The sequence below is a fragment of the Myotis daubentonii genome, chromosome 11 (assembly GCF_963259705.1).
Source record: "Myotis daubentonii chromosome 11, mMyoDau2.1, whole genome shotgun sequence".
Taxonomy (NCBI): domain Eukaryota; kingdom Metazoa; phylum Chordata; class Mammalia; order Chiroptera; family Vespertilionidae; genus Myotis; species Myotis daubentonii.
Window position 1 is genome coordinate 71,618,107 of NC_081850.1, and position 142,697 is coordinate 71,760,803.

General features: G+C 45.7%; 1 protein-coding gene across 13 annotated transcripts; it reads left to right on the plus strand.

The window, feature by feature from the left end:
* Positions 1-5,483: 5,483 nt before the first annotated feature.
* On the plus strand, positions 5,484-94,365 carry TNC (tenascin C). 13 transcript variants are annotated; one of them, XM_059657844.1, is made up of 29 exons: positions 5,484-5,759; positions 30,291-30,881; positions 33,579-34,988; positions 36,199-36,462; positions 37,661-37,776; positions 38,415-38,571; positions 42,141-42,410; positions 43,398-43,583; positions 43,824-43,913; positions 46,308-46,571; positions 53,852-54,124; positions 54,660-54,932; positions 55,516-55,788; positions 59,030-59,302; positions 61,518-61,790; positions 65,629-65,904; positions 69,021-69,293; positions 70,814-71,086; positions 74,952-75,074; positions 76,146-76,289; positions 78,336-78,455; positions 80,652-80,795; positions 81,528-81,658; positions 85,772-85,904; positions 87,496-87,647; positions 88,672-88,768; positions 89,618-89,779; positions 92,112-92,275; positions 93,644-94,365. In XM_059657844.1, the coding sequence occupies exons 2-29, from the start codon at positions 30,425-30,427 to the stop codon at positions 93,752-93,754; spliced, it is 6,882 nt and encodes a 2,293-aa protein (XP_059513827.1). In that variant the 5' UTR covers positions 5,484-5,759; positions 30,291-30,424; the 3' UTR covers positions 93,755-94,365. The 13 variants fall into 13 exon arrangements, with proteins under 13 accessions (XP_059513827.1, XP_059513828.1, XP_059513831.1 ...); XM_059657845.1 differs by lacking the exon at positions 69,021-69,293 and having other exon boundaries at positions 5,485-5,759; XM_059657848.1 differs by lacking the exon at positions 65,629-65,904 and having other exon boundaries at positions 5,485-5,759.
* The last annotated feature ends 48,332 nt before the right edge of the window (positions 94,366-142,697 follow it).

The following is a 142,697-nucleotide window of genomic DNA, read 5'->3' on the forward strand; positions in this document are numbered from 1 at the left end:
ACAAAACTAAACCAATGCCTTTCTTGCCTCATTAGATATTTATGCACAAATTCCAAAATCACTCAGAGCGGTCTGAGTCCAAGAATGCCATCTTTGCCTTCAGGAAATTGTTAAAATAAACACATAAGGAAGCACCCCCACATACACACATAAATAGGACATAGGGTCTGAAGTCCACAACCTGGGTTTGGATCCTCTTGCTGCTGTTTATTATTCCTGTGTCTTGGACAATTTCCTTAGCATCTCTATAGCTCACAACCCGCTGTCTGAAAATGGGAATAATATATAGTATAATAGGGTCTACCCAAGGGGCTCATTATAAAGATCACAGAACTTAATACATGCAAACTACTTCATGTGAGCCGTTGCTCACACAAAAAAATCTAAGGAAAACCAAGGAAGGAAATCAGGAAAAGGACAAATTATACTTCCTCATGAGTATCTAGCTCAGCTGTGGCAAGTCAGTCAAAGAAATTCAATCTTCATTGGCTTCAAAGCTGTGTGTTCCCTCTCTGACCCACATTGGGCCCAAGGGGGGTTGACTCATTGTAGTCATCACTGCAGACCAGTAAACATGACCAAAACTACTTCCTTAGCCCTCTGGGGGAATGCACAACCCCAGACCTTCTCACTTAGCATTGGTCAATGCTGGTCTTTTGAAATCTCCTTCTTCCCCTTGGCCTTCAGGTAAAAAGCAGTCTTCAGAACGTGTTAACAGACAGGACAGCACCCGGTGGCTTCAAATTCCTTCTCTCCAGCTATCCCTGCAGAGCCCAGAAATACTCCAGGTAGAAGCCTAGAAGCAGGAGCCTTGCCGTGTGAGCTTTCAACTGAGATTGGTGTGAGGAGGGATCATTATTCATTATTTTAAAAACCTGCATAGGGCATCAGGTTTACTGATCGCGTTCTTTTCCACTCTCTTGACCTTCACCCCAGCTCTGAGTGGTCCTGGAGGTAGGGATTTTTATCTGTCTCACTCTTGAGAAATCTGAGTTTCAGAGAAGGGACATGATTTTCTCAAGGGAATTCACTTTGTACATGGTCAAGCTGGTTAAACCCAAACCACTTGTGCCTATCTTATGCCTTTTCCACTTTCTCCATCATTCAGCCAGTCAGTCGTTTCATGGAAACATTAGTTGATTTCCCAGTGCTTTCGCATGGAAAGCACAGTTCTTCTCAAGGAGCTCTCACAGTCCCATTGAGAAAATGGATGAATAAATCACTGATAACAAAAAATACTCTAATCATCTAATAAATAATTTCAAGTTTTTTGAAATTTCAAAGAACTATTTTCAGGTTTTATTGTTGACCTCTACCATAGATCTATGCCATTCTAAATATCATGATAACAGAGAAATAATATTCAAAATAACAAGTGGCATGGAATAGACACCAATCATAAACAGATGCTGACTATAAACAGATTTGTGAATAAACAGATGAAAACTGTCCATCTTATAATCAGAGAGAAGGTACCCTTCTCTCTGAATATAAAATAAGGTTGTGGAAACTCTCTTAGAACTACTCTGAAGTAAATCTTGAAAAATAATATAGGAATTTGCCATGTGGATAAAGTGGGAGAAGGGTTATTTTAGGGACAGGGTAATGTGCAAAGGCCCAGAGGCTTCTGAGTTATTTCTTTGACTTTTTTACTTAAAATGTTTAAGTTGCTCATTAGTTACAGATTGCTCATTAGTTACTAGGACACTGAAAACCAGGGAAGGGAGGGATTGGGTCAAAGTCACACAGTACATTGACCCTACACAAAACCAAAGCTCTTTCCACTCCGCCATGCTGACCAGAAAATCTAATTATGGGTTGATTACACAGCTGATTTGCTCTATTCCAATAGACAGGGAATCTCTCCTTATCTTGCCACTCATTCAATGACAACTGTCCTCTTTGAGATTTTTTTTACCGAGGAAAAGTGCAAAAAGATGGATAAAAAGAGCACTGAACAAAGACTGGGGAACCGTGACTCTGAAAAAGGCATCTGATTGAATGACTGGCCTATTGTGCGGGACTAGAGCTCCTTCGTTGCTTTGGAAGAGATTTCTGGCCAATTTAAAGTCACATGGGACCTCTGGATGGGAGTTAGCACTAGATGAATTCCAAGAAGAACAGGAGGAAGTTGAGAACAGTGAGAGAGTGGATAAGCAGAGGTGGGAAGCAAGGGGTCCCTTGGGAAGTGGATGACAGACTTCTTTTCTTTTTTAATATATTTTATTGGTTTTTTACAGAGTGGAAGGGAGAGGGATAGAGAGTTAGAAACATTGATGAGAGAGCAACATCAATCAGCTGCCTCCTGCACACCCCCTGCTGGGGATATGCCCGCAACCAAGGTACATGCCCTTGTCCGGAATCAAACTTGGGACCCTTCAGTCCGCAGGCCGACCCTCTATCCACTGAGCCAAACTGGTTAGGGCGGATGACAGACTTCTCCAAGAAACGGACACTCGGCTTCCTCAGATAGTGCCAGGCCTGGCCAATACTCCACTCATTGGCTGATCTCTCGGTGGAATGTATGACCTTAACAGACCTTGAAGGAAATGAGAATGATCTCACCTGAGGCAAACCCCCACGTTCCTTCTGGCCTCCAATCCACAGCCTACACCAACAACCTGTGAATGAGCAACAACAAAATCCGTCTCTGGCTGAGAACTCCGTGCAGAGGTGGTGTTACAAGCAGTGCACTGTACTAAGAAGGATGCAATGGTAAGAGAGCGGAAGCCAAGGCGTGTGGCCTCTGGCAAACTGGAGGATGAGTGGTTATTAATCTCATAAATATCCTTTGCTGTAATGTCTCGCATGGCTTGATTGCTCAGTTCTGACTGTGGTGACCATCTGCATGGAAAACAGCCATGCAGGCCTTGGCTAAGCCACCTCTCTGGGCTCCCCTTTTCTCATCTGTGCAATGGCTGTGTTGGCTACAATAATCTAATTTCCTTCTTGCAGTCTATGGGTAAAAAAGAAAGGATTTCATTATAAAGCACAGCATGTCAAATATTCACATGTTCCTCCCTTCCTTCCTTCATTCAGTGAACACTTACTGAGCTTCTGTTATACCCAAGGCTCTGTGCTAGGCACAGAAAATGCAGGCATGGTCACTGTACTCTAGAAGCCTAGAGTGGAGGAGGAAAAACTAGACATACATGGGCATAATTACACCATGGAGAGGCAATGAATGCTTCCTTATCTGTTAAAAGCACACATAGTTGTTAATATATATTGATTCTATATTATGTGTAAATGCAGCCTATATGCCATATGCCATGGCTTATGTGCTATTCTAGTGGTTTATTCCTTAACCCAGGAGGTCCACTTGGTAGACGTTAGAAAGCCAAGAGGCATGGAAGCATTCACTACCAGTTGGAAGACACAGCCTTGTGCTACTACAATGTGCTTGGCTAAAACACAGAATTAAAAACTTCCAAAACAACTAACATTTGAATTAGCCAAAATGGTTCAAAAGTTCAAATGAACTGTTGTATGACATGACTATTTATGGGCTTTCTTGCCATCTGGGACGGTCAGTTAAGCAGAGAATCCTAGGATACCAGAGCCAGAGCGGCCATAGGGATAATCTTGTCCCACTTTTTTTAGATGGGGAAACTAAGGCCACAACATTAAAAATCACAAGCGTAGAGGTGCTATCATTCAGTATTGAAAATAGGTGGCTAATTGAAATTTGTTACTGGTGGTTAGTAAAAACCAAGCAACTCTGAATTGGCTCTCCAGAGCAGAGGAACATATCTTCCATACTCAGATGTGGCAGTGACGTCTATACAAGCAGCGTTATAGCCTCCTACGGCATTAAACATCACTTAAACATCAGCCTGCAGTGCTCCTGGGCCTGGGAGTGTAACAGGAAGAATGACGGAGCCCAGTGTTAGAACCTGAATGCTTCCCAGGTGTATTCCCTTAGTGGAGTTACATTACTTCTCAGAACCTCAGTCTCTTGTCTGTGACAAGGGTCAGACAGCACTTGGTGCCTATCACAGGGTAATTGCCAGGATGTTACAAAATAACGTCCATGAAGCACTTTGCATGGTACTTAATATAGACCTAACGGAGGAGGTTCCACGATGCCTCATGTCCCTGACCCTCCACTGTCACAAAACGACCATGCGCTGTGACAAGCTCAAGCATGGGTGTGTGCCCTGGCTTCTTCCCATCCCTTCAAATGCCTGTGTGAGCCCCGAGGGTACTGGGTGCATCCTAACCACCAAACCTATGATGACTCAGAGCTTGGAAGCCACCCACAGCAGGCTGGAGGGCAGAGGCACAGCTTATGTGTCAAAGATTCAGTTTTTACTGGAGGGAGCAGGATGTTGCCACCCCAAAATGTGTTTCTGTGGCATGGGGAATATTTTAGGCTGATTGTTTTCAAGAAACAAAAGACTCAGGCAGGGCTTTTCGAACTTGCCCCCTTAACTGCCACAAGGAATTTAAAGGGTTGTCCAGGGTGGCCACTATCAGCAGAGAGATCTGCAGAGAATAGGGGGCAGGGCCTGAAGACCAAAGTCCCCTGTGTGTCCCATTGTCTTGGCAGTATTTGTTTTGTCATCTTCATGTGATCTGCTTTCCTCCCCTTTGCAGCCCCACTTCTGCCCCTTCTCCCTTCAGAATGGCACGGAAGCCCCACTGCCTGGCCATCTAGGGACTCTTCATATTCTTATGGAGCCCCCATACATACAAAATTCAATTTCATTTCCTCCTGTTAATCCATCTCACACCAATTTAATTCTTAAACAGGGCAGAAAACCTAGAAGGGTATAGAGACATTTTTTCCTCCCCAGACATTTTTTTCTTCTTTTTGTTTGTGGCCAACACCTTTCAGCATTGAGAATAAGCCTCAGAGAACTTTCTCCGGGAGATGCAGCTTAGAAGACAGGACCAGGCGCAGGGCATGCACAGGGTCAGAAAGCTGCTCCCTGTGGGGCACTGGGGCTGGGACAATGCCGCCTCCAGGCAGCTGGCATGGCTGCCTCCCAGAGGAGATGGGCTGATCTGGGCTGTGGCCCTGTCTCCACCTGCTGAGAACTAATCCTGGGCTATCTTTCTGCTGGCCCAGAGAAACCCAAACCTCCCCAGCTTCTGAAGGGCTTTATCTCCTCTTTCCAGGAACACATTTGCTTTCTCAGAGGTGCCACTGAGCAGCTGCTGCCCAGAGCTCAGGGAGCCCCGTCACAGTCACGTTTCCAGCCCGCGGAGGTGCAGAGCCAGACCCCCTGCTCCTGCTCCCTCTCCCTCCCCGGGCTTCTGTCTCACAATCAGAAAATCCGTTTGGGGAGCAAAGCAAAACTCACACATCACTCCCAGCTGCTCTGAGTCAGGGGCAGGAGGGAGGGGAGCAGGAATTCCTACTTTCGCCATAAATTGTATGCAAATGAGCTCTTTTCCTGGCAGAGAGCAGGCAGAGAGCTCTTTCGTGAGCTAACCCCGCTCCTCCGCTGGGAGGGCTGTTCCTTTAATTCGCCAACTGAAAAAGTGGGAAAGGATGTCTGGAGGCGAGGCGTCCCATTACAGAGGAGGGAGCTCGCTATATAAGCCAGCCAAAGCTGGCTGCACTGGCCACAGCCGCCTACTGTCCCACGCTCTCCCGCGCGCACACGCCAGCCCCTCCTCGGAACAAAGGCAGCGCGAGGTGGGGGGACTTTGGGGGCAGCCACCTGGGAGCCTGCTGCTGCTCACCTCCAGGCATTCATTCCATGGAGCTGGTTCATTCAAGAATCTAGGTCGTTTCCAGCGCCGGAAAGGTAAGTCTGTTTCGCCCCATCACCAAAGATCATTATGACACACTGTTTGCCTTCCTGGTACCAAGTGGGTTGCATTTTTCATAATTACAAAACTTTTGTTTTCTCTGCGCCGCTAGCAACGTGGGGTATTTATTCTGATCTGGGCGCACCTGGGCTGTTTTCTGTAAACTTTCGTCTGTTTGGTCTAGTTCTACGAATAGTCACACATGGAAGGAACTTTCGGTAAAAAAGTTTTTATCTGTGCATTCTTCAGAGGGAAACTAAGAACTTTCGCTTCACTCCCTGCCTGGCTGATTCACCTGCGCAGGTTTCTGGGAAGGTTAGGGAAGTTGGTTTGCAAATTGAAGTTTGTCCATAGCGTTACACTGGGATGGGATAGGGGGGATTGATAGAAGATTGTGGAGAGAACAATACACATTTCCATCTAAACAGCCCTTACCTTACAGCTTTCCCTTTTGTATCACCCCCTCATTCCACAACATCCACCCTGTGGTCAGATAGGGGAAGGGGTGAGGGCTGGGGACAGGAGCCACAAGGTGACTCCTAGGGCCAGGTGACCAGACAGCTACGGGCTCTGAGACCAGAGAGCTGGACACCCCTGTTGTGAAGGGTGGGGACTCCCTGCGGATGCCTCCTGATCCACTGGTCCTTGGGCTGGGCACATGGGCATGTTCGGGGTGCTTAGAGCCAGCAGTACGCCATATCTTTCTAGAATCACCTCTCCCTCCTGATTTCTCTTTCGAGAAAGCCCTAAGAGACACATTCTCCCCCAGGATCAGGGGAGCTCTACTTCCCCTGGCTGACTGGAAAGAACACAGGGGTTCCTCTCTCCCATTGGTGCTGTAGGGGATTAAGAGCTCAGGTTTTGACACTGGGGATCCCTTTCGTATCCCCACCACCGCCACCCCATGTGTGACCTTGTTGAAAGTACATAACCTCTTTGAGCCTCAGTTTCTACTTCTCTAAAATGGGCAGGATAACTTCTGTTGTCATTATGAAGAGAAAAGGAGTGATTGCTCCGTAACTGGAAGTTTGGCTAATCATTGGCATTTCCCATAACTGCCCTCCCCTTGGAGGTTAAAAGGGGCACTTGGCCAACGCTGGATTGCTTCTCGTGCGTCCCTCACGGCCTGTCCCACTCCCTGGCATTTTATCTTGCCAGGTCTGAGATGTCTCACTAGGCTGGCAGGTCGGAGTCTTGCTGTATTTTACAAGCAGGAGGCTGGCTGTGTTGGCACAGGCTGGGAGAAAAGGGAGCCGCCTGGGGCTGATAGAAATGTCGGGTTCTGACTCCAGAATGCGCCGGGTTTTGAGTTCGGGCCTTTGCAGATTCTAAAGCTGTCAGCCATAAAGCACGATGCTGCCGGGGGACGCTTTGGAAATGCTTTCTGTCCAGAGGGAGAGCAGGCGAGAGCCCCGCTTGAAGAATGAGTACTTCTTTCTCAGGTTTTGTGGACTTCCCCCCACTCTCACCCTTTTTATGGAGCTTTCCCATATGTGCTTTAGAAATAAGACCTACTGCCCACCCCAGCCTGCTTTCCGCCTTGTCCTGCCATATGACAAGCCCAGCTCAGGGCTGGGGAAGGCTTGCCCCGTGCTAAGGAACCTGTGGAAAGTTTGCTGGCATAGGGTGTATCGGAGCCCTTTGCAATAGATGTGAGTGCACTTCGACCCTGTGAGGTGTGATGAGGTGACGTGACATGTTTGGGGGAAGAAAAGGGTGCACAAGATGAATATTCTCTGATTTGCTAAACAGAATGTAGATAAAGATTGAGAGGGGTGCTGCTAAACTTAGTTGTTAGTGTGTGTGTTTTAATGCTTTGTTTGAAATACCTAGTTTCCCTATCTCATCTCCCACTATCTCCGCAGCCCCCAAGACGTCACTGACCTTTCAGCCCTCAGCTTTGTCATCCGTATAAAGAGGATGCTGATCTTAACCTCACAGAGCTCAGATGAGATCATATGTGGCAAATTCTTGGCACCGTACCTCGCACATAGTAAGAGCTCAATAAACGGAGGCTTTTCTTGGTTTAATTGTTTACAGGGACTTATCCAAGACTAATTGTTCTCAGACAATGGTTTTCATATTCATTAAATGAAATTGAGGGCAAAACCTCAATATCTGGCAGGGAAATGTGGGGCTGATGGGGTTGAAATGGGGGTGAAGGGTCCAATACTCACCTTGTTGCTCTCAGCCTCTGGGACATTTCCATAGAACCTTGAACACAGAACACACAGGTAAACGCAATGAAGCCAGGTGATGTGCATCTAGGCTGCAATTTTTCACTTTGGCAAGGATCTGTGCCTCTCCGAGTTCCACCTCTAATGGAAGTCGGAGCAATTTCCTAAGTAGTACAGTAGACAAGAATATGTGTGGGAAGTACAAAATGCTAAAGGAAGGATGATTTTCTTACTTTTATTGTGAAACTATTACAGATGTTCCCATCCCCCCTTTGCCCACCTCTGCCAACGCCCCGACCCCTTCCCTTGGGCATCACCGCACTGTTGTCTGTGCCTATGGGTTATGTGTGTATGTTCTTTGACTAATCCCTTCTTCTTTCACCCAGTTCTTCGCTCCCCTCTCCTCTCCGACAGCTGTCAGTGTGTTGTATGCATCCATGCCTCTGTTTCTATTTTCTTCTCAGCTTAATAAAGGCCATATATGACAGACACACAGCCAACATCATACTCAATGGGCAAAAACTAAAAGCATTTCCCTTAAGATCAGAAACAAGACAGGGATGTCTGCTTTCACCACTCTTAGCAACACAGTGCGGAAGTCCTAGCCACAGCTATCAGACCAGAAGGATGATTGCTTTAATTAACGTAATGATAATCTATAGGCCCTTTGCATATATCATCTCACTAAGTAGCCACATGTCCCTGAGAAATGGACCATACCTATTAGACAGAGACATGGCTTGAAAAGCAAAGAGAATGAGACCATTTTCCTGAGTTCTAGGACTCCGAGGGATGGAGCCAGACCCATGTCCCCATAACCCCCAAATCAGAAGCACATTCCACTGTGTGCATGCCAAATGCTGCTGCTTCTTGAGCTACCTTTAGAAGGAATAAACTTTCTTTCTGACTAAATCTGCCCCTCCAGCCAGACTGTGGCAACCCATAAATTCAGTGGTAGCCTGATCATATAACCAGAATGGAATTTGGAAAGGGAATTCAAGCTGACAGAATGAAAAACACGTCCCTCTTAATCCTACCCTTTCTAATGCTCACAGAGAACTCAGAACGCCCATTCTCTCCTGCCCCTTGATTTCTGTAGACACACACCCATGCTTCCTTTTTTTTTTTTTTTAATTCTCACCCTAGGATATGTTTTTAGAGAGAGAGAAGGGGAGAGAGAAAGAGGGGAAACATTGATGAGAGAGAGAAACATCAGTTGGTTGCTGCCCATATACCCCCACCCGAGGATGGAATCCTAAACCTAGATAGGTGCCCCAACATGGAATCCAACCCAAAAACTTCTGTTGTGTGGACGACACTCCAACCAACCGAGCCGTCCGGCGTAGCACACCCATGCTTCCTTATAGGGAAAACATATCCATCTGGCTTCAAGCACAAGTCCCTCCACTAAATCGTGTCCGTTTGAAAAGCAGAAAGCAGGTACCATTTAGTTGACTCTTAATGCACAATCTCTTTGTGATGTTTAAGTACACACACACTCAAAATGGTTAATGTTGAAGGTTATACTATATCGCATGTGTGATAGAAGGGTTTGACTGTGGTTTCTCATAATTCCCACTCTAACACTGAAAGTTATGAATGACTAGCTCCATTTTATGGCCAAAAAAAAGTCAAGGCTCAAGGAAGTTAAGTGACTCATCCGAGGGTTTTCCATAAGTGAGGAGCGGAGTTGGCTTTGAACCCAAGCCTTCTGGCTAAAGCCCTCCCATTCTTTCCACTATGCTGCCTTTCCCATGAAGGCAGGCCGGGCTTACCTCTTACAGAACCTTAAGCAATGTCTCCCAGTGATTGACCGAGTGGTAGAGAAGCCCCCAATCCATTGCTGTCTATTGATTTTATGGAATGGCCCGGCATATATCATTTTTCATGGCCCTCAGAAAAGGTCAACCTTAGTGGGGCCCTTCTCTGCCTGGAAACAGAAAAGTTCAAATTTCAGCCCCGGGAGAGAGAAGAATGATTCTAGAGGTAGCAACGAGGTCATTACCACTGATTTTTTATTGCAGAAAGATGCTCACACATTTCCATGCAGGACAGGTGGGAGCTCTGCCTGGGAAATCAGGGCTGTACCTGTACCTGCACCCTCTCGACAGCCAGGTGAACTGAGCACCTGGTTTTAAAAGGGCTAACAGGGAGAGAGTCAAATTGGTGTGCAGCCTTGGGGCAGTGAACTCCGGGAGGATCAGGAAATGGCCGTAGGTTCTGAGCCACAAACTCCCTTGTAGCCTCAGAGAGGAGGGTAAGAACTCAATCACTTCTCACTTTGAGGACATGACAGGGAACCCCCTTGAATCTAATCCCAGGCTAGAATGAACACCTTCAACATGTGGGAAACATTAGATGAAGTCTCCTTTCCAAGGGGGAAATCCCCCTCAAACTCCAGGCAATATTGTCACCCAAGACAAAAACAGCAGTGGCCTCGCTTAAGAGAAAAGTCTGTGTCCTACCTGATTGTAACCTGGGACCAGACCTCCTCCTCCTCCTCCTCCTCCTACTCCTCCTCCTCCTCCTCCTACTCCTCCTCCTCCTCCTCCTCCCTCCCTCTCCCTCTCCCTCTCCCTCTCCCTCTCCCTCTCCCTCTCCCTCTCCCTCTCCCTCTCCCTCTCCCTCTCCCTCTCCCTCTCCCTCTCCCTCTCCCTCTCCCTCTCCCTCTCCCTCTCCCTCTCCCTCCCTCCTCTCCCAGTTATGCCCTTAATTAAGCCCAGAAATCTTACTCTGTTTCCTTCTCCTTTGTCTCATGCTTCCAGTCTCTCCTGAACTTAAGCAACCACCTAGTTCAGTGCTTAAGTAATCCCTCTGATCCTCCACCATTGGATAAAACGGAAATGCTCTTGTTGAAATAAGACCATGAATGGAAAATCCCTTCCATGTCTATTTTACTGTATTTGTTAATGGAAATGATAAAAATTATTTCATGCCAACTTAGCTCAGATTTTTTAAATTTCCTGCAATTCACAGATCCTTCATGATGCAGCTGTAGTAACCCAGATAGGTTTAGTTGGCCCTTGGACCCTCTCCAAACACCCTATGTCAAGAGCCAGAGGTATTTCCTAAGCTCTGAGTAGACAGTTTGCTTTAGAATTAACTGCTGATCAACTCTGACCCTGGAGGAGGTGAACTGGCTGCTACTAACTTCTGCATGCACGTGTCCAAAAAGTTCTCCTAGGAGGGGCCTTGGGAATGATCGTAATAGCCAATATTTACTGAGTACTCTACAGGCATTATGCCACTGAATCATGCACTGTCGTTTCCAGCAATTCAGACACGGGAACCTGAGGCTGTAAGTTTAAGTAGCTTCCTTCCCCAACATCACACAGATAGTCATTGCTGGAGCCAGAACTCAGAGCCAGTTTCAAATCCCAAGCAAGTGTGTATAATCCGCCTGGTAAGCAAGTCATGCTCATCCCATAATTCATCTTCTGACACCAGAGAGGGCAGACACAGCAAAGCTGAGGAAGAGTCCAACTCTTGTCTTCCCAGCCCTCGTGTTCTCTTCCGCAGGGTTGCCACTGTTGGGACCTCTAACTTGCTCCTTCAGGTTTCACTTCCTGTAGACACTCAGTACAGTGCATTGTTTCTGATGTAATATGCTTCCTCTCCTGAGCTCTGAGCTGTAGGAGAATGAAGCCTGATGCACTCCTCATCCCTCCCACTTCCTGAGACCTGGAGCATGGACGCACATAGTCAAGTACAGCCTGAGTGAGATGAGTGTGCCTGGCAGGCTGGTGTACACACCCACTTCCTGGTTCCTGCAGAGTTCTCTGCTTCCCCCAGTGACCCCCATGTATCACAACTGATGAAGGACTCCCCCTCCACCCGACTGCATGCCATTGAGGTCAAGTACATCCATGAGACAGGTCTTTATCCCCTGAGTTCTAGGACTCAGAGGGATGGAGCCAGACCCATGTCCCCATCACCCCCAAATCAGAAGCACATTCATTGCTCTTCTCCCCAACCTATTCCTCTATTAGCAAATGTAATGAAGCTAAAATCTAGGATTAATTCTGTCACCCTTTCCACATTTTTTTACTACCCTTCCATACACCAAATCTTGTGGACTCTTCCGCCTTGACAAGTAAATCACTGCCTACTCATCAGAAATCTACCATTTACATTTTTAAAGGGTAGATCTGTACCGAGGGCAAATACTTAGCACAACTAAGAGAGTTGCTGGTGGTGGACTTTAGGTGGACAAGGGATCTTTGGAGCAAGTGGGGGGGGGGCGGTCAACACTCAGCCCCCAGATGGGTTCAGAGAGAAAACCACCTTAAGCAGGTACACCTTGAGTTCTTCTGAAGTGGCCTGCCCCCTGAGTACTTATGCCCTGGGCCCTGGGATGGTCACAGAGATGGCTTTGGCATATATGGAACCAAGGAGTCCTCTGTATTCGTTATCTATTGCTGTCTAACAAACAATATCTATTGCTGTCACAGAACAGTGATCCAACCTCTAAGTGTAAGTTGTTAGAAAATAAACAAAACAAAAAAGTCTCCCTAAAATGCATAGAATATTGAAACCAAAAGGGCTCAGCAATCTCCAAGCCAGGGGCTTGGTCACTGGTTGTAAAGGCTGAGGCTAGGCCGGCCAGACTTGCTTAGTGGTTGAGCATCAACCCATGAACCAGGAGGTTACGGTTTGATTCCCAGCCAGGGCCTGGATTGTGGGCTCGATCCCCACCCAGTAGGGGGCGTGTAGGAGGCGGCTGATCAATGATTCTCTCTCTTCACTGATATTTCTCTCTCTCCCTCTCTGAAATAATTAAAAACTTACTTTTTTTCAAAAGGCCGGGGCTACTCTCAACCTTCTTTCAACTAAAACACCGCTACTTTTATCTGCTTTGCACACTGAGCTTCCTTGTGACATGTCATTTAATGAAAGAGTTCTGTGACCAAAAAAAAATAAGAGGTTTTGTGAATTGGTGGCCTAGTTTATTCCCTTCACTTTAAAGATAGTGAAACTGAGACCCACAGAGGGGAAAAATCTAAGATTTCATGCCAGTTGGCAACAGGGTCAGGACTGAATTGTAGTTCCTTTGACTCTTGCTCTTGGAAGCCAGAGACAATATAAAAAGTGTCAGAGTTAATACATTGTTTAAAAGGGAAAAATTAACAGTTTTACGCTTCGGCATACATGGAACAAGGAGTCCTCTGTATTCGTTATCTATTGCGAACAAACAACACACATTTCTTGTGATATGGTCTCTATAGGTCAGGATTCCATGCTCAGCTTAGATGGGTCTTCTATCTCAGGGTCTCTCACAAGGCTACCATCACAGGGTTGGCCAGGATTGAGGTCATGTCTGAAGGCTCGCTTCTAAGCTCACTCAGGTGGCTGTTGGCTGGACTCAGTTCCTCTAGGGCTGTTGGATTGAGGGCTTCAGTTCCTTACTGGCTGTTGGCCCAAGGCCACTCTCACGTCCTTCCACCTGGGTGTCTCCAATATTGACATTTGCTTCATCAAAGCCAGAGAGCCTGTCAGCAAAACAGACATCACAATCTTGTGTAGCCTAATAGTGCAAGTGACATCCCATCACCTTAGCCATATTATATTGGTCACAAGCAAGCCACTAGACCAGTGATGGCGAACCTTTTGATCTCGGTGTGTCAGCATTTTGAAAAACCCTAACTTAACTCTGGTGCCGTGTCACATATAGAAATTTTTTGATATTTGCAACCATAGTAAAACAAAGACTTATATTTTTGATATTTATTTTATGTATTTAAATGCCATTTAACAAAGAAAAATCAACCAAAAAAATGAGTTTGCGTGTCACCTCTGACAGGCGTGTCATAGGTTCGCCATCACTGGCCTAGACCATCCCACACTCAAGGAGAGAGAATGACACAAGATGTGATGAGCAGGAGGAAGTATCATTGGGAACCATCTTAGAGTGCCTTCCCAATTCACCAATTTCCGACAACTTCTCATCAATGACAAATTTATCCAACCCTCCTGTACTTCTGTTGATGATGAGTAATCAATAATATCTAGTTTAAGCTTCTCTTCCAGTTATAAGGTGAAGTCAGGTGTTTTGCATTAAATGTTATAGTTCATGGGGGAACCATGCTTCCTCTTAAACATCACCCCAGGGCACAGTCTTCCAAGGCAAGGACTTCACATGTATTTTATTCAAAGGCACGACATTCAAAGTGACCCAAACTGAAACTGATTCATTGCCCTTCTCCCCAACCTATTCCTCTGTTAGCAGATGTAATGAAGCTAAAATCTAGGATTAATTCTGTCGCCCTTTCTACCTTTTTTACTAGCCTTCCATACACCAAATCTTGTGGACTCTTCCGCCTTGACAAGTAAATCACTGCCTACTCATCACCCCCATCACCCTGGTTCAGGCTGTGGCACCTCACAGATGGAGCACTGCAACAGCTTCCCATTGGCCCCCATCCACCAGTCTTACTTCGGTTGTAGCAGTCACATTCCTCCTAAGCCTAAAGATTTTCAAATGGTTCTCTTCTGACTATAGGAAAAATTCAAATTCCTAGACTGGTGTTCAGTGTTTTTCATGATCTGGCTCCTGGTCTCCAAATGCCCTCCCTACCAGCCAACAATTCCATGCCTTACATGCCCTCCCAAATGCTATTCTCTTTCCTACTCGCAATCTCCTTTCAAAATTCAGCTTAGAAACTACCTTCTCCAGGGAAATGAGATGACCCTTTCCCCCTTGTTTTTCTCTATCATTACCATGTCATTCTGGAATTGCCTGTCTGCTCACAGGTCGACTCCTGCTAATGAAGTTCTTGAAATGAGAATCTGTACCCATTTTATCTGTAACTGAGCTCAACTAGAATAAAATTAATCCTCAATAGCAGACAGCAGTCCTTGTTGTTTCCCAGGTTTGGACTTCCCCTTCCTCAGCAGACTTTCATACTTTGCCCTCCAGTTTCTCAACCCTGCAGAGTGATGTCATAGCATATGACAGGAGGAAGCCAGTACAGTCTGGGGACACAGACTTCAAGGAATGTCCTTGCTTTCAGAGGTGGCTCTCAGAATCACAGCATGCACTGCCTGGGGTTTTGTAAAACCAGTACCAAGGACAGAGAAGGCCCGTCTGGGGATTTGAGGCTGAGTCACAGGAGATAGGAAAATCTGGAGGTTATAACAAGGGTCAGCCTACAACTAGTGGAAGGCAGGAAAGGGCTCAAGGAAGGAATGGAGACAAACAGTTCTCTGTCTTAGGATATGGAGAAATTCACAGCCCAGGGGAAGGATTGGATAATAACTAAGAGCATGACTTTAGCATCAGAAAGTTCTGGGTTCAAGAGCTTGCTATCTGCTTGTTACGTGATCTTGGCCAAGTTACTTCCCTAAGTCTCATATTTCTCATCTGTATTAAATGAAAAATAGCAGCACCTACTTCATAAGGTTATTGTGATGAGTAAGTGACGCAGTGCCAGTGCATTACTTAGCACAGAAACTGGTACTTTTTTTTGTCTTTCTTTTTGAATTTTCTTTGTCTTTGTTTTTGTAATGGTTCTTAGTAATAAAGTATTTCCCAATAATGTATTCTGTAGGGTGCACCTTAAAAAGTATTCTATGACCAGAAGAGTTTGAGGAATACTTGAGACTGGGTCCTGTTCTTGGAAATTCATAGTTCATACGTCCACTAATACATAGTTCTAAGGGTTGGAGAAAACAGGATCCTCTTATTCATGGAGTTTACATTATGGTGGAAGAAGGTAGACAATGAAAATTAATCAAATAAATTCATAGTACAATTTCAGGTAGATATTTTCTAAGAAGGAATATAAAATACAATAAGGGAACAGGCAATGACTGGTGGTGTGAGGTTGATCTCTTAGACAGGGTGGGACATGGAGGTGATGTTGGAGCAGAGATCTGAATGAAATGAGGAAATGAGCTCTGTGGGAAGTGGCTAGGAGTTAGGATTTTCTTGTGTGTGATTAGAAGCCAAAGGGAGATTTTGGGTAGAAGGATGCACGACCTAAGAAATCCTGTAGCAGCTAATCTATTCAGCTTTGTTTCAGCCAGTATCCCTAAATTTTTTTCACCTTTTCCTACAGGCATCTACCTAAAAACATCTTGGAGTATAGTCCAGTCCATTCTAAACTGGAGCACAAAGCTTTGTAGAATTTAAAAGGACTATGAATTTGCTCCCCTCACCTAAACCTACAGTAATCAGCCAAACAAACCACTTGAGCCAAAACAGGCAGGCCCAGAACAAGAAAACTAGCTCTAGGGGTATAGACAAGCAGGATGTCACCCTAATTAACAACTCTTTTTGGCTAAGATGATCAATGAGCACAGCCAGGCTTCAGCAGACCCTGGAACACCATCTCAGGCCAAAAGAAACTTGCCAACATCTTCCTCGAAGCTAATAAGCGTTTGCAAACAGTACACCTTGGCTTAAGCACCCTCCAAAGGGGAAGTGTATAAAACTTAACTCCCGCCAGAGGCTCTGGAAGGAAGACAGAGGTCAAATATTTCAATGCCTACGTGTGAACAGCCACCAGATTGCTGCTGAAGGTCTAGGAAATAGAAGATGAGGGGGTCTGCTGGGGCTCTGAGCTCTTATTTTATGAAACAGTGCTGATTTTCCCCCTTATACAAACTGCAGAGAGTTGCCTGATGAGTCAACCTGGTAGTAGTTCAAAGTCCAAAAACTGGCTGTCTCTTAGGCCAGTTGCTGACCTTCCCAGAGTATCAGTTTGGCTTTTCAATAGTCGTAATACTTACCTCACCAGGTTGCAGCGATAAGTGATAATTGATGGCATCTATAACAAAAACATCTAGCATAAGGCTTGGCACAAAACGGGTGTATAGTAGCCTGGCAACAAACGGTTAGTTTCCTTCCTGTCTAGTTCAATCTAAATTTGGTTTTTATAATACTAGTTGCCATTTATTAACTAACTACTATATTCCAGCACGGGTCACCATATATTGAGTAATGGCCTACTTTTGTAAATAAAGTTTAATTGGAACAGCCGTGCTCATTTATTTATGCCATGTCTATGGCTACTCTCTCTACAATGGGAAAATTGAATTTGTGGCAGAGACCATCTGTCTGAAAGCCTAACATTACTATCCAGTCACTTGAAAAAAGTTTACTGATACCTGCCAGTCAGTGTGCTAAATTTATATGCATAATTTTCAATCAGCAGAACTAGCAAGGTGGGTATATATATATATATATATAGAAATAGAAATACTCATCTAGTCAGTCCCTCTCCAAAAATATATGCCAAACTCTATACCTGAAGGTAGCGTAGAAAAATCTTAGAAGAGTTATTCATTTGTATGTTTCATGCCATTTTGTCCCTCATTATCTCTCTCAGGCCAAATTTCTTGACTTTTCTGTCATATGCTAAATTAAATGATCCTGTCTAGAAGGGGATTTCCCCCTTTTCTTAGTTATTTGCTTGTTTACTTGTTCATCTAAGTTCCTTCTTTAAAAAATAGAAGTTGTAATGTCTAGAGTCTCTAGACCTTCTAAATCCTCAAACTAATTTCTTGGAACCCATGCTTTTTTTTTTTTTTTTTTTCAGATAGTACATAGCGTGAGGTCCAATTTTCCAGAAAGTAGAGATGTTTAAGCTCCCCTGTCTGCTACTTCTCACTTTATCTTTCTCTCACTTACTCTCTCTCCAGGCCATTCTCAAGCAGAGTAAGCTGTTTTCCCAGGGCTTTGAGGATTTGCCCAAGACACAGATATTATAGTACATTTGGCTTTGTGCCCCCCTCAAGTTAAAAATGTAAAAAAATACCCATGCACACCCCAAATCCCCAACATCATTCTCCTAAGAGGTCCCATTTGAGGAATCTAACAACTCTACTTTCATCAATGATGTTGCATTTCCCTCTGATACTTATCGCATAAATATTACTTCTTCAACCTGAACAATGAATCTTGCTTTATATGATGTCCCAACTCAATGGCATTTGGTAAGTGTCAGGCGCAGGATAAATGTTAAACTGTTTGCCTCAATCTTAGTTTAACTTGCTAGAAAGCCTCAGTCCTTACCATTCATAGGTATATCGTTACTCCTGCACAGGGTGGGACAAAAGTAGTCTTACCGTTGTATGTGAAATGGGGTCTATTCTTGTATTATTTATTAATTATTGTACTACTTTCCATAAAACTGAAAACACACTTTGCCCTATCCTTTATAAGGAAATGAAAAGATAAAGAGTCTAAGAGTGATGTTCTTCAAACACTAAACAACCGAGTTTGGGAAACACTCTATAAATGCTCCCCTTCTTGGAGATTTCCAGGGAACACAAACACTTTAAAACCCTGGGAAACCTCCAAAGCTGTGTAATTTGCTTGGTTTCAAAGAACATTTGGTTCAAAATAGCAGTTGCCAAAAATTTTTAATTAGAAAAAATTTCCCCTTGCATTAATACCTGTCAGCATGTTAATGTGGCTTGAACAGCTAAATTCAATCAAAGTCGAGGGTTAGAAATATCTCTATATTTCAGGCTCATGGGCAGCTCCTCCTGCTCTCTCTGTACATCATAAACGTTTTTCATGGCTAATATTTATTCTGGACCCTGACCACTGGGTCCTTTTGAAGTTAGTCCTAATTTAGTCACAGAAAAACCACCCTTTGACATCATTAAAGGACTACAGCAAAGCTGATGGGCAGGAATGGGGTCTCTACTCATGAGTCAGTCCACCAGAATTAAATCCCTACTGCCCTTTCCAGATGCATGACCATGAGCTGGGTGAGCCTCAGTTTCCTCATCTGTAAACTGAGAAATCTGGTCGACTCTTTCACAGTATTGGAAAGTGGTTTTGAGCTCTTCAACCATGGTTAAAATTAAAGAGATTTATCTAGGTAGGACAGGTTCTAGGTGGACACGTAACTCTAAACTCAAGACTTTCTGAAAATGGCTCTGACACAATGGCCTATGTCAGCTATAACCAGCCACCTCAGAGATCTGGGGGAGGATTCCATGAGATAACACCCTTAAGACAGGTAAAGCAGTTCCTGACATAGGGGTTTTCTATCAATGTTAGTTATTACGGTAACATTCAAATGACCCCATTTTGAGAAATAAAGTAGGTGATGAAAGTGTGTCTGGAGTAGTCTTAGTTGTCCATGGAAGTCCAGTCTCAGAGGCACATTTCCATTTCGGGAGTCAACGTTTATCAAAATGCATCAAACTTTATTGAACGTGATTCAGACAGGCTTTTATAATTGTCAGTGACTGCCCCTGGCTCCCTCCGACACGGGGACACAGGCCTCACTCAAGCAGCATTCCATTCATTTGAATATCAGCACGTTGAGCTGGAAAAGACTGCCGAAGCTATCTAGTTTCGTTATGCCAAATATTTGGCATACATATCAACACTCCCCCCATTCCATACCCATGGCAGACAGTGCTAATCCATCACAGTATTTTTCCTCTTGAGTCCAAACATGGCCACAGAATCCTTCTCAAGGCAGTTCTGGGAACCACATCAGCTAACTGAGGTGGATATATGAACGAAAACTGAATTGTCATCCCAAACCAATTCAACCTCTTCACCAATTCATGAACTTCTACAATATCATGGTCTATTTTTAAAGATATATTCCATGTTATGGAGCTTCCTCATAGGGAGGACACAAAAGAAAGGAGAGAAAGGAGACTAGGTGTTAACACTTAGTTAGCAGTTAGTATTAATACTCAGGCTTTCATTCTATTCACTGTCCCCAACAACCCTGCAAAGAGCTCTATTTTACATGTGAAGAAGCCACAGTTTAGAAAAATTATAGGACTTTGTCTCAGGTTCCCAAGCAGGTAAACAGAATTTGAACTCGGGTCCTCCTGACTGAGAAAACTACGTTCTCTCTCCCATCACAGTGCCTCCTTCAGGCTTTTCAAGGCTTTTCGAGGCTGTATCTTTGGCGTTGGGTGGCTGGTTATAGCTGACATAGGCCATTGTGTCAGAGCCATTTTCAGAAAATCTCTAGTTTAGAGTTACGTTTCCACCTGCAACCTGTCCTACCTAGATAAATCTCTTTAATTTTAACCATGGTTGAAGAGCTCAAAACCACTTTCCAATACTGTGAAAGAGTCGACCAGATTTCTTAAAATTCTGGATGAAGGCCGAAACAGAGGAGCCATTTTTCCACTGGGAAATGAATGCAAATGTATTTTTGAAGCTTTTTTGGGGGGAATTTTTTAAGAATCTATGTTGCTGCCACTTGGTCAGACCATTTTTTATTTTCTTTTCTGTCTAGGCAAGAAATAGAAGAGGAAAAGCAAGCACTCTGCAGAATTTTTATTTCAAAAATTAAAACCAGACCATACCAGGGCAGTTTGTGGTCTGAATGTATCAATGGACCTAGTCATATTTCATCTGAGCTTTTCTTAGGTATACTAAGCCACAAATAGGAACCTCAGTATTGTGTCTGGGTGGAAATATTTTATGGATTAAGATTTGGGCTTAATTTGGTTGGTAATGAAACTTCTGTTAGGAGGATGGGAGAGAGGAAGCCACGAAGCACCACCTATGCTTACGTCAAATAACTAAAGAAAGAACACAGTATTTGGGAGGTGTTGTACTAAGTATTGTCCATTTGACTTGGGTCTAAAATAAAAACCAAGCCCTGGCCGGTGTTGCTCAGTGGTTGGAGCGTCATCCTGTACACCCAAAAGGTCACAGGTTCAATTCCAGATTAGGACACATACCCAAGTTGTGGGTTGGGTTGGATCCCTTAAAAATCAATGAAAACATGTCCTCATGGAAGGATTAAAAAAGAATAAAATAACCAAAATTAAGTTGGGCAGAAATACTGCTGAATTAGCAATGGACCATAGGTAATTAGAACCAAAGGGATGCTAGAATTGGAGCCACACACCTTTGCTTATTTTACAAGAGAGTGGCTGTGACTTGCCCAAGATCACCCGAGCGATTTTCAGAACGGTGGCTCAGAGCTCAGGAACTCTTGGGATGCTGACTAGAATCCCATGGGAAGGAGCCTTGTCTGTCTTGGCTACTTGCATAACCCCTGTGTTCAGAGGGGTGTCTGGCACATAGCACGTAGTTACCGAATAGCTGAAGGAATAAAAATGAACTAATTCCAGGAGTGCGGCTATGATGAATTCCTTGATGTATCTTGCCTTAGAAGAGATCACAGGAGAATTATTATACGAGGCCTTCAGGAAAATAAGAGGATGTGTTCATTATGAGTACCTGCTGTATATGAAATCAAGAAATATATTCAGCTTTATTTTATTCTATATCAATATGTTGTGCATTTACTATGTTCTAGACACCATGCTTGGTGTTGGGTATTTAGAGATAAATGATTCAGATACAGTTCGTATATTTGTGGAATTTACAGTCTACAAATAGTCTGTGTGCATTCTAACTGTAGAAGGGCTAACCGCACACACACTAACTGCTTACAGTCAACATAGATACAAGATACAATTTGCTTCCTCCTCTAAAAGAGGAAGATATACATCCATAATAAAGCTACCCCAAATCATTTTCAGAATGGCATATGATAGAAATACCACATCAAGTATCCTGAAAAATTCAGAAGAGGGAAATGTTACCTGTAAAAACTTCTAATAATAATATTTTTAGCTTTATCTTGAAGGACAGATTTGTCCATTCAGAGATGTCAAAAGAGCTTTCTAACAGCCTTCAGGGCATCTGGAATCTTCTCCCAGTGATAACTGAAATGTAACAGTATCTCCAGGTGTCCCTCGGCATGCCTTCTCTCTTCAGCACCCACAGGCTACAGACACCATACGTCCCTCATTCCAGGGAATTCATAGTATTCTCCTTTTGAGCCAGGTGTTTGGAAGTCCTATGGATAGAGCTTGCCTCTGGCCTCAGACCATAGCTCCTTTCCTTGGCCCTCCAGCACTGACGGCCATTAACATGGTGATTCAGTGCATTTATTTTGGACTCAGATGGACCTGCATTCAAATCCCAACTCTGAACGTGCACAAGCCACTTAATTATTCCACACCTGTTTTCTCATCTGCAGAATGAGAAGCTACCGCTTCCTGTCATTGTGTGAGAATCTGAAATTGGAGATTTAAAATGCTCAGCACAGACTCTGGTCATTCCGACCAGCACTGCTGAAACTTGCTTGTGTATGTTCTAGTTTCTGAGATTTCTGGAGTCAGAGAACCGGTCCTTACTGGCCCAGTCTCCCCAGCACCCAGCACATTGTGCAGCACATAGTAAGTAAACAGCAAGCAGTTCTTAAAGGAAACTTAACATTTTTACTCTTGCTGGTGGCTTGGAAGCATGCACCGTGTTCTCAATCTACAGTGACCCTTAAGAATATCACAAATATTAAATCCACAATACATCCATTTAAAATCTACCAGTATTTCATTTTTAGGAGGAAACTGTAAGCTTTATGATCATAGGGAACATGCATATCTTCTTCATTTTTGTATCCCTCATACTTAACACAGGGCTTGGCACCTGGTAGGTTATTTGATAAATATGTACTGAAAAGATGGGTAGTTATATAGATGAATGGATGGAGATATAGATGGAGGGATGGATGATGATTGGAAAATTGAAGAAATATTACAGGAGCGAGAAATCTGGAAATCTCTTAACACAGATGTTCTCCAAAATCCCATTGCTCATATTTCTCTCTGGAGACCATTAAATTGATCACAGACTAAGAATTACTAGAAACCTTTCATATGCAGTTAATTTTGAAGTCCTCCCAGTAATCTGGGGAAAGAGAGAAACCTCAGTCAAATTTCTAAATCAAGAGGCAGTATCTGTGGGTTCAGTATCAGCTTTACTACTAATGAGCTGGTGGCCCTTTCTGGGCATTTCAGTTCCGTTTTCCTCCTTCATGTCGCGTACTCTGCCTACCGAGTTGGACACGGCTGCCTGAAGTGACGCACTCAGCGATTCTGCAGTGGGCTCCACAGAAGTACGTGGTAATGATTAGAAAGAAACTGCCTCCTATCATTCTGCCATGCACACTAGAGGCATATGGGGGGGGGGGGGGGGCATAGATGGGCCACTCCTGGAGCCGGTGAACTTACAGTTGCGCCTAAGCCCTGCTCAAGTCTCATTTTAATTCTTTAATCTGATGTTTGTCCATGTCTGTGGAAAGTGTTGAAAATCTGAGCCAAATGTTTCCCGTCAGGAGCAATGTCTTGGAAGATTAAAAATCACAACAGCCTGTTTTGGAGAAAGCCTGGCTGAGCAGCGTGGACAGCCAGCCCAGGAGCAGCACGGCCTCTTGGTCGGTACTAACCTCCCTGAAAAGGGCTCCACCCAGGCTCATGGGTGTGCCTGTCTTGCTACTGAAGTAGAATAGATAGGCTGGGAGGAGGCCAGACTATGGCCATAGCTTGCTTTCTCTCCCAAGGCTTTTAGAGTATCCCTGGCCTTTAGGGTCTCCCCAAATTCCCTTAGTAATTCCTAGGACATCTGATCTCTATAGTTGACTGAGTCCAGCACAACCTTGAGTCACTGCCTTCTCCAAACAAAAGACACCACCCTTCACACAAAGCAACATATACCAGTTAGGCACTGTCCTACGCATTTCCATGTATGATCTAATTTTTCTCACTTTCAATTGATAGAACTCTTTTGTGGGGTGGATATTAGTGTTATCACTTTACAAATAAGAAAACTGAGGTTCAGAGAGGCAGTGCTACGTAGCCTCTGGATTGAGCCATATGAAGTTACTCCTATTCAACCATTTTTTACCTACAAAAATGGCAATTCTGTATGATTCAAACTCACAGCATATGGCAGAACCAGGACCTGATAGTATTTGACGGACTCTAGAGCAGATGTTCTCAAACATTGCGCAGAAGTCCTAGGATACTTGTCCATGGTAGCATTTATCATTCTTCCCTATAAATGTTTGTTCGCGTACCTGTTTCCTTTCTGGACTCACTGAGAGCACATACACCTCACAGCCTGGTCTTAGCACTTACTCAACTCATCTCTGTTGAATGCAAGAATGAATGATTTTTTAAAATAAACTCATCCTCAGCTTTCTGGGAAGATTGTTGGCTCCACTCGCATCCTAACTGGGCATCAGTTAAGCCACCGTGTTACGTAAATGGATGCATGCTTTTGACTCGAACACCTAGGGCTTGGAAGCATTTGGGTTTGGCAGTCAGAGTTTTCTCAATTCTTTTAAGATGAAGGTTGTGCTGGACTCAGTCAACTATAAAGATCAGATGTCCTTAGGGAAAAAAATCCACACTGAAGGCTCTTTTCCTGGCTCCTCTCTCTTCCTGACACATGCCAATAGGAATTTATGAATGTTGGGAAGAACGGAGGGTGAGGAATTTCTAGAACCTTTAAGAATGCCGAGTAAGCCACTCCGTGCTTAACTGGCTGTGCACACACACAAAATTCTCTTGGTGTGAGCCGTCTCATGCGTTGCCAAAATGATGTGGAAAGAGATTCATCTGAATTGCTAAACTGAGAATCCTCCTTGTTCCCCCAAACGTAGGATATTTCACATTCGTGCCTAAATCAACAAGATAAATATTCTTTGAGCTACTAAAAATGAAGTGACCAGTTACTAATTCTGAAATATGATGCTAGCTTGTTGGAACTTTTATCTTTATCTAAAAATGAAATTGTTTATTCTCCAGCTGTGACTAAGGAAAAATCCAAAGGTGGTTGATTCCTTAAACTAGCAATGGTCTTTGTCCTGTGGTGAGGTGCCTAAAAATAACCCTTATTTTATTCCATGCTGCTTCTAAAGATTAGCTACCAAAACAGCTCTACTGGGGGAGAAGGGGATTTGATAACAAGCCAAGAGGCATCTTAAAGTATAAAATTATTAATCCACAAGCCCCTGGAACATGGTTGCCATGATATTGACTGTGGTTTCCCGGTTAAATGAAGGAACTTAAGAGTAATGTTCTGAATAAAAATTTATAATGCCAAAATCTGGAGAATCATCCTACACTGGCAGCATCTAATACCAAAAAAATGAAGCAAGAACTAATTTTTATCCTCAGTAATGAAGTCCTAATACTTTAGCACCATTTACCCACCCTCTAAAACCTTTAACTACAACATTGTTTTTATATAGTTTTTATTATTTTTTGCAGGGACTAAGCACCATAAATGTGACAGGTCTTTGGAGACCAAGGAAGTAAATACAGAAGCTTATGTTTTTTTTCAACAGATAACACTATGAGCAATTAGGCACGTGGCCTTAGAGAGACCCCGTGTCCTCCTCGCTATGGCTCTCCTGACTCGTGTGCTCTCTCCTTTCCACTCCCCAGGTGTATTTTACACCCCAGTGGCATCCCATAATGTTATCTGAGCTTTGCCTTGTCGGGCATCCACAAAGAGGAACTGTTATTACTGTCATCTTCTTCCAACTCCATTGCCTTTTCTCATGCAGTTCCCTCTTTCTAGACTTCTGCAGGCTTCACAGTACACCCCCTACTGCAGTGTTATCCATCTGTGTTTTAGAATCTCACCCATCCTTCAGGTCCATCTCTTTTGAGGTGACTTGCTTGAGTACCTCAAAAGGATGTAGCCTCCCTCCACTCTGAACTTTAATAGGCTTAGGTTGTCAATCCCTTTAGTTACCTATTAAATTATTATTGTAGTCGTGATTTATCTCCCTGATTCTTCCATCCATCTATAGGCACAGTTTCCTCTCTGTTCTATTCTCTATTAAGTGTTATTTATTGCTTCTATTATCATTAGCTACCATATATTGAGCACCTACTGTTTGTCAGACACTGTGTTAGTAGCTTAATATACATCTTCTCATTTTATCCCATCCTCCACAAAACTATGAACTAGGCATATGTATAACTATGTATGAGATGAGGCAAGTGAGACTCAGGTAGCAGCTACTAAGTGGAAGAGCTGGATTCTAACACAGGTCTAGTTCTCCCAGAGACCAGGCTGTTTCTTCCACATCCAGCTGCTCATCAACAAATTTTCTAGACTTCTAAAGGAAATGGACTCAGTTCCTTTAAAAACTCTGGAACAAAGTAGTTCAGGGTCAACAGAAGAAGGAGAATCCTGAGTTTATCTTTTACAAGCTCTATCAGCTCCCAAGAAAAGGGTGAGGCAGGGCAGGACCAGATGATGTGTGTGGCCAAAATGGTATAAAGAGCAACTTATTTTGAGTTTGATTTGAGGAGAAGACTCTCCTGTAGGACTTGGAGCTTTAAGGTATACAGAGAGAAAGAGAAGAAAATGTCCTATTCCAAGGATAGGAAGTGGGAGGAGGATGCTGACCTGGGGCACGGTGGATGTTCCTTCAGATTTGAGGACAATAGCCATAAAGACCATTCCTCACCTGTACCTGGATATGTTTGAACATGTAACATATGGAAATCACAGTGCATATACATATTTGCTTGTGTTTAGGTGAGTTACTCAAAGGAACTCCCTAGTCTCCTGGCACCTCTATCTGAGGTATCCCCCCCCCCATTTTCTTTAGACTGGAGACTTAATAACAGCATAACTTTCTTAAAGACTCTCTGACCTCTCTGAGCCTCAGTTGTACCAAGGGCTTAATATCACCAAGCAGCCCTCTAAACCGGTACCGCTCAGTGGAACCTGCTGCAATGGTGGAAATGCTCTTTATCTGAAGTGTCTGATATTGTAGACACGAGCCATGCCACTATTAAGCATTTGAAATCTGGGGGGGGGGGGGGGGGTACAACTGAGGATGGAATTTTTCATTGTATTTAATTTTAATTCATTATGATTTTAATAACCACTTGTGGCTAGTGGCTGCCATATTGAACAGTACAGTTCTCGATCAGTTTTCTACCTCTTCTTAAGTCTTCTCTCTCATGGGGAAATTTTTATGGTAGATTTTTTTCCCTCCAGATTAATTATGTTTTGAGTAGTTAATGTGAAAGGAGACACCTAAAGAGTTTCACAGAAACAATTAACAGCAGTTCATTTGGCTCTAAAAATTTCTTTAAAGATAGAAAGCAAGTCTGGTGCACACGTGTATTTTCCTGCATTCGGCATATATGCTGAGATGGTGTACAAAGCAAGGCAGCTTGCGTGGCTCAGACACAGCCCCGCTGTCCTGGGTATGTGACCTCAACAATCTATGTATTGAGCCCGTCCAAAGGCTGCGTCTCTTCCTGCTGCCTTCCTTTGTAAACATTGACTCACGGAATCTTTTAATCTCGCCGTTAAAGATAGGTGTGTAGGTAGGTAGTTGGGTAGAGGTAGAGGTAAAGATAGATTTAGAGATGGGGGGAGAGAGAGAGAGAGAAATAATCCTCTAGGGTAGAAAGAGAAGACTTTACTTCATTGCAGAACTCTTATCCTTGCTTAAAAAAACAAATCCGCATATGCCAAAGAAGTTTCAAGAGTTGGGAGAAAGAAAATCCTGGAAAAAATGTTAAGTGAAGCCCATATTTTTTTTTTACTGCAAAGCTTCCTTTTATTGAGCTCTTGCTGCTGCCAAGCACTATACCATTCCCATTACTCACGTTATCTCACGCACTTTTCACAACAGTCCTATGAGGACACTCGTATCACACTTTACTGATGACAGCACTCTGGCTTACAGTGGTAGACAATACCTCACTCGTGGAAGAGGAGGTGGTTGAACATTGACTAAAACCCAAGACAGCGTGTCTACAAAGCCTGTGCTCTTCACCACTATTCCAGCACCTCGGAGCTTGCTCTGCTCTCAAAGGAGACCGTTCGACTGGATATTTCCAACTAGAAAAATGTTTCTCCTGTTGTGCTGAAATGTGACTTTTAGTAACCAACCCTCCTCTGCACCATCAACATACATACACATCAGCACTTGTTCTGTCCTTTGGGGCCTCAAAGGACAAACCAGCTCCTGCTCCCACAGGATTTAGGCATGGTAACCCTGTTCCTCTCAATGTTAGTTCTTCCAGCTATAGGATGGACACACAGCTCCACACTTCTGCCTCCTACAAGATATTTTCCAGACTCTCCATTGCCTGATCACTTCATATAAAGATAAGAATTTGCTTGTGCTTTTTAAAGAGTCTCTATGAAATAAGTTGTTCATTCTCAAATTTTAAAAGCCCTCCTGTCAGAATGCGATCCTTCACGTCTAACGTAAAGACCACAAGCTGCGATCTACAGCAGTTTTCCTTTGGCCTGTCCTCCAAGGGGACATTAACCAGTTGTCTGCATGTAACATTCTTAAAGGTTATTATTTGCTCTCTATCTTTTGCCTCTCTGGTGTAAATATGTCCAGTTCTAATACATTATCATAATATTTACCCCCTCCCCTTTCAGTGATTTCTGCAGCTCCTCTTTGATCTAGATTCAAGCTGCTGCTGAGTTTAGGACTAGATTCAATGAGGAGGTCAAGCTTAAGCAAAAGGAGGCTATGGGCATGGGCTCGTGTTAGGTTCTGTTCCTAGAAGTACAAGGAAATTGGAACTATATTTTAATGTGTGCCTACTATGGGCCTGGCACCACGCTGAGCTAATCTAGAACTCCCTCAGGAAGAAGTGTGACCCCCATTTTACAAATGAGGTCATAATTTATAGAGGATAATAGCTTGTCCCAAGTCTTAGAGCTAGTGAGTGGCATTTGAACCCAGGGGTGTCTAAGTCCAAAGCTGAGGCAGTTTCTACCACATTGAAGATGTAACTGGTCTTTCCCAAAGTACAAAAATATCCACTTGCCCTTAGACAGCCGTCAGCCAATGGGAAATAGCCCTCAAAAATCCCATTTCCTTCCTCTGAACAATGCAGCATTTGGCTCTGCCAGTGCACGTCTCCTACACACACAGTGAAAAATCCTCATTCAACCCTTAGCCTGGTCATTATTACCCTAGACTCATTGCCTTAGAGTCCCAACCAGCAACTCTAATGGCTTTTTAGATGGAAATTTAAGTCATTTAGCAACACACACAAAAGTGTTGGGTAAAAGTCCAAGAGCATTTCAAACTGGCCCATGGCCCTTTCTCATTAAAAAAAGGGGGGTGGGGGCGGCTAAGAATTGATGGGAAGAGGGTGGGAAGAAAGGAAGGCAAAGAGATTTAAAGCGATTGTAAGAGAGTAGACAATCGATAAATATTTATCCAATAAACAAACAGGCTATGCTGGTTTGAGAGAAGAGAAATTGCCAAGTTCTCTTCATAATAATCTTTATTCAGTGGGCTTGCCTACATCACAGATGTACCAATTCTTACTTAGGAAATGAATTTGAATGAAAAAGCATACTTAGAAGAAGGTTTTCTTTCTATTTTTGTCTTTGTTTTATTTTGTTTTGTTTGTTTTTGTCCTAACCAGGGAGTAGAAGCCCTAATTAGATGTTACATGATAATTGGTGAAATATCAAATATGAATATAATCAGGATGTGGGATGGATAGGAAGTTCTTGATTCTATGCACAGCTGGTGCCTTCTAAGTCCCCAAACCCTTGCTCAGCCCTACAGAAATGCTTCATGGTTCAGCTCTCCCCGCCACAATCCCTCTCCAGGTTTGCAGAGACCTTCTGTCATCATAGAAGAGATGATGACCAGGGATCATGTTGATGCATTTTGTCATTGGGATAAGATCGTCCTGAAAAATACATTGGAAAACCTGTTATAGAATAGGCAACCCAAATATCACATCTAATTGACATAAATAACTTACTTAGGATATGCAAGACTAAGAATAGCATGGGCATAGGTAAATGTCAATTTGTGGAAAAACAAAGCTCTCAATTATTTTCTTGATTTACCCTCGGGTGTAGCTCCTAGTGAAAAAAGGACTATAAATGACATCATGCCATATACAGATTATTCTCATATGTATCCAAGGCATATGTTAATGAATAGTATAACCACCTAAAGTTTCACTTGTGTTCTATCTTTACTCAGTCATTTCTCACTGCCTTTGACAACTCCCCTTTCCTCTGCCACGTGATTGCCCTACAGGTAAATAGCCCTAACAGGTAAATCAGGGGTCCTCAAACTACGGCCCGCGGGCCACATGCAAATACAAATATTGTATTTGTTCCCATTTTGTTTTTTTACTTCAAAATAAGATATGTGCAGTGTGCATAGGAATTTGTTCATAGTTTTTTTTTTAAACTATAGTCCGGCCCTCCAACAGTCTGAGGAACAGTGAACTGGCCCCCTGTTTAAAAAGTTTGAGGACCCCTGAGGTAAATAGACGAATAAGACAACTTAGCAGGGGAAGAACTACCTCACAGTAGCATGTCACCTCCAACCTCTGTTTGTATCTGACCCTCTTTACTCCTTTAGAGACCACTGTATATCAACACTCAGTGAATATTGAATGAATACCAGGAGAGCTTCAAATATAGGCGACAAAGTAAACATTCACGACAATTGCAGAGCCAGTGGATTCAATGAGAAGAACATACTAATAAGCTTGTTGTTTTTCTTTATTTACTTGTAGAAGAGGATTTCTTCAAGTGGATCAGAAACAACTGATAATTCAACTCTGTGCTTCCAAGACCCCAACTCTACCTGAGAGTAAGACGCCCTAAGATCTTAGAACCCCAGAAACATCCCACCAAATCCACCTCCACCATGGGGGCCGTGACTCAGCTGTTGGTGGGCATCTGCCTAGCTTTGCTTGCCCTCGCTGCTGAAGGTGGGGTCCTCAAGAAAGTCATTCGGCACAAGCGACAGACTGGGGTGAACATCACTCTGCCGGAGGAAAACCAACCAGTGGTGTTCAACCACGTCTACAACATCAAGCTGCCTGTTGGGTCCCAGTGCTCTGTGGATCTGGAATCAGCCAGTGGGGAGAAGGATCTGGCCCCACCCTCCGAGCCCAGTGAAAGCTTCCAGGAGCACACCGTGGACGGGGGAAACCAGATCGTCTTCACACACCGCATCAACATCCCCCGCCGGGCCTGTGGGTGTGCCCCTGCTCCTGACATCAAGGAGCTCCTGAGCCGACTGGAGGAGCTGGAGAACCTGGTGTCCTCCCTGCGGGAGCAATGCAGCATGGGAGCGGGCTGCTGCCTCCAGCCTGCCGAAGGTACGAGTGGGAGAAATGATGAGCATGGCAAGATCCTTCAGTTGTTTCCAAAGTGGGCTCCTGGGGAAACTAGCCTCACAGGGGATTCATTACAAAGAGATTTGATGGTCAAATAAATGTGGAGACTGTAACCATCTCTATTCTGCGCTCAGTGACAAATGTTTCTCTGAGGAATTTGTAGTAATTTCACTTTAATCACTTGTTTCCAAAATTTATTTGACCATGAAATGAACACATTCTCTACCTCAAAACCTATGAACACTTTATGAAACTCCTGACCCAAAGATCAGACCCTGAAAGGTGATGATATAGCCCTATTACCCCATTGCACAAATAGGGAAACTGAGGCCCAGAAGTATGATGGAATTCCTCCAGGTCCTGCAATAAGTGACCAAGTTAGGACTTAAACCACAATATTCCAGCCCTGGCTCAGTTGGTTGGGTGTCATTCTATGCACTAAAAGGTTACCAGTTCGATTCCCAGTCAGAGCACTTGCCCGGGTTGCAGACTCGATCGCCCGTAGGGGGCAGGCAGGAGGCAGCTGATCAATGTTTCACTCTCACATCGCTGTTTTTTTCTCTCTCTCTCCCTCCCTTCCCCTTTTTCTAAAAATCAGTGTTTTTAGAAAAGGTTTAAAATAAAAAACGCAGTCTTCCACACCCTGGTTGTTAGTTATTACAAAGGTACAAGGCCACCTATGGCAGTACAAAGCCTGAAAATTGTAATAAATGCTCCAATTGAATGGCAACAGTGATAATGATCACAACTATGATTTCAGCCCCTTTTATGTACATGGCTCTGTAATTCATTATCTAACGTAACCTTCCCAGCAACCATTTAATATAAGGCTGAAGGTCCATTCTATAAATCTAAGAACTGAGACTCAAAGAACTCAACCAAATGACACACAGGGTGATAAGGGATGGAAGCTTTGAACTGGCCTGTATGTCTCCAGAGTTCACAGTCCTCCAGTAATACCAGCCTGCAGCCTTTTTAAAGAAAGGTTACCACTTTGAAATCATGTATTCATCTCCATTCCCTAAAGTTGATAGAACTGCAGGAATTTCAACAGCTTGAAATCAGAGATGAAAATCTCTATTTCTGCCACTCAGAAAAAATTACCATGAATTACTTGGACAAATTATTTTAATAGACCTAATCAGTAGACTTAGTGGAAAGTACTAAAGATGTGCTCTAGGAATCTAAGGCAAGAAAAAAAAAGTTTCCTTTATGCATATATTAGTTTATCTTCTATCTCTCAACTCCCTGGGAGTTACACAATAGGGTTAATTCTAAAAAGTGGGTTGGAATACTTATCTAGAGCAGCAAGGCCAGCCAATAGAAATATAACGTGAGAATATATATAACCTTAGAGTTCCCAGTAGTCAAAATAAAGAAATGAAAAGAAGCAGCTAAGGATAATATGAATTATCTATTTTATTTAACCCAATAGAACTAAAATATCCATGTTTCAGCCTGTAATAAATATAAAAAATATTAATGGACATTTTATATTCTTTTACACTGAGCCTTCGAAATCTGGTTGGATTTGACACTTCCAGCCCATCTCAATTCAGACCAGCCACAGTTCAAGTGCCTAAGAGCCACAGGTGGCCAGTGGCCACCGTACTACAAGGCACAAGCGTAGAGTCTCACTTTTCAAACCAACTTTTTAAAAAATTGCCTTCCTTCCTGGCATCAGAACGGGGATGAACCATATTAATTCAACTGTATTTAGATGCAGAGAAAGTGGAGTGAGTGTCATTGCTTCTCCCTGGGTTCCACGGAGACCATGCCAGTTACTCCTGTAAGAAGAGCTGAGACATGATACAGACTTAAAAGAGCTGAAGTCATGTCAGCGCTGAGCCATGTCCCTCAGACTCACTCACCACGGCAACCTCCAGGAAAGAGAGGAAAGAGGGACAGAGGCCGATGAGTCCTATGGGGGCAGAGCCAAATTGCAAGTTGTCCTTGCAGAATTAGAAAGCCACTCATTCGCTTTCTCGTTTCAGTTATGGAAAATTAAAAAGTTTTGGTCAAGTAAACTTGACCAAACTTGCCAAACTTGAGTCAACCCAAACAAAACTCTTTAAGAGAACATCACGATGAGCATAACAGTCAGGTTTCCATGTCCCCCTTTAACCCTGATGGGCCCCAGGGAAGTGGTCTATTGGTCCCATTTGACCGATGAAGAAACTGGGCTCCAGAAAGACTCTATAGCCCATCCCAAATGCAGCACAGCTATTGAGTCAAAGAGTTAGAATTGGGTTCGTTAAGCAATTATTTCTTAGAAATCTCTTACGTGCCTGACTTGGCTAGACTACGTAGAAGTAACATAGCCCAGCATAACACATTCCACATGGCAGTGATCCATAACCATTGGGGTTGTGGGACTATGTGAAAATTTGATGAAAACTATAGATCCTCTCCCTAGGGGTAGAAACACACACAGACACACATGCCTACAAACCTAAACACACACAGCCTTTGCATATAAGTCTACAAATTTCAGAGTTCAAGCTAAGAATTCCTCCCTCGTGTAACTAGATATGTGTTCCATCTGATTTCACACAGTAAACAACTAGTTTTCAAGCCAGATGGGGCCCGAGGGTGCAGCTGTGCTCTGGCAGAATTCGAATCTGGGTGTCAAGGGTAGGAACTGTGCTCAGCTGAGAGCCTCTGATCTCTCCGTTGCAGGCCGCCTGGACACTAGGCCTTTCTGCAGTGGCCGGGGCAACTTCAGCACTGAAGGGTGCGGCTGCATTTGCGAGCCTGGCTGGAAAGGCCCCAACTGCTCCGAGCCTGACTGTCCAGGCAACTGTCACCTGCAAGGCCAGTGCCTCGACGGGCAGTGCATCTGCGACGAGGGCTTCACCGGGGAGGATTGCAGCCAGCTGGCCTGCCCCAGCGACTGCAACGACCAGGGCAAGTGCGTGAATGGGGTCTGTGTCTGCTTCGAAGGCTACACCGGGGCTGACTGCAGCCAGGAGCTGTGCCCGGTGCCCTGCAGCGAGGAGCATGGCAGGTGCGTGGACGGCCGGTGTGTGTGCCAGGACGGCTTTGCGGGTGAGGACTGCAATGAGCCCCTGTGCCTCAACAACTGCTACAATCGCGGGCGCTGCGTGGAGAACGAGTGTGTGTGCGACGAGGGTTTCACGGGCGAGGACTGCAGCGAGCTCATCTGCCCCAACGACTGTTACGACCGGGGCCGCTGTGTCAACGGCACCTGCTACTGCGAAGAAGGCTTCACGGGGGAGGACTGTGGGCAGCTCACCTGCCCCAACTCCTGCCACGGCCAGGGCCGGTGCGAGGAGGGCCAGTGCGTGTGCGACGAGGGCTTTGCAGGCGTGGACTGCAGTGAGAAGAGGTGTCCTGCCGACTGTCACAACCACGGCCGCTGCATCGACGGGCAGTGTGAGTGTGACGATGGCTTCACGGGCGCTGACTGCAGTGAGCTCAGATGCCCCAATGGCTGCAGCGGCCATGGCCACTGCGTCAACGGGCAGTGTGTGTGCGACGACGGCTACACCGGGGAGGACTGCAGCCAGCTGCGGTGCCCCAACGACTGTCACAACCGGGGCCGCTGCATCAAGGGGAAGTGTGTGTGCGAGCAGGGCTTCCAGGGCTACGACTGCAGCGAGATGAGCTGCCCCAATGACTGCCACCAACACGGCCGCTGCGTGAACGGCATGTGTGTCTGCAGTGACGGCTACACGGGCGAGGACTGCCGGGATCTGCGGTGCCCCAAGGACTGCAGCCACCGGGGCCGCTGCGTGGAGGGGAGGTGCGTGTGTGAGGACGGCTTCACCGGCCGTGACTGTGCAGAGCTGTCTTGTCCTGGGGACTGCCATGGCCAGGGTCGCTGTGTGAACGGGCAGTGCGTGTGTCACGAAGGCTTCATGGGCAGAGACTGCAAGGAGCGGAGGTGTCCCAGCGACTGTAATGGCCGCGGCCGATGCGTGGATGGCCAGTGTGTCTGCCATGAGGGCTTCACGGGCCTGGACTGTGGGCAGCGCTCCTGCCCCAATGACTGCAGTCACTGGGGGCAGTGCATCGCCGGCCGCTGCATCTGCAATGAGGGCTACACCGGGGAGGACTGCTCAGAGGGTGAGTACCAGAGCTCCCTCTGGGGAGATGAGGCTGTGACTGACTACACCTGGTGTGTGTGAATAGTAAACACACACACTAACTCTCTGAAGGGCCTGATTCACCTGCTGAGCAGCTACCTATTTAAAGTCTCAGAGCCTCAGAGACGTTATGGAATTGTCCCAAGGACACATAGCTAATCGATCACAAAGCTGATATCTGAGTCTGCCTACCTCATCTACACTGAGTTTAACACCCATGCCCAGTAGAGGAAATGATAGCCTCCCTTTCGTTGAGCATCAACTTTCTTTCCTACTTCCCACTGACATCAAATCAATAATAAACTTGATCCCTCTATTTGGAGGGAGGTAAAAAATCAGCTACATTGACTGAGCAGTAAGACTATATAAAACAAACTGTTTTCCACGCACACTCAACTCAAGACTAAGTGCTGATCACTCACGAGTCAGGCCCGTCTCTTACATCATCTTCTCTGCATTGTCTGTGATCCCAAGGATTGTGAGATCCTTAAGGAGAATTATCCCTACAGTTAACACGAGGCATGGTGTACAGTTGTGTTCAGTAAACAATTGGTTGAGTGAAAACAACACAAGAGCCAATAATGCTCATGTTTAGTGAGGGACTTCTTTCTACTTCTCTCACCCATCCATATTACAGTGGTCACCATGGAGAATTTCTACCTTGATTAAAACTATTGGTAGATAGATAAGAATAAATAAATGCCTGTGGGTTTAATGTAGTCAAGGCAGAACAGCTGGCTGGTAGGGACATGTGAGTCCCAAATGGGATGAGATGAGCTAAGCTGGGCAAGTCCCTCTACCTCACTCACATCTAGAAAGTGAAACAGTTGGACCAGATGAGCTCAGAATACCTTCTGAGTGCACAGGATGTGTGATTTGAAGTGCAGAGCAGGGAGCTAAGCTCAGACTGCCCCTTCCCATGCAGATGGCCGGGCTCTGAACAAGGGTCCAAGGAACGGAGAGGTGGAGGAAATGGGTCACAAAGAACCCTCCAGGCTACCCTGCATACCTGACACCACAGCCTAAAGGTGGTGACGGCCACCTGAGATTTTAAAGACAGGTGGCTGCAAGGGCCCCCCCCATGAGTTCTGCAGGTTAGAAAATGGAGCTGGACCTCTGTGACTGCTAGTGGAAGGGAGACTCAACAGGGCCCATTACTGACCCGAGCTGTCCTTCCTCATTCCCCCCAGTGTCGCCTCCCAAAGACCTCATTGTGACAGAAGTGACCGAGGAGACTGTGAACCTGACCTGGGAGAATGAGATGCGGGTCACAGAGTACCTCATTGTGTACACGCCCACCCACGAGGATGGCCTGGAGATACAGTTCCGGGTCCCCGGGGACCAGACGTCCGCCACCATCCAGGAGCTGGAGCCTGGCGTGGAGTACTTTATCCGAGTGTTCGCCATCCTGGAGAACAAGAGGAGCATTCCCGTCAGCGCAAGGGTGGCCACTTGTGAGTGAGCAGAGCCGCCCTCGGCAGCCTCAACTGCCCTCCCCTCTCCCCTTGCCACCTTGCCTTTGCCCCATAGCTCCATAGCTATCCTTACAGAGTTATACCAATTAAGACCCTGGAATCCAGTGAAGCCCCCTAAATATTTTCTTAAAGAAATTCTCCATTGTCCTGGCCGGTGTTGCTCAGTAGGTTGGGCATCATCCCATGCATCAGAAGGTTGCCAGTTTTGATTCCTAGTCAGAACACATGCCAGGGTTTCAGGCTCAATCCAGGTAGGAGGTGTGCAGGAGGCAGCCAATCAATGTTTTGTTCACATCAATGTTCTCTCTCGCCCTCTCCCTTCCTCTCTCTCTAAATTTCAATAAGAAATTCTTTAAAAAAAACAACAACAAAAAAAGAAACTCATCATATACTAACTCACAATAATCTTGTAAGATAGGAGCTATTGTTAACCCATTTTACAGATGAGGAAACTGAGACTCCTAATGTTTAAGCATCTCATCCCAAATCACAGTTAATAAGTGGTGGAGATGGGATTTGAGCCCTGGCAGTCCAGTTGAAGATTTATGCTCTTAACCACTCTATTCCATACTATATTCCTGTGAAACTCACTATATATATATATAGTGTTCCTAAAAGTAGGAACACTAGAAGTTCAAGTTATTCCTTTAAGAATCTAACATCAGTATAATTTTCTTCCTACCTGAAAAGTAAGTTAGGTTAGAAAGTTGTAATTTTATTTTTTTGCTTAGTCATAACAACATTGGTTGCCATATTAAACTTGTGCTGCATGTCAGGAACCATGCCTCGCAGTCTACATGCAATATACCACTCAGTCCCAAAACATTCCCAAGGGGCATGTTCTTCTCCCAAGTGAAGAAACTGAGGCTTGGGGCATTTTGTGCAACTTTCCCATGTACACAACATGTGTAACTGCAGAGCTGAAATTCTAGCCCAAGTCTGTCTGAGTCCAAAGCCTGTGCACGTATCAGGTGTAAGCACATGAAATTGCCCAGATTTAACCATACGGTTGGTCCTAACATTAATTTTCATGCTGCCGTGCAGTAGACAGCACCCCAGAAGAACCTTTAAGTAGACCCCAGCTCAAATGCCCGCCCCTGGATTCAGCAGAACAGGGCTTTGTGGCCTCCACCACAATGTCGCCATCCTTACCTCCTCTCCATGGTCTTCCTGACAGACTTGCCTGCACCTGAAGGCCTCAAATTCAAGTCCATCAAGGAGACATCTGTGGAAGTGGAGTGGGATCCTCTGGACATCGCTTTTGAAACATGGGAGATCATCTTCCGGAATATGGTAGGGAGCTCAAAGCAGTGGGCGCGCAAAATACCACGTGCGGGCGTGCATGTACAGTGCGACTGAAACTTCGTGGCCCATGCGCAGAAGTCGGTATTTTGTGGAAGAGCCACACTCAAGGGGTCAAAGAGCCGCATGTGGCTCACGAGCCGCAGTTTGCCGACCACTGGTCTAGGAGATGGTCAGAGGCCTCCGCAGACCTTCATATCAACTCTAGTTCTTTGGCTTCTGGTGGGGGACAGGGCTCTGATTGGCCCTTGTATGTTCCCACACACACTTTTAAATGAGTTTAGTAAGTCAATAAGCATGGAACTTGGGACTGAGGGCCTAGACCAGTGGTCTTCAACCTTCTGGCCCTTTAAATACAGTTCCTCATGTTGTGACCCAACCATAAAATTATTTTCGTTGCTACTTCATAACTGTAACGTTGCTACTGTTATGAATCGTAATGTAAATATCTGATATGCAGGATGGTCTTAGGCGACCCCTGTAAAAGGGTCATTCGACCGCCAAAGGGGTCGCGACCCACAGGTTGAGAACCACTGGCTTAGGGCATAGAGGAGAGAATAAAAGAGGAAGGGATGAATGTGAAATGAATCATCACATAAATGAAGAGGCTGGCACCTCCTATCTTTCAGAATAAAGAAGATGAGGAAGAGATCACCAAAAGCCTAAGGAGGCCAGAGACCACGTACCAGCAAACTGGCCTAGCCCCTGGACAGGAATATGAGATATCTCTGCACATCGTGAAAAACAATACTCGGGGCCCAGGCCTGAAGAGAGTGACAACCACCCGTGAGTATCACCTTTTTTATCACTGGCACAATGACAAAGCTGACTGTAACTCACTGCATTTCTGGTTAATAACATGCCCTCTTATATGCAACCTATTCAATTAGCTTTTGCTGCGTAAAAACAAGCCCAAAACTAAGTGGCTTAAAACTGTAATTGTGCACATTGGTGATTTAGGGTTGGGCTCAACTGGGCCATTTTTCTGTTTTTGACTGGGCTCACTTATGCATCTGTGTGGGCTGGGGGCTGGTTGATCTAGAATGTAGAAAGGCCCCAGTCTCAATGCCTTTCTGCTCCACGGGTCTCTCAGCCTCCTAGATACTACCCTGGCCCTTCTCTGACAGTAGCTGACATTACATTGGCATTAATATTACTTCTGCTGAGAAAATCTCAAGGCCAGTCCAGATATAAGGGGTGGGGAAATGGATCCATCTCTTGGGGAGCTTCAACATGACATTCCAACGTGGCATGGATGCCGGGTGATTGAGACCATTGCCACATGATCTACCACATCATCGCATTTAAGATTAGCACCAGCCCTGTGAAAGAGGTAGGGCAGATATTAATGTTATTTTTTAAGAGTAGAAACTGAGGCTTAGAGAAACTAAGTTCATTTAACCAATACCACATGGTCGATGCTATTGGGTCCACAGTTTGAAGCCAGGGTCTCCTTTTCTTAATGGAGCCCATGGCCACTAGCATCCTGAGGCTCTGGTTGTGTGGAATGTGGAGCCCATGTCTTCCACAGAAATCTAGATGGAATGTCACTCAGTGGCAATGAGGTCAGAACTTCTTGGGGGTAGAATAGGATTTGGCACTGCTAGCTCATTTGGTGGGAGGAGAGAAAAAAGCTGAATTTGGAGTCATTCTACTAGAAAGCAGAGTTTTAATTAATAAATAACTTTTTCATTGCCATTTGGGAAAACCTCTATCTTTCTCCAAAATAACATTGGTGCCAACTGCTTAAGGAATCGACTCTTCTTGGCAGGGTGTTGTTGCAAAGTTAAATCTGTTGACTAATGACAAGAAAGAACATCTTGCATTTAAATATTTGCACACTTTGCCTAGCTCAGAGCCAGTTTATAGATTGTCTCCAGTGTTTTTATAAACCAGTGTTTTCCATCACCCTGACAACACCCCTCAGTGGTAGGTAGAAGGCAGGTACCAACAGGAAAAAATCATTTGATCATAAGAAAGGCACAGAGATCAAGCAAATGCATATTTGCTGTGGAGAAGACACACTGAGAATGCATAAGACAGTTCTTTCATTGGCCCTTTTCTTTGTAATCTACATGTGGGGATTGGCCGCTTTATTTCCTTCTTACTGCAGGACAAACATCCTAACATTTGAAGTTCCGTAAGCACATAAATATCAATACTGAGAGGCAGTTACCTCTTTATTTTGCTGCTACCTGAACTTCTTTCACGTTTAAAGAACCTTAAAGTTCTGGCACCAAAACATTTTTTACTCTTTCCCTCTCATCATAGAGGTTGTATTACAATGGTTTTTGGCACATGAGTGATTCTTAGAGGCCTTTGCATTTAGAGGAGCAATAGCATGGGCTTTGGACACAAACAATCCTGAGTTTAAATTCCAGCTTCACTATTCAACATGACCTTAGCTGGTTCACTTCTTTAAACCTCTGACCCACCATCTGGAAAATGGGTTTATGGTATCCGACCTGTGGAGTTGTCATGAAGTAAGACACGAATGACAAAGGACTGTGCTTGGCACGTGGTAAGCACCGGGCCAGGTTAGTCTCCTCTCTTCAAGTGTCCCAAATCCAGCGATAGATCAGTGTCCTTGACTAAATCCGGACTTCTTAATAAAAGGACCGCTAAGGGAGGTAATAGGTGCGGTTTAGGTGCTTGCTGGCCCCTGTAAGAATACAGGACAGGCAGCCTCACTGTTGAATTAGAGCATCATTTTCATTGTGCATGTTATGGGTTCATTACGTCAGACTAACGTAATGACACCTGGAATTCAGCAAAAGAGACTGTAAGTGTCTCACAAAAAGCAACGAATTATTCCTTCTCGCCTCCTTGATAAAACCAAGCTCCTTTTGTTTGATATTGTTTCCTCAACCAATACTGAAAATACAAACTTAACTATTTTTAGAAATGAAGAAAGGAGGAAACATTGACCAAAGCAAGCCTTCATTTGAGGCATTTGCTGCATGCCTGGAATGTTTTGGTGTTTGCATTAAAAATGTTTGTGTAATTAAAAAAAATAGAGTTAAGACATAAATGAAAATGCCTGATTGTATGCTGGGGATTAAGCAACGTCAAAGACCCTCTGTCTGCATGAGTGAATGCGCCTGTCTAAACTGAATAACACACTTTGGATAAACTGTATGGAAATCTGTTATGGAAGAGTGAGAAAGTTGCAGTACTAAAATATTCTTCTTTTTAATTGTGGAAAGAATACTTAGCATGAGATTTGCCCTCTTGGATAGGTTTTAAGTGTATGATAAATTGATCACTATAGGTACAATACTGTAAAATCTCTAGAACGTAATCTCTTTGACTAATTCAAACTTTAGACCTGTGGGGGAGTGAGTATGTGTTTACCTGATTGCATTGGGTCATAGAAGGCTTCTCGTTAGGAAGCGACCTATAAATGAGATTTTGAGGGGTGAGTAGGGGATTTTTAGATGGAGGAGGGGCAACTGTGGGAAGAAGAAACAAAGAACAGCCAGTGCAGGGCCAAGATGGGAGAAGCATGAATCACTCTCAGAGCCCTGAGCAGCCTGCAGTCAAAACTCTGAAACCAGAGGCTGGACTGGGCAGGAGGTGAGTACCTGGGCAGGAGGAAGACCAAATGAGGATGCAAAGATAGGCAGCCATGACTTTCCCTCCTGAATTCTTTTCATCAAACTTAACTTACGATACGTTGTCCAGACAGCCATTGCCTCACTCTTCAGCACCATAATTCTGATGGAGAAGTTATCAACCTAATGAAAAAATAAAAGATACTAAGTCAGTGTCTTTTTCAAGTGAATCAAGCCGTAAGCTTGTGTCTTCAGCTTATGAAACCAGTAATGATAATAACAGAGAACAACCACCTGTGATGTAGCTGCCAGGTGCCAGGCTCCCTGCCAGAGGCTCTGCAAGCATTGCCTCCTTTACTTCTTTTTAAAATATATTTGTATTGATTTCAGAGAGGAAGGGAGAGGGAGAGAGATAGACATCGATGATGAGAGAGAATCATTGATCGGCTGCTTCCTACACGCCCCCTACTGGGGATCGAGCCTGCAACTCGGGCATGTGCCCTGACCTGGGCATGTGAATCGAGCTAGTGACCCCCTGGTTCATAAGTTGACACAAACACTGAGCCACGCTGGCCAGATTGTCTCCTTTCAAAAAAAGCAACAAACCCTACAAGGTAGCATCAGCCCTACTTATAGCTTGTCAAACAGGACACTGAAGATCAGAAACATAAAATAGGGTCCAGAGGTCAATATTACACCGATATATGCATAGACGGATGGGATGGCTGCCTCTCTCTGCTCCGCCCCGGCACTGCCCCACTCTCTGAAACAGCTCTGTCGCTTGTCCTCTGCCCATCACAGGCTTGGACGCTCCCAGCCAGATCGAGGTGAAGGACGTCACGGACACCACTGCGCTGGTCACCTGGTTCAAGCCTCTGGCCGAGATCGACGGCATCGAGCTCTCCTATGGGATCAAAGACGCGCCGGGTGACCGCACCACCATCGACCTCACGCATGATGAGAACCAGTACTCCATCGGGAACCTGAAGCCAGACACTGAGTACGAGGTGTCCCTCATCTCCCGCAGGGGCGACATGTCCAGCAACCCTGCCAAAGAGACCTTCACAACAGGTAACAGGCCTTCCCCAGAATTGGCACCAGCAAGGGAAGGATTGCAAGACTTCCATTCACTCTTTCTTGGAGTACCTTCCAGGCTCCTTTGACAGCAAGAAAACAAAAAGGGAATTTCCATTCCTTTAAATTTTATTTTCAAATATTGTACTGTTTAATTTTTCAAAGAAAAAATATTCCCAAATAACCTTCCAAAATAAAAAGTATATACATATTGGTATACAGAGAAGGAACTAGTCTGACACTAAGACACAAGTCCTAGTAAAAAAATTTAAAATAAAAATTTTAATAAATACAGTGTACGGAAAACATGAATGACAAAGATGCCTCCTAATGTCTTAGCCTCCAACATTTTTTTAAAGTACCAGAATGTCAATCAGTCTTTTGATAAATATTTTTTCAGGGCTCAGTAAGCACTAGATGAGTTATTAGAAATACAGGGATGAGCCTGGCCGGCATGGCTTAGTGGTTGAGTGTTGACCTATGAACCAGGTGGTCTTGATTCGATTCCCAGGCAGGGCACATGCCTGGGTTGTGGGCTTAACCCCGAGTAGTGGTCAGGCAGACAGCTGGTCAGTGATTCTCATCATTGATGTTTCTAGCTCTCTCTTTCCCTCTCCCTTCCTCTCTGAAATCAATTTATTTTATATATATGAAGAAATATAGTGGTGTGCACAATAGGCCAGTTCTTACACTTATAGAGCGTATGTGTAAGTTTCTGTGTAGTTTTTTTGATTTTTTTTTTAAAGCACAAAATCTGAGGAAAATGTGAATGACTGAGGTATCACACACGTTAATAATGGGGAAGGTGCCGAATATGTAGAATTTGTTCAGATCTGTGCGTCAGCTATTGAGATGGGTATGGGGGCAAGTTTGTCACCTTCCTCTAGTGGCAGGAACCTTTCATATCTCAGCCTGAATTGTGAGACCGCCACTCTCTTGGTGCCTGATGTCTTCCATACACATGTCCCTTCCTCTCCCAAATAGGCCTGGATGCCCCCAGGAATCTTCGCCGCGTCTCCCAGACAGACAACAGCGTCACCCTGGAATGGAAGAATGGCAAGGCGGCCATTGACAGCTACAGAATTAAGTACGCACCAATCTCCGGAGGTGACCACGCCGAGGTCGAGGTCCCAAAGAGCCAACAAGCCACAACCAAAACCACACTCACAGGTGAGCTCCGCATCCCAGACCCAGCTGCCCGGGGGACGTGGTCCCGCTTTGCAACCCTCCAGAGAGAGATCACATGCAGTTCCCAGCAGTCCCTCTCACGGGATGTCAGTGAGTCAGTCTGCAGAACATTCCAGACACTGAAAAGCAATAGCGTCCGGGGACAGCTCAGGGCCATTTTTATGATCTTCTGAAAGTCTTTCCAAGTTGAAGCTGAATTTCCACCTGCACGCTCTCTCTTAGGTCTGAGGCCAGGAACTGAATATGGGATCGGTGTGTCTGCTGTGAAGGGAGACATGGAGAGCATTCCGGCCACCATCAACGCGGCCACAGGTGAGGCACCTAGACTCCCTCCCCGCCCCCCTCCCCCCCGCCCCCAGCCCCAGGTGGGATCTCACAAAGGGCTCAGAAGGCAGAAAACCTGCTTTAAAAGAAACAGTAGGCCCTGCTGGTGTTGCTCAGTGGTTGAGCATCAATCTATGAGCCAGGAGGTCACAGTTCGATTCCCAGTCAGGGCACATGCCAGGGTTCTGGGCTCGATCCCCATTAGGGGGCGTGCAGGAGGCAGCTAATCAATGATTCTCTCTCATCATTGATGTTTCTATCTCCCTCTCCCTCTTCTTTCCTCTCTGAAATCAATAAAAATAAAACAATTTTTAAAAGAAACAGAGAAAGGAGCCCCTACGGTCATCTAGCCCAGACGTCCCATTAGAAAGTCACATGAGCACATCACATCCAAATGATTCCCACACCGCTCTCAGGACAGAAGGGAACAGCAACTTTCTTTTTAGGAAAATTTGGAAACAGATATACCATTGACTGATTAAAACACATCTGGGGGGTTTCTCTTAGAACACAACTAATGTGTGTACCTGGGTCACATAAATTATAAGTGGCCAGAACACAGGTGAGTCAGACTTTGCTCTGACCCATGCCTCCTCAAGTACCAACCTCTGAGTGAGGATGGTGAGGGACACCCTGATTTGAAGCCACTGATTCTTCAATTTTTTTTCTGGGAATGTTGTAATAGAGAAACCCTTTTTCTCTCTCCCTCCACCAGCCTCCTCCTGACCTCCCCTCTGAAGGAAAAGGAGGCTGGAGAACAGAGGGGGCAGAGGTCATACTTCATTGAGCGTCTCTTTATGCAAGAGCCAGTACATATTCTGTTTGATCTTTTTCTTTTTTAAAGTAATTGTAGATTCACATGCTGTTGAAATAATACAGAGACACACCCCTAAACCCCTCACCCAGGTTCCCCCAATGGTAACAACTGTTACCATCACTGGGATTTCTCTTCCATTTTTATACCACGACACCTCCCTCCCTCCCTGTCCCTAACCCTTGGCAATTGTCTTGATGATTTTGTCCTTTCAAGAACCTATATATCCTATACTAATAAAAGAGAAAAATGGTAATTGGCGTACGACCGATACCTTTTTCATTGGCTAATCAGTGAGATATGCAAATTAACTGCCAACTAAGATGGCAGTTAACCGCCAAAAAAGATGGCGGCTAATTTGCATATTGCAGGCAGGATGGTACAGCGCCATCAGAGAGCGGGTTGGGGGTTTGAGTGCCAGCAGTTGCCCGAGACCTGATCCCGCCGGTAGACCTGGACGCGGGCCGGCGAGGCGGCTGTGGTGTCCACCCGCACTCACACCGCCAACCCACGAGAGCGGGTAGGGGGCGTGAGTGCCAGCGGTCGCCCGGGACCCGATCCGGCGGGCAAACCGGGATGCGAGCCAGTGGGGTGGCTGCGGTGTCTGCCTGCACTCACGCCCTCAACCCGGGAGAGCGGGTTGGGTGCCTGAGTGCCGGTGGTCGCCTGGGACCCAATCACGTGGGTCGGCAGGGCGACTCGCCCCCAACCCGCTCTCCCGCCCAGCAGGGGACCCTCATTTCCCCCCATCACTGGGCTGGGGTCAACGCCTGAGGGCTCCCAGTATGTGAGAGGGGGCAGGCTGGGCTGAGGGACACTCCCCCCCCCACACACACACACACCCAGTGCACGAATTTCGTGCACCGGGCCCCTAGTATATATATATATATATATATAAAAGCCTAAGCGACAGTTACACCGAATAACCTAAACAACTGGTCGACCAGTCGCTATGACATGCACTGACCACCAGAGAGCAGACACTCAACACAGGAGCTGCCCCCTGGTGGTCAGTGAGCTCCCACAGCCAGCCAACCTCCTGTGGTCCCTTCCACCAGCTGGCCTACCTCCAGCGGCCCCTATACCCCCATCCCACTAGCGGGTCCTGATCAGCCCCGATGGGGACTGGGCGGGACGCCCCGATCGGCCCCAATCGCAGGCCAGGCCGAGGGGCCCGACCCATGCACCAGGCCTCTAGTGCTACATAAAAGGCATCAGATAGTAGGAAACCTTTAGAGATTGGCTTTGTCATTCAGCATAATTCTCTTGAGATCCATCCAAATTGTTTCTTGTATCAATAATGAGTTCTTTTAAAATGCTTTTAACTGAGTAGCATTTCGTGGTATGGGCATGTCATTATGTTCTTTTCAGTCTTCCAAAAACCTGGCCAGGTAATTTACAGTGGCATTTACAAGGTGGAAACTGGGGCCCAGTTAGGTGAGTCTCCTGAAGCCCCCAGTTGCTTGACGGTGGACCTGGGGCTGCAGCCCAGAGCCAGCTGCCTTTCAGTCCCAGAAGCAGCCTGCCTCCCAGCCTGCGGAATGTTCATCTCTGTGTTTTCCTGCCAGATATGGACGCCCCCAAGGACCTTCGGGTGTCTGAAACTACAGAGACCACCCTGACCCTGCTCTGGAGGTCACCGTTGGCCAAGTTTGACCATTACCGCCTCAACTACAGCCTTGCCTCGGGCCAGCCGGTGGAAGTGCAGCTGCCCAGAGACACCACCTCCTACGTCCTGAGAGGCCTGGAACCCGGGCAGGAATATGCCATCCTCCTGAGAGCAGAGAAGGGCAGGCACAAGAGCAAGTCGGCTCGGGTGAAGGCATCCACAGGTGAGGTCAGCCCCCGAGCTCCCTACAGACACTGTTAACTGTGAGGTTTGCACACCCAGCAGCCAGGCTGCCTTCACACGAGAACACCTGGTCCTGCTACTCTCTCCACTCTTGAAGCCTCTAAATGCCACTTTGAAAGAGTAACTTACTAACCTTTCCCTCTTGTCAACTGAGTCAGCAGTTTCCTTGCTGGGTGATGAATAGTGGTTTTCAACTATTTCCTCCCAGGAGAACTTAAAGCATCAGGATTTGTGTTTGTCTTTGGTTCTTTTCTTTCTTTTAATTTTGTGTTCAAATTGTTTCTTGTCCCCGCCTCCTTTAGCCTAACGATTAATTTACCTTTAGTTTTATTTCTCTTCAAGATGACCAGGATGTTGGTAATAATTCTTTGGTTATTTGTCATTCAGTGTTTCTGTTCCAGGTTTTTGCTGTCCTCTAGGTTACCTGAAACGTTGCACATGGTCCTTGGAGCCTTCTTTCAAAGTACCCTTCTTATTTTCTAGCTCCTCTTAGTCATTAAGAGTGAACTTCATCTTCCTATGGCTGCTGATCTTGACCTCCAGTGTCCCTGCCAGCCCTGTGATTCTGTTCTTTGTATCTGCGGCCACATCTCCTTGGTGGCTAAAACAAAAAAACAAAAAACCAAATCAGTTCTTCCTATATGGAAAATATACACATATTTTGGCCCCCTAATATAAAAGATTATAATGGAAAATGTTAATTCTTTAGGGTTTGACAAGTAATAGTCTTTAGTTTCAATTTAACTAGTAAGTATTGAGAACCTACTAAATACACTGTAGGGTGCTAGTATTTGAGGGGCAAGCGGGTCATGTACTTGTCACTGTCACTCTGGCTCAGGTGCTCCTGCTCACAGACCCTGGGGAAGACTAGATATTCAGAGTGTTAGATGGAACTCAACCAAGGACAGGGAATGATTGGGAGAATCAGGAGCAGCCAGAGTATCATGACAGAGACGTTACTCCAGCTGAATCTCCATAAACAGAAAAGAGGTTGTAATGATGGGCAAATATGGAAATGCCTTTGAGTCTTTGTCATGTCTGAATACTTTCACCAGCATATAACATAAATCTCAAATAACAGTCACTTGGAACCTGCTTTCCTCTCTCATAAAGTATCAGAGGTTAGGTGATTCAGGGATAGCAAAGCAGATCCAAATTATCAGTGACTCAGGTTCCTTCTCTCTTTCTGATCCACTCTTCTTGGCTTCTGTTCTCAAAGTCTCCTCCATGTCACAACACGGCTGCTGCAGTACAGCCCTCACACCTGTGTTCTAGGCAACATAACGGAGGGGAAAAAAGAATAAAAAAAGAGAACCTACTAGATGAGTCTTTCTGGAAACCTCCCTAATGCCTTCTACTCACATTCATCGGTTGTTCCTGGCTATAAGTGAAGTCTAGGAAAGACTAAGTAGTCTCTGGCTGAGCATGTTGCTGCCAAATGAAAGTGTGGTTGTTTGTAAGGAGGAGAGAGAGGGGCATCTGGTATACCACAGCAGCCTGTTCAGAGTCCTGAAGTGAGCCCCGGCAGACAGTTCCACTGACTGAGCATCTGCTTCCCACCAGCTATGAGCTGATCATCGGGGTGCTCTGGAGAGGAAGCCTAATCACAGATGAAGGTGGGCAGGACAGAATCAGGAAAGAATACAACCATGGTAGAGATTAGAATGTGGCAGCTTGTTATCAAGGGATAACAAAGAATCAGAAAAACAAAAAAAGAGGGAACTCCTCCTCCCCTTCCTTTTTCTCCCACTCCCTCACTACTCCTACTCCTCCTCTTCTTCTTCTCCTTCTTTCTCTCTCTCTGCTTTTCCCTGAGTTTGACAAATGCTGTACCAAAGTGAGTTTTATAGATCCATTCAATCATATTAGCTCTGGCTACAGCCACATTATCCCAATCTCCAGGAGGGAAGCACAGGCCTCGCAGCTCAGAGAGAGGCAAGCTTTCAAGTGAACCACAGGCTGGGGTTACTTTGTGTCTGACTGAGAGCCCCATTTTGGCATCCCAAAGGCTCATGATTTCATTTCCCAGGCATGCCTCCTTAACACTGTTTCAAAGAAATCATTTGTATATTTAAGGACATTGTTCTTATAAGAAAAATGTGCAAAGTCCCTTTTATTGGTTCTTTGCTCACTGTCTCCATAATATATCTTTCTATAGTTTTCTCCATAGAACTGTTTTATTAAAATTCCTTCTCCTGAATTCTGTCCTCCCAAGTCTCTTACATTTACTACAGACAATAATATACTACAAGTGTGCTGTGTGCTAAGTTCTGGGGATGCTAGATCAATTAAGATAGGTCTATGCTCCGAGGAATTCACTACGTAGTAACAAGAAAGCACGAGCTCTAACTGGTATGGCTCAGTGGACAGAGCGTCGGCCTACAGACTGAAGGGTCCCAGGTTTGATTTCGGTCAAGAGCATGTACCTTGGTTGCGGGCATATCCCCAATAGGGGGTGTGCAGGAGGCAGCTGATTGATGTTTCTCTCTCATCGATGTTTCTAACTCTCTATCCCTCTCCCTTCCTCTCTGTAAAAAAATCAATAAAATATATTTAAAAAAAAGAAAGCATGATACTCCACTTGCTGGAATTGGGGGTGCAGAGCAGGCAGCAGGAGCACAGAATGACTTTGAGCATCAGGAAAGATTTAAAATGGGAGGAAGCTTAAAAAAAAAAATTAATTAATTAATTAATTAATTAATAAAATGGGAGGAAGCTGTTGGACAGACACCTAGAGACAAACAGGACTATGTTGTGGAATATGTAAAGAAACAGAAGTCCAGGTACTTGGCCTTGGTAAACACAGGAAAAGAAAAAAGAAATACGAAGTGGGAGCTCTTGGGTAGACGTACCATGTAGCTACAAGTCTTGAAATGTCAAAGGGTTGTAGGTTCAAACCTCAGAAGAAAGGGACTTCCAGTTCTGCATCACTAGAGTCTCAAAAGCAGAAGTCCGCAAAGAGCACTCGTCGTCTGTGGGTTTCACGGAGCAGATGTGGAATTGGCTGCCCCAAAGCATTTTTTCCCAAGGAAATCCAGGGTTCTAGCCATGGAGTTGAGCCAAAGTGCAAGTCTTTTCCTTGATGTGGCACCCAATTAAAAGTATGCACAACCCAGCTGCCCATCACACCTAAAATAAAATCCGAAGACCCTACCACAGGCTGCAAAGGCCCTGCAGAATCTGACCCAACCCATCTCTCTGACCTCATTCCACCCTTGTCCTCATACTCATGTCACCATGGCCACCTTGGCCTTCTCACTGTTCTTTAAGCAGACCAAGCCTGTTCCTACCTCAGGGCCTGTACACATGCTATTCCTGCTGCCAGGGAACCACTTTTCTCCTAGTTCTTCCCATGGCCTTTTCCTGGTTGCATTCAACTTGTGTGTTATTCAAAAGCCTTTTCTGGCCACTGATATAAAATGGTTCCTCCATCCTAGTTTACCCCTCCATGCTGCTCCAAAGTTCATGACACCTATCTGGCCTGATATTATTCAGTAGTTGGTTTATTTATCCATGGCCTACCTACCTCCTACTGCCAACCAAAATGGAAACACTCTGCCTCTACCCAGTGCTGCATCCCCAGGGCCTTGGACACAGCCAAGCACAAGACATGTGCTTTATGAGCACTGTGGACCTCAGTTGTTCCAGAGGCAGCATTTCCATTGTATCCTCTGGCCTCTCTCACCTCTGTACTAGCAGCCCAAATTCTCCTTCTTAAGGATTAAGGAGAAGGAAAGGGAAGTCTTTCCCCCTGGAAGGTCTCAGTTAAGCTTAATCTGGAGAGAAGAGGGAGGGAGGAAGGGAAGGAAGGGGAGAAAGGAGGGTACTATGCCTGTTAGCATTGAAAAAATTGAGTGTGTATCAGGCATATCCTTCCCAGCCCTCCTCTCTGCATTTGACCCTGATAACCTCAGGGGAACCCTGCTTGGAGTGGAGGCCAGGAATTTGCTGCGAGCAATAGGGACATAAAACCTGGAGAATAGATAGAAACACAAAGCCACTGAAGCATCTTTCCATGCCAGTGTTGGGGAGGGAGAGATTTCCCTCTTAGTTCTTCTGGCTGGTGGAATAACTAAAATGACAGAAGACAGATTAACAGGTGACAATCACCAAATTTATGTATGTTCCAAATGGGTATTTGGCCCAAGAACAATTTGGCAGTAGAGGCTTATATGCCATCTTAAGCTAAAAAGAAAGGAGGGGTAGTGATTTGGGCCTTGAAAGAGGGGAAAGTTCACATGGAGACGCAGAAGCAAATATTTGGTAAATGAATGTTTGCTGGGCTACCTTGAACAATGGGACACACAAAGGACTTTGATCAAAGGGGCCTTGCTATGTTCCTCCTTGTCTATCACACCTAGTTCATATTAAACTGTGGTCATTTATGATGATAGCTCCCTTCCTGGAGAAAGTCCTCTAATTTTCTTAAGCAGCTAGAGAGAAGGTCAAAGGTTCTTCTTGAGTCTTTAGTTTCTTAAAAATAACCATTTTAGAATAACAAATTTTCCAAAGAGGCATATTTTAAGGCAGCAAGCTGCCCTGCAGTACCATCTACACGACGTTGGGAAACTAAAGATTTAAAGTTGGCAGAGCCAGAAATTCCTCCAGGCCAGCTGGTCAACCCACCATCAGCACAGAAGGGGATTTGGAAATCCTGATTTCCCAGGCCCACTGACATTTTTCAGAGGGTAGATGCCAGTGCACAGCTGTAAGAAAAAGACAACAGCCTTTTCATAAAGAAATGCCAGGAAATTGAGTGTGGAACTACACTGCGGAAACCCTGGGCTTCTGAAGCAGTAAGCCCACAGTGTGTCATTTACCAGTGAAATGTAGAGTCTGCATTTATTATGGGATGCCACTTGGTCCCTACCTCGACTTTTGTCTGCAGAATTTTTATTAATATTATTCTATCATTCTTATCCCTCTTCTTGTCATTTACCTACTGATTTTACTCATTAAGTTATACTGTGACTTACCTGACTAGCATTTGTTTAGTGAAGGGTCAGATGCGGTACCAAGAGCACCCAGATACAGTCACAGCATTGCTCACTAAGTATAAACCAATGGTCTTTCTTGATTGACCAACCCCCCAGAAAACAAAAAAAATGGAAGAATAGACAAAAATTGAGGTGGCAGTACCATTACCATGATTACTATTTACTGAGCAACATAACATTAGATGAAAGTTAATCTCTCAGCTGTATGAGCAGCTGAAGCAGATTGTACAAGACTGTCAGTAGCATATGAAAATCTGATTCAAGGAGAAAAGATGGTTCTCATCAGGAAGAGATTTTCCATTGTGGATCTCCACTCATCTCTCCACTAATCTTTATTGCAACAGTTTAATAGATAATCAATAATTACCTCCTCCCTGCCCAGTGAGGTGACTCTCAGATTTCTTACAACCTGGTACCTGGTATTTCTCTCATGGAAAGAAAGATGTTTTATGTCAGAATGTGAGAGAGAGAGCTTTAAAAGCTAGCGAGGAAAGACAGTGACTTAATTCACATTAAGGGGGAAACTGTCAGTGTCAGCTAAGTTGCTGAGCAGCAGTTTTGATGGCAGGAGTAGAAACAAAGAAAATGCGCTAAGAGGAGAGTTATGAGCCAGAGGATCGTTTCCTTAACCTTGCCGTCTTGCTTAGCCTGGATTTGTACCTGGAGCACTTGACAGGGACATGCTCCCAAGGAGACAATTGTTAAAACTAGACTGCTGCTCCTGGCCTCACAAGGCCCGAGGGATTTAAGGATGGCTGACTCTCCTTTTCTTTTGCCCAAACTGGATACATCACTTTGAGTTCAGGGTCCTTTCTTTCTCATTGAGGCCATCTGGGTGTGGTTAGAACTGCTATGAGGCTTTGGGTATGCACTTCAGGACCCGAATTTGGATTAAGTGAGTCCACAGAATGTAGTTCAAGATCAGGTGTCCTTAATATTTTTTGAAATGGGCCAGATAATTTCAGGCCATACAGTTTCTGTCACAACTGCTCAGCTGTGTCTTTGGAGCTCACAAGCAGCCATGCAGAAATGACGAGCATGGCTATGTCCCGATACAATCTTAATTTCATCTATTTTCTTACATCATTAAGTATTCTTCTTGTTTGGCTTGTTTTCCCAACCATTTAAAAATATAAAAAGTACTGTGAGCTTGCTCATTACCAAAATAGGCAGCAGACCTCAGATGGCAGTTTACAGACCCCTGCCCTAGATCAGCAAGATTTTCAGGACTGTAAGCTTTGCCAATGAGAATTAGAACATTCTCCATAAGGTGGAAAAGTCTGAATTAAAAATATTCTTGAAAAGATGCATTTTCCCCTCTGAAAGGCTATCTTCCATCCAATTGCAACTAAGATTTTCAAGTTAGAAGCCTGCTTTCATGGACATGCATAGCTCATTTGAAATTAGCAACCAGTATGAGACATAAATAGAGGGAGAAAACATTCTTTTAAATAAACTTAAAGCAGTTCTTACTTTGTCGTTTACAGGATCCATTTCCAGAGAAAGTCCTTTCTTCCCAGGTCATGCAAGGTCCATGTGAGCTCAGCCATGGGCATATTATTACCTTGAAGGCATATTTAGACAAGAGCGATTTTACTGTACCTTGTGTGTTTGGGTGAATGACGATGGCACATTCCATAGGGCCTCAGTCTGTCTTTCTATCCAGTAAGGGACAGTTTTGCAAAGACTCGCCGCCTGGCTTAATTCAGCCTCACTCGTACCCTGTTAATTTACTTCTCATCTTCCTGAAGTGATTTAAGTAAACTGATTAGAGCCCTAGAAACTTGAAAAAATTCCAACACAAAGTGACAATAATATAGAGGAGATGAAGGAAGCAGGAAAAGGAAGGAAATCTAAGAGGGGCCAATTTTCTCAAAATACAGACGGCTGGACAGCTCAGACCAAGAATCCGAGGAATAGCCAAAGGCTGTTCCTTCAGATCTCATCTTCCTGAGACACTTTCCAAAATGGAAACTGAAGCCCAGAGAGGTACTAACCTAGACGGGTAGAGTTTTCTAAACAAGAAGTCAATAGGAAAATGCCATTTCAAAAACACAAGCCCAAATATGCAACAAGGCAAAATAAGTCTTACATTGATTTTTCTGATGGTGTTTTTATGCAACAGCACCATGCGGGGATGCGGTCGTGACGCGCAGCACGCAGGCCCTCATGGCCTTTCAGCATCGGCTTGCCATTTTTGGGTCCCCAGAAGGAAAGCATTTGCAGGAATGGCTTAACTGACCCCCTCTCTGTCCTTATTCAGACCACACCCCTGAACTGGAAAACCTCACCGTGACCGAGGTGGGCTGGGATGGCCTCAAACTCAACTGGACCGCAGCTGACCAGGCCTATGAGCACTTTGTCATTCAGGTGCAGGAGACCAACAAGGTGGAGGCAGCTCAGAACCTCACAGTGCCTGGCAGCCTGCGGGCTGTGGACATCCCGGGCCTCAAGGCCGCCACCCCTTATAGAGTTGCCATCTACGGGGTGATCCGGGGCTATAGGACACCAGTGCTCTCCGCTGAGGCCTCCACAGGTACCTCTTACCTTTCTGTCTGTAGCTTCTGTTTTCTCAACAGGAAACTGCCAAGGATAATCAGACGGGCTTGCTTTTGAATGGACTAGTTCTGCCCCAAGTACAGCACCTTGGTGTCTAAGAATGGGGAGCCGCCAGGCTGCAGGGTCCAGGGGCAGCTTTCACACTGCACCCCTGTGGGCCACACCCTGTGGAGTCTTGCAGAGCCTGGTCTGGGGATCACACATGCAGCCCCTGTGGCAGGGACCTTCAGCTTCACAAACAGGCTCCCTCTTGGTAATGAAAGTTAAGGCATTTTACTTCAAAGTAAAAAGCTAATCTCCTTGTCTCCTGGAAATTAGAGCAATTTGTTAATGAAGTAAGATAACCAATATTTTCCTACACGCTATTTCACAAATTTAGGAAGCTGCATGATGTACATTTATCTAAAGAAAGTCACATTTTTTTAAAAGCCAGATAATGCCTATTCTTGTGTCAAAGCATCCCTGGATCTCATGTGATTTGAGTATGAAACTGGTTCTTTGTCCTTCTCCAGGGGAAATTCCCAGTTTGGGAGAGGTCACCGTGTCCGAGGTGGGCTGGGATGCCCTCAAGCTCAACTGGACTGCTCCGGAAGGAGCCTATGCGCAGTTTTTTATCCAGGTGCAGGAGGCTGGCACAGGAGAGGCAGCCCAGAACCTCACAGTCCCGGGAGGGCTGAGGTCCGTGGACCTGCCCGGGCTCAAAGCAGCCACTCAGTATAGTGTCACCATCCGCGGGGTCACTGGGGACTCCAGCACAGCCCCTCTCTCTGTTGAAGTCTGGACAGGTATTCTAAACTCATTTACTTACTTGCTTCCTCCCACTGTCTCTGCTCAGGAGGGACACAGCTGCTCCCTGCTGCAAACCGGGCTCAGCCCCTACACTTGGGGAAAACCCGTGAATCAGCCTGTTCCATCCAAATGGCATATCCCTTATACGGCCAAGTCCTAGTCCTAGCCGGGTCCATGGAGAACTCCACCTGCTCTTCCTTTACAAAAGTGAGAGGTGACTTCTCTTTCAAAGCAAATTTCAGTGACAGTATTTCAGAAGTTGGAAAGCACAATTTGCAAATGGAAAAAATATTGGTCTGAGCTCATCTTAAGCACACACCAAAGGACTCCCCAAAGTCCCATTTGTATGTCAAAATAGAACTTGTGAACAATTCCTAGAACTATCTGTCATCTCCAAAGGCTGAAGAGGAAAACCCTGGCTTTAGTGCCAACTACTGGAGTGAGCTCAACAGCCGCAGTAAATAAATTACTGGAATCAACACTCCCAGGACAGCTCATCCCTCGCCCAAATGCCACCTTACCTGAATTAAGTGTGCAGATGCCCTTTTAGTAACTCAGGAACTCTGTGTCCTTATGCAGAAGAGGTTCCAGATCTGGGAAACCTCACAGTGACCGAGGTTAGCTGGGACACGCTCAGGCTACACTGGACCACCCCAGATGGGATCTATGAGCAGTTTGTCATTGAGGTCCAGGAGGCTGGCCAAGCCAAAGAAGTGCACAGCCTCACCGTTCCTGGCAGCCTGCGCTCCGTGGAAATCCCCGGCCTCACGGCTGGTACCCCTTACACAGTCACCCTGCACGGCGAGGTCAGGGGCCGCAGCACTCAACCCCTTGCCGCAGAGGTCATCACAGGTATTGGACCCTCCTCTCAGATCAGGGGTGTGATTCAGCCAATCTGTCTTGGGAACAGAGAAAACCCTTGTGGCAAGAGCCGATCCCAGGGCTGTTGAGAGGCAGCATGAACGCAAGCTGTAACTCAGAGAGGTCTGGTTTGGAATTCCACCTTAACTGGCTGAGTATTCTTGGGGGTGTCATTTTCCATCTCTGAGCCTTCGTTTCTCACCTTCAAATCTTAGACAACACCCCTAGCTCAGAACACTGTCCTGAGCAGTAAATGAGATCATGAAAGTGCTTAGCAAAGCGCCCATACTGTAATAAACATTGAACAGCAAATAACTACATTTATCAGGTAGCAACATCTCATGATAAAAACAGCACAGACTGTGGGGGTGTCGCACAAGAATAAAATTCAGAACTTTCTAGAGAAATCGTATTGTTGGTGGCCTCAGAGTCACTCACGGCCATCTACCTTGGAGTCAGATCTCTACAGAGTGACCTTTGAAATGATCTAAAATTATCAAGTCTCTCTCTTCTTTTTTAAAAATATATTTTTACTGACTTAAGAGAGGAAGGGAGAGGGAGAGAGAAGTGAGAAACATCAATGACGAGAATCATTGATCGGCTGCCTCCTGCATGCCCCCTACTGAGGATCAAGCCCACAATCAGGGCATGTGCCCTGACTGGGAATCAAACTGTGACCTCCTGGTTTATAGGTTGATGTTCAACCACTGAGCCACACCAGTGGGCAAGTCTCCCTCTCCTTAGCAGACACTCAAGGCAGGAACATTTCCAAGAAAGGACAGCCACATTCAACTTCAAGGTTTTTCTTTGACTTGGGGAGGAAAAACAATTCATCTCAATTTGTTCCCTGAAACTACGCTGCTCCATCTGTTATAGAAAACTCCATACTCTTCATGAGGTTTCTTGAAACAGCCTTCAAAGGAGCTGTGGGAAATGGGGCAGATATTTGATAGTAGGATGTTTATATTGAGCCTTAAGCCCATGATATTTTCTACAGGTTCTGTTTTGATAACACTATCCAAATAAGCTAACTCAAAGAATTGTTTTTCTTGCTCATATAGAACAAATAAAGTTGGTCCTTGCTAGAAACTGCACACAGTTCCAAAAGTCAGAAAGGTAATGTTACAATCCACCTGAGCTGGCCAAGCTGTCATTGTCCTGGGTTCCCTGGAGTAGCTTCAAACCAAAGAGCAAAGGGGGCATTTGAGACATACGTAATCTGGGTGCAAGATGCTACCGTCTGCATCTATAGTTGGTAAACTTTCATTTTTAGTAGAATTCCTTGTCACATGAAATCTTACAAGGAACCCTATTTATGACAGCTAAAAAAACAGCTGATCTTGGTGAGCTGGGAAGAGGGCTGCCTAGGCCCACGGCCACAACCCAGTTCTTCAAAAAAACACCAAATCTATGTGGAACAGAATTTGGAAACAGCCCCTTCTAAATGGCCGGGTTTGCTCAGACTCTCATGGTAAAATTCCTGCAGCTATTTTAACTTCTAACTTTGAATCCATGGCCACTTCAGCCTTCAAAAGAGAGGCTGAGAGATTACATTTAACCCTGAGAAGCAGGGTTTCATTTTTTTCCATAGTTGAATCTAAACTTTCTAAAATCAGCCACAGTAACTACATAAAATGTCCTTCCTACATTGTAGAGAAGTAAATAGCAGGCCCTGCTCTGCACGATTTACCAAGCAACAACCACTTCTCATTAAAAGTGGGCCCTCCCTTCACACAAAGGGCCTTGCTTCGTGGTGCAGGCATTCTTCATTCAGACAAAGTTCTAGCAGAAGACCGGTGAGAGGGAAAGAGCCGGACCAAGAATCCCATACAGAACCTTTGATCCCCAAAAGCTGGAAAAAGATCAGAGATAAGACATCAGCCTTGTCTAAACCTGAGGCTTTATAAACCCAGTCAGATAGTCTATGGCCAGCAATGAGATGATCTCTCCAAGGTCAGCAATGAAATAAAGTGGGAATTATCTCCCATAGCAATAAGAATTCCCAAGGGGAGAAATTGAAGGTTGGTTTGCCTGTGCAAATCAAAGCCCAATAAGATGCAAATGGGAGTTTGCAGCAAGGAAAGGAAAGGTTTATTTAAGGAAATGGCACCAAGCCGGGTGACACAGGTGAGCTAATGCTCTAAAACCTGGCTCCCCGGTGGCTTCTGGAAGATGGTTATATAGGGGGGAAAGCATTAATCATGGCGACTAAGGGAGTTAAGGGCATGGGCTCTACTTGCCTGGTCAGGGCCAGGGTAGGATGTAGTTGATCATTGCATCTGGTCCTGACTTCAGCCATGGCGTCGCTCTGTCTGATTTTCAAAGGATGTGGTCAGTAGGGTTTGTTCCACCTTCACAGGTCTGGGACTGAAACATAACTGAGGTCAAGATGTTATCTTTAGTTTGACAAAGCCTCTCTTGATCAACAAACCTGAGGCTTTGTTCTTTAAGGGAGATTGATGCTGACCAGAACTAGTTGTCCTGAGGGCTCCAGGTGAAAGGAGTGGATGGCAGTGTGTGAAGGTGGGAGGGTCTGGTCGAAAGGAGGCAAGGGAGTCACAGTGCTGTCAGGGCGAAGCTGGCTGGGATTAGGGAAAAGGTCATTTTAAAGAAATGGAGTTCCTGTGCAGTTACAGCACTAAGACAACGATGTATCTGTTAGGCTGCCAATTACCAGGCACTCACTCCATCTCAGGTAGGACACTCAGAGGTTTATAAACAGCGTCACTTAATCATCACACAGTCCAAGGAAATGGTGTTGTCAGCTCCTTTTAAAGGTGAGGAGAGAGGCTCAGAGATGAGTTGGGTGACATGCCAAGATTACACAGCTAGTAAACATCAGTAATGGAATTCTCACCAAGACGCAGCAGCCTCCAAAGACTACACCTCTAACCATTCCTTCTTCCTGTATCCTGACCCACAATCCCCCCTTTTCCTGTGTTCTGGCTGTGCCTGCTTAGAGACCTCCCGTTGGGTTGTGCAGTCGTCCAGATGGCATTGCCAACGCAGGGATGAACAATGCAGATGTTCCCCTTCTGCCCATTTATAACTGTTGTGGCCAGTCTACCACAGTTCAAATGGGAAATACCCAGAGACCAAGGATGACCCCCCCCACACACACACACACACACACACTATTCTCTCATCCCTTTCTCTTCCCTGGGCTGTGGGACATTTGGTTTCCTCATTTTTGGTTTACAGAACTGACACATACCTATCTATCCTTCTTCAGAGGAGCTCCCCAAGCTGGGAGACTTAGCCGTGACCAAGGTGGGCTGGGATGGCCTCAAACTCAACTGGACCGCAGCTGACCAGGCCTATGAGCACTTTGTCATTCAGGTGCAGGAGGCCAACAAGGTGGAGGCAACTCAGAACCTCACAGTGCCTGGCAGCCTGCGGGCTGTGGACATCCCGGGCCTCAAGGCCGCCACCCCTTATAGAGTTGCCATCTACGGGGTGATCCGGGGCTATAGGACACCAGTGCTCTCCGCTGAGGCCTCCACAGGTATCTCCTCTCCATGTTGACGCTCTCTCCCCAGGTTCCCTGCTTTCTCTCTGAGCGATCAGGGAGTCAGCTTCTCTCCATGTCTGAATCCCTTCCCTGGCCCCTTAGCTGCCGGCTGTGCATGGTCAGCAACCTCCTGGGGCTGTGCCTTGGTCCAGATGCCTTTGCATCCCGAGAATGAGCAATACAGATGTTGCCTTTTCTTACCTTCAGCTTCCAGCCTCCCCCAGACTTTATCTAATTCTACAACACATCTCTCGTCTCTATTGCATTCTCTCCAGTGCTTGGATATAACTAAAAGCCGACCCCTCCCATGTGTGAGTTATGGTGGAGCACAGATTACTTATTTTAGAGAGCCTTTTTGCTAGTTGGAAATTATCCTTTCCTATCCTGAACCCGGCAAGGGTATAAACACCGTCATTCTTGCATTTCAAAAATGTTTTAACTTAAATGTTTCTTTAAAATGCACTGAGTATAATAAGAGAACTGAATTACCCTCCTCTGGGGAATTCTCTCAGATACTGAGTCATTGTTAGAACATAAAATTAGCCAATAGCTAGACCAAAAAGGGAGAAAGAAAATCACACGATTAGGACTGGAGACCGTACCAAAGAAAAAGCCATTCATTAACAGAAGTACACCCAGCAGCATCTGAAGCAAGGAATGTCCAGGCCGTGAGTGTCAGGGACCTGGTGCCCTTTTGCTCTTTTAATCAAGAGTTGCGCCCTGGAGTGTTGGCCTTTGGATGGCACACTCCCAGCCTAGACCCAGGACGGTGCCTCACAGTCGGCTCATCACTCCTCTGAGTGACAAGGCGTCCAGTGTTTCCCATGAGCCTGCTTGTGAGCAGCCTTCCAGCATGTTTGCCACTGTTTACCTTCCTAAGGGCTGCCATTGCCTGGAAGCTCAGTAGAGGCTGTGTTGTTTGGTTTTGCATATGCCCCATTTTTAGATAATTATTGCAACAAAACTTTCATGCAAATCTTTATGTCCTAGTTGGTTCTATCAAAAATATAGCTCCACATTCTAACCTCAGTCATTTTAGTAACTCTCACCAAGATGCACATACAACACAGGCAACCACTGCATTAACGGGCCCTGAGATGCCTCAATAGTGCCACCTCGGCTGCTCTGGATGGACCTGCGGCTCATTCCTTCTCACATCCACAGACCATCCTCCTCAGAAGGCAGAGCAATCGCCCTCCGCTTCTGATCTTTCCTGCAGATCTTGTGGTTTGGATGTTCCTCATATTTTTGTAGTTGTTTTTCTTTTCAGTGACAACAACGTTCTTGCTTCTGATGAGTCAGTATTGGGGGGTGGGGGGAAGGGTCATAATTCCCTCTGCTCTGTGTTTCACCAAATCCGCTGGGACGGGAAGGCCCTCTCCTTCCTTGCCAGGGAGACAGTATTAGCTTTTCAATCCCCGCTCCTGCCTGCCCTCCGCATGGGTTATTCCTGTTGCTCAGAAAAGCTTGGGCAGGACCACCTCCAAGACAAAATGTTATTTCTTGCCTTGGCTCTTGTCTCCTCGTTGGCAATGCTATACTAGCCTTCTTGGCCCACATAGAAAGCAGTTAAGAGAGGACAAGCTATTTTAACAGACTGTGAGAATGGCTGGCCCTTGTCAGAAGGATAAAGAAAGTCCTAAGAATGGCACTGACACATTGCCAATTTCCTTCTAGTCACAAAATCAGAAGCCTCCAGGTACCATCTTGGGAGGGTAATGGCGTCAGAATTATTTAGTCTTCATTTGAATAGATGGGAGCTCCCTCAAAGCAAAGGGCGCCTGCAGTAACTTGGTCTCCTGAGTGCAAATCCGGAGCCTGGAAGCTGCCAACACTCCTATCTTTTGACCGATGGCCAGCATCCCTGAGGTGGGGCTCCTGGGAGCGTCTGGACTTAGGCACAGCAGGTCCAGCCCCAGTCATTCAGCATGTTTCTCATGCTCCAGATCCGGCAGCCTGGCCATGTGGGGCAGCTCCAGAGCGGGGAACTCTGCCATATCTTCCTTTTTGTATTTTTCTTTTAACAATCCCCCCTTTCCTCCCTCATGGGCGCTGATTGATAACACTGCTGCATTTCACCATAACCCTCCGGTATCAGATCTTTCTACCCAACTGCGGTTCTATTAACAATCTCAACCTTAAAACACAGCAGATGGTTAACTCTTATTTGTTTCTTCTCTCCAAACCCCCCCCCCCCTTTCTTTTTCAGCCAGAGAACCTGAAATTGGAAACTTAAATGTTTCCAACATAACCCCTGAGAGCTTCAATCTGTCCTGGACAGCTACCGATGGCGCCTTCGAGACCTTTACCATTGAAATTATTGATTCCAATAGGTTACTGGAGACGGTGCAATACAAAATTTCTGGTGCTGCACGAACTGCCTACATCTCAGGGCTCCGCCCTAGTAATGATTTTATTGTCTACCTCTCTGGACTTGCTCCCGGCATCCGGACCCAAACCATCAATGTCACAGTCACCACAGGTACACGTGCACGCTCCCATGTCTAACACCCTCTCTCTCCAGGGTCTTCCTTGCAGGGTGCAGCCACTCCTGGCCCATTGACCCGCGAGCCACAGTGCAGTGACTCCTCCATGATGCCAGGCTCAAGGTTATTTAACAAAACTCTCTTCCAGCAGCAGCCCAAGTGGTGCATTCGCCTTGCCTGTGTTATCACTGACCAGCACATTTACAGAGTAAAATGTATTTTGGTCCAGATTGCCATATAGAATCTGGAGAAAAGCATTTTCACCTTCAGCAACAAAACAAAGCAAAAAATACCCATAATGAGCATTGTCCCTGAGTTGGCATGACATCCACATCCATCAAAGAGGTCTTAAAAATCATTTTTGTTATCCTAGTGTCTTTCTCTTCCTAGTGCCTTTGACCTCTTAATACCCAAACATCCTGATGATTTCATGAAATTGTGTTGGTGCTATTTTTTTAATTGGGAAAACAATGAGAAAGAGCAGGTTCCTCATCAGACGCGTGCAGAGGAAACCATGCCATTCAGAACACCCCAATTCCAATGCCACCTCTAAGAGAAAAGACCAGAACATGCTGTCTGGCCCCCAGAGCAGCAAATGGTAGATGGCAAACACAGAAGATAGTCATGTTTCAACCAGGAGCTTGCTTAGCAGAAGAGAAATGGCCCTCACTTTAAATCCGTAGTGCCCATGACACACTCGACCGTAGGTGTCCCATGGTGTACCGCAAAAGAGAATAAATGAACTTGCAAAGGAGAGCCTTTTCCATTCAAAATAGCATCCTCAGCACATTGGGGGACAATGCCTTCTCTTGACAGATAACATAAGACATCACAAACTGGAAAAAAAATGTTGTTTGTGGAATAAGCTTGGGAGAATTTCTTCTTATGGTTCCCAATCTCATTCTGGAGAATTCAAGAGGGCAAAGTGTAAAACTTCACGGTTTAGTCGTATGTGTTTTGATTTGGACCCTGTGAGAGCTTTTGTGATTGACACACTTTCCTATTTTTTTTCCCCCTTAGCCAGCTCACTCTCTCACATGTGACCTAGGGCAGTGTGTCCCTCTCGTGGAAAGCTGGGAGTCTGCCTTTGAGGGCCTTCTTATAGAAGTTAGGCAGGCCAGGGGTCCTCAAACTGCGGCCCGCCGAAAACATTTATCGTGCCCGCCGGGTGTTTTTGCCGCTGCTGTGTGCATAGGAATTTGTTCATAGTTTTTTTTTAAACTATAGTCCGGCCCTCCAACGATCTGAGGGACAGCGAACTGGCCCCGTTTAAAAAGTTTGAGGAGCCGAGTTAGGCATTCGGACCACCTCCGAGGACCGTGGCACATTCTGGGTCCCGCATCTGTCATCACCGCCCTCGGAGCTCCTTCCAATCACCCTGCCCACCTTCATGGGCTGATGGGCGGGCAGTGCGCAGACCCTGGCGGTCCAACAACCACAGGCACTTCCTGTGACCAGTTCTTCACTCTCCTTTTACTTCCTTTGAGGAGCATCCCCCCAAAAATCATTCAGTCCCCATTTTTCATCCTCCTAGTTCTAGGTCTTTCTCAAAAAGTGATAGAGCCACCCAGATCAGAGCTTTAAATATAAAAAAAATACCCTTACCCCCAGTTAAGGAACTTCAGTATCAACTGCAATTTCCTTAATATGCATTCATATCTGGAGTTGCTCTGTTTGGAAAGAGTTAACCTGACTGGCTTTGGTTGAATATCTAAACCATCTTTTCATCTGATCTTGAATAATCATTTCCAGTTCCTGCCATTATCATCTGCCTGTGGTCTTTCTAATCAGAGTTTGCCTGTGTCACATTCAAAAAGGTATGTGCATGCCGCCTTGGTTCCTTGGTCAGAATGCTCAACATTCTTTTTCTCTCCACAAAGATTTTAAAAGTAGCACCACTAACAGTCAGAGAAAAGACCCTAAAGCACACCCCAAGAACCATGTGAGAGGACTCAGTGGACTCACCTTGTCCTTGAGCCTTCCTGTGCCTGCATTCCCTACAGACTGCCCTTTTTTGACATTTACTCGATCAAGCATGTTTTGTCATCCACTGAAATCTGTCACAAAGAGTTAGAGTCTCCCTCTCATTCATCATCTTGTCAGAATCTTGGTGCATGTGGTGAATATTCAGAGCAATTCAATTGGGGGAAATGTCTGTCTTTCCTGGAAGCAGGCAGCATGTCAAGGCACTGTTCCGAAGGGTTAGACGTGGTGGGAGAAAAACGTCCCTGGCTTGCATGGAACACTACCTACCATTCTCTCTCTGCGTCTTTTCTTGCATCTCACTTTTCAGCTTGGTTGCACCCTTTGGGAGACAGCTGGCAGTAAGGAGACCTGGCAGCGAGGAGCCAGGCCTTACTCAGCATGTGATTGTGTTGGCACTGCCGGTCTCTGTCTGGTCGCATGAGTAGAGTCTTAGTGTGCATCCTTAATCCGGGAGGTTGCTTCCACAGCCAAATACAGGACAAACAGAGTCCCGCTTGGAGGACTTTATCTTTTGTGGGGCTGAAGGAATCTTCCAGTGCTGTGGCTGCAAATTATGCCATCATTAGCTTCTCAAGCTGGCTGCTAAGTAGGAAATCCTATGCCCTTGCCTAGGGCTACATTCCATTTCTGAGCCAGATCTTTTTTGTCCTGAGGGACTTTGGGGCATCAAGTTATGCTGTGCAGTTGTCCAGCTAAAGTTTATACAAATGAGTCCCCTCCTTCCTGCAAATATAATAGTTGCAGCCAAACAACGCCTAAGTCCGTGGGAGGATGGGTCTGCTTCCTCCCAACCCTAAATCCTCATCCTCGTATCTTACCTTCCAAGGCTGCTGCCTCTCTCAAAATACAGGCTGGGTTGAACTTACTCTAGTGGTAGTAGTAGTTGATAAATATGCATTTAGGAGACCAGACCATATGCATCCTGGTTGAAAGCAATGGTACAGGCCCCCTGCTTTAAAAATAAGTTGCTTTTATTCCTGATTGTCTAGATTTTAAGGGACAAGAGAAACTTAACCTCAGTGGAACCATCCACCTTTCCAGATTACCCACGAGGGGAATTTCCTAATCAGAAAAAGGCAGCGTCCAACGTCAAGTTTCTCTCACGTTTGCATACACCAGGAATTTCTTAATGAAAGTCACTTCCACATTTAAAGCATTTGGGGTAAGATGTAGGTTTCCCTATGGCATATACCTTTGGGTTTCTAAGTACTGTTAAGAATGTCTCTTGGATGGATAGTAACCTTTAATGTGTACAATCCAAATAGATATACAGAAGACTGAGTAAGGAAACTTCAAAGTAGATTTTCTAAGGCACGTTCAATGGCACACCAGCTCCTTGAGATGTTCAAAGAATATCCCTCATAAAGGGTACCCATGAATCAATGTTTATGAGATGCTGGGCTAACCAAAATGAAGGTGTTTTTGTTGTTTATTTTTGAACCGAGCCAGCATTTCAGAGTCTTTAAAATGCGAATCCCTAGGGTGAGGTGTAGTCTTCGGTGTTTGCCACGTATACTTCACCAAGAAGCTGTCTTCTTGGAACAGCTTTCAGAGCTGAGGCCCTGTTACAGCCTGTGTCCTTGACACCCTTTGCATTAATCCTGTGTACTGCTCTTGTGGCTTCTTTGCTTTTCTTCATACATGAGTAGCAGATGCTCATGTCTACACTTAGAAAGAATGCAAATCTGTGCCTGCCGATGAAGCAATGGAGCCTAATGTACTACCTTTCAGCAACTATTTGGAGGGATGGATACTTCCATGTTCTGCGGCTATATTCTGAGAGGTCTACCGCTTCCTCTAATAATGTCTCTCCCTTTCTCTCTGCCCATGTTCCTTCTTCCTCTTCAGAGCCAGAGCCAGAGTTGGGCATGCTAGTTTTTAGCAATATTACTTCCGACAGCTTCCACGTGTCATGGACCGCTCCAGCTGGGCCCTTTGCAAAGATTGTTATCAATGTTAGTGATTCCCATGGGCTGCATGAGCCACAGCAAATCACAGTCTCAGGAGACGCTCAGCATGCTCACGTCACCGGCTTGGTGGAGAACACTGGCTATGACGTTAGTGTGACAGGGACCACCTGGGCAGGGGAACCTACCAGACCCCTCACTGCCTTTGTCGTGACAGGTACTTATTCAAAGGTTCTCACTTGTCTGCTTAGAATTCTGAGGTGGGAAGGGGGGTGAGGGGGGTGGTGATAGACATTCTAAAGAGAAGTTGAACCCAAAACATAGTCTTTACTCCATATATAAGTGTCTAAATGGAGAGCAAAGAGGGATCTTATGCAGCCATGCGTAGGAACTTGAGACAATGAAGTCAACAGTATAAAACTTCCACGGATGTTTATGCTCAGTTTTATAGGCTGTCTGATCCACAGTTTGGAGATTCTGGCTAAAGAGTGACTTCTACATTAATGTGGCCTAGGGCAGGAATTTTTCCATAGATCATGCTATGTAAGGCAGATAGACCATGACCTACCTGCCTCAGAAATATAATAATTTATCGTTTTCTTCTTAAAAAAATACTTCTTTAAAATTGACTTCATAACAGATTAATGAAGGTTCAACCTAGGATAATAGATAAATTCCAAGCTTAATTAAACCTTACCCATTAAACTTAACTTTTAACTTCTCTTTGAGTTACATAAAGAAATACTTTTCTATTTCCTCTCCTAAGATCATCCTAAATCAGTGGCAAAGGCTGCAAACAGTGTCGATTTACCAAATATCTAGTCTGAAAAAGAGGAGAACCAACTTTGCCATCCAGTTTTCACATTAAACCAGGACCTTCCTAGGGTCTAAATTGTGGTAAATAAGAGATGTTAATAAGTTCAAATAAGTATTGAATTGGAGGCAACATAGTCCTACAAGAGCGAGGATTTTGAGACCAGGCCTGAGTGGTTCCTAAAGCTCTCCCGCATCTTCTGAGTTATATAACCTCATCTAGTTCTTAACTGCCTGAACCCCAGTTTCCTTTTTTAAAAAAAAATATATTTTATTGATTTTTTTACAGAGAGGAAGGGAGAGAGATAGAGAGTTAGAAACATTGATGAGAGAGAAACATCAATCAGCTGCCTCCTGCACATCTCCTACTAGGGATGTGCCCGAAACCAAGGTACATGCCCTTGACCAGAATCGAACCTGGGACCTTTCAGTCCGCAGGCCGACGCTCTTTCCACTGAGCCAAACCGGTCTCAGCAAACCCCAGTTTCCTTATGTATGGGGAGAGGATACCACAGGGCCCACTGGCAGCCTTGTCACAGGAACTAAGCGGCCATGATGAGATTTAACTGCCTGGCACCCATTTCACAGATGCCTGGTCCTCTCTGCTTTCTCCCAACACTACGAGGAAAGTGGTGATCTTAAAATAAGTGGTAAACCTAGACAGAAACAAAGACCCGTGCAATCTGGACTTCCCTATTATTTTAAAGAGAATCCAAGACATGTTTTAATGTGAGATTAAAAAAGTGGTTATATATTCTGTCCCACTATCTAATGTAAATCCAATCCATCATATGGTCCCCAAACACAGACTATGGTACCTGCTTAGAGGGGCATGGGGGGCAGGCAGGGAGGCAGGGGTAGCTATGACATGAGAATCCCACTGCCCGGGAGGGGAGGAATGGCCAGCCACAGGTCCTGTCAGGCCCTGACTTGTAGCCCCTTGAAGGACCTCCCACAGAACAGAGAGAAGAGAAGGAGGTAGGGAAAGCTGGCTTTGGGAATCCTAGATCCAGTTACAGCATTGTCTCAGCTAATCCTCGAAGAGAAAAGACTGCATTTGAAAAGAAGTATATTTTAATAAGGGGGTGGGGGGGAGTACAAATAACAGGTCTTTGATGGACTAATTAGCCCGCACGCCCTCCTTTTCATCAGAATGCACTGCCTTGACAGCGTGGAGGTGCAAAGAGGCAGTTCTCAAAGCGAGGCGCCGCTTGTCTAAACAAGACTCAGCCACGGAATTTGAGCCCCTTGTCTTACCGACAAGGAAGCTTGTTTGCACAGCCCATGTGATTTCATCTTTGCCTTTGATAGAGTTATGATTCTGGGGAGATCTTTACGTGTTAAAAAAAATGTCTCAAAATAAACACCAAGTGTTTCAACATAAGTTCAGAAAAGTCCAAGCCACAGTAAAATTTCAGTCTCTGCTTAGGGGATGAGGGCATTTATTTACTTGTTCATTCACTCACCAAGCACTTCTTTTTAAAACGTTTTTCTTTACATCCCGTGGATTAGACTGTGGGCATTAGTGTAGCGGTCATTTATCTTTTTAAAGTTTCCATTTAGCTGCAGTGAAAAAGAAGGTTCTAAACTAGATGCAGCTAAAGCAGCCTTGGCCGTGGAATTCCCGGGCCCATGCCCCTCAGGTAAAAAATAAATAAGCTCACCATTATTGTTTTGCTGGAGGGGAGGCTTTGGGCCTTCACTAATCCTGCTTATGCCTCAGGACTTGCCAGCACTTGGGCTGACTAATTAGATGTTGGCTAAGGGGGTGGAAAAAACATTGAACTTGGAGTGTGATGACCTGGGTTGGATCTTAGCTGAGCCACCTAGTAGATATGTGATCTTGGACAAGTCAATGACCTCTCTGTTTCTTCAGATGTTATGGGGAGAGAAGTATTGACAGAAACTCAGCTGTTAAAAGCTCACTCCTCTTGGGAATCCCAGTGTGTGGAAAGATCCCTTGGCACCTAAAAAGTAAGAGTGCCCGGGATGCAGATGTTTGGTGAATGAATGAACAAATGACGCTAACAGAACGTACTGAAGATCCAGACATGTCCTTATTTCCTACTTTTATCCAGAAAAACAAACATCAAAGGAATTAGCAAGTCTTAGTGTTCTTTACTGGCCATAACCATAAAAATCTTACTTCCTCCTTTTTTCTCAACTTGTGAGTATGTGTCACTAATTGGCCTAATCAACTTGATTCATGGCCGTTGGAGTCAGACACTCCTAAAAGACCTTGCTCTATCACATACTTAGCTAGGTGAGTTGGCCAAGACAATCAATCTCTTTGAAGCTCAATTTTCTTACCACTATAATGCAAATAATATCTACCTCATAGGCTTCTTATGAGATTACACAAGATACCATCATCTGGCATCTAAACTCCTGACATGCATTTGCTGGGCATGTAATACATGTACTGGTTGACGGGGTATCTGCAGTGTTTGCGGAGACTTGTGCTGTCCGGCGGAGTCAGTGCTGCTAACCTGAGTTCCTTTCACTCCTCCCTTCTTTCAGAGGCTCTGCCCCTTCTGGAAAACCTAACCATTTCCGACATTAATCCCTACGGGTTCACAGTTTCCTGGATGGCATCGGAGAATGCCTTTGACAGCTTCCTAGTAACGGTGGTGGATTCAGGGAAGCTGCTGGATCCCCAGGAATTCACACTTTCAGGAACCCAAAGGAAGCTGGAGCTCAGAGGCCTCATAACCGGCATTGGCTATGAGGTTGTGGTCTCTGGCTTCACCCAAGGGCACCAAACCAAGCCCTTGAGGGCTGAGATTGTTACAGGTATTTTGATTCAAGTGAGCCATTTTCTTCCCTTCCTGGTTTCCTACCACGTAATCTATGTACCAGATCACCATAGTTTTAACATCCTTGTCCATGTGCTCTATTTAATCCATAATGTGGCCTGTTCTTTTATGTCCCCCACCCCACGTTCTCCCTCGTCGTATGTCTAATGAGCACTCCCCTTCTCCCACTCCAGAAATGAGATGTTTCCAAATTTTTCCACTTGGTGTTCCAAATCCTTTAGACCATGACTTATCCCTAGCTCTTCTGTGTTTACTCCACATCACCTTCCCCTGTGCTCATCCTGGCTGGTTCCCAGCTACATTCCAGCCTTCTCAGAGGAAATATACCAGTGAGTATATTTCAGAAACTTACACTTACCATCTCCAAGGTTCAACTATAATCTTGACAAACTTACCAGGTGGGCTCGTCATTGGAAAACCAATTACCAACTTGTTATCTTGGTAATCACTAATATCATAGATAGTCTTCAACACAGACTAAATCCATAATTTTCTCAAGACTAGTCATTCCTAGAAAAGTAGGGCATTAACAACATTAACATTCAAAAATCTGTGTTTCCCAAAGTCTTTCTAGAGCTTACTACTTCTGTAGAATTTTTCAAGCCCCACTTGGTGAAACCATGTTTAAGTAAGTTTCGGAAACACTGACTTAAAATAGGATCCTTGACCACAAGGCTTCACAGAACATCCAAATGTGCATGTGTCTCTCCAAGAGGGGCTGATTCAGGCAGTATTTCCCCAGCTTCTTGGATGGTGGGTACCTGTTAAGGAAGATTCAACAGGAATAGTGTGCTGTGAATACACTTTGGGAAACTCAGCTGTAGATTTATCTTGACATTGAGTTTTGTCTAGTTCAGGCAATCCCAGATAATACCTTGCATCCAAAGTATCTAGCACAAGAGGTTCCAAGCCTTAGTTCTACCAGCTTAACACGTATCTAATGGTTAAAGCAAGCAAGTCAAGAGTAGGAGCCTTCAGTAAAACTGCTCCAAGAAAAAAGCCAAAAGATCATAACATTTACATCATTTTAAAAGCCATTTTGCTCACGATCAAGGGAAATATAATCAGCGGTATCATCATAGGCAGCTCTACAGATCGTTAAAGCTGGTTTATTTGTCTTTTCAAAAAGAAAAGAAAAAGATCTCACAGAGGAGGATGGGCACTCGGCCACTGGAAGACAGAGAGCAAATGTAAACAAGTTCCTGGCTTTGAACTTGTTTAATAATGCAGGGGAGGGGCCAATGCTGAGTCCAGATGTGGATTTATAGGATTGCTGTTAGACAAAACTCACATATGCAAGCATCCACTCAGTTTGTATTAAATGTGTCAAGACCATCTTTTCCTTCTCCTAGGCCTGCTAGACTTGCTCATGTTGAATGATTTTCCTTTCCATCTCTCAGGACATCACTGCATACTGACATCCCCCTTGGAGAGACGATGACACATACTGATAAATGATGTTTTCTTTCCTCCTACCACCATTTTCTCCCCTTCTAGAAGCCGAGCCAGAAGTCGACAACCTTCTGGTTTCAGATGCCACCCCAGACGGGTTCCGTCTGTCCTGGACAGCTGATGAAGGGGTCTTCGACAGTTTTGTTCTCAAAATCAGAGACACCAAAAAGCAGTCTGAGCCACTGGAAATAACCCTCCTTGCCCCCGAACGTACCAGGGACATAACGGGTCTCAGAGAGGCCACCGCCTACGAAATTGAGCTCTATGGAATAAGCAGTGGAAGGCGATCCCAGCCAGTCAGTGCTATAGCAACCACAGGTACCGTACAGAAACAGGAGAGGATGGAGCCAGTCCCCACCTGGGGGCTTCTCCTCCCAGGGCTGGGAAATCACAGGGGCTTTCGGCGAGACAAGCTCGCGTTGAGATCCTGGCTCTCTTGATTACAGAAGGGGTGACTGTGGGTAATTTGGCTAAGTCTTTACACAAAAAGAGTCTGATGCCATTTAATTAATGGCATTGTGAGGATTAAATGAGATAATTCATGAAAAGCTCAAAGCAGAGGACTGGCACATAGCAAAGGAGATATATATACATATTCATTATCATTACTACATCATCATTATCATTACAATGACTGCATTTTTTTCCATTCCAAAGACTTCTCCTTCTACCTATTATCTCATCATTTTTTACCCAGAGATACGCTTCCTGATTCTTTGGTCAAATGTTCAAACTATACTCTGCAAGGATAATGGGGAATAGTACCTTCACCTATAAAATTAATATGTATAAAGTGCATGTGTGAATAATCAGTACTGTGAACAGGAGGGAAGGAGGAAGCTGGCAAGGTTAGGAGCTGCTCTTCAGGAAGCTTTCTGGTTTTATTCGATACTTACAGCAGCTCTAAAAGGCACAAGAGGGGGAAATGAAAACCCCTTTCCATACGAGTTGTTTCAAGGAGAATAAAGGAAGATGGTTACTAGCATGACTTTTTATTATAATGATAATATGAAAACTAAGAGGGCTCTTTAGAAGGAAAAGGAAAGACCTACTGCAGGTGCGTGAATTCCTTCTCAGGACTGAGGGGAATGGAGCATAGAGATGGCTGTTGAAAGAGGAAGCAGAGAGAGAGAATCACAAAACCACAGAAGTGATCTGAGAGACCAGAGAACTGATGTAGTCCAGCCTCTTCTGGTTGTGCATCTCGTGAAGAATCTGAAGAAAGGTAAAGCGGTTAGTCTAAGGTCACAAGGTCAAATTGGGGGTAGACCCAAATTCCAACTTAATTTAATACTATTAACCATAAGCAGGCTGGATGACAGATAATCAATGACTATACAGGGGTGGGCAAAGTAGGTTCACAGTTGTGAGTACAGAAACAACAGTTTATTCTTGCAATATTATTTATTAATTATTATATTATTTACCATACACACAACTGTGAACCTACTTTTGTCCACCCCGTACATACTTGCCATCTCTGACAGGCATGGGGTGTAACACTGGCCCAACCTTCTCTTTACCAGAGATGGTATTTTGTGATGTAAAGTTTCAGGGCCTATTGAGCTCCAAGAAGCCCCTATAGAAATCACAACCAATATTTGTACATGTGGAAGAAATGCTGAATCCAGGCAGCCATTCAGCCAAGGGAGAAAGCCCATTCCTTATTAACAAGGACACCCCACCCCCGGGATGTGGATCTGTGTCTCCTTCCTCCCCCCAACCCCGCCTGTGGCTGCCCATAAAACAACTGCAGATCAGAGGCAGAGCCTGGTTTTGACCTTGGTTTATAAACACTGTTTCTCAAAGTTTACTTCGGATTGCTGATTTTGTTTTGCTGGTCTTTTCTGGAGGCCCTGCAGTTCCAAAGCCAAAAGGAGAATGAATAATCATGATTTCTCTTAAGTAACAAAAGAAAAGGCAGAACCTACTTTTTTTGGAAAGCCCTTGCTTTGATTTCTTTCTCTGGGGCCTTGTAGATCACAAAGAGAAGTGTGTGTGTGATTGTGTTCGTTGCTTACTAATAGATCTCAGAGAAATCACATACACCTTATTTACGTAACTTAGGTTATGACTTGTGCACTCCTTCTAGCTGTCATTCCCTGCATTTACAATGGCGCCTCTTCCCTTGTGTGGTTTGAGACCCTCCTTCACTGCAGCCTCCCTTTGGGAGGTCCAGGGTTCCCCGGGGCTTCTTTTTCCTCTGGGAAGTTCAATGCCAACATGCACCTGGGCACCAGCTTGGGGGGAGGGGGGGGAAGGCAGAAGAGACAGAAAATAGTTTAAATTCCAGTCACCGAGTAAAATGACTTTGTCATTCTTTTCTGGAGGTTCTTTAACTTGTCCCCTTTGGGAGTCCCAGACATGCACCCCCAAGGCCAATGGGGGTAGTCAATGCCCCTTTTCCCAACTCCCAGAATGTTCCTCTTCCCACTGCACCCCACCCTTCCCAGCCAAACAGCCTCTTCACTCCTCCACTCAGTTCTAGTTCAGATGCATTTGAAACCACACACCTCAGCGCTGCAATGACATTGTGTCTGGGGCCTGGGTCAACGTGTCTGCAGAGACACTTGTTTGGCAGTCCTGCCTTCTATCTGACCCAGCTCTTCATGCGGAAGGAGACACGCTACAGTAACAAACAGCCGCCCACACTTAGGTAGGCCTGTGGTCCAAAAATACCACACACACTGACCCCGATATTCCACCATTACTGTGGATTCAGGAGTGCATGATGGACGAGGCTACTGATGCCTGTGGTTTCTAAGAGAACACTGGGGTCTAGCGAAGAAAGCTGTGGTCTCAAGATAAACCTTCTAAAACGGGCCAGGACCTGCATCAGTGAGGTCGGCAGGAGAGCCATAGTGCCTAAGCTTACACCTCAGCTGGCCTCGCCTACATCTTCCCTGGGGGCTGCCTCAGAATCCAGGGTGGCCCATGGCAGAGTCACATGGGAAAGAAATGAAGGAAAGAGCGACCATGTTTACCGAGTTCTTGCTGCATGCCAGATATACCCATTGTGTCTGTTTATCCTCAAACATTCCTGAAGGTCGGCACCCTTTATCATGGGACAGATGGAGCAACTGAGGCTCCCGGAAGTGAAGGGTCCTGCCCAGGTTGTCCAGGCTCTCTGTGGTATTTGGACAATCAGATCATACAGGCTCCAGAGCTCTTGTGGTTTCCAAAGCTCTCCAGGAGAGGACAGCCCAAGGCAGCCGCCGAGTCTGAGGGTGGCTACCAGCTTGCAAGAGGAAGCCGTGGGAGGAGAGAAAAGGACAGAAATGGGGAGAGGGAAAAACACCCTCCCCAAAGCGGTCTGTGGGTTTCAGAACTTCATGATCAACGTGGATTGGAGAGGGGAACAGATAGATGAAGCGAGATCCCTAGAGACCTGAAAACTGTTTCCTGGATTCTCTGATGAAGCACGGTCTGCTAAAGAGGGCAGGAAGCCAAGCCAAAAAACACAGAGAAAAAGCCAAAGGACACGGGGTGTCGGGGAGGCACAGCTCTCCCACAGGTGGACCCAGTGTCCAGGGTGTTTGCCTTGGTGATGGGCCCAAGGTTCCTCCCCTGGCTCTCGACCTCCATCCAGTTCTGGGAATGGGTTTGCCGGGGTCAGTGTCCATGTGAACATCATTTCCAGAATCCTGGGGTTGCGCTCAGTTCTGCTGCCCAGTCCTGGGCTCCAGAAAGGTCACACCAAAAGAATGTTCATTGGAAAACTGAGCCTCGGTTTCCTCCTATGTCAAATGGGTAACCGTACCTTCCTCTTAGGGCTTTCTGAGTCAGGGCTAACCCTTATCAGTTGCAAAGAACTATACAGTTGTCAAGTCTTGGTACCCTTTAATGAAAGGAGCTAGAAAGCCAAGATTTTTCAAAATGCTAAAATCCAGAATTAAAGGAGGGTGTATTACCCACACTTCCTTAGACATCAGCTTCGGGGCTAACATTCTCCCTAAATGAAACCAAGTGGAGGTCTACAGCCCTGGGCCCTGTACCTGAATGAAAGGCGGGTTGTTCCTATCAAGTCATAACTTGACCACAAAGCACTACACTCTCCATCCTAAAGGCTTGGCCCAGACACAGTCGAGGGGCTGAATTTTTCTGGATAAGGAATCCAGAAAGCATCTTTGGTGAGCAAGGTAGTTAACTTTTCTGCATTTCTCCTGTGTTTTCTCCGTGACAGCCATGGGCTCCCCAAAGGAAATTCTTTTCTCCGACATCACTGAAAACTCGGCTACTGTCAGCTGGATGGCGCCCACCGCGCAGGTGGAGAGCTTCCGGATTACCTATGTGCCCATTGCCGGAGGTAACGGACCGGGGAGGGGATGGGAGGAGGAGCCTGGAGGGTTTGGGTGGAATAGTAAAGAGATCATTCCTCTCCTCTCCTTCCCAGCATCATGGCCACCCTTATGCTTGAGGCCATCTGAATAGACTTCAAGGTCCTTAGAAGACACAACCTTGGGAGGGTCATTTTAGGAAGACACCTTCCAGTGCTCACATTCTAACATCTCTGAGAAATAGGTCCCCAATATTGCGTCCACACAATGACCTTCTCTCTCTGAGCACGCTCATCCGGAAAGCTGGTCTTGACCTGGCTGTATGTGAGGTCTCACCCTTGGGTCTGTCTCTCAGGAAAGGACAGGAAGTTGTGACTCAGTAGAACTGGGAGTTCTCGTTTAGAGCACATGGGCTGTAACAAAGACCACGGAGGAAACAGTCCAGTCTGTATAAAACCATCTGTCAGGTAGTGAGCTCCCTGCTAGTGGCAGTGTATACAGAGAGAATGCTAGACAACCTCTTCAGAGGAATGCTATGCTGTAGCATCTCTGTGGGGAGTTTGGCCAGGTGATGTCCAAGCTCCTCACCAGCCCTGAAATTCTAAGAAATATAAATTTTGGACTTTTTAATAGCTATAGGAGTATAAACTTGACCATGACTGACTTCTTTTCTTAAACAGTAGAACCTCGGCTAGTAAGGGAGCCTATTTATCCCTAACCTAAGACAACGGGGGTTAAATATATTAGATATACATCACATAGTGAGTTTACCATATTCTCGCTGAGAAAAATAAATGAAATTTACTCAAAATGACAGCTCTCTACTGAACGGAAATTTGCCACTTTTAGCACATTGTGACCATGTTTTTCCTCTCCTGGCTTGGTTTTTGGCATCTGCTTGGATGGGAAAAAAAACATTATACAAAAAGTAAGAACTCTTCTCTTATGCCAGACGGTAGGAGCAAATGAGAAGTCAAGAAAATGGTGTTGGATAAAGATGCAGTGTCATTTCCAAGTTGGATACGCCCATTCGTGGCGGCAACAGTGAGTAGGTTTCAGTGAGGCTCAGCAGTCCCCATGTTGCTTTCACTGTGTTCCAGGTACGCCCTCCACGGTCACTGTGGACGGAACCAAGACTCAGACCAAGCTGACAACACTCTTACCGGGAGCCGAGTACCTTGTCAGCATCGTGGCCATGAAAGGCTTCGAGGAGAGCGAGCCCGTCTCAGGAACGTTCACCACAGGTGAGGCTCTCGCCTTCAGCAGTATTGCTCCATGCTCAGCAGCCGGGAAATGTTTATATTTAGAAAATCTTAGTGGGGAGTAGACTGGACTTGGAGCACCACAGCCCTCATTTCTGGTCCATCCCCAGCCTCTCACGGGCTGCGGATCCTTGACTTCATCCTTAACCTCGCTGGGCTTCCCATTCCTGGGGCCATATGGAAGAAAAAGCACAAGTTTGGGAGTCATCCTGACCTGGGTTGAAATCTCAAGTCAACCACTTGTAGGTACATGAGCGGTCAGTTCATTTCTTTGGGCTCTACTTTCCTTCTCTAGGAAATGGGTACAATTCTGCTTCCTTTGCTGTAAGGATCACGTGGAACTATATAGGTAAAGCATCTGTAATATGATGACTTCACACAATCAGCCTCCTACCCTCCCTGGCCTGGTACTCCGGAATCACAAGAGATCTGCAATGGTGACAGCTGCAGAATAACTGCTCCCAATTGAGCAGCTACTGTATTCCAGGCACTGTTACTAATCCCTTTGTGGTTGCACCATTAAAATAGCTGCTATCATTCCCATTTTACAGAGGAAACCACTGAGCCCCAGGGCCCTATAAATCATAAATGCTGGAAACAAATTTGAACTGAGGTCAGTCGCACTCCAAACTCTGCATTCTCCTAAAATAAAGGATCATTTTCCTATTATAACCAGATCTGGGCAACACACAGTAAGGAGGGGAAATAATGAATTTCATTGAAAGAGAATGAAGTGGAAAATTTCTCTTCAGGCAGCCATGTCTCTAAACAATTGATCCTTTGATAGATGAGCAATTATCCAGCCTAATCCATTCAAGGATGCAAAGAATGGGCCTCGTAGAAGTTTTTAAAAATATCCTCATAGCCTCAAAGAGTTTATAATATGCAATTAAAACATCCCATCTGAACCCAGAGTCCTGTCCACCCTTATTTCCCCATCGAAATCTTTCATTCATGGATTCTCACAGCAACACATGGCAAGAGCCAGATGCCTTTCTTCGCGAGGCCCCGTTGTCCTGGTCAGTGGCAGGCGGGTCTGAACAGGCCTGGTGAAGCAGGAAGAACTTGGAGCGGACAGTGTGGGCCCCCAAAGTACTCTGCCCTCCTGACTGGGAGGCCAGTCCTGGCATCTCTTGGGGCTCAGGCACGTCATCTGCAAACGAGCTCCTGATGGTGGCCTCGGTGCTCCGGGCTGTGGTCCTGGAATAGTTGAGTGGTGAATGGGAATGCAGGAGAGTCATGCTGAGCTTGCTTTCTGAGAAAGCGGTGCTGGTAGCAACAGTGATCAGTCACATGGGCCCAGGCCCTGTGAATATCCATCCTTTCTCAGGACGAGTCACTTGGAGATCATGTCTACTTTATCATAAACTCTTTGAGACTATGATGATATCAGATAACTTTAATAGTCCATTAATAACACCCCCTAGCACATATCACACACTTTGCCTAGTTCATGCTTACAGCAGCCAGCCTTGGACGACTGAAGAAAGAGATGTTTGGAGAAGGGAAATGACGTAGGCCACACAGACCCTAGACAGAGAAGCCCAGGTAGAACACAGACCCCCAGCCTCCAGAGTCCAGGTCCATATCATCTACAAGCCATCTAATCAGGGCTCTCACTCAAAGCCCAGAAAAGCTTCGGACAGCCTTCACTCCAAAAGTTCCCTCTGTTTTTGTAGGTTCTTTCCCTTGGGTTCTACCATGATGATAACCCTCATGTGTTTAGCCTTTCCATTTTATACAGCGTATCTCAACATATAACATATGACAATCAGAAGAACACTGAGGATACAGTCAGGCAGAATTACTATCCCCATTTTACAGATGGGGAAATAGAGTCAAGGCCAGCAAGGAAAGAAGTTGTGACTCAAACCCAGGTCCCCTTGGCGCCAAGCTTAAGACTGGAAACTTTCCATGCAGCTGACACTGTGTCCCAAACCAGGAGTCGCAAGCAGCATAGAGAGCTGTGGTCTGAGGTCCTACCCATGGCTGCTTATCTCTCTAACACATTACCGTCTCTCTCTGCAGCTCTGGACAGCCCATCTGGCCTGGTAACAGCCAACATCACCGACTCTGAAGCCTTGGCCATGTGGCAGCCAGCCATCGCCCCTGTGGACAGCTACATCATCTCCTACACAGGGGAGAGAGGTAAGCTTGTGTCCAAGGCCCTCCCCACTCTGAGGATGTCTGTTCTGTAAACTCTCCCCATTCTCCCTTCTCTGGCCACATTCAGTAAAGGGTGACAGAAATGCATGGGAGTCTGGGAAGGCCAGCAGTGCCCTTGTGGCTCTCAATTGCCACCTCAGAACAGGAGCTGGGGATAGGTGTGGAGGGGCCTGGTCAGGGGGAGGCAAGGAGGCCCTGCCCATATTCCTCTGCTTGTTGTCAAGTGAAAAAGTTTCCATGTTGTAGTTACGTCAAGGGAATCCAGTAGGCATTTAAGAAAAACAAAATGGACCACCCGAGCCTGTCCATGCTTCCCCAGCCTGTCCTCCTCTCCTGCGAGGGTCTCCCCCTGTAGGCATGAGCACCCTCCCTAGGAGGCAGCTCTCATCTCTTACAAGGAAGGAGTTCAGACCTCACATCTTAAATAGGCTGTGTTGGGTGGTGCTGGGGAGCCTGGGCTTCTCAGAGGCCTCAGGGGAAGCCAGGAGTAGCAAATTTGACTGTGAAATCCTTGTCTTTGCAAGCATCTCTGCTAATTTACTCAGTGTGCAAATTAAACACTTGTTTTGGGGCACTAGCACACAGCCACCAGAACATTAAACTCAAATCCAAATAAAAGAGGAAAGAAAGAGCAATAGATTCCTTTCCACTGAATGAACCCATACTTTTGTAATGAACTCCTCCAGGAAAAAGTGTTACTATTTTCATCTCAATGCAAATCCAAGTTTTATATCTGAGGGCTCAGTATTGTTTTACCTTCAGTGACAATAGGAGAAGGCACCTTAATCTGTGTCCTGGGCCTCTGAGCATCTTAACTCAGACCCAGCAGCCACCTAAGAGAGTTCTTTGTGAGGGCAGAGCCTGGGAGATGAAGGGGAGGAGCAGTGTTTGCATTTATTCTTTTTAAAAATATATTTTTATTGATTTCTGAGAGGAAGGGAGAGGGAGAGAGACAGAAACATCAATGATGACAGAGGAACATCATTGATCGGCTGCCTCCTGCCTCTCCCCTACTGGGGATCGAATCTGCAACCTGGGCATATGCCCTGACCGGGAATCAAACCATGACCTCCTGGATCATGGGTCAATGCTCAACCACTGAGCCATAACTGCCAGGCTGCGTGTATCCTTTTTATTCTTCAAATCGTAAATATTCTCTAAGCAGAGACTCTACAGAGTCTGAGAAGATGGTATTGTCTCAGCAAAAATATATCAGGGTACAGCTCAGAGGAATCACGGAAATGCTAGCTGCCTGGAAAAGGGCTTGGTCTAGGGCAGTGATGGCGAACCTATGACACGCGTGTCAGAGGTGACACGCGAACTCATTTTTTTGGTTGATTTTTCTTTGTTAAATGGCATTTAAATATATAAAATAAATATCAAAAATATAAGTCTTTGTTTTACTATGGTTGCAAATATCAAAATATTTCTTTATGTGACACGGCACCAGAGTTAAGTTAGGGTTTTTCAAAATGCTGACACGCTGAGCTCAAAAGGTTCGCCATCACTGGTCTAGGGGGTGGCGTGGGAGGTTCATACATGTTGTGGTAGGGTGACCACCTCTACCAATTTGTCCAGGGCTTTCCCAGTTTTAGCGCTAAAAGCCTCACAGCCTGGGGAACCCCTCAGTCCCTGGCTTGCCTGGGTTGTTGGTCCAGTGGGTGGAAATGAACACACACCCGGGCCCTGGTGTTTGGTGTCCACGTCAGACCTGACGACGGGTCTCAGAAGCAGTAACCAGGCTCTGGCGTGCCTGCTGCCTGACTTTTGAGGTCTCCCAGCCTAATGATTTGACATTTGGCAAATTATAAAAGCACATGTAAGTAAGTAAAAGAGAGAGGGACAAGGCATGGGACAGATTAAACGTGGGTAGCCCCAGGCTCGGATATATCACCTGCTCCTCTCCCCTGGCCAGTCCTTGTCCCAGCGACAGCAGCTGGAAAATTCTCCTAACCCCCAGTTCCCCTTCCTTCTGATTTGGTGCCTGGAAAAATTCAGTCTCCATATCATAAATCTTTTGTATGTGAAATGAGTGCTCAAGAGAGAGAAAGGGGCGTGAGGCATGTCTGCGGGGTCACTGAAAGTGTGTTAGAAGGAGGTGTGTGCGTCATTGGCCGAGCCTGCTGATGGCTCCGACCAGAAGCAGTAACTGCCTGGGTTTGTGTATTTCATGTTCAGTGCCAGAAATCACACGGACGGTGTCTGGGAACACGGTGGAGTATGTGCTGACCAACCTGGAGCCTGCCACGGAGTACACGCTGAGGGTCTTTGCAGAGAAAGGGCCCCAGAAGAGCTCCACCATCAGCACCAAGTTCACAACAGGTAAAGAGACACCGAGAGCGGGAAGATGCCAGCCATGGCCCCTCCGAAACAGCCACTCTCTCCAACTTCCTTCCTAAGACAGATCCTGGCAGTGGGATGCTCAGCGTCAGCCACATCAACCACTGCCAGTTCCACCAGGACCTGAAGCAGCACACCAGGTCCTTGTGAACCAAAATGACCTGCTCTCCCCAGGGACTAGGAAGCAATTTTAAAACCAGAGCTTTTAAGTGGAAAACCAGACCCCCAGTGGAAATCCAGTATTTAATGATCCATGTTCTAGGCAGGGAAATATTCTAAGAGAATGATTTTTCCAGGCAAGTTTTCCTAGATGGCCGTTGGGTTTCTATACGCAGATCCTTTTACACACTGTAGGGAGGAGGGCCTTGGAGGAGGCCTCCTCTCAGGGATGAGCACCATCAGCATCCATCTGTCCTCTTGTTTAGGAATAAGGTACATTAGTGAATGTGTTCACAGCTCTGTCTCTCCCCATCCAACCAAGGCCATGCTGGGCTCAGGAAAACGTGGCCCCTAGGATGAGAGGAACCCCAGAGAATCTATGTCTTTGGAGATTATATGGCTCAACCTCCTCATGTACAGATGGGGAAGGTTCCACCCAAGGTCATCCAGGACAATGGTGGGGAAGGATGTGGCCCCAGGCCTCCTGATGCCTGGCCAGGGATTTTTGTCCTACATTGCTGACTGATTTGCTATGGATTGTCTTCTCTTCTCCAGACCTTGATTCTCCCAGAGACTTGACTGCTACTGAGGTCCAGTCAGAAACTGCCCTCCTCACCTGGCGAGCCCCCCGGGCACCTGTCACCGGTTACTTATTGGTGTATGAATCCGTGGACGGTACAGTCAAGGTACGTTGAAGTATATAAATAAATCCCCATGGCTGGTTGAAACATTTACATTATCCTCAGAGTAGGGAAGAATGATCTGGGTGTGCTTCTCTACCCAGTGCAACTGGGAAACTGAAAAAACACGAACAGGGCTGGATGCCAGACCTTCTGAATCACAGGCTCCAGCCTCTCATTTTTACCAGGCTCCAGAGTCGGTAGCCAGCCCAGGTCAAGAGCCATGCTCAGAAGACGAGGACATTTTTGGTGCTGGGTTCTTGGTCCTTTATTATTTGATTGAGCAAAAGCTAAAGGCTTCTTCTGTGTTCTGGCCATATATACATCTATTGTCTCCCAGATGGCATCACTCCATGCTATGTTGAAATACACATCACCATGTTCTTATGACATTAGCTGTTAATACTGTTTACAGAAATGGTTCATACTATTTACTTTCTCTACCCACAAACTTTTTTCTTTTACTTTGTAATTTGAAATAACTTCAGACCTTCCCACAAATGAGATTTTCCAAACTGAACTTGTTACTGAGTTTTTAATTTTGGTCATTGTTCTTTATATTCCCAGGATCTTATACTTATTCTCTGCACATTCATCCGTTTCTAGTGTATTGTTTGTGTTCCCTGCATCGTCTTCTCTTTATCTAGGAAGATACATGTTACCGTGATTTTGTTCCACAACCTGCGTAGCTCTTCCTTCTGTTTCGCTGCTGCTGGTTTGGTTGAGGTCTCCACTGTTCCTGTTGGAGACGTCCCGCAATGTCTGTCGTTTTGTGCTGGAGCCAAGAAGGAAGCTTATTGGGAGTTCCAATCGCACTATAGGCTTGGCAATGTTGGGGCTCACGGTAGAGTGATGGGGCAAGTGACCAGCAATCTTTAGGGGGTCTCCCTAGTACCAGTGCTGTCAGCCTTTTCTCTTGAGCTACTCCAAGGATCCTCCAACTCCTCCAGGCCCGGCTGCCAGAAGCCTCGCTGGAGAAAGCGTGGCTCCCACTGTGCAGGCCTGGGTCTAGGGCAGTGATGGCGAACCTATGACATGCATGTCAGAGGTGACACGTGAACTCATTTTTTTGGTTGCTTTTTCTTTGTTAAATGGCATTTAAATATATAAAATAAATATCAAAAATATAAATCTTTTTTTTACTATGGTTGCAAATATCAAAAAAATTCTGTATGTGTCACATCGCACCAGAGTTAAGTTAGGGTTTTTCAAAATGCTGACACGCCGAGCTCAAAAGGTTCACCATCACTGGTCTAGGGTGATGCCGTGGCCTCCTCTGCAACTGGCCCTGGTGGACTTGAATCCAGAGTCTCTGCCTGGCTCAGCCTTTCCAGGGACTAAACATCAGCCTTCCTTCTGGACGTGAAGAACAGTGTGCAGACTGTCAGAGCGGGAGATCTGTTTCTCATACAGTTTTAAACAAACTGTTATTCAGCCCTTCCCCACGCTGGCGGCATCTTTGCTTTTGCATACATTCCATTCCTGAACTTGCTGGGCTCTGGGGCATTCATCATAGAGCCTCTGCCAGGCTCTGCCCCGCCTCTACCCCCAGCTCTCTCCATTCCGTCCCTCCATGTCATGGCACCACACACTTTCTGTCTACCAAGATCCTGTTGACATCACATGCCTGTGGCCATCTCCTCAGCTATTCCCCTCACTTTGGGGGTTTATAGTTTATATCCATTTACCATCATTTTACTGGGCATCAGAAGCAAGTAGAGATAAACTGGCATGTCTACTCTGCCGTGCTTAACCAGAAGTAGACACGCATTTCTAGTTACTCTCATGGCCCTTCTCAGAGTCAGTATAACAATGCACTCCCTCCCTGTTTGAACAGAGACATGTCCTGCTCTCTCTGGGTAGCAGTGTCCACATCCATAAAATGAGCACAATGGGCCCATGGTCTCTCAGGTCCCTTCCTGGTCAGGCATTTCAGGACTTGGTGTTTACCTGAAGTCCGAACCTCATTTCAGTGCATCCTAATTGCCTGGAAGATGATTTTGCACAGCAGCCTAGAGAGCTGATAGGTAATTGTATCCCCAAGTAATTCAATGAACCCAGCTTTGTACTTGATCCTTCCCCAAGGGCCAGACCTAGGGACCACACGAAGGTCACTGGATCACTGGTATCAAAGCTTGAGCACTTACCTGGGTTGACTTTCCTGTATGTCCAATCCCTGCTTTATGTGTTTCACTCAAGAAAAGCAGGCCTGGCCAGTGTTGCTCAGTGGTTGAGCACTGACCCACGCTCTAGGACAGTGATGGCAAACCTATGACACGCGTGTCAGAGATGACACACGATCTCATTTTTTTGGTTGATTTTTCTTTGTTAAATGGCATTTAAATATATAAAATAAATATCAAAATATAAATCTTGGCTTTACTATGGTTGCAAATATCAGAAAATTTCTATATGTGACATGGCACCAGAGTTAAGTTAGGGTTTTCAAAATGCTGACATGCCGAGCTCAGAAGGTTCACCATCACTGCTCTAGGACAATGGTTCTCAACCTGTGGGTCGCGACCCCTTTGGGGGTCGAACGACCCTTTCACAGGGGTCGCCTAAGACCATCGGAAAACACACATATAATTACATATTGTTTTTGTGATTAATCACTATGCTTTAATTATGTTCAATTTGTAACAATGAAAATACATCCTGCATATCAGTTATCTACAATATGATTCATAACAGTAGCAAAATTACAGTTATGAAGTAGCAACGAAAATAATTTTATGGTTGGGGTCACCACAACATGAGGAACTGTATTAAAGGGTCGAGGCATTAGGAAGGTTGAGAACCACTGCTCTAGGAGGTCACTGTTTGATTTTGGGTCAGGGCACATGCCCAAGTTGCAGGCTTGGTCCCCAGTAGGGGACGTGCAGGAGGCAGCTAAATGATGCTCCTATCTTTCCCTCTCCATTCCCCTCTTAAATCAATAAAATGGGAGGGAGGGAAGGAAAGAGGGAGGGAGGCAGGACTTAAAGCATCCTGATATAGGATGAAAGAGTCCTGGACAGGACCTTGGAAGACAAAAGGCAAGACCATCCTCTGCCACCAATAAATTCTGGAGTGAGAGCAAAACTCCACCCCCATTGGAAAAACCAGGATAACTTCACCTGCCCAGTTGTGAGGGTGGAAGAGGACCTTCCAAGGGCCTCCACACTGACTCATTCCTTTGTAGAGAGCACCACTGTGTTTGGTTAGCTAGGAATTTAGGTTGAATTCCAATCCCAGACACCAGCTAAAAGGTGATTTCACAGGCATTAGAAGCTGGAAAGAAGATTTGAAAAGAAAGAGCATTTCCTGCAAACTAAAGCTGATCCCTTCCTCTGGACAGCAGCGCAGCCACCCGGCACAAGCCACAGGGCAGTCAGCGCAGGCCTTGCCACAACAGCACACGCTGCCTCCCCTGGACATCTCTGTTCTAGAAAAGGGGCATGTGGGTCAGCGCCAGGCGTCATCAGACCATGCCTACTGAGCCCCGTAACCATCTCCTGACTTAAGAGGTCACCTGGGGAGTTTCTTGAATATGCACCTGGCCAGGCCCACTTCTAGCCCGTATGATCCAGGCAGTATGGGGTGGAGCCCAGGTGTTGCATTATTTAAAAAATTCCCAGAGGGCTGTGAAAAAAAAAGAGCCATATTTAGGGACCACTGATATAACTGCCTCAAAATCGAAACCTTTTCTCCTTTGTGTAGCTCATGTGGCCACCAGATTAAATTGAGTTTGTGTCATTCACTTGTTCAAAACCCTTTGAGGAATCTCCATTTCTAATCCTAATTAACTTTAAATTCCAATAGCATGGCTTTTAAGCCCTCTGCCCGTCTCTCCTATCATCACTCCCCCACCAAATACCAAGTATGGTTGAGGTAGGTCATTGCCTTTTCATATTATTTTAATTAGTTCTGCCTCCTCTGGCCCCAGGACCTTTGCTCGTGCTGCATTCTCTCCATCTCTGACATCTTAGAAGGGAGCATGGAACCTGGCACAGAGTGAGACTCAGTGGCTTCTTATTGATTAAAGAAATAAATGGACGGATGAATGAATGAATACATCATCTGGGTCCTAAGGATTTATGTGGTCAAACGCTATTATGTTCTTTCTTCTGTCCTTAGGAAGTTATTGTGGGTCCAGACACCACCTCCTACAGCCTGGCAGAGCTGAGCCCATCCACTCACTACACAGCAAAGATCCAAGCACTGAACGGGCCCCTGAGGAGCAAGCTGGTCCAAACCATCTTCACCACAAGTAAGGGCCGCAGGGATCAAACCTGTGAGACTGAACCAGCCCTCCTCTCCTCTGACTGCTACATTAAATTCACCCATCAAACCTCTGACAAGGATCAGTTCCCTGCCACTCCCTGAAAGCCCTAGGAATGTGGGTGCAAGAGATGACAGGGCTCATGGTGAAAGGGAAGGAGGGTCAGTAGCGAGAACTACTGGATTCAGTCCTCATCTCCACCATTTGCTCTGTGTGACTCGGGAAATCACTGCCATTCTACGAGCCTCAATTTTTTCACCTATACAATGGACTTGATAACCACCCCTTTTTCACATGAACTCTGTGAGAGTCCTTGTATTTGAACTCCTAACCCATTGTGTGGTCCATTCTCAGGGCTCATTATACACTTAGGGCCCCTCTTTTTCTTCAGCTTTTTCTTCAACATTTGCAAAGCCTGTCCATATTCACTCATGCACAGCCTCCCACCAAACTGGTGTGGTGGGCCAGGAATGCCATCCCCAGTTTTTTGGTGGAGAAACAGAGGCTCCCAGAGGCTCCCTTGATTTCTCAAGGCTACACCATGACTCAGAGTCAGCTTTGGGCTCAGTGTTCCAGGACCAGGGAACCGCCCCTGCACCCTGCCACTGCGTACCTTCTGCAGATGTTAGGCATGCAAGGTGTTCCATTGGTGAATAAGAGGAAGCAGCCATTCCTGGGAAGGGAGGAGTCTGCCTTTGGGGAGCCCTGAACCTGGGTTGCATGGAGCGGACCCCAGAGATGCCTCCTGCCCACACTCTTCACTCTGGTTATTCTGCACACACCAGCTGAGGGAGGGTCACAGGCAAACGCACCTCTTTGCCAGAACTTACACCAGGTGTTGGGAATGCAAAAATATGAGTGTGCCCTAAATATGACTTCAGATGAGGGCTGTGAAATAGACAACAGCTAATGACGCAACTTCAGGTGAAGGTCAAGTACAGTGAGGAGTCAGATCAGAAAAAGGACAGCTGTGGCCATCAGTTCTCCTTGCCACCTGCTAAGCACAGGCCCAAGATTGTCTGTATCTATCATGGTTTTAAGTTTTTGCATCACATTACTGCACTTGGAAATTCCCCAAGCATTCTTGTTCTCCCGGACCCCACCTGTCTAAGATCCTAGGCTGAGGGCAGTAAATGCCATCTCCAGCGTCCTAAGGCAAGAAAGTGAGGAATTCAGGACTGAACTCCTGAATTATCTGGTGACACTGAGATGCATCCGGCCTAACAGAGTGCCCTGATCCACAGTGAGCCACCCACTGGGTGCTGGGGACCTAGACAGCCTGGCCACTCCAGGTAGATTGAGGCCAACCTCACACACGGCCATCACAGTGGCTCACCCCTCCTCCCACTGACATCATTGACAGCTTCCATCAATCTAAGGGACTGAGATGGATGTGTCCCTTAGAGCCACAACCTGTAAGCCGCACTGCGCCCACGCCGATAGGTTTTGTCCCCTCTTGCATCTGAGGGAACACAGCCTCAGAGAGGGTCAGTCATCCAGCCCCAAAGAGTAGAGCTGAAATCCGCGAGCTCCCACCCCAGTCTCCCTGCTTGACGCCACTCTTTCTTCTACCCCCCAGTTGGACTCCTGTACCCATTCCCCAGGGACTGCTCCCAGGCAATGCTGAACGGAGACACAACCTCTGGCCTCTACACTATTTACCTGAACAGCAATAAGGCCCAGGCTCTGGAAGTCTTCTGTGACATGACCTCTGATGGGGGCGGATGGATCGTGAGTATCACCGAAACCCCAGCACAGGGGCATTGGGGGGGGGGGGGCATGGGGGCGGGGCAGGAGGGCTGGAGGCCCTGCCCCTGCACTCTCACCCCAAGGTGCATGAGGTTTGTAAGATAGTGCCTGCCACAAGCAGACACTCAAAGATTATCTCTTAAACAAAAGAATGGGGACAAAAAGAAGAAAATATTTTTCTTGTAATTTATGTCTTCTGATCCTTAGCTCTGTGATGCACAAAAATGACAGTGGTCATAAACCCACTGTGTATATTAATTACCATTTGCTCTCTACCAGGCATTGCGCTAAGAATTTTATATGAATTACGTCAATTGCATTACCATATGAGCTGGGTAGTATTTTTTAAATTGACACACTATTTTTTTAGAGCAGTTTTACGTTTACAACAAAACTGAGCATATGGCCCTAGCCGGTTTGGCTCAGTGGATAGAGCATCAGCCTGTGGATGGAAGAGTCCCGGGTTCGATTCCAGTCAAGGGCATGTACCTTGGTTGCAGGCTCCTCCCTGGCCCTAGCCCTAGTCAGGGCATGAGCAGGAGGCAACCAATCGACGTGTTTCTCTCTGTCCCTCTCTCTTCCACTCTTTCTAAAAATCAATGGGAAAAAAATATCTTAGGATGGGGAATAAAAAATAATAATAAATGATAAAATGCAACACTATTTTTTTAAAAAATTGAGCATGTGGTACAGTGAGTGCCCCCAGGCCCTGGTCCCCTGGTCTCCCGCCGTCAGCATCCCGCCCCGGGTGTGCATTAGTTACAAGTGACCCTACACTAACATAGCATCATCCTGGGGCAGTGGGTGGTATTTTTAGTCCCTACGCTTCAGGTGAGAACACCGAGGCTCAGAGAAGGGAGGTGAGCTGCCCAAGTTACCTGGCAAATTATGAGGACAGAGCTGGGACAGGTGCTTCCCCACGGCCCGATGTTCTTCCTCTCAGAAAGGCGCCTTCCCTTTCCTCCAGTAGCTTGAGTGCACCCGGCCTCACTGGTTGTGTTCACAGGTGTTCCTGAGGCGCAAAAACGGACGCGAGGACTTCTATCGCAACTGGAAAGCCTATGCCGCTGGGTTTGGGGACCGCAGAGAAGAGTTCTGGCTCGGTGAGGCCACTCTGCGTGCTTATGTCCCAAACGTCCATTTCTGCCCCCTCATCACTTGTCCCAACCCACAGCGACCTCTGGGAGAGAAATGGATGAGGGGGAAACAGCTCTGGTAGTACACACTGAATTTCAACTTCTCAGTGGAAAATATTTTAAATTCTCTGGGTCATTAAAAATAAAACTCTGGTCAAGGGAGAGCCAACAATCAGGCCTTAAGAATGAGCCTCGCCTTTAGTCATTCACTGGCCACTTAAGAATTGTCCTCCTGAACCGTTAACTGCTTCTGCCCTGGGCTCCTGGTGGTGAGATGGGGTCTTATAGCCATAACCTCTGAGCACCCCTGCAAGGTACAAAGTTCCTGTCTTGCACATAGGAAACCAGAGTCTTGGAGGAGAATCTAGCCAATACTGTGAGCATCTGAGCTGCAATGTGAAATGTCCTGAGGCAGCACTACAATGCCCTCCTCCATCCATCCACACGCTCACACCTTCCCATAACCTCCCTGCAAAGGGACTGTCTGGCGGGAATGTCTATCCAGCTATCATCCCTTCCCTTTCACTTGTACGGAGCTTTAGAGTTTACCAGGGGCTTTCTCCACCTCACCTCCTCTGATCTTCACAACACTCGGGGTTGGCAGGACAAAGCTCTCAACCTGAGTTAGCCTGAGGCTTAGAAACATCATCTGTTTTGCCTGGTGTTGCCCCAGCAAGGAGCAGACCAAGCTGCAAGCCCGGGTCTAAGACTCGACCCTCCTTAACACACATCAGCCGCTGCCCTGATGCGGGTGGAGTAGAAACAATAGCCTCTTTTGCTGGTGCTTCTGCATCATCCCTTGCCTGTCGTCCACAGGGCTGGACAACCTGAACAAAATCACGTCTCAAGGGCAGTACGAGTTGCGGGTGGACCTGCGGGACCACGGGAAGACAGCCTATGCCGTCTATGACAAGTTCAGCGTGGGAGACGCCAAGACTCGCTACAAGCTGAAGGTGGAGGGGTACAGCGGGACAGCAGGTACGGACGGCCACTCAGAGCACAAGGAACCACAGGACCTTCCTGTGTTCTCAGCTGATTCCTCCCTGCATCATCCCTCCCTTCATTCATCCATCCATTTATTGGGTCATCCTTTATTGAGTATTTGAATCCCTACTGGGTGCTAATCCCTAAGAGCTACTATTGGACCGAGCTGGGAAGGTATTTTGGTCACCGAAACAGAGAAGGTTGGGAAGCAGGACATTCAGGGTCTATCTGGAGCTGCCATCACTTAGAAATGTTTAGATTTAAGCATAGACTGACAGGAAAAGTTTCTCAGGGGCCTTCACACTTGTGTAACCCACTGCTTCTCAATCTATTATGTACATACTAGAGGGCCAGTGCACAAAATTCGTGCAATTGTGGGGGGGAGGCCTCAGCCCAGCCTGTGCCCTCTGGCAGTCTGGGACCCCTGTGGGAGTGCACTGACCACCCGGGGGAAGCTCCTGTGTTGAGCGTCTGCCCCCTGGTGGTCAGTGCACATCATAGAGACCAGTCGATCTGCTGTTTGATTTGCATATTAGCCTTTTATTATATAGGATGAGCCCTCAAGGGATGCCAGGTGCTGACACAGCCACCGAGATTCAGTGTTTCTTACAAGCTCCCTGGTGATGCCGCAGTGGGTGGTGTTGCACTCTGAGTAGCAAACAATTCAGTCCATCACCAACTGCTCGAGTCTCTTGGAAGACATCCCTGCCACATGGCCAACCAGCCTCAGCCTGAACACCCCAGGGCAGAAGACTTCCGCAGCACTGTTTTTGTTCTTTGGTCCCCAACCTAGTGCAAATTTCTTGACTTAACACGGCCTCTGTGTGGTGTCTGGCGCCACATTAGAGGAGAAATAAACAAGGACACAGTATGCATTCAGGGCTCCTGGGTCGCATCCTTTGGTGCAGATATTCCCACACATTACCCTCACTCAGTTCTCACAGAAGCCATGCCAGGAAGGCACAGAGGAGGAAAACGAGGCTCAGAAAAGTTCGGCGACTTGCCCAAGTGACACAGCTTGTAGAGAGCAGGCCCAGGTATAAGCCGGGCTGCAGAAGGTGCTCTTGGGAACAAAAGGGATCAGGTCTGAGAGTGTGCCCAGCCCGTGCCACCCTGCCCACTTTGGGTGGCTCTCAGTGATGTGCATGAAAACAGAAGAGATGCTGTGGTATATTTACAGCCTCTCTGAGCCCTGAAAGAAAACATCTATGATTTTTTAAAAAACTCCAGATAAAAGTTTGCTGAAAGCCAGGCTCAGTGGAAGAAGAGACAAAGCTCTTTAGAGAAGAGAGAGGCCCCTCAAAGAAGCCTGACATTTTATTACCTGGCCATAAATACCTTTGGTGGAGATGGCTTCAGGCAAGAGGGATACAGTTACATGGCAAACAAAGACTAGCTGACTGAGCAGCGGGAGGGAGTGAGCCTCCGCCCCTCTCTGTAATTCCAGCAGATATGAGCTGGGATGCATCCCTGACAGGAGACACCTCATTTATCAGTGTCCACCTGCCACGCTCATGCTCTCAGCAGCTTAGACAGGCACCTGCTGCCTCTGACAACCTGCTCCTAAAGGCCAGGGTAGGTGCCAGGGCATCCTGATGCTTTGATGCACTGCGCTGGCCCGGTGGGGAGTGAGGGTGCACAGAAAGAACGGCACTGAAATCTTCCCAAAACTCCATGTGTTCATTTATAAACTAGATTCCCCCAAAGCACTCCATGAGTGGGCTTTTTGTCCAAGAGTCAGGGAACGCTGGTCCCATAAACACTTAGAAATCTGATAGCTGAAGGGTTTGCTTCCAAGTATGGTTCTAAAGATTTGTATTTAGGGGAAAGCATTCTTAAATGCAGATTTCTCACATTTCTCAGTGAGTGCCTTTATGGAAAGGGAATGCAAAACATCATAAAAATAGCACTAATCATAACTATTTACTCAACTCTTTTTAGCAAATACCTTATATATGATCCCAGCAGCACTCTGAGGTGGATAGAATCAATGTGCTAGTCCCATTTTATAGCATAGAAAACTGAGGTACAACAAGCAGCTTGACCTGTGCAAGGTCACAGCTAGGGAGTGAAAGAGATGAGACTTGAAGCTGGACCATAAAGTCACCCGCAGCCCTCTTTCTACCACATGCTGCTTCTGTCAGAAATGCATCCGTGGATGACACTCATATCCCATCTAGTCCCATGTGTGACCCTAAATCTGGCCTAGTGTTCAAGGCTGGCCCACCCAGGCCCGTTCGCTTGTCACCTCCAGTTGTGTCCTTCACATCCCAGAGGAGACTCCAGCTGGGATCTCTCAGGTGCATTCTCTCTCTCTCTCCCCCAGGTGACTCGATGGCCTACCACAATGGCAGGTCCTTCTCCACCTTCGACAAGGACACAGACTCAGCCATCACCAACTGTGCTCTGTCCTACAAGGGGGCCTTCTGGTACAAGAACTGTCACCGTGTCAACCTGATGGGCAGATATGGGGACAATAACCACAGTCAGGTGAGTGGACCGAGAGGGCCCAGGACCAAGCTTGGAAGCCGGCTGGGGGTGAGACTAGGGTCAGCAACCTCAGTAGATGACATGTTTTTCCCAGCACAGCAGGGGGAACTTCAGTGGCATGCAGGTCAGGTGAGTTATAGAAATAGCCCTAGCTGGTTTGGCTCAGTGGATGGAGCATCAGCCTGCAGACTGAAAGGTCCCAGGTTCGATTCCGGTCAAGGGCACGTACCTGGGTTGCGGGCACATCCCCAGTGGGAGGTGTGCAGGAGGCAGCTGATCGATGTTTCTCTCTCATTGATGTTTCTAACTCTCTATCCCTCTCCCTTCCTCTCTGTAAAAAATCAATAAAATATATTTAAAAAAAAAAAAAGAAATAGCACACGAGGGAAACCACGGGTCAGGTGGATTCCAACACAGAGAGCTTTCCTCGGACAAAATCTTCATCTGACCCCACAAGGAGAGCAGACAAAGGGGAGGCCCTGAGGTGAAGCGGGGTGAGCGCAGGTGTTCCTGCGTCTTGCCACGTTGCCTCAGTTACACTTCCGCTCTGAGCGTTATTCACCACCTTGTCCCCTAACTTCAGTGCAATACAAGGTCTTCCAGAAAATTAAGACAGCTGTGTGCCAAAGGAAACTTCTTTTTCCATCCTTCCTCCCAGCTGTGGAAGGAGGAGAAGATGATATAAAAGGCCGTAAGGAGAGCGGCGTGGGCCCTAGCTCTGGCTCTGTTCCAGCCGCTGTGCTAGCTCCTTCACATTCTCCCATTCCATTCCAACCCCCAGTCAGATCCTTGGTAGGAATCCTGTGGATTAGAAACACCCCCGCACGGAGCTACTCAATTCTGTCACCTCGAGTCCTGGCCTGAATTCTTTCGCACTGTTCCTCGTGATGGCAAGTGCCATCGGCCACCACTTAGTTCCCAGATGGCAGAGCCAACCTCAGGTGGCTGGTGACTAGAGTAACACAGCTGAGTTGGATTCCACCAGCCCCTCCGGCACTTTTCACCACAAAGGTCAATAGACAGAGACAGCTGAACTGCCCGGCAGTCACGCTGGAAGAGAACTCACCCGTCAGCTAGAGCAGTGATGGCGAACCTATGACACGTGTGTCAGAGGTGACACACAAACTCATTGGTTGATTTTTCTTTGTTAAATGGCATTTAAATTTATAAAATAAATATCAAAAATGTCTTTGTTTTACTATGGTTGCAAATATCAAAAAATTTCTATATGTGACACGGCACCAGAGTTAAGTTAGGGTTTTTCAAAATGCTGGCACGCTGAGCTCAAAAGGTTCGCCATCACTGAGCTAGAGAGCAATGGTCAGTGCCTACTGGGAACCAACTGGGAGGTCTTCTCTTGTTCTACAGGGTGTTAACTGGTTCCACTGGAAGGGCCATGAACATTCCATCCAGTTTGCTGAGATGAAGGTGAGACCCAGCAACTTCCGAAACCTCGAAGGCAGGCGCAAGCGGGCATGAATTGCAGGGACACCTGGCTGAGAGGTGTAGGGCCCAGAGGAAGAAGAGAATTTTACCAAAGCACAGTGCAACCCGTCCAACCATCAAGCCACACCTGGGCATCTGGCAGGAGTTCACGTGGACCATGGCGCCTCGGGCCAAAGGCAGGAGCACGGGCCTCCCCCTCTGCGATTCCTTCCTTCGCACCAAAGACAACCTCTCCAACAGGTTTCTGTTGTGTTGTTCGAATCTGCAAAAGCCTTCCAGGGACAGCAGCCAATGGTCTTTCTTCTCGCGGGTGGCTGTGGGCAGAGGGTGGGGGTATCCGCTGTACAGTGGTAGTTTTAGAACCGGCTGTCTTTTACACAAAGTTGCATAATTAATGTTATTTTTTGTTCCCAGTGATTCAGTGTGTGTTATTGGGAGCCATCCCCATTTTTTACATTTTATACAACAGAACCCAGAAAAGCAACCCTGTTTCAATGTTAAGGATATAATTAATATTATTAATATAATAATAAGAATGATGATGAAAACTAAGGATTTTTAAAGAGACTTTCCTTCCTGAAACACATGTGGACAGTACCTGATTGTATTTTTTTTTAATAAAAGCACAAGTACTTTTAAATTGGGCTGTTGTTTCACCTTCCATTGCTGAGCTTGAATCCCATCAAAGCCAAAGTATTTGAACACCAGGGGGTGCTGGAACAGGAAGGTGAGGAGGGTGCTGGTCACGTAGGAAAGAAGGGCCAGAAGGGAGGGAAACACTTTTCTGGACAAAGTTGAACGAGGTCGGAAAAGCTTACACGGTAGATTGAGCTTCTTGCTCAATATTTCCAAGACTAGCTGTTTTGTACACCCATTTTCCTATGTGATCGCCTAACAATGTTATGACGTAGATGAGGCGAGAACTGTTATCATTCCCAGAGGCAGCACTGTCTGAGTGGGCATTTCCGTGAGAAATGAATGATATCACCCACAGGAGGCCCTCAGCGCGGTGCCCGGCTCACAGAAGTGCTAATAGGCAGTAGTTATCCTACTATTACTTTACATAGGACGGGTTGGGGTTCCTACAAGAGCGATGACTTGTGTGTGGCTACTTACCCAGTTAATAATAGAACCAGGATTTAAACTCTGGGCCCAATGTCCCTGCTCCCCCACCCCCACCCCTGATGAAACTGCCCCCTTCCCTGGGGAAAGGTGTGCCATGAGGACAACGGACAGGTTGCAGAATGAGGATGGTCCATGGGATCCTTCATCAGGGTCCACAATCCCGAATCTTAGAACTGCAAAGAATACCTGTTAGGAATATCTCCTCCTTCTCCCCTACTCAAAGCCCCCCCCCCCAAAGGAAGAGAGAGCCCAGTGTCCCCCACCCCCCAGCCTCAGCCTGAAGACATCTGGTAATAGGGGAGCTCACTGCCCAGCACACCAGGCAGATCTGTTCACACCCAGTGACAATGAGTCAGAACCACACTTGACACATTTCTCTTTTAGAACCAGGATGGGGAAAGCAATCCCCAGTTCATTCCCTGAGGCACTTTCAGCAAATTGACTTATTTAATGAAAATGTTGGGGCTGATAGGCCTCATTCAAATGGAATGTGATGGCTCAGAGAGAGGATCAGAGCATGGAGGCTCTGGCCAGGCGCTTTGCCGCACAGTTTATCGCGCTTTAATGAGCGCTGTCATGTCACAGACACAATTTGCTGCTCAGATCACAGACTTGTTGCCTGCAATTCAGCCATAGCAACACCTGCTTTGCTCCATACACCCAAACAAACGGTGCCCTGCAACCGCCAAGCCTTAGTGCAAGCCTTAACACTCTGCAGGCTGCTGCCCGGAGGTCTCTTAGCACCAGCACCAGCCCCATCCCCTCCCAAAAAAGATAGATGGGGCTAAGCTGGTGCTCATGATTCTGCGAGGTTTAGAAGGTAACAGCCATAGGACTTGGGGTTTCAGAGAGCTTCTCCATATCCACACCCTGTTCCTGAGCTGCCCTCAATTCCGACAGGGCATCTTCCCTAGACGTGGTGCCATTTCGATAGGGCGAGTCTAATTAGAGATGTGGGAGCCAGAGTCAAGGCCCCACTAATTGCGGGAATGGGGGGCTGCAGGGCCCTGGAGCACTAGGTAGGGCATGGCTCCTCCGAAAGTGGGTGAGAGGGGAGGGGGACTCAGAGGAAGCTCTGTGGTTAAAATGAAAACAATGGTAAGACTAAGACCAGGCTGTGGCTGGCTGCTGTGAACCAAAAGGGGCCACCTGCTAACCTGACTAGCTCAGCGAAGGCCTGCATGGTGGCCTTGCAAACTCAAGAGACCTAGAGTAACCACAAAGGATGGTCTGAAATGAAAACTTTTTACATAAAAAAGCAGTTTATGATGCATAGTCATGTCCTAGGCCACTATCTTCCCTGACAAAGATCAACTTTGATCTTAATGAGCCTATTGTCTTCTGCATTTATTATAAGGTACCTTCGGAATGTCAGGGTAACATGTGACTTCCCTTTATCCAGATCCCTCAGGGCACAATCAATGCACCAGGGTAGAGACCACAAATTCCCTCATTGTTATTTTATCATGTTAATTGTTGACTGTTAACACCTATGTAGCCTGTGCCCACCTATGTAAAAGAAGCAAATGTCTATCATTTTACTTTTTAACCAATCCCAGGAGTTTCCCAGCTTTGCTATTCCACTTCCCTAATCTATCACCAATGGATTTCATGTAACCCACTTATGTCTCCTCCTTTGATTGTAATTTAAATAAAATATAAGTAATGCCACTCTCCCGAGAATGTTGACATTCTGCTTCCCAGCAATTGTCAACAGTTTGGTTCAAATAAACTCACAAAAATTATTTACAGGTTTGAATGTTTCTTATGTTAACACTGCAAAGGTTGAAGGTAGTACAAAGCCTGGCCTTATAGGCATGTGTTCTCTGAACGCAGCTGAGGATTGTGGAAGGTATTTAAGGCAGGACTGACATAATCAGTGTTGCTCTTCAGAAGGGCAACTCCCCCAACCTGTGTCCCCTGGCCCAGTGGGTGCTGGGCGCCTCCATGTGCACTGGCCAGGATGTGAGCAGGTGTGCTATATCAGTGGCCAGCAGAGGGCTCCCTCTCCTCCTCCTCTTCCTCCACCTCCTCTTTCCTTCCCAGTGAGCCCCCAAAATGAATTGAAAGCTCAGAAAGGCCTCTCCTTGATCACTGCTCCAATCCCAAGACTGGAAAGTAGATCTCAGTATACTATAGGAAACACACACACACACACACACACACACAGTGCAAATCAGCAGCTGCCACATTAGCCCAGTATATTTGCAGTTACAGGTTGAATGTGTTCAGAGCAGTGAAGTTAACGGGACTTGAGGTGCCAAAGCTGGGACTAAAGCCCAGGACTTCTGAGCCCTTCAACCACAGAGCCGTGAGGAGCGCCATCTCACTCGGTGCACCCAGAACACCTGCCACTTGCCAGTTCCCACATCATGATTTACAGTTTGCAAAGCAGGTGTGATCACAGCAACTTCTGCAAAGTAATCCTTGCAGTTGGAGCTGAGCTTGAACCCCAGGTTTTCCGACAACCAAACAATCTTGGTCTACTTGCTTAATTTTCCAGAGTACCCCTAAAGATGAGAATGAAGGGGACCTCCGACCCTGAAGAGAATTTGTGTTGATTTAAAAGAGAACCTGACAGTGCCTGGCAGGGAGGAAATGCCAATCCAAGTTTGTCTCTGAAGTTGCGTCTGGGTGCAATACTTAAGTCTACCAGCAGATGGCAGTCTCCCCCGGCTTTAGGGGGGTAGGAGCTCCTTGTGAACCTGGTGATGTGGACAGATGCCAACTGGGCTCCCAGACTCACAGACCCTTTCGAGAAAACACTTCACCTCCACTCTAATCCCTCTCTCCATAAGGGGCTCGAGTTCTGCCCTGGGCGTGGCAGGTGCTGCACAAAGCCTCCTGTAGACAACCACACACCCTTGGTTTGTCACCACCTGCAAATCTGCATTGGGGTGGGGGGCAGGGACAGAGTGTCCAATCCCACTCAGATTCTGCAAGGACCTCCTGGCCAGGACTACTGAGCAGCCTTCTCGGGCATGGTTAAGGGCTCCGTTGTATTAACGCCCCACCACTAACTTACGTTTGCTTTCTCCTCCCTCACTGCTGCTTGTGAAGGCCAAGCTCTCCCTTTCCTGCCGTCCCACGCTTGTTCCTTTGGCTAGTCCTGGGCCCCTCAGTTCCTACAGCTCAACTTCCCAGCGCAGAGCGAGGCACACCTAGCAATGGGGCCAGTTCCTGTTGCCCTGATGTTTACTTTCTCTTCACCCCTAACACCTGGGTGAGATGGCGATACCTCCAGATTATCCTGAGCAGCTTGGGCAGCATTGAAAACAAAGTCAGGGCCCTGTGCCCCCAACACTTGCCTCCTAGAGCACGTCTCTGCCCCCAGAGAGTTGTAGGGGGATCCTCTTAACACATTTCGTACCGCTCAGGAGTGTTCTCGTGTTTCGCGCGCCATCTGTTAAGGACCGCTCATGAGTGTTCTCGTTTTTTCACGCCCATGGAAAAAGGAGCGAATCTAGATACTTAAGTAAATTTTGTGTGGTCCCTCTTCATAGAGGAAAATGTTCTACGCAGTACCATACATTAAAAAAGTACTAGGAACTTTAATTGTTTAATTGTTTGTTTTTGTAAATAAAAATGTTATAATTATTGAAAAACAACACCTAAAGTGCATTATGATGATTTAAAAATAACGTGCAGTTTGCCCAAAAACGTGCGGTCCCTGGCGTATGTCTTAGAGATTTCTATGTGGTACGCAATGTGTTAAAATGCCAATCATTTCATCCCGCTGATCACAGCCCCCAAAGCTTACCTCCTGGCTTAGCCCAACCCCACACAGCTACAATGGCTTTCGAGGACCTGCGTGATCCCTCTCATACTTCCATGACCTCAACTCCACTCCCAGGATGCTCTCGGCACGCCGGCCTTCCTGCTGTCCTTCAAACCCACAAACATGACCCCGCTTCAGACTTTACCTGGAACGCCCTTTCCCCAACACACGTGTGGCTCACTCTCACTTCCTTCAGGCATCTTCCAATGTCACCTTTCAGCGAGACTTTCCCTCGCCACCCACAGAAGCATGCACATGCACAGGCACACATGCAAAAACACATGCGTGTGCACACACATGCACACAGCCCTGTGCCCAGTACTCCTCTCTTTGTTCTCCATAGCACATATTTCCACCAGACAGGCCGCTGGTTTACTTATGTAGGTGCATGTTTTCTAGAAACCAACCCCTGGAACAGCAGGAGCCATATGAGTGTCCGCTCCGCCGTATCTCCAACCCCCAGAGGAGAGCCTATGCTGTTATTTCCCAGTCACTGCATGCTACCTGGCTGCCCAGACCTGGGAGGAGAGGCACGGAGACCTTGTTAGCCTCGCCTCATTTTCTACTTAATGCATCGAGTGTCAACTCTATCCCCAGATCATCATTTTAAGCACAAATGAGCTCAGAGCCCTAATCGGTTTGGCTCAGTGGATAGAGCGTCGGCCTGAGGACTGAAAGGTCCCAGGTTCGATTCCGGTCAAGGGCATGTACCTTGGTTGCAGGCAACATCCCCAGTAGGGGGTGTGCAGGAGGCAGCTGATCTATGTTTCTCTTTCTCTCATTGATGTTTCTAACTCTCTATCCCTCTCCCTTCCTCTCTGTAAAAAAAATCAATAAAATATATTTAAAAAAAGAAATGAGCTCAGAGAGGACACCATTTTCCCAAAGCTGCCAGGCAATCAGTGTGGATTCAAATTCAGTTCCTGCTCACCCACACCGTTACCTCAAGAGGTCAGAACCTAGCAGTGCGATTTAGAGAAACAGCAAAGAAGTGCTGTATGGAGAGCCCCGGGCAGCAGCCTCTCCTAGGGCAGGCCACAACCAAGATTGTCCTCCAGCCAAGGAGGGAGAAAGCCAGCAGACATTTGGAGGGAAAAGCACCATAAGCATCAGTCATTTTAAAGACAGAACATGGTGTATGTCCAACCCAAATCCCTTCTCCAGGGACTTTCCACACACGTGGCGGCTCGAAGAGCAGCCCCCCGGGTTTGGACAGGCCCTGCCACCCCACCATGCCTAGAGCCATTATTTCTCAAGGATTGATGGGAAATGAGCAAAATTAGCTGACCTCCCCAGCCTTCTATTTACATGCACTAACTTTTAAAAAATTACTCAAGTGACAGCAGAGAGAATCAGAGGGTGTTTTCCAGGGATAGGAGGAGCATCGCTGCACTGGATTCACCTAGTTGTGGGCCCCAGAGCTTTTCCATAAAGCACCTCTGCTTTCCAATAAAAATGAGGCCGGATCATCACCACAGGCATTCAGCTTCTCTCTGCCTACAGGTCCCTCCACTCGAGGCCCTCAAAACAGTTAGCAGGCCCAGGGGTGTGAAAGGGGCCAGGGAGGGAGCCACACAGGGACTCAGCTCAGGGGAGCCTGAGGACCAGCCACCTGGACGCCCTTCAGGTGAGCCTCAGAGTCAGATGTGAAAAGGCTTCTATTTCCACCCAAAAGCCCAGCGCCAAAATAGCAAAGGGCTTTTAACTCAGTGCCACACGGGGTTAGCTCCAGGGCAGGCTACAAACTCTACTGTCTCCAGGGCCGCACCCACAGTCCTCCGGAGACCCAGTACATTGGCAGAACCCCAAACCTCCTCAAAATGCTAGGTTCCATTCATTTCTCCCCATGGTGCTCAAACATAGTCACTGCCCAATTAGGAGTTCTTTATGAAGCAATTAATGTATAGTAACTGTCTGCAAGTTATTGGGAAAGATTCCTGGGTCACAACCAATCCCAGTTTAAAGAAAAAAGAGTTGCACTCAATTAGTAGATGCCTTGTTAATAAACTTGTCATCCTTAGAACGGCGCCTATTTCGACAATCGGGATGGTGCGAAGGCTAGAAACACCACCTCCCTGGAGAGAGAAAGCTGGGATAACACGCGGGGGCAGAATCTCTGTCTCAAAGTCTCTGAAGGTCTCTCCCGGCAGGGAGAGAGGAGATGTCTGTTGGGGGACAGAGAAAAGAACTTGGATTCAGTGGTGAAAGGTCCCCAGGGACACACTGCACTCAAGTAAGACAAGAACTTCTCATGGCCAAAGCCGCCCAGAGGGCGAGCAGGCCACCAGCGCAGCCGTGAGCACCCGGCACTGGAGGGTCCGTGGGCTTGGCAACCTAAAGTGGTGTCAGCATGTCCCCGCCAGCCCTAAAATGGACTTATTCTGCACCTCCGCTCAGTCAGCATGAGCTGTCCAAACTGGGTCTGCTCCAGCCTGAAGCCCAAATGCAAAAGGAAAGGAAACCCTAAAAGAGTTGCGACATCACGAAACAGATGTTTACCCTTAAGAACGTGACCCCTTGAGACAGGAAGTGAAATGAAAGTGGTGCCTGTTCCCGGGCACAGAGAGAGCCCTTCCTCCAGGGACCGGCACATTGGCAGCACCCCAAACCCCTCAAAACTGTAGGTTTCATTCGTTTCTCCGAAGCGAGCTCCTTCCAGAAAGAGAAATCTGCAGCCCCCGTGACTTACAGCCAGAGAATCTCACCGCCTCCCAGGCTGCGGGAACCACATTTCACTTTCCAACCTTCCCTTAGGAGGTGGCGGGAACCTCTATCTTAATTGTAAAAAGAGACGCTATTATCATTCAGCTCCAAGCTGTCACCACTTAATTCTTTCTCCCACTTCACCTAAATGCCAATTTGAATGAAATTGAAACAGCTTCATGTACAGCTATAATAATGTATGTGGGGTTTTTTTTAATATGTTTTAATTGATTTTAGAGAGAGAGGAAGGGAGAGGGAGAGAGTGGTAGAAACATCAATGAGAGAGAAACATTGGTCAGCTGCCTCCTGCATGCCCCCTACTGGGATCGAGCCTGCCACCTGGGCATGTGCCCTGACCAGGAATTGAACCCATGACCTCTTGGTTCATGGGATGATGCTCAACTCATTGAACCACACCAGCCAGGCTATAATACATGCTTTAATACTAAAGTCTGAGGTTGATTATAACAAGACTACTAGACATGGAGTCAGGAAACTGCCTCCCCGAACAGACTGCAGGGTGCTGGGGGCAGGAACATTCCTTAGCTGACACCGCAGCAGCAGCACCAGGCAAGGGAGAGGGCAGTGTGCCAAGTTGACGGTGGAATCAATCCCTCCACGGTCTAGGCCAGGGGTGGGCAAACTTTTTGACTCGAGGGCCACAATGGGTTCTTAAACTGGACCGGAGGGCCAGAACAAAAGCATGGATGGAGTGTTTGTGTGAACTAATATAAATTCAAAGTAAACATCATTACATAAAAGGGTACGGTCTTTTTTTTTTTTTAGTTTTATTCATTTCAAACGGGCCGGATCCAGCCCGCGGGCCATAGTTTGCCCACGGCTGGTCTAGGCTCTGACTCTGCTTCAGGTGCCACCTTGGCTAAGTCACATAACTTCCCTGAGCCTCAGGTCGTTTCGTCTATAAAATCAGCAAGAATAACAGCTACCCCGTATGATTGCGGTCAATGTGATAGTGTTTGAAGTGTCGCACAGAGTGTCTGGTATGTATGGGGTGCTCAGTGAGTGCTGTGCCCACTCTAGTCCCTAGAACCATACTTCACACGAAACAAAGATCAGTAAACACTTGCCCAGAGTATCCAAAGATGAAGCTCAGATGAATGTTCTCAGTTAATTTAGGAAGAAGCTCAGACAGGTGAATCCATGAGCTTTACATGCAGGTAGCTGCTCCATGGCAGGGTTTGGGCAGAGATGAGAGGAAATCTAAGATTTAAGTGTATCACTGGCAGAGGCAGCCAACACTCATATCTGCCATTGGTGGTTCACACCCCAATTTCTGCTTTGCCATTTCAGCTCCAAAAAGCAAAGTCCCAGATCTTGCCCCTGGATGGTGTCCCATGCACCAAAAGGTCCCCGGTTTGGGTCTCGGTCAGGGCACATGCCCAAGTCGTGGGCTCAACCCCCCAGTAGGGGCCATGCAGGGGCAGCTGATCGATGTTTTACTCTCACATCAATGTTTCTCTCTCTCTCTCCCTTCTTCTTTCTCTAAAATAATATTTTTTAAAAATCTTTAAAAAACACAGTGCTAGATCTTCTAGTGGAGTCACAGAAGTCACACGTTTAACAGCTCTTCATTGGTAGAGCTGGACACACAGACACAGTAAACTGCACTTAGCATCACTCTGCCTCAAGGAACCCACTCCTACTGTGTCCAGTCCCCGCCCCTACACCCGAGGAGCTTTAGCAGAAAGGGAATGTGTACCTGGTGCTGGGATCCAGAAGTGGACAGTATGCTCTCTCCCTTCCTCCCGGGCAAGCAGAGTAAGAACAAACTCATCGCCCGCCTTCTCCAGTCATCACAGCTCTGTTCCTTCTGGTCCCTTCCACTGCGCTCTGCTTTCATCCCACTGGTGCGATTTTGTTTGTGTTTGATCCATAAGCCACTGCACATCTTTCTGCAGAAAGGTAAGATACAAGAGCACTGAGAACATGAAATTGCAGAGACTCCCAATTTGGACTCCCACTTCGAAAGCAATCTCTGACTTCCCTCCCTCAGATTCCCTGTCTTTAGATGAGTGATGGTGCTGAAAATAACACGAAGTGCTCGCCACAGTCTAGGTACATGCCGGGCCCTGTGATAAGTGCTGCCCGTGGAGAAACTCATTCAGTCCTCAGGAAAAGGTTACAGCATGAGTAATACCACATACCCATTGTACAGAGGAGAAACTAAGGCACGGGGAGGTTGGGTAACTTCAAAGCTCACTCTGGAGGAGGCGCTTTCTTTAGTGCCCTAGACTCCACTGGAAAGCTTTATTCAGAGCCCGATCACAGGGGAACCATGAAGACAGCACCTTGCAAACGCCAGCAGGGACCCAGCCCACCCCATGCAGTCACTGACTAGGAGGATAAGAAATAAATCCGATTTCCCTGCCACCACTGACATTCCATTCCCAGGAACTATCGAAACAATGGGAGTCGAGAGGTTATTTACTGCTGCAACCACGTTCCTGGAGAAAAGATCCGTGAGGCAAAGGGGTGCACTAGTGTTTCCTCTGACTGCAAGGCAGACACCTCCCTCGTGCGCCCCCCTCGCCTAGTGCCTGTCTGTCCGCAATGTGGAGAAGCGAGAAGGGGTGGCAAGGTCCTTGAGAAAGGGACACCTGCAGCCATAGTCGGTGACTCAAACTGTCCAGGCAAGTGGTCCTGCTGAGCTGGCCTCGTGGGGACATGGCTGTTCTCCCCTGAGGCTCGAGAAACCATGCTCAGCGGAAGTGTCTGCCCTGCTGCTCTGAACACACAGTCTCCAGAATTCCAGGGACAAGAGCACTAAATTGCAGGCTGCCTCGTCCAGTTTTGGAATGAGCTGCAGCCGGATAAAAATGCGTCTTCCTTGAGGCAGGCCCTAAACTCGCCACTCCTCTCCTCCCACCCTGTAGTGACACCATCGCTGTGGCCACAGTGAGGGAATGGAAACCAGGCCCAGAGAAGTGCCCTGACCTGCCACACGAGCCCAGGAGGAGCGCCTTGTCCGCCCCTGAGACGGCCTCCTGCCCACCCGACTCTGCAGAAATGACACTGGACCTCTGTCTGTCTCCCCGAGGTCCCCACTTGCTGCTGCTAGTTACCTTGGGCTAGTTGCTTACCTTGCCGACTGGGCCCAACTCTGACATCTTCCACCCCGACAGCTACCAATCACCCAAAGCCCTGGCACTTTTTTGGCACCTGTGTCCTGGGATTAGACCCTGTTTGTCTGATGACCCCAGTCCAAGTCTAGTGCAGGTCTGACTTGAACAGAGCCCAATACCCGGACACACTCACGGACTTGGAGGTCTCAAGCTCCACAGGCCAGGCTGCCAGAGGAGGGTCATGGAGAGAAAAACAGCACAGGATAGAGTAACCCCAGGTTGGCTCCCTCACATAAGACACCAGGAAAGCCCCCTGGAGAGGGCGACACTTGAACCTAGACCTTGAGAGTGTTCCGGGCACACTCCAGAGTGGGAAGCAGCTCGCTAGGTAAAGCGGCTTCAGCAGCATCATCCTCCACGTCCATGGACACGTTCTCCTGCAAGCACATGCCTCTAAGTCTCTCCACCTCTCTGCCTCCGGGCTTTCTTCTGAGCCTGGGAAGCCCACTCAGATCTAACCCAGGGACCTTTCAAAGTGGGAGGTGGGGGGTCCCTGGGGACCCTCAACCAATGAGGGGTGGGGGCTCTGGGCGATCACCCCCGGCTCTAGTCCTTCCACGGGACAACACAGAAGCACATTGCCCATACTTCTCCCAGGAGCCCAAGGGGAATGTGACTCTCGGCCCACACTGGCCTCTCCTTCCTCCCTGCCTCCCCTGACCACACCATCAACCCCACATCCTGAGGTCCCCTCCCAAGCCCTGGCCTCAGGCTCTGCGCTAGGCCTTATCAGCCTAGGACGCTCACTGCAGTTCTAGTGAGAATCAGGATGTTATATAAGAACAAATCCATGAGATCGATACCAGCCCATGATCAATACGATCACAAAAAGGTTAGATTTTAGACGTCACTGCCGAGGTGCTCAGGATGGTAGAGCCCAGCCTGGGAATCCAGCCGAGGACTCGGCAGGCAGGGGTGGCTGGGGACCTGGCCTCGGGGGCGGGGGCGGGGGGGGCTAGCTGGAGTCTTTGAGCCTCTGCTAAGCTGGCTAAGATTCAGGAAAAGGATTGGGATGAGCAGAAAGGGGACACCGAGGCAAAAGGCTGCTCATCGAAATGGGGCCACGAGGGAAGCCACAGGGGAAGTTCTGACTCAACTCTTATGCAAGTGCCTGGCAGTCATCTCTCGCACATTGGATAGGGCATGAAAAGAACCGCAGCTTTCCTGCATGCTGCTTGTTTTCAATCTGCTAAGCAGTTTTCATAATGAGCTCACGTAGTTGTCAAAACAACCACATAAGTCATTCTCCCCATTTTATGGAGGAGGAGAGCGAGGCCACTAAGCACTAGAACCAAGACTCACATCCAGAGCTAATGATTCCCAGGTCCATTCTCTAGCCAACCTACTCTCCTGACAGGCTCCAATGGTGCTGCAGCCCAAGTTCAAAGTCAACAACTGACCCTGCAGATGTGAGCTTGCTGGCTGCTGGCAGGAGGGGCCGGGAGATAGGCACTGAGTCTCAGTGTCCGAGCCCACCACAGCCTGAGTCGCCAGCCTCGTCTGGAGAGAGGTGCTCCCTGTGCCTTCACCTCACAGTAGCAGCGACCGTGTCCTGTGTCGTCGCCCTGCAGCTGTCCTTCCATTCCTGAAGAACCTTTCTCAGATCTGTCATCTGCACTCAGGGCCTGAAGGGGAAGGACTTCAGGTTGAGGTGGGCAGTCTGCAGGGAGCGTTCCCATTTACAAAACATATTGTAGAGCAGTGGTCACCAACCTTTTGGACCTCACGGAACACCAGTGGTCCATAGACCACCGGTTGGTGACCACTGTTCTAGAGCTTTGAGGATGGGCAGAGCAGACTGTGTGACTCCCATTTCAGACAGGAGCAAGCAAGCTCCTAGAGGCTGAGAGGCAGGAAGGACAGTGTGGCAGAAATCCCAGCCACTGGCTGTGGAGCCAGGAGTGCACGCTCTGGCCTAAGCTCTGCCCTTGACTTAGCTCAGCTCCCTATCCACCCTGGATACTGACTTTGCAGGCTGCTTGTTGGAGAGTGAATAGATCAAAGGTGGAAGGAAACTGACTCCCTGAACAAGACCAGAGAGCAGAGATCAAACCCACTGGTAGCTCTGGACCATGATGTGAAGCAGTTAATTTTAGTTTTGCTGCTGAGCACCTGGAGTTGTCTGTGCCCACAGTGGCCAACCCTGATGAGTGCAGGCTCTCTGCGTCAAGGTGGCTGCCTCCTGTACCTCATCAATAGCGTCAGCAGCGCCTGGAGCTTCCCTCTGGTGCTTCCCATGCTGGACTCACCGGGTGCACAGCCCTTGATTTCTGGGTCGTCCATTCCCGGCCCGAGTCCTGCCAGCGCCCTTCTTCACTTCCCTGGAAGTCAGTGAGATGGCAAAGCCATACACCACTCAACTTCCCTCCCTGTTAGAGAAGAACCAGCCCCATCAGATAATCCAAACACCAGATGGAAGGGACCAGATCTGGTCACAGGAGACCCAGTGATGGCCTTAGCTTGGTTTCTACTTCACTATAGCACCTTGAGCACTTTTCTTTAGCTCCTTGGTCTGGCTTTCCCATCTCTAGAAACATGGGGCTGGCCCCACTCATATAAAGCATCCTGCTAACACTTGAGGATTCTACTGTAGACACAAGGCCGGAGAGAGAAAGATGTCGGTTAATTAGTCAAAGCTGTGGGATAATTAATGAAGATGACTTCCCCAGACTCTGAGAGGAAAATGATTTCATTGAAGGGAAGAGAACTGTAGAAGCTGAGGTCATGTTAATGAAGGCAAAAGATCAGGTGGCTCCATATTAGCGAATCCCACTGTTTGAGATGTAGCAGAAGAGGGTGGAGTGGCCACAGGCTCTGGATTTGCACAGACCTGGGTTCAAATTCCACCTTGACTCCTGACTGTGATGACAGGAATTCATTTCACCTCTTTAAGCCTTATTTTATCACTTGTAAACTGGTATATTTCGGAAAGTTGGGCCAATTAAACAAGAAAATGCAGGTAACACACACTGTAAGCCGTGGCAGGAAATTCCCTTGACTCGTCATGCTAGACTGAAGGAGGAAGCTAGCTTGGGAAAGCAGGGGGAGGGATAAAGGCATTTCATTCATTGATGTGTCTATTCATTTATCTCCACATGATGTGTAGGCACTGGCGACACAGAGATGAATCGAGCACAGCCTCTGACCTCAAGGAATTCAGCGTCTCAGTGGAGAGATGCCCTTGTGTGATAACTACTTCACACAAAACAAGAAAACCAGCATTCCCACTGCTAGAGACTCCAGGAAGCATGTACAGATGACCTCTGGGATTCTGGCTATAAATGTAAAAATTAGGAAAAAATGTCAATCAATAGGAGAGCAAATCAATTATAGCAGATGAATAACGAGAATCATTAACATGTAGTCTCATTAAGAGCAAGGGGAAATGCAGTTACCAAATTAGGCATATGGTTGGGTACGTGCAATTAGATTTTAAAACACAGGCAAAATAATTTGCATCTTTCATGAATGTGTGCGTATAAAAGTATTTTTTTAATGGGCTAGAAGAATTCACCTCAAACTCGTGAACCTGGCTGCTTCTGGGGAAGACAGGAAGAAAATGGGCAAAGGGGATGGTAAGTCCATCTGTAACATTCCACTCATGTTTAAAAAGACTAGAAACAAACAGGACATGTTGATTTGGATAGTGGTGTTATATTTGATATCATTCTTGATACCTTTCTGCATTTTTTACATTTCTCAAAGTAAAAGTAGAGCAATGTGTTGTATAAAGAATGATGGAAGTGCCCTTCCCTTAACCGGCCTCAGTTGACCTCAGAGTAAATGTTGGAAGGCCATGGTCAGAGTGTAGAATTGAGGCTGGCAGGAGTTAGCCAGAGGTGGTGGAGGATCATGACGCACATCCGTTAATCACATGGACACTATCTGGGGGTCAGTATAAAACTTTGTGGAAATGAAGACCTAGCTTTCCTTCCTGGAGTCACCCCTTATTACCAGAACAAATGCAATCACACATCAGCTCTGCAATGGATTGCTTCCTCTAATGAATCCAGTTCTCTATGCCAGTTAGTAGATAAGATGTGGACTGTAAAGTCTATATAATTTACATTTAATTTGAGCCCATAGTTTAAATAGATCTTTAGGAATGGCTCAGTTGCTCTAGGACAGTGGTTGGCAAACTGCGGCTCGCAAGCCACATGCGGCTCTTTGGCCCCTTGAGTGTGGCTCTTCCACAAAATACCGACTTCTGCGCAGGGGCCATGAAGTTTCAATCCTACTGTACGTGCGCGCCCACACATGGTATTTTGTGGAAGAGCCACACTCAAGGGGCCAAAGAGCTGCATGTGGCTCGCGAGCCGCAGTTTGCCACCACTGCTCTAGGAGAAAAAAATAATCTCTGAAAGGATGGTTTCCTGCCTGCCATCCCCAACTCCAACCCAAGTTGCATGGGTGTGGCCTCTGCAACCTTATGATGGAAATAAAACACTGGGGACCTGAAGCACCAAGCCAGTTGGAAGTTGGTGTCAGAAATAACACCTGGTCTACCTGACTGCAGACTGACCGAGTGAAGTCTGCAACAGGTGAGACTGGAGGTCTGCTGAGTTTCTTTCTTTCTCTTTCTCTCTTTCTCTCTTTCTCTCTTTCTCTCTTTCTCTCTCTCTCTCTCTCTCTCTCTCTCTCTCTCTCTCTCTCCCCCCCCTCCCCTTTGGCAAAGTCCAGGTGCTCTCTGGCTAACTCAGTCCTCCCACCTCTAGACCTTTCTGAGGGCTGTTGTGAATACATTCAGCCTCAGCCCAAATGGTTTCTTATCTCTGCAGCCTTCTCTACAGAACCACCTTGGTCCTGCTATGGTAGACCTCCTAGCCAGTACTCCACCCCAGCACCCAGCTGTCCACAGCACACAGGAACTGAGGGCAGCTTGGGAGGGCTAAACCTCTAAGCTTCCCTCAGCCTCAGAGAAGCTACACTGCCTTGCTTATTTCGAGATGGCTGCTGTGACATTACTAGGACATCCTGTGAGGCGGCTCTGCCTGGAAGCTTTCCAAGCGGAGGGTAGAGGCAATAACCTCCCTCTCTTCTGGATGTTCTTTTCCCTTACCTAAAGCACTTCTCTTTTCTTGGTCATGGGATGGTTCAATCCCCTCTCATTCCTCCCTCCCAGTGTTCTCCTTTATATAGAAACCTAGGCTGGTGAAATAGCTAAATTTATGTGTCTGTTTGACTAGGCCATGGTACCTGGATATTTGATCAAACATGTCTGGGTGTGGCTGTGAAGGTATTTTTTTAGATGAGATTAACATTTAAATCAGTACACTTTGAGTAAAGCAGATTGCCCTCCATAATCTGGGTGGGCCTCATCCAATCAGTTGAATGCCTGAAGTTTTTTCTTCTCTTTCAAAGAAGAGAAAACTTCCAGAAGACTTCCTTCAGACTCAAGCTACAACATTACCGCTTCCTGGGGTCTCTAGCTTGCTGGTCATCCTTTTCTTCTCTATAGGGCCCAGTTTGCAAGGCTATGGTCTTATTTAGAAAGTCAAGTACCTATCCTCTGGAAAAATAGTCTTGAAGGAGGAAGGAGACTGCAGAGAAAGCATGGTTAAAAAGGAGAAATTTAAATTTGCTATTCAAAACTTTTACTGCCATTATACTGTGTGGTTTTGGACATGTATTTTCACATTTCTGAGCTTCTATTTGTCTCACAAAGTTGCTCAACTAAACAAGATATCATAATTATCATTAATAGTAGTACTCACTTTTGGAGATGTTAACATGCATCAGTCCCAATGCAAAGTTCAACTGGGCTTGTGAGCAGTGGAATTTGAGGTTTTGCAGAGGTGGGGTTGGATGACAAGCCAGAGTTCAGAGGCCACAGTTGGGGCTGTATAGGGTGAATTTGGACAATGTCAGAAGCTTGAGTTGGCCAAATCATGGCTGGGTTCTAAGATCCAGGTGGAGGGTAGAGTTGGGACTGGCATGTGGTCAGCTATGACAAGACCAGTGATTTGGGGGCAGTAGGATGACAGTTGAAAGACGAGGAATAATGACGACTACTTCTTCCCATCTATCTTGTCCCAAATGATGTTATCCTAGTGAGCTTGTCTTTGATCCAAAATAAATAAATAAATCTGTGCTGAAGCCAGATTTACCTCCTGCCCTGCTAGGTAAGGAGAGAATGTTCTAGCAACTTCACCCATAGCATCCGAGGAAGATGGGAAATTCCCCTGGAAGCCCAGAATAAACTGAGGCCAAACTCTGGGCTTTTTCTGAGCAAACATTTTGAGAGAAACCAAAGTGATGATGCTATGGAAGAGCCAGTGGGGCTGTCCCCTTGCGCAGAAGCAGGCTGATGAAAACACAGGGATGAGTACAGATGAATCATTGCCAGGCCTCTCCCTGAGAGCCTGTGCTGGTGGCAACCCAATAAATATCAGCTCTCCGAAAGCGCTGACAAGTCACCCGCCAGGCCTGGGAGTTAGAGAGATGGCTTCGGAACTTAGTGGGAGGAGAAAGCGGGGAGCAGAGACACGGGGGCGTATCCCCCTTCCAGAATTCATGGTCCTCCTTTTGGTAAGATGATTTCCTATTCTTTCTGAAGTGTGGGTGATTCTAGAATCTAGATGAATGGTGCTCGCAATCCTGACCTTCGCGCCTCCCATGTGGGTGGGAATTCATGTCCCTCTATGACGTCTGCCCTCGACAGCAAGGAGCAGGATGCTCTCCCTCTTGGGCAGCTTCGGAGGCTGAAAGGGCGGCTGCCTTGCGTTGGGTTATTGACACTGAGGAGGAGCTGACGGTCTCTGGGTGAACAGAGCTTCAAGAGGCGGCATTCCATTCCATCTTGACCATGATGGTGGATAAACAAACCTGCCCATGAGATAAAACATACAGAGCTTAATACATACATACATACATACATACATACATACAGCAAAATGAGAATGACTAAAGTTGGGGAAGTCTAAACATCACTGCATTCTGTCAATCTTAAAATCCTGATCTCAATATCCTATCCTACTGGGTAAAGGGTATACAGAATCTCTCTGTGTTAGTTGTTTTTTACAAAACAGGCTTATTGAGATGTGGTTCACATACCACCCAATTCACTCATGTCAAGTGCACAGTTCAGTGGCTGTTAGTATATGCACAGAGTTGTGTATCCACCACCAAAATGTTGGAACATATTAATTATCCCCCCAAAGAAACCCCACATCATTTTACCTACCATTCCTAAGTTCCCCACACCCAAGCCCTAGGGAACCACTAATCTTCATTCTCTCCATAGATTTGCCTGCTTTGGAGATTTTATATAATGAAATCATACACTAGGTAGTCTTTTGTGACTGGCTCCTTTCACTGAGCATTTATTCTAGTATGTATCAATGTTTCATTTATGTTAATTGATGAACAATATTCTATTGTATGGATAGACCATGTTTTGTTTATCTATTCGTCAGTTGTTGGATTTGGGTTGTTTCCACTTTTTATGGATAATGCTTCTGTGAATATTCATGTTCAAGTGTTTGCATGGACATATGTTTTGAATTCTCTTGTGTATCTATGAATGAATTCTAAGTTTATGTTTTTCACAAACTGCTAGATTGTTTTTCAAAGCAGGTGCATCATTTACATCCCTACCAGCACTGTATGAAGGTTCTGATTTCTCCATACCCTCACCAACACTTACTATTATTTCTCTTTTTAAATTATAAGCATTCTAGTGGGTATGAAGTGGTATCTCATTGTAGTTTTAATGTCCATTCCCTGATAGCTATTGAGGGTGAATATGTTTTCATATGCTCACTGGCCATTTGTATGTTTTCTTTGGATAAATAAATGTCAATTCAAATCCTTTACCCACTTTTTAACTAGGCTATTCATCTTTTTATTATTGATCTCTGTATAATGGCTTACAGTTGCATATGAATCTACAACTATCACAATTCAAATTTCAACTTAAAAACAGGGACAGTGGGGAAAATGAAAATGAAGCAGTATTTCACCAAAGAGGATATACAGAGGGCAACCAAACACACGAAAAGATGTTCAATAGCATTAGCCATTAGGGAAAAGCAAATTAACACCACAATGAGATCTAATTATACACCTATCAAAATGGCTAAAAACCAAATGTTGGTGAAGATGCGGAGAAACTGGGTCACTCATATTTTCCTGGTGGAGGAAGGTATAAAATAGTACAGCCACTCTGGAAAACAGTCTGGCAGGTCCTTACAAAAATAAACATGCAACTACCACGCAACCCAGCAATGACACTTTGGGACATTTATCCCAGAGAACTGAAGACTTGTGGCCACACAGAAGCCTGTACATGATTGTTCATAGAAGCTTTATGTTTAAGAGCTCCAAAGTGGGACAGGCCAGATGTCCCTCAACAGCCGATTAATTAAACAAACTGTGACACCTCCATACCATGGAATACGACTCAGCAATAAAATGGAACTGCTATTGATATACTGAACAACTTGCATGAGTCTCCAGAGAATTAAGCTTGGGGGGAGGGGATCAAAATGTTGATCACTGTATGATTCCATTTATGTAACATTTTAAAATTACAGAAATGGAGAATAGATCAGTGGTTGCCAGGAGTCTGGGAATGGGTGGGGTGCAGGGAGATGGGGGTGCCTGTAAAAGGGCAACACCAGTGATGGATCCACAGAAATGGCCTGCACCTTGGTGTATGGGTGTTAGCATCCTCGATGTGATTTGGCACATAGTTCTGCAAGGTGTAGCCAACGGGAGGATACACCAGATCTCTTGCATCTCCCTGTAGTAGTTCTTACAGTAGTGAATCTACAATTATCTCAAAATAAAAGTCTAATTTTATTTTTTAAAAAAAGGCAGTGGATCTACTTATAGCTCTACCAATTATTAGTTTTGTGATTTGAGACAAATTAACGTGGTCAGTTTTCCATCTGTAAAATGGGGATGATATCTACTCATATGATTGTGAGAAGGGTCAAAAGGGAGATAAAAGTGAAAGAGCCTGCAGCTAACAAAGCAATTACTATTACTACGGCAACTAATAGAGGATATTCTTTGCCCTCGATTTACATCCCTTACTGGATGCCACGATGTCAGAAATGTCCACTCATCATTATTTGATTTTTCCATTGATGGTGTCACTACTGTGAGAAAGGTACCGGAATACCTTTCTCATGCCTGCTCAGGCAGGACCAGCAGGTGGTTGCTTTCAGAGGCTCAAGACTGAATGAAACAGGACAAGAACTGGGTGCTCCTTAAGGCCTCTCAGACAGAAGGGGAAGGAGACAGGCCATGCTGAGTCAGAGCATGAGTTTTATGGACTTTTTATACCTGGAAGTGGGGACTTTTGACCTACAAGCCTGAGTATAACTGTCCTCTTCTCCTTGTGGCCTTGGGAAGGCCTCCTCTCCCTGCTAAGCAACCTCCCTTACAAAGCGGTTGTGGGGACCACCCACAGGAGACCTTCATTGTTTCCCCAACTCCAGCCACTCCCACACCAGCGGCCTCCTTTCTGCTAAATTTACTTAAACACCCAAATTGTCACTCATTTACTATTTTGTCATTGAACCAACTCCCTTCTTTACTCAAATAGCCTATTTGTTAAAGGACACCAAAGTAGATGCACATTGGCTCACATTTTAGCATTATTGAAAGCAGCAAGTGTCTTACAGTCAATGATGTATGGTGGTGTGATTAATAACGTATTTTTCTGTCTTACTAGAACATGTAACAATAATGCTTTATAATCAGTAACATTTTATATTAAATATGCACTGTCATGTCCCCTCTTTGAGTAGAAAACCAGGGTTGCTTATTAAAAATAGAAGGAACCATTTAAATACAAATATTTTATTAAATTACAGTTTTATTTCATTTCCAACATAATTGAATTTCAGCTGGTGGGCTGCCCACAAATCTCTTAGCATAAAACCTGCTCTTACTCTATTATAAAAGGGAAGTTTAGCAAGCAAGGAGGGTTAGCAATAACTTACTAGCACTAAACTGATAGGATCTTCATGATGCAACCTAGAATGTCATTCCATGTTAGCAGCGGTCACACTATGCAGCACCTAAAACTACTTCCGTTGGCAGCCAGTGTCTGCCTTTGGAAAGCACTGAGGAAAAGCAGCGAGTACCCCAGCAGACAAGACCTGCATCTTTGTCTGGGAATTGGAGGCGATACACTTGCCATTCCTAGGAAAAGGGAGGAGTACAGTGTCCTGGTTCCAACAGGAGGCAGAAATAAAATAGTGGGGACCAGATATAATTGTAAGAAATATTAATCATGCTCTGTTAACCCTGATTGTTTTGTTCTGATTAAAGAAGGCACATTCTCACCTGGCTGGGAGTTGTACATGGGACCTGGGAGCTCACCTGGAAATGCAGCCCATCCTCCCCATCAGGGATCTGCTATTATCATGGAAAGATTAACAACCTTGTTGCAGAAACCAGAGGTGCCAGCCATTTGAAGACCCCCAGCCTTTTGCATCCCACAGGTCTTTGCAAATCTCCAGCCTGTGTTGCCTATTAACTGCCCATTGCCTTCTTCCCCATGTAATCTTTGTCCTTCTACCCGATATAAGCAGCTGGCTTATGGAGAGAGGCAGAGCAGATTTTTGTGGATGACCTGCTGGCCTCTCATGCTGCCGGCTATACTGGAATAAACACTCATATATGATTCAACACTGTCTCTGCTTCATTGGCTCAAGTAGTGACAGGCAGTGTGGACCCACTGATTGTCTGGTTACAGTTCCACATTGAGAGTGTATGTAGCAGTTGCACATGTCAACTATAACTATGTTCACTCATGTGGCTAGAGTCTTAAAATAGAATGTGGAGTGAAGGAAAAAGAAACTGAATGAGGCATATATGATAGCATCATGTATGTTAAATAAAAGCAAATATATTCACCACAAACACTATTCATTTTTTTAAAATATACACATATCTTTATGATGGGGAAGGTGGGAGAAGGGACCTAGTGTGCAGGGAAGAAAAGTAATATGCATAATTAAAACAAAGAGGCTGTCTGGAACAATGATGATGCTGTGCTCTGAAATGAAGTATTTGAGTAATCCAACTATCCAACTATAAAAACATATGATTCTAAATGCAAAGCTCCTATCAGTATCACATAGGTATAAAGTAGGTACTCAATGAATATCAACTGCTTGTCTTTAGGGTTATCTACAAAGTATCTTCATGAATTCCTAGTGGTACTAAATGCCCAGTGACCATCCCTAGGTAGATGTCACACATCCCCTTAGCAATCCCCTGGATTGGTCCTGGTCCCCCACCCTATACATACACACACACACACACACACTCACACACCTCTCAGACTCTCTAGTTCAGGATGACCCACAACCAATAACTACCCATCCCCCATCACCCTAAGGCAGTGGTCTGCAAACCGCAGCTCACAAGCCACATGCGGCTCTTTGGCCCCTTGAGTGTGGCTATTCCACAAAATACCGACTTCTGCGCATGGGCCACGAAGTTTCAATTGCATTGTACATGTGCGCCTACACGTGGTATTTTGTTGAAGAGCCACACTCAAGGGGCCAAAGATCCGCATGTGGCTCGGGAGCTGCAGTTTGCCGACCACTGCCTTAAGGCATCTGAAGCCCTGAAACAAGGCTCACACACCCCAATTGTTTGTTGACCCAAGTGGACCTTGCATAGGGAGTGAGTCACACCTCCCATTGTATGGATAGCAGCAGAGGCCAGAGAGAGGCAGAAGCTAGATGGAATCACAAGACAAGTAAGAGGCAGTGCCCTAACTAGAACCAGGTTGCTTTCCTTTTCATGGGCATACATCCTCCTCCTCCCTCCACCATGGTCTGCACTGCCCTTTACCTGACCTACCAATTTAAACCAGTACAAGGCCCTGAGAGAGAATTTCCGTCCTTGAAAGGGCAGGTCTTTGTGTCTAAGGTGCTGCTCACCAGCCACCGGGGGGGCTGAGACATTCGGAGGTCAGGAAACTACCAGGAGGGCAATGAGTACCCTACAGATAAGACAGAGGTATAACAGCCCAGGGTGTCATCTCTAAAGGTGATTTATTCCCTGGAAGATAAGTGATAGTCAGGCCTGCAAGCTGCCTAGTATCTTTGCCCCAGAGAGGATGGGTGGCAGATGTAACAAAAGTGATAGTCAGGGTGGGGGTATAAGCCATTTCATGAGAACTGTCTCATATTCCCAAAGTATGTACTATTATTTCCTTTTCACAGATACTAAGAGACTCCGAAAAGCTATGTAACTTGCCAAAATTCATAAAGCTAGGGGCTGAAGAGGGGTTTCAACAGAGCATATCTGTCTCCAAGCCTTCGTCCCCTTACACCCCCGGCGCAGGGCTTCCTTCTACACCAAGAAAATATGGAGGATCAGAGATGAGAGAGCTAAGTTTTGAAAGTGGGGTGGGGTGGATCCAGGGGGATTTCATTGCCTCTATCACCTGGCATAGATAGGTCTTGAATGAAGGATATGACTTCCACAGATGGATGGGAGGGTGGGTGGTTCAGGTGGAAGAGTGTACATATAGCAAAGGCATCCGGCTAGGGCAGTACAGCGCATGCTCAGTGCATGATGTGGGTGGCTGGGTGAGAACTTGGGCATGTGAAGGGGAACGTAGACAGGTCAGGGTGAAGGAGGGCTCTGTACAGATAGAGGGAGGAGCCTGAACTTGCCCACTGTGGCAAAGGGTTCTATGGGCACCACAGTGGGCAAGTTCAGGGAAGGATTTTAAGGTGAGGCCTGGCTACAGAGGTTCCCCATGCTCCCAGGAGCCTCCCAGGCTAAAGGAGAGACTGAGGGAGGGAGGGAGGGAGGGAGGGAGGGAGGGAGGGAGGGCAGGCTTAAGGACACAGGTTTGGAGCCAAACTAACTTGAATTTGAGTCCTAACCCTGCCATGAATTATCTGTAATCTTGGGCAAGAGGCTTAATTGAGAACAGGCCTGGCATATAGGAAATGCTCAATATGAGTTACTAATGATGGTGAAACAGATAATGCTAACACTGAAGGTGGAGGAGGAGGGAGAGAGGAAGGAGGAGGAGGCGGCAGAGGGAGGAGGAGGGGGGAGGAGAAGGGGGATATGTGGTAGAGGGGAGGGTGGCTCCATGAGTCAGGACTTACTGAAGAATAAGTCACTAAGTCTGTCCAGCTAATAGGATTCGGAGAAAAGTTCTGGAGACCCGGTCAGGAATCTCCATGGCCAAGACTCTTGCCTCCTGCTCTGTCTGTTCTGTAATCATTCTGGCAGCTGGCTGGATCTATAAAAAGCAACAACTAACATGTATTGAGGAACCCCACGTGCTAATCGCCGTGCTAGGTGCTAGAGGCCCTAAAATGTATTAGTCCAGTCCCTGCCCTCAAAAAGCTTGCAGTCCAGTGGGTGGGGGCGGGGAGAGGCACAGACATATAAGCAATGACCTAAAGCAGAAAAGCTCACCATTCTGAGTGCCAGGTTGAGCTTCAAGTGAAGAGCGGGTGCTGAGGGTGGGGGTGGGGAATAGGGTGAGAGCACTTCTGGCTTCTGACAGGAGGAATCCAGGAAGAGGGTGCAGAGGCTTGGACTCCCTGAGCCTGAGAGACTAGAAAACCAAGTCAGAGAAGGGATACTGGGCAGCTCCGGAGTTCAGGAGGGAGGAAATAACCAGTGGTCCTGTCCATGTCTTAGAAGGAATGCACTCCAGCTCTTTTCCCATCTCTGTCGCTCCTTCTCGGATTCAAAGTTCTGAAGGTCCATTCTTTGGGTTCAGGAAGGCAGGATATCAGGATCCTCCATTGTAGGAGCAGGTTCGTTTCCAGAGAGAAAATTCAGTCAGTGTTGCCAAACATGGAGAAAAGATATAGATTACCAAAAGGAAGTAAATCCCGACGCTACCTGGAGCGGGTACAGCCTGTGTACCACCCAATCATCTCTGCTTCGGTTCAAAGAGACAAAGTGCCCAGTTTAAAGTCCTTCTCCCTGCCCCCGGGCATCATTGCAACTAGGAGTAGATACTAGAGTAAGACCCAGGTCTGGCCAATGAGATGCAGGCAGGATCCAGTGGGCGGAGCTCTGGGTAACCCCTTTGAAAGAAAATGCCCCCTTTGGTGGTTGGTCCTTCTGTTCTTTGCACCTGAAAATAGCTGTGATGCCTGGAGCAGCTGCAGCCACTCTGTGACCCGACGCTGGAGACAGGAGGGTAGAAGGAAGAAGCCTGGGTCCTCAATGACTTTGTAAAACTCTTCCTTCATAGAGAGGCAGACTCAAGCAGTCAGACCCACATTACAAGGAGTTTCACAAGTGTTTGTGGTAGGGGGCTGGGAAGGGTGGTCTCCTTTCACTGGATTTAGCTATTAAATGACTCTATGCAGGAAGCCTCTCCTGACTCCCAGAAAAAATCAGGATTTCCCCATTTTATAGGCTTGTGGTTCACCAGTCTTTTCCCTCTGGGCAATTGTGTGTGCCACTGTTTGTACAATGACCATGTCCATTACCAGAGTCTGAGCTTTGCAAAGGCTCAATAGCTATACCTACGTCTATGTCTGTGTCTGTGTCTGTGTCTGTGTCTATATCTATATCTGTATCTTTATACCCATCCTACATATCTATCATCTATCTGTCATTTATCTCTCTCTCTATCTATCATGTATCTATCATCTACCTACCTATCATCTATCTATCTATAATTATCTACCTATCTATCATCTACCTACCTATCATCTATCTATGATCTATCTATCTATCTATCTATCTATCTATCTATCTATCATCTAAATCATGGTATCCTTCACATCCCTCATAGTGCCTTATATAATATAAGTCCTCAAATCTTTGCTAAGTGAATGCACAGAATAAAAGCCTTGAGACTGTACCTTTAGGTTCCTCCGTCACCTTTATTTCTACTAAGAAAAGCAAGACATGAATAAACCACCTGGGGATTCCCAGGACTTTATAAGAGTACTTTATAAAACCTCTGAAGATTTGGGGGCTATGTGTTGTCTCTCCAGGGGTTCCTTCTGAGCATCTCCGGGCTTCTCGGGGCGCACACAGGCCTGTCTGTTCTCCTCTTTGGCAGAGCGTTGGTGGAGAAGAGGTCAGTCTTGCCTGATGTCTGGGCATCCTGTGGGGTGTGATCCTGGAGGCTCATGTTCCATGCCATCTCCCCAGTGGACCTTCTCACTGTCCCCAGCAACACTGTTTGGCCCTTCCCACAGCTCTGAGTCAGGACCGCTGAGTAGCATGCGGGTCAAAGCCACCCCAAAGGCTGGGTTGCTGGGCCCACACTGAAGGTCTTCAGAGTCACAGCTCAGGAGGCCCGGGCTCCTGCGCCACCGCCGCCAGCTCCCTGGTGGACCAGGTACTTTCCTGAAGAGAACACATCATTCAGCTCTTCCTGTGCTTTTACTGTAAACTCTTGGTTTATTACGCATCTAAGAGGAAGGACAGTGGGGAAGGAGAGACTGAGACAGACACAGGGGAGGTTTGATCTGAAAGCAGCAGAGCAAGTAACAGCAGGTTCTTATCTGTTCAGAATTATAGGGACATGCCCCCATTACAGAGGTGGAGACTGAGGCCCAGAAAGGGAAAGTGGCCGAGGAAGCGGCCCAGGTCTAGGAAGGGATAGAAACCTGAGATCCTGATGCTCTGGCCAGAGCTCCTTGGCCACATGTGGACAGCTGCTCACTGAGACCCCTCTCGAATCCAGGCCTCCAGAGGAGGGGGACCCTCAGGAAGGAGGTGAGACAGCGCTATGCACTGAGGGCCAAGCTTGCTCGCACGGCACAAAGGCGCACTCGGGTGGCATCCACTCCATGGCGGGCATCTGAGGAGATGCAGAAACGAAAGAGCCTCAGGCTCTGCCCTCCCAGGGCTCCCAGTCCCGCTAGGCAGGCAGATACATGTGCAGCTCAATCCAACCCCAGGCAGACGGAGGAGGGTCAGAGTTGCCCAGAGGAATTGTCCGAAGGTCAGAATGGGAACCTGCAAAGGTGTCCTGGCGCTGGGGTGAGCATGCGTGCACTGGAAGGAGGTCACTGCAAGCAGAGGGACCTGCACAGTAAATAAAGGCCTCGAGGTGGGGAAGTCCACGGTGACTCACCCTGTGACTGAGGCTTACCCTGTTTGTTGGGGACAGTTGCACAGAATGGACTCAGAAGGCAATTACAACTGGCTCTGAACCCCCCGGAGCCGGGAGCCTGGCCTTGTTCACGTCCGAGTACCCAGTGCAGGGCTGGGCACGAAAGAGCCAGGTGCCCAGTGAATGGCAGGAAGTCTAACACTGATGTTGTCCTACCCGGCTGTGGCTGACCTACAAATCCCAAATGTCTTTCCTCGGGTAGAGTAAGGTACAACGGAATGTATGCAGCTGGCTGTAAATTCTTGCTCTGCTGTTGAACTGTGTGAGAGAACACTTACCAGGACATGGTGGGCACACCATGCAGAAATAGTGGGTGCAGGAGATGTGTGCTTATCTGTATGCTCCTCCTCATTCCTCTCATTCCTCTGACTCCACCCTGGGATATCCAATTTGTGAATTGCATGCTGAGCATAAAATGTTAATGACGGATGGTGGGCAGCTGCGGCAAGCTTTCCCAAACATTCCTCCTAGGAATGCTCCCAGTGGGCATACCCGCACCCACACAGTTCTTGGGGAACCAGGCTCCCAGTCTGGGGGCCTCAACAAGGGCCCTGGTGCTATGCCAGGGTTCTCCAAGATAAGGTGGAGATCCCCAAATGCCTATACCTCTGCCTCAAACAATCCCAGAGTTAAATAACCCCAGCATTTGAATTAGGTGTGGGCTGATTATCTTAATCCACGCTAATATCAAAGAGACATTTGAAAAATTGAGAGGTATGTTCCTAATACCATGCATTCTTCTGAAATATGTATGTCCCTATTACATCCTTTGGTCTTTACAACAGATTGGTGGGGTTCATTAGGCAAACACAAGCATCTCGCCTTTGCAGGTCAAGAAACTGGAGTCAAAAGCGGAGCATTTTGCTCATGATTCAAAGCCCAGAGGGTTCTTCACGGTGACCTACTGGCTCAAGGGCAACTCAGTGTTGACATCTGCCCACGTCCCTGGGGATCGGTGGTCATATTAATTTCAGTGCCGAGTCATTACATCCTGTCTCATGCCCCAGAGTTTACCCATCCCATCTCACTGCTGAGTGCATTTACTTGTAGCCATGAGATTATTACAGAAACATAAGGGAATCACACTTCAGATTAGTACTTGGAACAAATGACATACTCATCACTCCGTTATTAGTTTGTGCTAATCCTTCCTGAGGCCAGGAAGGTCCCAATGTCTCAGTCTTTGACCTCTTTGGCACCTCCTTAAAGACAAAACGATCCTGGGTTTTAGGATTTTTTAGAGGAGTGCTACCTATAGCCCATCGTGAAACCTCCACAGGAGGAAGAAAAACATTTCTAGCCTAGTTAAGTCACTGTTTCATACAACCAATTTAGTCTTTTTTAAACTATTTATTTTAAATATTTATTGATTTTAGAGAGAGGAAGGGAGGGAGATGGAGAGACAGGCACATCGATGAGAGAGTCACATCGATCCACTGCCTCCTGCACGCCCTACACTGGGGATCGAGACCGCAACCTGGGCATGTGTCCTGACCAGGAATCAAACCATGACCATATCCTGGTTTATAGGTCGATGCTCAACCACCTAGACACACCAGCTGAGAACTACTACTTTAGTCTTAATACAGATGCTGAAGACCACTCCTATGTCACAGGACAATTATATATCAGAGAGGGCTAGAGAGTGCTTAAGTTCACACAGCAACTTAGCATGAGAGCTGGGTCTTGAACCCAGGGCTTCTGTTTACCCTCCCATACCATGCATTGTACTCAGCTACCTCATCCAACTCCAGAGTGTATAAAAATACATTCCAGAGGCATGGCGCATACATGAACTATTCTCCTTTGTATCCCAGAGATAAGGATCTCCATTTGCTCATATAACTGGTGTTTTAGACTGCTTCCTTAAAACCTCCATGGGCTGTGTAAACTACCCCTGATACAACAGCAGTTCACTTGAGCAAGAGACAGACAATAAACTTAACAATGACATTGCTGGAGGCACCAAAAGGATGAACTGTAATCCTGATGTTACTTGCTTCCTCCCTGCCCTATAAAATCCAGGTAAAGCTCAGATCATTAACTCCACGGAAAAGCAAAGCCTGTAAGATTCCTGCAGATTTCGGGGGTGGGTGACTGATTCTGCAAATGTCATTATTTTTTTTCTACATTGCTACAAACCAGACAAGAAACCGAGCCCTTCCTCAATTTCTACACATGCATACACACACGTGCGGCATCTCGCACAAAGAATTGGTAAGGATAATACACTTACTTGAAGATGTCCATACAAGAGAGGAAAGGGTTACATACCAACCACTTCAAGTTGAACATTAGGTGTCCCTCCCGTGTGACAGCCCTTTGTGCCCTGTTTCGAGGGAATCCCCATGGGATGGTTTCCCCAGTCTCCGTCAGGCCACAGCGGCACCCCCTGCTTGGGAGCAGGCATTGGAGGGCAGACCCTGGTGTTACTGCAGCCCCCCCCCCCCCGGCCCCTCAGCCAGCCACCTGAGCAGTGACAACCTGTAGAACCTGCCTACGGGGCTCTGGCGTTACCTCCAGTACTCCTCAGTCATAGACCATCTCCCTGGCCCCTCCTCCCCTCACTCCCTTAAACTTGCTTGATCTCTCCTCTCCCTCATTGATAGAGAGATAGAGACATCTCTTAGTGCATCTTATATTCTCAGCCTGGACCACAACTGCCAACTTCCAATGTTTTCTTTTGCTGGCGCTCCTACAAAGCCCCTCAGGGCTCTCCTGCCACTCAGGATGACTCAGCATGTAATCTTTCCAATCAAGAAGAATCCCTTTAGAGACACATTTTGGTACATAAACACACCTCGATAAAGAGCTGAGGGCTCCAGCCATTCATTGGGGTGGGAGGAATGCATGACTGGAGAAGAGAATTCTTGCCCTGCCATTTTACAACTAAAGAATTTGACTCTGACTTAATGCAACTTAATCAAAAAATAACCTTCTCTTCCCCCAGGGCCCCAGTTGGAAAGCTGAGGAGAGAGACATCTCCTAAAATTTCCTTATGAATTATCTTGCCATTTTCCTACTTTCCACCAGAGGGATCACGAAAAGCTCCAAGTTTCCAAAGAGGCATTTACTAGTAATGATGTGGATGTGGTTTGAGTAACACACACCACAATGCTATTCAATTCTGGACTTACTGGTTGAGAGATCATTTCAAACTTTCTCAAAAAAGAAAAAGAAAAAAAAGACCAACTGCTTTCAAACTGAAACCTGCAGGGAAAAGTCTCTGCGTGCTCTTTGTCTTCCTTTGCTCCACCATGAGCTACGTCTGCCAAAGCACTAGGCAAAAGCCAGGGGGTGAGCCCCGAGCCACAGGAATTCATCTGTTGAGACTTGAAACTGGGGAGACAGAGAAGTTATGACTCTCTACCAGCAGTTCTCAACTTGTGGGTCTCGAACAATGAAAATACATCCTGCATATCAGATATTTACATTACGGTTCATAACAGTAGCAAAATTACAGTTATGAAGTAGCAACGAAAGTAATTTTATGGCTGGGGGTCACCACAACATGAGGAACTGTATTAAAGGGTCGCGGCATTAGGAAGGTTGAGAACCACTGCCTAGACCAGTGATGACGAACCTTTTGAGCTCGGCATGTCAGCATTTTGAAAAACCCTAACTTAACTCTGGTGCCGTGTCACATATAGAAATTTTTTTATATTTGCAACCAAGGTAAAACGAAGACTTATATTTTTGATATTTACTTTATATATTTAAATGCCATTTAACAAAGAAAAATCAACCAAAAAATTGAGTTCGGTGTCACCTCTGACACATGTGTCATAGGTTCGCCATCACTGGCCTAGACAGAGCTTCATTCACTGGCAAAGCTCTACCCTCACAGCCTCATCTCTAGAAACAATCCTTGTTGTCCCAATATGACAATGCTATTAACTGCTTTATGACTGCACTAGATCGATTAAAGGCTTGACTGATGTGACACAGACCCAAATTAGCAGTGGTTCCAACAAAGTCACATGTTACTTACTTTTCCAAAGCTGGCATGGTGCCTCCACAACCATCAGAGATCCAGATACTACCTTGTTGCTCTTCCGTCCTTAACACAGTTTTCAACTGTGGCCAGTATGGCTGCTTCAGCTCCCAAGATCACATCAGCATTCCAGTTAGCAGGGAGTGAAAAAATGGAGAGGGTGCGCCTTCTCTTATACTGCGCTTGACTTGAAAGCAGTACACACCTCTTGGTTTCAGTTCAAAATGTTTTTTTAGTTGCCTTCGTACTATTATATTTTTAGATCCATAGATTAGATAGAAAGTGTTTAATTTTCAAATATTCAGGAATTACCATTTTGTTTTGACTTTTAATTTACCTCTTCTATTTTCTTATATGTTCTGCATTGTTCCTCCACCTGTTTAAATGTGTTGAGCATTGTTTCATGGTTCAGCATGCAGTCTATCTTGGTGAATGCTCCATGATCTCTTGAGAAGAATCAAAATTCTGCTGTTATGGGTAGAGTGTTCTATAAATGGCAGCTAGGTCCACTTGAATGCTGCTGTTCAATTCTTCTATAGCTTTAGTTGCATTCTATTTCTCTGTCAATTATAAGAGGAAAGTTGATGTCTCCAAACATAATTGTGGATTTGTCTAATTCTTCTTTCAGTTCTGTCCATTTTTGAGTCATATATTTTAAATATTGTGGGTACAATTTAGGATTGTTGTATCTTCCTTTTCTAAATATATTTTTATTGGTTTCGGGGGGGGGGAGAGAGAGAGAGAAACATCAATGATGAAAGAGAATCATTGATCGGCTGCCCCCTGCATGCCCCACACTGGGGATCAAGTCCACAACCTGGGCATGTGCCCTGACTGGGAATGGAACCATGATCTCCTAGTTCATAAATCAATGCTCAACCACTGAGCCATGCTGGCCAGGCATATTTATTTCTTTTTAATGGCCAAGTAGTATTCCATTGTGTAAATGTACCACAGATTTTTGTATCCACTCATCTACTGATGGGCACTTGGGCTGCTTCCAAATCTTGGCTATTGTAAATATTGCTGCAATGAATATAGTGGTGCATATATTCTTTTGAATCAGTGTTTTGGGTTTCTTCAGATATATTCCCAGAAGTGGAAATGCTAGGTCAAAAGGCAGTTCCATTTTTTATTTATTTTTATGTAACTCCCATACTGTTTTCCATAGTGCCTGCACCAATATGCATTCCCACCAACAGTGTAGTAGAGTTCCCTTTGCTCCACATCCTCACCAACACGTGTTGTTGACTTATTGATGATAGCCATTCTGACAGGTGTGAGGTGATATCTCACTGTGGTTTTAATTTGCATTCCTCTGATGATTAGTACATTGAGCATCTCGTCATATGACTATTGGCCATCTGTATGTCCTCTTTGAAGAGTCTATTCAGGTCCTTTGCCTACCTACAGCCTATTTTTAACCATGTCTATGTGTAATGATATTCTGTTGGTTCAATTCCTACAAATCACTAATACCACTATTAAGTCCCACCTAGAACTCAACATCACATTAGGCAAGATGAAGGATCCTTGAGTGTGAGAATGAAAGAAAACTTCAGAGATCACTTAATCCTTTGTGGTTAAGAAATCTGAGGTCCAGAGAGAAAGGGACTTACCCATGGTCCTTCCTTCAATCTCTTTGCTGGCAAGGATGCAGATCTCTATCTGCAATCACTACAGAGTCTGTTTGGACTCTGAAATTCAAGAAATAGAAGCTGAGCTTCCCTCAGGATTCCCCTGCTGTGTATGACTCATAGGGAAAAACCCCTGGGGACAGCCAGCAACCAATGCTACAGCTGTAAGAATGCAGTTTGTTAGTGCTTGTACCTCTCACCATCAAATAGAAACTGATCCCACCTAGACTGCTGACATACCTTTTGAACCAGCCTCTGTGCCTGGAAAGAAACCAGCAAGTTGAACGTGCTGGATTTAACTCCCTACTCCTGTGTGTGTCCTTGATCATATCGCTTAATCCCAATGAGTTTTCAATTTCTTATCTCTATCTTAGGGGTCATTATCCTTATATTATAGTGCTGAAAAGATCCAGTAAAATGGATAACACCTTTAGCACAATGAATGTTATTTTCATTCACTTATAGTCACAGACCATTGCTTCCAGTGAGAACTGCCTCTACCAAACTTGTTTTGGGTGATTCAACCACTTCAATTCCTTCCATGGCTCCTAGTCACTGACAGAAGAAAGTCAAAATGCCTTTCCAAGATTGTCAAGGTCTATTCTTTTTCAAAAGGGGAAAGCTTTGGCAAATCAAAGATGAAACTAAAACATAAGTCAACTGACCCCTGTTCTAATAATTCTTAAACAAATAACCATTAGTAAATAGTTAGTTATAAATAGTTATTGAACAAATAACCATAGTAAAATGTACGTCCTACAAGAGAATTAATCTAGAGCATAGGGGTGGAAGGGGGGCCCATGTTTTAATGATGCTTGTATCTTCTCACCCATTCACTTCCAGGGATTGGGATACATCCCAAGAGATTCACTGCAGTCATTTCTAGGTGGCAGAGTTGTGGGTGGTTTCTAATAATTTTGTTACCAGTTTTTCATTTGTGTAATAAAAAGCAAAATGGTAATGATAGTAATATGTCGTGACTATAGCTGAAGATTAGGCAGGTGAATAAAGTGATGAAGGAGAAAGATTTAATGACAACAAAATCCTAGTGGTCCTTGAGGTCATAAATATGTCACACACAAGCCTCACTACCATTTTATTCTGTCTCCAGTCTCAAGATCATTCTTCTGTTTGATACTCTATGGCTACATCTTGAAGCAGGACTTGCAATTGAAGGGTATTCCTCATTGCTAAAATAAGCACACAAAAGGAGATTAATAGCTACAATATTTTATGACATCATGCAAATCAACAAGAAACAAATGCCCCATTGGGAATATTGTAATAGGATATAAGCAGTCCATTTATAGAAGAGGAAGCCTCAAAAGCTAACAAGCTTATGAAGAGATAGTAGAAATCATCAACAATTAGAGATATGCATTGTCTTTGATGGAAAAAAACACAAAAACATTTATCTAGATTCAAAATACGTATGAAATAATAGTAAACTTTGAGAAAACTAGTACAAGTAAACACAAGAACGCCTCTTTGGCCTCCCCTCCTCCCACACTCCCTGTGCCTCTACACTTTCCATGCCAAAAGCACTGAACTGTGCAGTTCCACAAACTCAGCATGCTGCTTCACTATGGTCTGTCTGTACATGCTGTTCCTTCCCCCAACCTCCTCGTCTAGTTCTGAGGGATGAGCACTGAACCTTACTCACTATTGAATCATCAGAGCTTAGAGCTTGCTCTTTGGTGCTAAGTAGCTGCCTCATAACATTGTTGGCTTAAACTCAGTTTGGACATCTTCAAAAGACCTCCCCTGTACCACAAATCCCTCCATCCTTTACCAATCTTTTTGTGTAACAGCTACCGGTGGTTGAATACCTTCTAAATCCCAACACTATACTACTACCTGGAAGGCACACATTGAAGGTCAAGATCCTGGGAGCTTGTATGGGAAGAGGACTGGGGTTACAAAAGTTCCATATGTTGGCTTTTCTTTAATCCCCCCACCCGTTTTCTGTAAGGTGCCCCTTCTTCCAGATGCACCTGGTGTCCACTAGCCCAGAGCGCCTCTGACTCTCGCAAGGGTAAACCTCCAGTACATGCCAGGGAGTAGGAAGAGATGTCACCTGATATGGTTGGTTGGGGTGATCTAGTGGTCTTTTTGCTTTTACAGATTTTCAACCAGTCCTCCTCTTTTTGATCCACCTTCACCCTGTTCAGAAGTTCTGGAATCCAGAACCTTTCTGGGGCTCTAGGGTACAAAACTCTTTGCTCCCATTTCTGCTAGCTAATGAAACAGGATTTTGGGGTCTGCTAGCATCAATTGTCCAACTGCTTTCCAGCTTTCTGATATGCACTCTCAAGCCCCACCCTAGACCTACTGGGTCACAGCTCTGGGGTTGGCACCCAGCCATCTGTGTTTTAACAAGGAGATTCTGATACACACTCAACTTTGAGAACAATGGGCCTAAGACCAACTATGGCCAAAGGCACAGGGAAATAAAGAACAAGTCTGGCCTTCTCACCAGCCTGGCCTCCACTGGCTGCCAGCTCCTCACCCAGCCTGGCCTCAGATGCTAGCCTACAGGCTCCACCCTCGGCCTGGCCCTGGGAGGCCATGAATTGGTGGTGGTAGAACCAGACAGTTGTATTATTATATGCTCTTGTACAGTAGTTAAGAATCAAAGTCACATGTCTGATGCAAGGTACTATTTTTTGAATATTGAATGTGAAGATATTCGTGTACCAATAAGTGGCTGATATAGTATATTCCTGTTAATGTCTAAAGGAAAAAGAACAGACTGTGTAGAAGGCAATTTACTGAATCTGTTTCCAGAAGTATAAAAGTAAGCAAATTTTTAAAATGTACTTGATGTAAATTATTTAAAATGCACACAATATTTTTTAAATTTCCTTTTTTATTGTTTGAAAGATGTAGTCCAGTGTAGTGATGGGAAACATAGACTCTGGAGCCCAGATCCCAATCCTGGCAAACTCACAGCAAGGTGACCTGTAGCCTGTTGCTTTAACTGCTCTGTAGTTCAGTTTTTTCCTGGAGAATAATTAAACCTATCACTTGGCTATCATGATAATTAAAAAGTAGTGTGTTTAAGGTATTTAAAACACTGCCCAGCACATAATGTTTGCCCACTGCTGATTTAGACAGATCTGACTTCCAATCCTGGGGTGAGGTCTATTGTCATCTGTGTGATTTATGCAATAAGAATCTTTCTTCGTGTCATTCTCTCCTTTGACTTCTCTGGGGGAATAACTTCCTAACCTATGTTTTCATTCCTTACCTCTAGAATAGTCAGCTGCCTGCTACATGTTTCACTTGGATGCTCCTTTGTTGCCTCAAATACAACAAACAAAAATGATTATCTACTCTTCTCCTTCCCCCCACAAATCCTTTTTATGGTCCTTTCTTTCTGCTAATGGAACCACCAGTTATTAAGATTCATTTTTTAAAATATATTTTTATTAATTTCAGAGAGGAAGGGAGAGAGAGAGACACACATCAATGATGAGAGAGTATCATTGATCGACTGCCTCCTGCATACCCCCACCAGGGACTGAGCCCACAACTCAGGTGAGTGCCCTGACCTGGAATGGAACAATGACTTCCTTGTTCATAGATTGACACTCAACCACTGAGCCGCGTCAGCCGGGCTGAGGTTCACTTTTAACTCCCCATGCTGAATCCCTGAATCAGAACATAAATGCTCTGATTCTTGCTCCACAGCTCTCTGCAGTCCAGCTCCTCCTTTCTCATGGGTTCCTGTTAGTTCATGACATTTTATCCCCTTACATGTGTACTCCTTTCAAACTAGCCTTTATATCACAGCCAGAAAAATACTTCCTCACCCACCATCCTCCAGCATCATAGAAAACCCTCCACAGCCTTTCAGCTCCTTGACCCAGTGCTCAAGGTTCTTCATAACCTGGGCTCATTTTCTCCCAGCATCATCTCCCTGCGCTCCCCACCGAGGCCTCTGCTCCTGTTAAGCCATTCCACTCAACACAACTCGCTCCGTTCACTAAACATCTGTAGAAGGCCAACTTAAGCCAGACCTTACGGATCCAGGAGGTGAATAAGCAGACACAGCCTCCTCTCCAAGGTGAAGCAGGCAGGCTTTAAAGACAAGTGCATATATCATGCAAATTGTGAACTCCTGGGGAAACATGGCAAACTGAGCACAGCATTTATAGTGTTTTCTTTTCCCCATGAAATGACCAAAGAAACGTCTAAGGTATAGTGGGTAACAAATGACATAATCAAATTTTGGTAGACGGGGTCTAGATAGATGAGCAATGATCATCTTAGCAGAGTGGAGAAAACAGCAACTTAAAGCGTGTGGGGGAGAATGCTGAACATTTCACCCACCCTGCAGAAGGCCTGCAAGGTGAGGCGGGGACACCTGCATTTCCGCAGAAGCAAGGGGCAGGAGGCTGCGCATCTGGACACAGGAAGAGTTAAACCCTTAGAGGCCCCCTTTGGCCCCAAGGAGCCTGACAGCCACCTTACAAGCAAAAGACAGGAGAGCTGGTGTCTGGAGAAATTGTCGAAGAAGTTCCAGACTCACGTACATCCGGCACAGAGCCTGGGCTAAAAAGGATCATGCTGGGACACATCCCCACAGCATTTCAGGAGATGATCCTAAAAGCTTCTAGATGCGGGAGGGGAAGAGAAAAAGATCACATACAAACCAATGGGGTGAGATTGCAATCGGACTTCTCCTGGGCATGCTAGTAGTTGGAAAAAATCGGAGAAGGCCTTCAAACTTCGAAGGAAAGTTTGAATATTGAATTCATTACATAGCTACACTTTCAACAAAAGTAAGGAAAACATAGAGACATTTTCAAACAAAGGAAGATTCAGAAAGTTTACCTCCATACACACCCTCTTTTTCAGGAAGTAACTTGAGGATGTCCTCCAGCTAAGCAAAGAAAGAGGAAGATGCAGAGATCCAAGAAACAAGGGGTCCAAAATAGGAAAGCAGGGTGGGGAAATTCCAGGATCCAGGCAGGGCGGGGCAGTACAGACAGGAGGAGAGGGGGGAAGTTTAAGGCAAGGGCTGCAAGAAAATAAAAATTAAAAAAAGGAATGACACAAATTAATATCTGATATATGTTGTCATTTAGAAGAGGGTTTGGCAAACTCCAGCCCATGTTCCAATCCTGCCTGCTACTTAGTTTTGCAAATAAAGTTTTATTGAAACAGCCACATTCATTTACATATTGTCTGCAACTCAGTTACACATTGCCCTTGTCTGTGTTCCCTCTACAATAGCTAAGGAGTTGCAACAGAGATTGTCTAGACCAGTGGTCGGCAAACTCATTAGTCAACAGAGCCAAATATCAACAGTACTTCTTCAAAATAGACTCGCCACGAAGTTTCAATCGCACTGTATGTGCGCCCGCACGTGGTATCTTGTGGAAGAGCCACACTCAAGGGGCCAAAGAGCCGCATGTGGCTCGCGAGCCGCGGTTTGCCAACCATGGGTCTAGACTGAGAAGTGTCAGATTCTTACCATGTGATTTTTTTTTTTTCACAGTTTGTCAACCCCTGATTTAAAAAGGAAAAAAAAAATTACTGATCTGATAGAATGGGTGAGAAAAGGTAATAAACGGGGAAAATAACCAACTGGGGGTAAAGAGGCAATTGTTAATTCAGGAAATACAAGGTGTATCAGAAAAGAAATGATCATAAGACACTATTTGGACTCTGCAGTGATCAATATTTGCGTGATCATAAAAATAGAAACACTGGTTCCAATTTACCCCAAAAGTATGATATAAATATTAAGAGAAATGAAATGTATAAAAGCTCTAAATTTTCATCTACTATAGCAGAAAGTCAGTGGAAGCCTGATAATGATAAATTAATAGATAACAATATAAGCATATTTGCTCGAAATATAGAGGCATGTGCCATAAGAAATAATTAAGAGAGATAAAAAGTGACTTGTCTGGTGAGCAGGACCAAATGAGGTAGGGATTAGTACACAGAGCACTCTTTTCATTATAAACCTTTCAATGCTTTTTAAAAAATATGTGTGTATACATAATGTTTGATAAAGTGGCAATTAATTTTCAAAAATACACCATCTCAAAACCTACAAAAGTCAGTAGGTGTGATGAAGCCCCAAACAAGACACCATGAAAAAGAACAGTGGAGCTGGATGGACTATAGATTCACATCATCCCCAGAGAAGTGGGTTCTATGGAGCTGGCATTTGAACTGAGAACCTGAAAGCTGGCCAGCCAGTTTGGAGGAAGAAACCTCCCAGACAGGACTAGCCGGTGTAGAGGCCCAGGCGTGAGATAAAGCATGATGACTTGAAGGACTTGAATTGGATGGGATTGGCTGAACGAGAAAGTGTGGATATAGAAGTTCAGGACCAAACTAGCCAAGACAGCAAGAACGAGACCTTAAGTCATCTTGAAGCATCCCAAAGGCACTGCTGAACACTGGCTGGTGATACCAACAGAATGACATGAATGTGTCCTAAGACTGTGACCAACATTTGGAGCACCTTTCTTCCTTTCATGATTTTTGCATAAAAACATTGAAATCCACAACCTACCAAAAAAGGTATCGTACAGTTAGAGAGTTGAGCCAGACTGTATCTGTCTCCTTCAAGATACCATGTCAAACTCATCTCTAAGCAGCAAGGGGACTTCCCAAAGTCCTTGCCGGCTTTAAAAGTGACTGCCTTATTATGTTGTAATAACTGTGTATGGTGTCAAGGGGGTACTAGACTTATCCAAGGGATTATATAAATATCTAACTACTATGCTGTATGCCTGAAAGTAATATAACAGTGAATGTCAACTGTAATTGGGGGAGAAAAGGAACCTGCCTTTCTCAAGAAAACTCTGGCTCCAACCCTGACTACGCTATCTCCTTAGCCCCACACCCTGGAATTTTGGATGCAGGATTCCCTCCAATCTCTTCTCACCTCTCTTTAACCAAATCCAAAGTCTTGATCTTCTCCATCACTTGACTGACTTGCTAAGTGCCCTGTTCTTCATTCTCTCATCATTCTGTTCCAGATGTCCTAAAACAGACTTGGATCTTTTACTACTATTGTTCTTTCTTTTTTGATGAAGGAAGTAATGCACTTACATTCAGACACAAGTTTCTTTTCTCATTGGTACCCAGACCACCTACTTTGAACAGCACTGCCTAAAACAGTTCTCTTTCCCTGAATGCCCTTCTATCAAAGATCAATCTATCCTTTAAAGCCCCCCTCAAATGCTACCTCCAGGAAGTCTCCCTATTCATCTTCACTGAAAATAATCTGTAGTCCGTACTCCCTCTCATACTACTTACATCATGTCTTGTATTAGCATTCTCTATACTCATATCCTAACTCTTCCAGTAGGCTACTTGATAAAAAGGCATGCCTTATATGCCTCCCTCTTCCTCATACTCTGTTCAGGTCTGGGCATATGGGAAATGTCAGTTAATAACAAGAAAATAAGTAAATAAATAAAATTTGATCATGACACTCTCCTATCTAAGCTCTTTCAATAGCTTCCATTCCATTCAGATTAAACCCAAACTTTCTAAACCCAACTGTTCACTTCTCCAATGTCATCTGGAGAAGGGGGCACCACCTCCCCTTTGTCCTACATATATGCCTCTCCTCTATATGCCCTTTGAGAACTCTTTCTGGCCTTGGGGCCTTCACACATATTCTTCTCTTTCTGAAACCCACTTCCTCCCATTAATTTCCTGGTCCACAATTTGACATTTAAGGTTTCACCTTAAAAGCCACATCCGCAAAAAAATACCCTCTTGGATATATATCAGTAGGGGCCTGGCAGGAAACAGGTAGCACATACCAAGTGGGGTAAATGTTAAGAAAGGGCTATGGACCAAGGTGTGGACAGAGTTTATAAACACCAACAAGAAATCATGAGCCCTAGCCGGTTTGGTTCAGTGGATAGAGCGTCAGCCTGGGTTCAATTCCAATCAAGGGCACATACCTTGGTTACAAGCTCCTCCCTGGCCTGGGCCCTGATTGGGACACCATATTGATGTGTCTCTTTCACATCGATGTTTCTCTCTGTCTTTCCCTCTCTCTTCCACTCTCAATGGAAAAATATCCTCGGGTGAGGATTAACAAAACGAGAGAGAGAGAAGAAAGAAAGAAAAGAAGAGAAAGAAAAGAAAAGAAAAGAAAAGAAAAGAAAAGAAAAGAAAAGAAAAGAAAAGAAAAGAAAAGAAAGGAAAGGAAAGGAAAGGAAAGGAAAAGAAAAGAAAAGAAAAGAAAAGAAAAGAAAAGAAAAGAAAAGAAAAGAAAAGAAAAGAAAAGAAAAGAAAACAAAAGAAAAGAAAAGAAAAGAAAAGAAAAGAAAAGAAAAGAAAAGAAAAGAAAAGAAAAGAAAAGAAGTCATAAGTGCAGTGTCGCAGGGCTAGCAACAGCGGGCAGACATTACCTTGCTCAGGCCTGAAGCAGGAGGGGAGGGAATGTGTACAAGAACCTGGAGAGAGTAGGTGTAAGAAAAAGGCTACCTTAAAGTACTGGTGGCCTTCAGTAGAAGGTCACAGTTAAGCAGGGAAGCCTAGTAGAGAAGGGACTAGGGAAGTAAATACCCCAGCCCCATTCTCTCACTGTCCCAACCAATGACCAATCCCCAGTTGGGAGCAGAGGGGCTCTTTAAGGCAGTCCATGCAGACCAGCCTCCTGGGAAGGGTGGAGGTGGGAGGAAGGTTGACGGGGTAGTCAGCAGCTACCCAGCACATCACCCATTCTCAAGTAAACCCTCCTGTTCTTCTGCCTCATAGCAACCCATGCTTTTTCATCTAAGTATTCAATCAAATTTTCACTTCTGACCCTTTTTTTGCTTAATGTCTATGAGCACCTTCAGACGGTAAATCCCATGGCCATGAAGACATAAGCCTGGCTTGATGTGCTGGCTCACTACAGCATTCCCAGAATCTAGTTTATAGGAGGTGCTGAATAAATCCTGCTAACGAATGGGAGAACACAGGCATCAGTCAGAGACACAGCCACATGTATAATTACACACATACATAGCTCAGTTTCAAAGAGAGAAACTCCTCTACGGAATTAACCCTTTGCGGTCATATTAAATTTGGACATGGGTGTCGTACTGGTCGGAATTAATTTCCATTGAAAGAGCAGTGATACATAACATGCAAGATTATGAAGGATAAACAAGATTTATTAATTCTTTTTTGGAACTACGTCACTACTAGTAGAATCACTACAAACGTTATCACTTTCTACGTCAGAGTCAGTATTCAAGGTGCCAAAATAAAACTCTTCATCGTTACTTTCAGATTAGATTCGCAGTACACTTCTTTCGGTAACTTTCTTTTTGCCATTTTGGAGTATTATTCTGAAATATCTTAACAAGCGAGAATGCCTAATTACAGTTAAACGTAATTTGTAAAGCTTTATTTGAAATTCTGCGAAGTATCTCCGAAGCTTGTCGATTTCTTCACTCTCAAAAGGCGACTGACTCGCCACGGTGTTTTGCATGGCGAGTGTGGAACGATTGCGTTTGTTTATATTGAGTTTCGATATCTCCGATTTGTCGGGGCAATGTTTTGGTTCGTGACAAGGTCGCTTAGACACTTAAGAGCTTTCAGAGAAATTATGAACTGATACATGAATGAATAGAGTTAAGATTCGTACGGTTCCTTGCTGTGGTGGCTGAGAGCAGACATACGACCGGAACGGTAAAAAAGCTTTGGTGGCTGAGAGTAGACAAACGACCACAAAGGGTTAAGGAATGCCAAGACATTTCATTATCAAAGTCAGTTCAATGAAAACAAAATGCTGCCTAGCTTAGAAACTCACACTCTAACTTTAAAAAGAGCTGGTCATTTTCTAGTAAAAGAAAGAGTCCTTCCTATTACCTACTATGGAAACACTGTGAGCCAGACTAGAGCAGCTACCACTGTGCTGTACAGAACTGTTATCTTCCCCAGTCCACAATGCAGATTTAAATAAGGTCGAGTGGAAGTATTCCCCTTGAACTCTGTTCTCCACAGACCTCGGAAGCTCCCAAACTCAACTTCACAGCTTCAAAAGAAGGAAAGCGCTAGCAAATCCCCAATTCCCTCCTTCTGGTCTTGAGATTTTATGCATCTTCCAAAAGATTAGATTTCTCTGAGCTCTTGTGGTAACAACATAATGAAGAATCCAGACACAAAGCTTTTCGATCGAATTCTCCAGAAGGTCATAAGCCGTGTATTTTATAGACAGCTAAATTTGACAACCAACCACAAACTTCTACATTTGCAACTCTCAGTCCCTCAGAACATTCACACTTGGCCGGGAAGGAGGAAGTCTTTTTCCTTAGCATTACTACAAGAAATCATTTCAAATATTTCATCATTCTCTTAGTTCTTCAAATGCATCGAGTGCCATGTTCTCTCCAACAACAGGACCATATTACTGATATTCATCCCCTTTTCCCCCAACTAGTTGTATAAAGATGGGATATATTAATGCCTGCACCACAGAGTTAGTGTGAGGAGTAATGGAGACAGTAAGGTAATTGGGATAGTACAGGGAAGGTGCATGAAAGAGCACCTGGCACTCAATAAGTGCTGTCATCACCATCATTAATGGCTACTTTACTTTCAAATTATCCTTCCAACCTCCAATCCTATAGAACTTGCTCCAGGAAGATTTAATGTCCCCCAAAATCAGAATGGGGGCATTCATGTAATTGAGTGCCTTTCCTTCATGGCAATACTTATAATCCAAAATTATGTGTGATTCAAATTATCATAAAAGTAATGTAGATGTCCCTGACTATGAGAGGATTTGTGCAGCTAGCAAGTGTGTTATTGGTCACCATTGTATCTCCAATTTCTGGGGAAATGTTTCACACTTAGTGCTCAAAATACACGCAAACAAGATGATGAGCACACAACCTCTCCCCCTCTGGCTGTGGCACAATAATCACCACCAATTTCCATAAATGTCCTTCATGCTCACTATGTCAAGAGCTCTGAAGGTAGATATTTTAGGAAGCTAATGCATCAAGAAGTCCCATGACTACACACTCCAGTTGCCAGAGTCATAAGTGGGCCAGAATCCAAGTATCCATATTTCTAATCAGACAGTATCCTGAGTATAGGCAGAAAATGGTGGGAGGTCTGTGTTATAGACTAAATGTTTGCATCCTTCCAAAATACATATGTTGTAACCCTAACACCCTACATGTTGGTATGTGTGGGAGAGAAGGATATTGAAGCACTGAGCCCAGTTTCCAGGTAGATGTGGGACAGAATCAAGGACTATCATCCATGGTGATCTTGTGTGCTCACAGCAAAAATCAAATTGCTTAGAATGAGTAAAGGTTTAACAACATGCCTTCACCTTCTCTATGGGAAAACAACTATTGGTCCACCTTTAACACTGCTCATGGGAAAATGACCTTTGATTGATAAACTGTCTCTAGACTGAGCAGACTTGGGATGAACTATGAAAACCTGGTTGAATGGCATAGATTTAGGCTTCTCCCAGGGTGAGACCTGGAAGCTGTGAAACAGGTATTAGTTCCAATGGAGTTTAAGGCTTTTAAACCAGAGTGGCCCCTATACCCAAGAGCGGAGTCTCATTGCAAAGTCAACACGTGTGTTTCTCAGGGGAGGACAATCACCCTTGGACTGCCATGAAGACCCTCGCTGAAGAGACACACCTGATACTGCCCTCTGGACCTGCAGTGCTTCCTCTGTGTCATTCTTCTAGGTGAAGTGGCCCACAGTGGTCATGTCCACTTGATTATCAATCCTTGCTATTCAAAGTATGGCCTTTGGAGGGACAGCATTAATGGAACTTGCTAGAAATGTGGTCAGCCCCACCCCAGATCTACTGAATTAGAATCAACATTTTAGCAAGTTCCCCAGGCAACTACAATGCATAATGAAAGTTTCTGAGGCAGTGGTTATAGATGAACCCAGGACCAGGACTGGTAGTCACATAGTATGGGCAGAACAGTGGACACTAGCCCATTGCTGCCACTCTTAGGATGATCTGACTCATTCCCAAGACGGATCCACATTCATGTGTATTATTTCTTGTTATTCCTAGCTTTTACTTGTACGTCTTTAATCACATCATTACCGATGCTCTCCAGAGGACTAGTTAGTGTTATTATAACTACTAATAATCAATTAGCCCTGAATCCCCTGCAGCAGGCCAACAACTTCCACGGCGTTTTAAACACATTAACTGCTAGGCTTTATTTCTTCTCCCCCAAAATGCTTATGAAGCTCCATTACATCAAAGGAAGAGAAAGAGGGAAGAAAGGCAAAGCCATGTGGCCTCAAAGCTGGGGTTCCCCTGACCCAGGAAGTCCAGCCTGGATCCACCCAGGGGTATCCACCAGGAAACCAAAGCCAGGACTTCCCAGGAGGAGTGCCTGCCAGGAGCACCTTGCCAAGCTGGGCCTGGGTTCCAGTCCTTGAAGGACAGGGGAATCATCTTCAAAGTTCTGCCAGACCTCATTCTCTCTCAGTTCCCATACAAGGTTTTCAGCCTGGCCAGTTCTTCGTCATCTCCGTTAACATTTTCTGACATGAAGGACAGAGGGACTACCCCAGAGAGCTACATTCAGAGCAAGAAGAAAAGGACACACAGGGCTGGGTCAACCACTCCGTGGGCTAGTTTCAGAGGAAGAAATTGAATTTTATTTCTTATACATTCCACATTCCCTGGAAAGAGGTAGTGAAAGGTAGTACAAGGTTTTCAGACAAATAAGTAATAGATTTTCCCATAGCCTGTAGGAAACTACATATATTTCTAAAAGAAAATAAGAGTATAATATATATTCACTCTACTGTAATCACAAGATATTAGTTGTGGTAAATATTATGGACCATTTCTAGTATTTCTTTATTAAAAGTGATATATGTTCATTATAAATAATATGGGACAAAAATATGTAACAAAATTAAGAGACGTATACTTGGTAAAATTGCAGGTGAGTGAGCAGAAGGGAATAAGGACCAAGAAGGAAACAAGGACAAATGAGAGAGAAAAGAGGGAAAGAGCTTGAAAGAGGGAAAGAAAAGGAGGAATGGACATTTTGGTGATTTGACTAGTAATAATGGGGAATTTCATTGCCTAGATATGTACGCAATAGTTTATTTAGCTAAATTGGTATCTAACACTTAAGTCGACAAAAGACTCAAGTCCTTACAACAAATGTAAAACAAGTACCCACTATGTACCAAGAGATAAGGTGTTTTAAGCACATCATCAATCTTTTACCCATTCTAGAAGTGAAAACAAATTTGTCATATTACCACTGAAAGCAACTGAGACGTAGGGTAACTAAGTCGACCCCCTCCCAAAGGTTAGAAATGCCTCTCTTACTGTGAGTGCTCAGTAAATGTCTGTTCTGAGTAGAAGGAAGGAGAGAGACTGTGAAATCAGGTCTGTGTCTCCAGGTCACTCCTCTGAACACTTCTCAAAACATCCATTCCCATCTATACAACAGTTTCCCTTGAGCCACAATTTTTCTCTCCACACTTTCAATTCCCCGTGATCAAATGTGGTTCAAAAATTAAATCACATTTCCCCAACCATGGACATCATCTGTTCCTGACATCCAGCCATGGACATCGTCATGGCTTGATAATCCAGGATCACCCAGAGTAGATGATCCTCCTCCTGACAAGACATATGGTCAGAAGGCCAGTAGTAGCCTACTGCTACACCGCAATGCCTACGTCATTCACCTCACCTCATCATGCGGGCATTGTATTACCTCATATCATCACAAGAAGAGTGAGTACAGTACACTTGATATTTTGAGAGAGAGAGAGAGAGAGAGAGACCACATTCGCAGAACTTTTATTACAGTATATTATTATAATTGTTCTATTTTTATTATTAGTTATGGTTGCTCATCTTTTACTGTGCCTAACTGATAAACTTTATGGTAGGTGTGAATGTGTAGGGGGAAAAAACAAAATTTGTAGGGTCTGGTACTATCCAGAGTTTTAGGCATCCACTGGGGATCATGGAATGTATCCCTGTGAATAAGGGGTGGGGGGGACTACTATAGCTTCACTGAGGAAAAATTTCCCAGAGAGATGCTGTACTACGCGTTTTTTTTTTAATTTCTTAGCACCTTCTGTATTTCCCCCTCCTTGATTATCCCCTCTGCAGACAGGTGCTCACATTTAGGCATTTTCTGTCTGCTAATCTCCCCTTTCTTTGCAAGAGAGATCTTTGATGCTAAGAAAGCAGAGTTAGGTTGGGACTTTTTAATTCTCCTTCCCAGTAAAAAATAATAACCACCCAAAATGAAGGTGTGCATTCTTGTGGTTCACATATTTCCTCCTCTACTTATACCTTCACAACTGAAAATGTGTGGCACTGCACAGCAAAAGCACCTATTCAATTTGAAATCCTTTATTCAAGGGATATAGTTTTACTACAAAACCAAGACCCATAGAACTTCAAATTTCACAGAAATTGTTTGCGGCGGGGCGGGGGGGGGGGGGTAGAGTTAGCCCACTTTAAAGAGAAAAGGTCACTTCCTGGTTTTGCTAAAATCAGTAAACAACATTTTAGGACATCTTTTTATGTCAACATCTGCTCTCAATACAGTCAATAAATCTAACATAATCAGAGAAATGAGCCATTTGACATTCTCTCTCTCTCTCTCTCTCTTTCTCTCTCTCTCTTTCTCTCTCTCTCTCATATATATAATATTTGCTCATCTAATTCTTTGCTCATCAATTATATTTCAGGCACCATTCTAAGAAGACACCAATTGCCTTAGTCATCTATGGGCCACAGTTACTATCTGCTTTTACTTTACGACATATGTGCCCATATACTTAGAGGCAAGGACTGGAGCAGGGAGAGAAGGGAATTTGGAGGTTGGAAGGCAGCCAGAGGAAAGGGGTTGGGGAGAGGATCAGGCCTGGGATCTCTTTTCTGGGACAGGCTCATGTTTAGACCTCATTTATGAAAATAAATTTTGTTAAGTCTTTAAACAAATGGTGTTTCCCCCAATATATGTATTTCATTAGTTTTATTATGTAGGTGTACAGTTTAATCATTTATTGGGAGCCTGCTGGGTGTGGATATCTGCTAGCCATTTACTCAAGGGACACACTGTGTGCTCAAGGTGCCTGCAGTATAGCTGGAGAGACAGGGCCCAGATAGCCACCTAGAATGCAGGTGATATAGTTGTACAGTGGTTGCAGCAACTTGCTCTATAGCCAGGTTCCATCAGTGCATAACAGTAAGACCTCAGAAAAGCTATTTGGCAGCTCCAAGTCTCAGTTTCCTTACCTGCCAGATGGGAATCATAACACTCACGGAATAACTGTAAAAAGCAAGTGTGAATATGAACATAATGTGGGTGACACACAATATGAGCTCACTAAACGTAGGTGATGGTTGTGATCATAAAATAATTACTATTACTCTCATCATAATTGACTGAAGATAGAAGTATGCTATGGAACCCTACAGAGAAAAAACAAAGGACATATTTCTTACAGAACATTCGGGGTGGAAGCTCAGAGAAGAGACAATATTTGAATAGCAACTTAAAAAGAAGTGTTGATTTATCAGAGCAAGAGCTGTAAGGAAGGGCATTTGATGTGGTGAGGGTGCTGTCTGCACAAAACAAAACAGAGTCAGTGAGGGGATTCGCAGGGTAGCGCACCCAAATAAACAGTGCACCTGGAGTGGAGGGGGATGTTGAATGGAATGAGAGGCTGAAAAAGCAGCTTAGGAGAAGACCAGGGCGGACTCACAAAGAAACGTGACTGGGTTCCACAGGCAAGGGGAGGTCCTGGAAGGTTTTAAAGTAGAAAGAAGTGAAAATACCTAGTGGTGTCCAGGGGGATTTATTTTTATTTTTTTATTATCTCAAGTTTTACATATGTCTCCTTTTTCCCCAATTGACCTCCCCCCGCCCCCGCCCACCCTGGGGGATTTTTACTCATTAACCTGGTGTAGAGGTCAAAGAGTTCACCTTGAGAATGACAGATCAGCTTGAGTTTTCCCACTGTGCACATATGACGCCCTGAATTCTGTTATTGATATCAATCATGATATAATTACCTATTTAATTGCCCATCTCATCCAATTATAAGCTTTACAAAGGCAGGAATGTATCTGTTGCATCCACTGTTATACTGACAGTGACCAGTGCGCAATAAGCTCTCAAATGCCCGATGGCCATTGTAGCATAAAACACATCACCCTGTCTCCCAACTTAACTATATTTTTACTGATAGGAAAGGACCTCACTTTAGTTTTGCAGAAAGTAAAACTCATCTCTCTTCTTTGAACGACAGTGGAGTTCTTCAAAACCATCTAATTTATGTATTTTCTAGTTCTTCAATTCTACTGGAAGCCCAGAGAAGTCAAGGAAGTGATGGTCTATTTTAGTTCTTGAATCTCCCACTTTCCTAGTATTTGTTTATCATTAGTTCTGGATCATTGAAAATTATAAAACTACATTTCTTTGGACATACTTCAGTATTTCCAATCTTTAAGGTTAGCTCTTATCCCAATTCATTTCAGGG

What these genes read in the sequence shown, in the direction of transcription:
- TNC (XM_059657844.1), top strand. Translation starts at nt 30,425, where the DNA reads ATGGGGGCCGTGACTCAGCTGTTGGTGGGCATCTGCCTAGCTTTGCTT. An exon ending in CTCCGCTGAGGCCTCCACAG is followed by an intron (nt 59,303 to 61,517) that starts GTATCTCCTCTC and finishes TTTCTTTTTCAG; the next exon opens with CCAGAGAACCTGAAATTGGA. An exon ending in CCGTGGACGGTACAGTCAAG is followed by an intron (nt 81,659 to 85,771) that starts GTACGTTGAAGT and finishes TTCTGTCCTTAG; the next exon opens with GAAGTTATTGTGGGTCCAGA.